The sequence below is a fragment of the Alligator mississippiensis genome, chromosome 1 (genome assembly GCF_030867095.1).
Source record: "Alligator mississippiensis isolate rAllMis1 chromosome 1, rAllMis1, whole genome shotgun sequence".
Lineage (NCBI taxonomy): Eukaryota > Metazoa > Chordata > Crocodylia > Alligatoridae > Alligator > Alligator mississippiensis.
In genome coordinates this window covers 322,226,428-322,370,606 of record NC_081824.1, presented here as the reverse complement: position 1 = coordinate 322,370,606, position 144,179 = coordinate 322,226,428, and the positions used below count along the sequence as shown (strand labels likewise).

General features: G+C 45.2%; 1 protein-coding gene across 1 annotated transcript; it reads left to right on the top strand.

The window, feature by feature from the left end:
• The first annotated feature begins 68,475 nt into the window (after positions 1-68,475).
• Positions 68,476-119,277, top strand: GRPR (gastrin releasing peptide receptor). The gene is made up of 3 exons (XM_006270724.4): positions 68,476-69,480; positions 102,290-102,641; positions 111,800-119,277. Exons 1-3 carry the CDS (start codon positions 69,062-69,064, stop codon positions 112,190-112,192), a joined length of 1,164 nt encoding a protein of 387 aa, XP_006270786.1. The 5' UTR covers positions 68,476-69,061; the 3' UTR covers positions 112,193-119,277.
• Positions 119,278-144,179: the final 24,902 nt, after the last annotated feature.

Here is a 144,179-nt window from a genome sequence, read left to right as displayed (position 1 = left end):
CCAGGAGGGGGCGACAGTACAGAGAAGGCCCGAGAGCTGGGCGGCGGTACAGAGGAGGCCCGAGAGACGGGCATGAGAGCAGATCAAGAGACCAAACAACATCCAGTCCAACTGCGAGGCTTGGGGTGTGGTATAAGTGGTGGTTGGAGCCATGCATAGCCCATAAGGCTAGGGTGCCCCAGGGCACCCATTTGCAGGACAAGACCCACAAGGGGTCCGGGAGTCCAAGGGGACAGAGGTCACAACGAACCGTGTCCAAGAAGACATAAGGCAGCCTCCCAACCTTATCTAACAGCAAAGACGTGGTGGACGGGAATCAGAGGGTGCCCTTGGGCCGACTTGGCACGGAGGAAGGGGCCTCAAGGAGATCACGGCCCTCCTGGAGGACCCCCGCCCGTGACAAGGAGAAACCTGTGTTCAGTGGCAAGGAGATTGAAGACAACTGGGGTTACTCTTTCACTGCATCCTTCATCCGCCTTTGCAGTCATTGAGAAGTATGCCATCTTCATCTGCCTGCTCCACTATTGAGGTCTTTAAGTTATGTTGGACTGTTCTTCACCTGATACTTCACCTTTGACTTTACCGCCATGGATTACCCTACCAGAAGTAGAAGACTCCCAATGGTGTTGCTCTTCGGGTCATTGGTATACACCAGGCTCTCCAACCCATCAATCAACCATCCATCTGAGGAGAGGGTCCACAGGCTGCAGCATATTAGGTGGGAGGGGAGGGCACAGCAGCTCTGTGTCACTTAGCCATAGGACCCAGGCAGAAACAGTCCCATGCTAATAGCTATATGAGAGGGGCAGAAACAGCCCTGTGCCACTAGGCAGTAGGAGCTGGCTGAAGAGACACAGCAGGAGCAGGTGTCTTTTGGTCAAAAAAGTTATGCCTCATGTACAAAACTTGTTAGTTACACTTCTGCCTGTTGAATCTGGCCTGTGAAGGTGGGTTAGCCAGCCTGCAGGCTTCTTGCCATGGTGGAAACAGGGCTGGCTGTGGGGGAGTATGTTTCCTCCCAGAGGACCCAGCAGGAGAGGTAGTTCTGTGGGGGACCTCTGTAGGAGCAGAACCAGTTCCCAAATGTGGAGTATACTTCCAAACTGTTTTTCTCAACTTCTGTGACCTAGTTCATTAGAGAACATCCCCTCTTTGGGATGAAATCCTAGTTTCATTAAAGTGATTCCACTGACTTGAATGAAACCAGGATTTCACTCTTTTTTCCCCATTGTTGGCATTTAAATATTCAGAGGCTTCTCTGATGTGCTCATCTTTTAAATATAATAGAACCATATCTCCTCTCCAGCAGTGATGGTTCTCAGAGTGTTTCCCCAGCATCATTTAGCTTACACTTAGTATTTTGGTGAAAGAGTTTCACTTACTGTTTTCCTAATCCACTTGGCCATTTTATCCCTCTGAATATTCCTTTGGAGGTAGATCCATATATATCAGACTTTCAGACCACATTTGGAATAGCCCCTCCCAGATGCTGTACAGTTATTGTTGTCACAAATCCTTTGGTATACCAAATTATTTCTATGTTGTTTGCTACCACAACTACTGGTGTTAACTTAGTTGACAGATCATTACTTGCTTCACCTCTGAGTTAGGGGAAGGGCTGATTATGATTCTTTGAGGTCACTGTAACAATAATTTTTCCATGTAATATATATGAATTATTGGCAGTTTAAAACTAATCTGTCTCAGTTGGTTGAACAGGTATATAAAAAGACACGGAATTCATTAGTGCTCCTGTGCAGGGCAAGACTGTCTATAGTTGATGCATGAGTCAGTCAATTTAGTCTGGGGCTAGTTAATTTAATGGAGGAGGGATAGAAACAAATCTTCCCTGAACATGAAACAGCTTTAATTTAGAAGCTGAGGGCTGAGGAGGGGTTAGAAAAAAAAAAAAAGACTATCTTTGAAGAAAATTGCTTCAGGCTTAAGATAGCAGGAGGAAATTTACTACTAACCTGTGCCAGTGCAGTTGGGTCTTACATTGGGAATTATTTGTAACAAAAAAAACAAACAAAAAAAATCAATAAAATCCTGTTGCTTTAACTACATCGGTTCCTTCCTTCCTCCCAGAGTACAGACAGATGCATAAATAACCCCTGATATTTTTCCTGATGTTTGTTGATGGTTCCCAGAAGTCATTTTTAGGGTCACAAAACCTGCCAGTCAGAGCTGTCCTGCTGCCTGACAGTGAGAGTATGCAATCAGAATTTTGATTAGTTTATAACTGGCTGTTTTTCCTAGTTAACATAACAGTAACAATTTAACCTATCAGTCAACTGAGCCTGGAGATGCTGAAATGGTCATACAGAGCCAAGTGTCTTACAGTGACTTGAAATAAAGAGTATGCTTCAGTAAAATTAAAAGGGCTCTATCAATTAAAGATGCATTGTACTGAGTTATGGGGTGAAACAGAACTTACATGGTTTCACCAGTATTGAGGAATCCATAGCCCCAAGTGTGGATCTAATGGAAGAATCCATAAAAACTACTTAACTTAATTTTTTAAGATACTGACAAAAGGATAGAGAATAATCAAGATTTCAGGGTTACAGGGATAAGCCCGACCATGCGATTTTACCAGCAGATCTGAAGTGTTAAGATCCTATTCTGGAAAAGAATGCAGTATAACCCTTTTGCTAGACACTAGGGCTGTGTGAAACAGCACCGTTCTGTTTTGCCTTGAGTTTTAAGGTTTCGACAGAACAGCGTTCTGTTTCGAATTTCATTTTGATTTGAAACAGCTGTTCTGTTTTGCTTCGTTGAAACAGCATTGAAATAGCCTCACTGTTTTGACATTTCGCTAGATCAGGCGGGGGGCAGGGAGTCAGCTGAGTCAGCCCCCCGCCTGATCTAGTGCTGGGGAAGGCTGACTCCCTGTCCCCAGTCTGATCACAGCACTGGGGAGGGGAACTGTCCCTTCCCCTGCATTATTATTGTGAGGTTTGACCTAGAAACTACTATGCAAAGCCTAAGCAAAAGTGAATGTTATGTGACGAATGCCCATTTGCAATGATAAGGAGCAGACAGTCTTAGATAGAGGAGGCTTGAAAACAAAAGCAGAATCAGAAGTACTGGGACAAAGAGCTCATTAAAATACTAAAAATCACACCCCTAGGTGGGGAAGAAATATGCTAATGAAACATATATGTATGTTAATGAGATACATAGCTAAAACACAGGTATAGAGACATGCTCAGTAAAGAACTCCTTGTGTCACTCCTTTATAGCCAATTAGCAAACAAGGATGCTTATGAAGGTTCAAACCCCTGTATATAAGGGGCTTAATATTGCATATCTGGTGTGCTTGTTCTGTGAGATTATTCCGCTTGCACCTTTTATTGCTAGCAATAAATCTTCTTTATACTTTCACCCCGGTATCTTTATTGGCCTTTGCATACCGGGCACGAACCCAGACTTGAGCTGGGGCCTAACATTATCAGCTTCCCCCAGCCCAGCAGCAGGAGATAGGGAGAGCCAGGGCTGCGCTCCTGGCTGCTGCTGGAAGCTACCTCACTGCTGGCTGCTTCAAAACTCAAAATGTTTCAAAATTTTCAGAACATTTTGACTAGCCTTGTTTTACTTTGAGGCCGTTTTGAAGCCCTTCATTTCAATTCAATTTCACTGTTTCGAGCTTGAAATGAGTCAAAACAGTGCTGAATCAAAACAGTCAGTGAAATTTCACACAGCCCTACTAGACACTCATCACAGTACAAGGAATAGGTCCAAATTTGGGGGTTTTGACTTGAGCTTCCCCTCAGAACCTGGGAAAAAGATCATCTTTAATAGGGTCCTAAAAGAACAACTTCCCCACTTGCAAGAAATGTTTATCCTGACACTATATAACTTTATTAAATGGGAAATAGAAAAAACCAAACATAACAACTATAAAATTTCCAAACTATTAAATTCCCCCCAAATACCAAATAACTCCCAAAACAACAAAAGAAATCCCCAGAATAACAAACAACCCCAAGCAACAAGTCCTCTGGGTCTTTTGGTGTCAGTTTCTTTCAGAGAACTTTCCCCACCTGGGAGGTTGCTACCTTGCTAGGAAAAACGTGGGGGAGGAAAGAGCCTCCCTTGGTTCATTGATAGGGGTCTACCTACATTGCAGCTGAGGAATCCAAAATTCATAGCCAGATTGCAGCGCTAGCCACCATTTTTTTTCAGTCTTTTCATGGCATGCCTCCCCCCCCGCTCATTGGCCAAGGGGCCCCAGCAATCCCTTCCCTTGCTGATTGCCCAAGGGGCTGAAACTGTGGCATTAACCTGCTAAACCCACGAAATCCATTAATTGATTAAATAATCTAAGCATTCAATTAAACTGTAATCTGAAATGAATTATGACATTAAAGCTATATGCACCAGGAATTGTAACTAATGTCATCACCATAATTTATTTATTATTAAGGTTTTAAAAAGGAGTTTAACAATACTCAGTGCTAACATCAAGACAGGGAATCACTTTCTGTTAGCTACTAAATGCCAGTATGCATCATCCACCAGCAGTTGCCATTGACAACCTCTGCTTCTGCAGGGTGAACACTTGTCCATACACTGAGATCACACAGTCAGTGTTCACTGAGTTGGTTTGATTAATAGATTGTAAGACCAGAAGGGACCTTGGAAGATCATTGGGTCCAGCCCCCACACCAAGCAGGAAAGATAACTGGGGGGTCAGGTGACCATCCAGTCTCTTCTTGAAGATTTCCAGGGTAGGTGATGGCACCACCTCTGGAGGGAGCTTATTCCACAGTCTGGACACCCTGACTGTGAAGATTTCCTAATGTTGAGCCTGAATTGTTCTTCCAAGAGTCTGTGGCCATTAATGCTAGTTTTTCCCTTGGGTGCTCTGGGGAACAGTTGTTCTCCAAGCCCTTGATGTACTCCCCTAGTGTAGTGGTAAGAATCCATGTGTGATATGCTCATGGAAGGTAAGATTCTGAATGACACCCAGCATGGCTTTGTCATGGGTAGGTTTTGTCTTACCAATTTCATCTCCTTCTACAACCAAGTCTTTCACCACCTGGACATCAGGGATGTGCAAAGTGGGTCCTATTCAATTCAGATTTGGATTCAGCCCGAATCAGGAATGGTGATTTGATTTGTTGATTCATATCACTGTCCCTGATTCTATTCGACTGAATCAGAATCTGAAGATTCAATGCTGATTTGGAGAATCAGCAATTCAGACATAGACATAGCTTTAAAAGTTTTTTTCTACATACCTTGAGGTAGCAGGCACTGCTTGTGAATGTTGCAAAGCTGGGGTGCATGGAGCATTCCACAGGAGTGTCGGAGGGCCCTCCACATGCTCAGCGGTGAACCCAGAAGTGGACTGGAAGTACTTCTGGTCCACTTCCGGGTCTGCTGCCAAGCATGCTGGGGAGCCCCCTGTGCTTCTGTGAGATACTCCATGCACCCCAGCATCACAGCATTCAGGAGCCCCTGCTACCTAGAGATATGTAGAAAAAACATTTAAAGCTGTCTCTATGTCTGAATCTCCAAATCTTTCTGTATTTCTCTGAATCAGTTTGGAGGGTTCTGATTCAATTCAGGGAGATTAAAGGGTCCTCTGATTTGATTCAGATTTAGAGATTCAGCCACCGAATCAGGCCGAATCTCCACCAAATTGAATCAGCGACTGAAGCTTAGCACAGCCCTACTGGATATGGGAGATGAGGTAGATATTATATACCTAGACTTCCAAAAGGCTTTTGGTCTAGTATCCCATGATATCCTTGTGAGAAAACTGGAAGGTTGTGGGCTCAGCTGCTCAATGGTTCAGTGGGTGGGAAACAGGCTACAGGGTAGGATCCAGAGAGTTCTCATGAATGGATCTGTGTCATCCTGGTGTGAAGTGGCCAGTGGTGTCCCTCAGGGGTTGTGCTTGGACCGGTGCTTTTCAACATCTTTATCAATGATTTGGATGGAGAAGTGAAAAGCTCTCTGGTCAAGTTCGCAGACAACACCAAGTTATGGGACAGTGTGGTCACGCCAGAAGATAGGTTGTAAATGCAGGCAGACCTGGACAGGCTACAGAGTTGGGCAGACTGGAACCAGATGAAGTTTAACACATCCAAGTGTAGGGTGCTGCATCTGGGGGCAAACAACAACCATCAGCATACATACAGGCTTGGTGGTGACACTTGATTTGCACCATGGCCGAAAAGGACCCAGGTGTAATGACTGACCATTGTATGAATATGAGCTGTCAGTGCGAGGCAGTGGCCAGCACTGCAAATAACATGCTGGCATGCATCAACTGATGCATCTCATGTAAAACCAAGGAAGTGATATTCCTGCTGTACTCAGCACTGGTGAGACTGCAGTTGGAGTACTCTGTCCAGTTCTGGGCACCACACAAAATAAGGATGTGGAAAAACTTGAGATGGTCCAGAAAAGAGCCACCTGTATGATCAGGAACTTGCGAGGCAAGCCATACAAGGAAAGGCTCCTGGGCCTCTTAAGCCTAAAGAAGAGCAGGTTGAGAGGGGACTTGATAGCAGCTTACCACTATATCAGAGGGGTGCATCAGGAGCTCAGTGAACAACTGTTCTCTAGGGCACCTCTGGGGAAGACCTGGACCAGTGGCTACAAATGCCTGGAAGGCCGCTTCAGGCTTAATACCAGAAAAAACTCCTTCACAATCAGGGAGTCCAGACTGTGGAATAAACTCCCTCCAGAGGTGATGCAGTCATTTACTCTGGAGGTTTTCAAGAGAAGACTGGACAGTCACCTTGCTGGGGTCACTTGACCCCAGTTGTCTTCCTAGAGCTGGGGGGGGGGGGGGGGAGGGGGCTGAACCCAATGATCGGTGAGGTCCCTTCCAGCCCCTAACAATCTATGAATTACTCCAGGTCCTTTCCATTCATGGTGCTAGTCAGTTTGGTGCCACCAAGGCTGTAGGTGTGTTGTGGGTTGCTTGCTCCCACATGGAGCACTTTACATTTCTTGACATTAAACTTCATCAGATTTTGATCCGCCCAACTTGCTAACCTGTCTAGTAGGGCTTGCGAAACAGAAGCATTATGTTTCAACCGGTGTTTAGACAGAACAGTGTTTCATTTTGACTTTTGTTTCACATCAAAATGGCTGTTCCATTTCGTTTCATTGAAACATTTTGCCGTTTTGACATTTTGCCCATAGGATATAATGGGGAAGTTCAAAACAGGCTTTAACTTTGTTGTTTCTGGCCAGATTTGGATAAAACTTGCAGCAATGGTAGCCCCTTCTGGGTGCATGATGCATGCCAAGTTTCAAGAAGATAGGTGTAGGAGGTTCGGAGAAACTGCACCCCAAAATCCTGAAAGCAAAACTTGCGTCACGTGTATGTTAAGACACAGTGGGGTCAAAACTCCAGGCTTGCTAGCCCTTGCTGAGGCTACAAAGCCTGCTAAGTTTTAAGGAGATAGGTGCAGGGGGGGTTGTGAAAACTGCACCCTAAATTCTTGAAACTCATGTCATTTGTATGTGTTAAGCCACAGTAGGGTCAAAACTGCAGGGGTGGTAGCCCTCTTGAGGCCACAAGGCCTGCCAAATTTCAAGGTGATAGGTGCAGGGGTTTGGGGGAAACTGCACCTCAAGCTGCTGACACACAAAACTCTTGATATAGATGACACTGTGTTAAGGCATAGCATGCTGAAAACTACAGGGGAAGTGGCCCCTGCTGAGACCACAAATCCTGTCTAGTTTCAAGGAGATAAGTGCAGGGTTTGGGGAAAACTGCACCTCAAGCTGTGGACAAGCAAAACTCGTGACTTGGATGCTTATGCAACGGGGTGGGGGGACTACTGCAGGCCTGGCTGCTAAGCTACTGTGTTACCAGTTACCAATTAATCATGATTCACTCAAGGACCAGCTCAATACACAGGACCTAGCGTCTACATAATGACTTAACGAGCATGGATTAACACCTGCAAAACCACAACTAAGGGGAGGAAATAATAAATACAGACTATCAACTGCCCCAAGACAGACACAGTCAGTTGCACAAGCACCCATGTTACAAGTTTTGTCTGTCAGCAGCTAGGGGTGCAGGGCCCCAGAACCCCTCTGCACTGATCTCCTTAACAGCTGGCAGGCTTCATGGCCACAGCAGGGCCTAGCAGCCAGACCTACAGTAGTTTCCCCCTCCCCCCCCCGCACCTGCCCCAAGACAGACACAGTTGCACAAGCACACAAGCACCCATGTCATGAGGTTTGCCCCTCAGCAGCTAGGGGTGCAGGGCCCCAGAACCCAGAAGCCCTGCACCTATCTCCTCGACAGCTGGCAGGCTTTGTGGCTGCAGCAGGGGCTAGCAGGCCTGCAGCTTTCACACTACTACACCTTAACATACACAGTGTCACCCATGTCATGAGTTTTGCTTGTCCGCAGCTTGAGTTGCAGTTTCCCCCCAAACCTGTGCACTTATCTCCTTGAAACTTGGCAGGCTTCGTGGTCTCAGCAGGAGCTAGCATGCCTGCAGTTTTGACCCTGCTGTGGCTTAACACATACATGTGACATGAGTTTTGCTTTCAGGATTTTGAGGTCCAGTTTCCCCAAACTCCCTGCACCTATCTCCTTGAAATGTGGCAGGCTCTGTGGCCTCAGCAAGGGCTAGCATCCCTGCAGTTTTGACCCAATGTGACTTAACACATACACAACACAAGTTTGACTCTCAAGATTTTGGGGTGCAGTTTCTCCGAACCCCCTAAACTTATCTTCTTGAAACTTGGCATGCTTTATGCCCTCAGAAGAGGATACCATTTGTGCAAGTTTTATCTAAATCTGACCAAAAATTACAAAGTTATAGGCTGTTTTACCTTCCCCGTTATAGCCTATGGGCAAAATGTCAAAACAGCCTTGAAACGGCAAAACGTTTTGACTTACCCTGTTTTGTTTCAAGGCTGTTTCAACCATATCTGTTTCATTTTGATTTTTCTGTTTCAACCTCAAAACAGGTCGAAACAGAGTCGAAACAAAACTTGTGGCGAAATTTTGCACAGCCCTACCATCTAGGTCTGCTTGTATCTGTAGCCTATCTTCAAGCGTGACCACGCTTCCCCATAACTTGGTGTCATTCATGAACTTAGCCAGTGAGCTCTTCGCCCCCATATCCACATCATTAATAAAGGTGTTGAAAAGTACTGGACCAAACACTGACCCCTGCGGGACACTGCTGCCCACTTCTCGCCAGGATGGCACAGATCCATTCGCTACTACTCTCTGGGTCCTATTCTGCAGCCAGTTTCTCACCCACCTGATTGTCTCAGAGTTAAGCCCACAATTCTCCAATTTTCTGATCATGGGATACTAGATCAAAGGCCTTTTGGAAGTCTACATATATAATGTAAACCTGCTCTCCTGGGTGCCAGTAACCAGGTCTCCTGAATTGTTGAGCAATGGCCCCACACTCCCATTTGTTTTCTTTCTGTGCCCTATGTACCTAAAGAAGGACTTCTTGTTGTCCTTGATTCCCATTGCTAATCTAAGGTTGGTCAACGCTTTAGCCTGTCTTATCTGTTTCCTGCAAATGCAGGCTGTCGTGGAGTAGTCCTCTTTGGGCCAGCCCTGAGCTTCCATTGTTTATAAGCCTCTTTCTTCTTTCTTAAGAGGACTGTGATTTCCCTATTTAGCCAAGAGGGACCTTGGCTAAAGGTTGTTACCTTCTCTCCACATGGGAATGGACTTCCTTTGTGCTTCAAGGATCATGTCCTTAAGAAACAGCTACTCTTCGTGCACACCTTTTGGCTTTGGTCCCTGATCCTGCAGCACTTCCCCTGTTAATGACCTAAGCTTCTTGAAATATGCATTTTTGAAGTCCTAGACATCAATCCTGCTATCACATTTGTCTGCCTTACATCAAACAGTGAACATGATGGTTTCAGAAAGAGACTCCTAAAACACAGTCACAGGCATTCTCTGAAAGTTTGTGTAAGCAGCACGTTCCTTGTCATGCTCTTTCTGCCATCCAGGGATTGATTTCAGTAGCTGAGGGTCAAAGCTCAGAAAAGGCAACTAACTGAGGTCAAAAATATGAACAACACCAAGGAAGGAGGCAGCCAGTTGCAGTGATGGTTTGTACTTGAAGTTTTGGTTCAACTTTGCAGTAATTGCCTGGAACAAGTCCCTTCTTCATTGGTTTTCATTATGACAGCTTGACAGTTCTTGTGATGCCATGTCTTCAACCCAATTTATCAAATCCATCAGCTTGTTGTGTGCATGGTGGATCACAGCCTACTGGCCTCCAAACCATGTCAGAAACTGCATGAACCAGGTTGCATTTTCTGCCACAAACTTCACTTGATCTTGAATGTCTCATTGTTCCAGGAGATCGCATAGCTTAAGCATGCACTATGTGCTGGGTGTGATTTCTAGCTCCTCGGACACAAATTGCTGGTAGCACTGAAAATTCTTGGCGTGGTAACGGGTTTTGCTGAACTATGAATTCCACCTTGTGAGCACAGGCTCTAGTGACGGTAACACAGTGGCATGTGGGTCCCCACTTTGACTGGTGAGGGACTCCCTGTACCAGAACTTATGGCCTGGACTGTGTTTGAAGGCTTTCTTGAAGGAGAAAACCAGGCTATCCACATCAGGGAAGTGCATGTGCCAGCTGTCTTTATGAAAGGCAGAATTACAGGTGATTTGAACTACATAATTCCACAGAGCACATCAGAGAAAGCCTTGCACATATACATAGCATTGTTGGCCAGAAATGCTGAGATCTTGTTAAATTCTAAGCCGTAGCTGACAACAGCCTTCACTACAGCCTGAGCCATGGTAGATATATTGATAGAGATGCTTGAAAAAGAGGCATGTCCTGTTCTGTCCAGCTCCCAGGTACAAATAAATGTGTAATACAGGAAATCCTTGCTATTTGCAGGTTTGGCATTCGTGGTTTCAAATATTCACAAACGCTGAACCCTCATTTTAAATACATTTTGTACACTTACAGGAGCTCCTCAGGAGCTCCATGCTTGCTGCTGCTGGGCTACCACCGCCACCGCTCTCCCGCCATTGCCACAGGAGCCATGCCCCCTGCCAGCCGCCGGGAGAATGGCGAATTCATGGATTTCACCATTCACAGGGGATACGAGAATGTATCCCCCCATGAATAGTGAGGGTTGCTTGTACATAATTATCTTGAGGGTGGGTGTCTTCATTGGCCACAATGGAGATGGATTCATACCCTGCGAAGGCAGACTTTGTGGACTGGACATGCAAAACGATCACTGCACGAAGATGGCCTTGGCAAAGCTTGTTCACACATAGGAAACATCCAGCATTTGGCATGTTTTGTTCAGGTAGTCCCTTAACTTGGGGTGATCAATTTACTTCAGCAGGATGAAAGCCTCTAAAAGAGAAAATGATACTGCTCACCTTGCCAAGCTGTTTTCCACAGTCATTTTAAAGAGTGAGGAGGGTGGTCACTTGATTCTTTATCTAACCTTCAGCCTTTCATTTCATGTGCAGCTCGGACTCAAAGTGTCGATCTACACTGTTTTTCCTCAACACATCCAGGGTCACGTTGCGGGTGGTACAGAACAATTTGCCTCCATCCTTGCAGGATACTGCCTTACATGGTCCAGAGCTGAAATGTATTTGGCCTTCTTGGAGGATTTCTTCTTACTATTCATCCTCCTTGGGCCTCTGGCTGACAAAAAAATGCCACTGCAGCCCATTAGCTTCCCCAACTGGCTCTAAACTGGCACCTGTACTGAGTCTAAGTCACAGGCCCAGCCTCTCATTAGCTCCCTCTCTCCCCATGTGCTCCAAGGCTGCAGAGCTTCCTGCTTTTTTCTTTGCTTTCTTGCCAGTAATTTTTTTTTCTTTGCCAAATCCTGCCAAAATTGGGGAGACTGCTGTTTTTTGCAGAAGATGCCTGATTTCTTGTTTTCAGTAGGGGAAACCATTAGGAAAGCTCTTGATCTGCTGGCTTCTGCTTAGGATCATCACTGCTGGGGCTAGGGCTGGTGCTGAAGTGTGTTGGGCAAGCTCAGGGGTGTGCTGCCTCACACTGCTTTCGGACTTGCTGCTTCTTGCTTCTTGGGGGACACTGCCTCTGTATGGGGGAATGCTGAAGCTCACTTCATGCTACCCTTTGAAGTTACCACTATGTGGCTTCTTGCCATCAGGTTCACCACTGTTGCTCTGTCAGCACTGCTTAGGGTCACTGCTGAGGACCCCCCCTCTTGGATTGCAGCTCAGGGTCTTACTACTGAGACAGCTCTGCCTGTTTCTCACTGGTGAGGGTTTACTAGTCTCTGGAATAATGCCCTCGAAGGGGGACTCCAATTTGGGATTCCCTTGGGTTCTCTGGGCTCTTCAGTCACAGCCCTGATGCTTTTCTACCTTGGCTCCTTAGGGAGCCCTAACCCCTCCAAACCGTCACTGAATCTCCTCACCCTGCACACCTCATGATGTGTACACACCCCTCACACAAAATCCACAATGGAAAAAAGCTCTAGTACTAAGGCACATGATAATGATGAAAACAGTATAAATATAGATAGATATATATCTATAGATATCTATATGGATATCTATAGATATAGATAGATATATATCTATAGGTATATAGATATAGATATAGAAATATAGATATGTGTGTGTGTGTGTATACATACACACACACACACATATATACGTATGTATAAGCAAGGCTACAGTAACATTACTGTATTACTCATAAAGAGAGAAAACGAGTAAAGCTCTTTCATCATGAGGCAGTCAGTTGTTTTAAGAAATGCTTGATCTGTCTAGAAAATCAGTGGCAGACTGAACAAACTTTCTATTGTCTGCAGAAGGAGGAGGTAGGAAAGTAATGCAAAGAATCATGCAAAAATGCAAAGAATCATCATAGCTTTTACATCCTAAATATTACAATCAGTAAGGAACCCAAACCTGAATGAGATAATTCCTTAGGTTCTAACTGGATTAATACATTAACTCAACTCTTTGGTTTGGAATTAATTGCACATTGAAGCTTCCTTAGTGCACTGTTATTTGGATTTTAAACAAACTCAAGCCTAATTTAGGTCTTCCATTGACTCATGTGCAGCCATCATTTATCCCTCATCAAAAATATATTAAAATACGCCCCCACCCCCCAATTTTGATTGGCTTGAGCAAACTCAGAACTGCCCTATTTTATCTGACAGTTACTCAAATTCTCCCTGGACCTTAGAAAAATGTGGGTTGTGTTGCATTTGACAATTCACATATATGTCTTCATAGCCATATTCTGAGTCTTGCCATAACAAGCCCCTTGGCTAACAGAGAGCATGGAGCCACCACATATTATTACTGGTTTTGTACAGTGACATATTGGGCTCCAGAGCATATAGATAAAGCTCTTCCTAGTTATGTACTCACAATACCTATTACAGTTACTCAACACAAGTTGATAGGGGAGCTGGTAATAGCTGTTAGCATGAAGAAAAAACTGGCCCAGGATAAAATTCACAAGAACAGTGGACCCATGACCTGCATAGCTTAAACTGGTATAGTGTTAGCCATGACTTTCCATGAAGAAGAGTTATTAAAATAAGTGTATGACTGCATATCGTGTGCCCACTCCACATCTATACCAGGGAAAAGCCAGGTTATATTGGTGTAAATACGGTGTGTGTCTGGGCACATCTACATGTTCAATTTAATGTGCATTAGTCTATTTAATGCTCATTAAAGCATCACAAAAAACATGCTCTTTAACTAATGTATATTAAACTAGGCTACTGTACATTTTTCTAGTACCTCTCAATGGAGACACTAGATTTAATACGCATTACCTAAAGTGCATTAATGAGCATGTAGATGTACCTTTTGCACACCAGATTGCTAATAGTTGTGTATGTTTTTTAGTTATGAGGATTTTCATGTTGAAAATATTAATGATGTTGAGCTAGTTCATAGCTTTTTGTAAGAGTTGCTGCAGGGAAACTTCTGTTCAGTGCAAGGGAGGATTAAGGCTTTGCTTAGATCTTTAGATCCAAGGCACTATATCCATACAACTTTAAAATATACTGCATCCAAGCAACAGATCACACACCAGAACGATCAGACCAAAGACAAATACGTATGAATCAAAAGAATTACTGAATACATGAAAGGAATGCTCAGTAAGCAAAGATCAAGGAAAATACGCAACAATAAAAAGAACTAATGTGAAAGATAACATTAACCCATGGCTAGTCTCACCAAGAGGAGAAAAGCAGGGCAACTACAGAACATTCTTAGTAGACAAGTAGACTGCAACACAAAGTAAAAGTATCATTTGAGATGGAGGAAAAGAAACCACAGATTTCAGCAAACCACAAAAGGAAGGAAATTTATTTGTTCAGAATGATTGAAAATGGAGTCAATTTAAATAATTGGAAGGCAATTAGCATCATTGATGCAGTGATCTTTCTAAAGGAGAGATCTGAAAAAATGTGAACACTATAGATTCACCTTCTTGGAACTTTAAGCAAAGAAGTAGCATGGGGATAAGCATAAAAAGGGGAGGAATAAATAACTAAGGGTTAGAATAACCATAAAATGTAACTTGTATGAACCCTAAGAATCCAAGGTTGTCAGGCCCCAATAAATCATCCCAGGTCCATTGACTTCCATAAGCAGATGGCCAAAATAATTTAAAATTTGAAACCAGGTGGCAGAGACAGATGCTAAAGGGAGTGAGGCACAGCCTAGTAATAGCATAATTGCCCAATAATATGTAAGAGAAATCACTGCAGCACCTCTAGTTTGCAGAGTAGTTACCCCCCCCCCCCAAGAGTCTTGAGGAGTAGTTCTGGTCTGTAGCCAAATGCTGCACCACTAAGAGCTTTACTTAAAAAGTTGAAGTGCCCATAGCCATTTTGTTGCCACTGCAATTAAATAAATAGCCAATGCAATGGGCTCTGAGAAAGTATGTTATGGGTGATGTTTGTTCAAACCAGGAATTAAATGTTTCTGCATTTTGTACAGGCAAAGTTACATTGCAGGAAGCATTACTAGTCAAAATAAGAACGTTACAGAGGCACTTGTGTTATGACTTATGTATGCTTCTGCTGCTATCTTATGGGATTTATGGATTTAGTCTCCACAAGATCCTTCTTTAAAACAGTTTTTGTACCCTTTCTGTACAACTCCAGCCTTTCTGAGGAAGGATATGTTTGAAAGCAAGATTCATAATTTGTTCAGCTACTTTTAAACAAATCTGCTCAATAAATTAGGCATAAAGAAAACCTTTTCCTACCTATGACCACCACCTCTACTCAGCAGAAGGATTTGTGCCCCTATTGTTGATGATGAGGTAGCTCTGATGCATCTAGCACTCTTCCAAGTAATGGGATAAGAATCCATAGTCCCTGGTGGGACAAAGATCAGTGCAGTCCAGTCTGTGGATTTTTCTTGTACTACAGAAATCCACAGAAATTATGCATTCTTGTCCCATTATCTGGACTAGCTGTTTATTCCAATGCCCCTTCAGACAGAAGAGTAGTTGGGCAGTTTTGGCACACATGGCACACAGGGCTGTGTTAGAGCTAGGCTGCCAGTGATGGTAGATACAATTTTTGTGCCCCTCCTAAGTCAGTACCAGGGGCTGGTGTCCCATTTGTCCCATCTCAGTTATGCTGCCGTCTCCAGGGGTTAACTGCCTTGTTCATCTTAATTGATCTAATCAGTCTGTAACACAGCAAGGAACAGCCTTGTTCCTTTGGTGCTACAAAGTTGCGAGTGCGGGGGAGAGTCAGGTCAGGGACAGGGCAAGGATAATTACTTAGTAGGCACAGTTGGGGAGAGGGATCGCACTGGAGTGAATGTTGCTTGATTAAGAGCCAGCAGCTATTAGAGTCCATGGCAGGGGGCTATTATTTGCCCCTGGGGCACAGCATGAGGAGAGTCAGCAGAGAAAGCCAGGAGAGGCAAACCCAGTGCTGGAACAGATTTCTGATCAGACCAGCTGACCGGATGATAGTGACCACAGTGGCTGGCGAAACAAAGAGGTGAGAGAGAGGGGAGATACTTACCAGGTTGATCCTCAGGCAGAGGGAAGATCCCACAGAGGAAGAATATGCTGATACCTGTGAGGGAACAAGAGAGAGAGAGACTGGAAGTGAGCTGACAGGCTCAGGGTAGTGGGTTGCATGGTGGTGAAGGAGAAAGGAAGATCACACACTGCGAGAACAGCCAGGGTTATCCACAACCTGTTGGGAATTCACTAATGAACCAATTTACTTTTACCCTGCTTCTGGGGTGATTTACTACACCCTCCCTCACTGGGGTATTAACTTCTTATTCTTCCATTACATCAAGACATGGCAGGCGAGCCTCAGGGAGGGAGATTTTGTTAGTGACCCCAACATAGTCACACAATCCATTAATCAGTCTCTCAGTAGTGTCCGTTACCCTTGTTCCCATCCCTTTTTGTGTAAAATCCTCCTGGCCACTGAGGGTGCTATCGCATGGCTTTGCAATTACACACACACTGACTGACTGCCTGTGTAAAATCTTTTTTTTCTGCCAGTCCGTGCCTAGCATATGATGAAGTAGGTTGTTTCCCATCAAAGTTAATGCCTCTCTGAACCAGGCTGTGTACACACGTTCAAATGATCTGAGAGAATTCTCCCAGGTTTGTTTTCTTCCTGATAGAAAAGCTTACCAAATATGCCTAAACCGACATTTGAATGCTGAGCCCTCAAACAGCATAGAGCTTGCAGTGCTGATGCTGCACAACCAGGAGGTCTCTGTGCACACATCTCAGCATGCTCTGCAGGATCCCACAGTCTGCCTGGAGAGAACATGGCAGCAGTGCACAGGGCAGCCCTGATTGGTTGATCCAGACTACTTAGCTTGTGTTTCCCTGCAGCAGAATATGGAGATTGTGAAGGGGACATGTTCAGTTCCCAGCTCATCTAGAAAAGCAGAATCCAGAAAGCAACATGTTAACTCCAAGGTGGGTAGGGGATGGCAGAGGATGGGAGCAAAGCACCATGGGATGCTGGAGAACTGAGCTGTGGCTTCTCTCAGAAAAGAATATGTACAGATACTTTCTCTCCCAAAAGAATCTCGGCTGGGAGTAATTTAATTAACCCTGATTGTTCCTGGGCTACTTTTCTCACAGAATGGCCATTTTTGCTCTGGGAGAAAAATCTTGGACATCTGTACACCCCTGGTTTCTACTGGGAGAGCAGTGACTCTCCCAGGAGAAACGGAATGTCTGCATATCTCTAAGGCTTCTCCCTGCCCTTCCTTCTTCCCCTTGATGTGAATTAGGCCCCAGAGCTGGGCACCTGGGGCAGTAGTGATGCACACAGGCATTGGAGACGTCCAGATGTTGGCGCTGCCAATGTAGCTGCAGCAGCTGCTTTTTTTTATGCCCCTTCCCTGAGGAATTCAACAGTTATAAAAGTTGCCAAAATCTAATGAGAACTAGATATGCCTTGTTGAAAGCATTATAAAGACACCAAAGAAACCCTATTCTTTCACATGTGAAAACCCATTACTACTATTGAACCTATTGTATTCTGAAAAAACAAGGATACTGACCTTCTCTTTTTAACCAAAACTGAGCCCTCAGTGGAAAAGCAAAGTGAATGAAAGAGATATAGGGCTTGAATTTCCATTGCTTTGACTCTTACATAGTAAGTTTTCCTTGGACAAAATAAGTGCAAGGTGAGGGATAGAATGCTGCAAAGTTGGAAGGGAAGCATTTAGACAGGTGTAAAGTATTTTCACAAACTTCTGGTCAGAGTAAGGATTCTGGTCCAAAGCATCTCTAGAAAAGAAGTCAAGAATCAGAAGATAATACATAAACAAGGGTTCTTTTCAGCTTTACTTCTTAAATTGCATGCCTTACAGGTTTCCTGTGATAGGATGTCACTGAACCCAAAATAAAAAGAAACCATGAAGAAATGAAATATCAATTCTAGTTATGTTCATGTGGGCAGTCCCATTTATAAAACTACATTTTCTCAAAGAGGCCATTTTTTATTCAGGGCGCTCTATGGTTTGGTTTGGTTTTATTTATTCTCCTCATTGTACAATAGCATTGTTTTTCCAGTCTTTCACTATCATTAGCCAATATTCATTCTTGTTCTCAACAAACAGCCATTTTGTGACAATGATAAAACTCTAAGATCTGACTATTTTGTTCTAGTAGGGTGGGTAAGTTTTGGGTTGTCTCACTGACCCAATGCCACTGTCTGTTTTATAGCCTCTACATCTTTTGTGACAGAATAGTGAGATACTGTGTACTTCACAGCTTCTAGCTCCAGTGGGGGAAAAAGGGTGTATTTCTGAAGGGAGTTATGGTCCTTGCCAGTCACCAATCAGCTAATCATTGTCAGCATCAGCTGATCATTGAGACTGCACCAGGCAGCCTCAGTGCGGTCCCTATTCTGCTGATGATGATTAACTCATTGTGTTGACCGGTTCCAGGGGCTTGAACCAGCCCGGTAGTTCCCCAGAGGCAACCAACATGATCCTGGGCTCCCTCCTGCACTGACAATAGGGCATGACTGGGGGAATACCAGGATCCAGGATCCTAACATTGTGCATGCTGCCATGCCCATGTGGCATGACAGGAGACATGATTATTGGAATTGTGGATCAGTTCCCATCAAAACTTTAACTGAATGTCTTTCAGGGGTCTGAATTAGAGGGCTTTCTAGGGTCAATACAAGCTACCTTCATTTCACCCTGGCTTACCAGTCTGATAAGTACTATTCCTGGGTTATGAATATGAAGGATCAGAAGCTGAGGTGAACAAATAATTGATTTTTCAATTTTCCAGCCAATTGGTGGGGGAGGGGAGAGAGAGAAAATGTTTTGGTTCTCATTTTTTCTTTTTTGTTTTTTTAATTATATTTAGGTAAATTGCTAAATTCAATTTCAAAACTTTTTATTTAGAAACTATTGAAACAAAATGTTTTGATTTGCATGATGCTTTTGGCTGAAATCATTCACTAAACTTAACACAAGTTAGTGAACAGGTTGAATTGACCTGAAGAAGCAATGTTCTTAAAAAAATAATAACCCCACACCTTTTGTACAGAAATGCTTTCCCAGCACCAACTCCTGAAACCAGTCAAGCCATACCTCCTCCTTACTCTGTTACATACGCTCCCTTGTTTGGCCAGATTCCACTGCCCCTGCACAATTCTGTCTGCAATAAGGAGTGCTGACAGACATGACCATAAGTGCCACGTATACGGGGGCCTGAAGGCCCTGCTGCCCTTCAGGAAGAGGGTGACCACCTATCCCTAAGTGGGCGATACAGTCCCAAAATGGGAACATCAAGTCCTGGTTATGGGTTGCATGACTCCAGGACAGCACTTGTCTCAGATTCCCAGTATCAAACAGGGATCTGCATTTTCCATTCACTGCAGAAAAACGCTGGAAATGGTGGATTTCCCCTTTCAGGCTGGCAGAGTTCCATCCTGCAAGGGGCTGCGGGGATTCATAGATTCATAGATTGATTGTAAGGTATGGATGGTAGCTCTTGTTGTCAGCAAGAGCTACCATCCCTGAAGTTTTCACCCCACTGTGGCTTAACACACACACAACATGACTTTTGCTTTCAGGACTTTGAGGTGTAGTTTCCCAGAAACCCCTGCACCTACCACCTTGAAACTTGGCACATATCATGCTCTCAGAAGAGGCTACCACCCTGCCAAGTGTCACCTGAATCAGCCAAAATACAACAAAGTTATAGATATTTCATTGATTTCCCATTATACTCTATGGCCGAATCTCCGAATCGGCTCCAAATCTTCCAAAGCGATTCAGCCAAATCGAATTGGAAAAATGATTCCGATCGCCAAATCAAATATCTGGCATCCAAACTGTCCAAATCCTAATCTAATAGTTCCCTATTCACACAGGCCTACAGGGCATCTTCATTAACATCTGTCAGCATGACCAGGGGCAGGGTGAACTGATGCAGCCCAACTTGGCTCCATGCGCTGCCTTCAGGATGGGAGTGGGGGAAGGGAGAGGAGTGAGTTCAGTCTTTGGGTTCTCCAGGAAGCACTGGAGGGTTTGGCAGGTGGATTGCAGCCCCCTCCCAAAGCCTGAAATGGTCAGGCTTTGCAGGGGGCTCCAATCCACCCCCAAAGTGTGGAGGGGGGCTCCAATCTACCCCCCAGTTTAACTGGGGAACCCCCAGACCTAACTCATTCCCCTGCCTTTCCCCTCTCCTATCCTGAGAGAGAACAGGTGCCTGCAGAGAGGGGTGGGGCTAGAGGACAGACTCTGCAGACATGTAGCCTCTCTCCCCGAATCAGTTTCAAAGGGGAGCTGGATCACACACCCTCCTGATCTAACAGCAAATGTCTGTTGGATCAGAAGGGTTGATCTAACTCATGATACTTTCTGTGAAGTGCTGTGAATTAGACCAGAGAGCTGCACATCTATCAGCACCCACAATGAAGAGCTAATAAAGATCCTTGATGCAGAAAACTGGGATATTAGCAACTACAATGTAGGAGATATAAGGTATCAATTTATTGTCATTGGCAAGTTCCTTCTTTCATATTTGTAGAAAGTTAGCTGACACGCTAGTTCTTAATTAGGTTAATTTATGTCAGCTCCAGTGAAAATATTAATGGCTAATAAACAAAATGTAGATGGAAAAGGAGAGAGAAATTATAATTGATGGGCTGGCTAAAATGTAATGAAACAACTAAAGAAATGTAGATAGCTAGTAGCATGAGAACAGCATGAATTATGGAAGAAATGGTAAAAACTGAAAATTCAAGATGAGAAATTTAAGAACTGTTAGAACAACGCAGAAGTATAGTTACAAAGCACTTCCTACTCAAGGTCACAAGGCTAACTCCTTCGCCCATTAAATGGAGCCAGCATTTCACCATCAGTACAACGTTCAATTAACCCTGCTACCAAAAACATTTCTATGCGGTAGATATGATTCACATTTTTTGAAAGAGGAAGAAACTTTGAGTGGAAAAGATTAATAGTCTGTTTTTTTCAGAAGCACTAAAAATCTGCATCACCCATGAGTAACATGTTCTGAAACTGACATGACATGAATCATTTTTTCAAAGGTTGACCAGGTGTCACTTGATATTCCCATAATTATTCAGTGTGTGAAACCTGTTTATGAAAGCTTTTTAAATGTAATGTGACCAGATTTGAAAAAGAGAGACTGTTCTGACTTTTTTTTTTCAGGGATGGAAAACAGTTATGGAAAAGACAGAAACATGTTCTTTATTACGTGCATACCAGGGTTACTGCTTGTTATGCTGGTTTACAGTGAGATGGGTTTATTTCTCATGACAGAAATGGTTTTTTTTTTACTTAAACTCATTCACAAGACTGAGTTATCATCATGCATCACTGAATAAGCACCGCTATTATTCATTCTGGGCAAAAGAACCTCTTGGACAGTGAGATGAGTTACTTTTACAAATTGTATAATTCAGGAAATAATGAACTCTCTACAGTATATTGCCTTTAAGCATAGAATGATGACATTCAAATAGTGTTTTCTCTTGTTAGATATATTATCAGCATTATCATGGTGATTTTACAGTTGTGTTTCTTAGTCTGCTGTTTCCCTTAATCTAAACTAAAAGTCATTCAGGCTGTAAGTAGAGAGTTTTTCTTTCTGTGCAATCATTTGCTTCTTGTTTTTGTCTCTAGAGTGGACAAAGTTTTCTTTTTTAGAGAACTATGCTAGCAGAGAGAGATTAGTTTATTGAAGTCAGTGGCAAGATTCCCACTTAAAGGCTCAGGAAATCTCTAGCATGTATTTTAATGTGACTTTAGGTATGACAGCAGCTTTACAACTATGTTTAGTAGTAATTGTTTTGGGAAACTGTTTCATATACCATTGTAAATGTGGTCTAATTATACCAGCAACTAATCAGCTCCTTTCAAGTAGTTAATTTGCATTAGAAATTGCAGCAATCTGTTTGACTGATGCTGTGAGACATATGCTTTCAGTTCTATCATTTTTAATTCCAGGTGACTGCAGGTTTCAGACACTTCCAGAATATTTTCTACATTTGGCTGTTTTCTATATTCTAGCAAGCCTAAAAGATCTTTTACTTTCCCTGTCTGAGGTTAAAATTTCACACAAGAAAAATGAAAGATGCTTCTCTCTTTCTCAGTCATAAAGAATAGGGATTCCTAGTAAGGATCTGTTTAAGTTACAGCACAATAAACAGAGACATTAGAAATGTTGCTTACCCAAATCCACGTGGTGTTTTTATCCTTGTTTTAAATACACTGGTGGATAAATCTGTCTACCTCTATAAAATAAGTGTTATTTCATGGATGGTTGTTCTTCCTAATGACTTTGTACTATTTTGCTTGATAGCTTTCTTAGAAAACTAACCAAACACTCTTTTCCTAGTTTAGGGACTATGCTTAGTGGAGGTCTTAAGTTTTTCATATGTCTATGATATTTACCATATGACTACATCTGCATGCCCTACTAGGAAGTCCAGGACCTCAGTGGACAAATAATCCCAACCCATATGTGCCTGCTTTGCATGTACCTGATTTTGTTAATTAGGCAGCATACTAGACAGGTCCATCTACATAGCTTTATTTGCAGGCTTGGAATAGAGTGGGACTTATTTCTTGGTGCTGCTCCTGGTTTCACTACAAGGGATATAGCCATTCTTTGTATAAATTCTATGTTAGAGCTGACTTTTAACTCCTTTGCCACCTTTACATCGAAGTGTAAGCCTCGCCTAATTGAAGGGAGATATGTCATACCTACAGCAATGATGGTTTGCTTGTGAGCCGGTAATGGATAACTGATTGCATTTATTTATTTTTTTATCAGAAACAATTGCAGTCACTGGAAAATCTCAGGTTGTGCAATTGGTAATCTACCATATGTTCCCATCTTGTTCTTGCTTCCTCCATATTCCCTTCTTTCATTTGTTATATTCACTTGTTATGCTTTATCTCATCTTAAATGATGAAATCTGCAACACATCACACATGCAGGATATGGAAGTTGCTTATGCTATATATTTGTATAAAGCCAGGGACAATTTGGCATACAATCTGATTACCACTGGTTCTCTAAATTGTTAGGGTTAAATAGTCAAGATATCTTCTTTTATGTTAGGGAGCTGAGTGAAGACAAAGATCACCTTCTACCTTGAGTCTCCTTGTTATGATGGTTGATATTATGCTTTATGTATATGTCTTCTATATTATGATATTATCCTCCTTTATGATAACTAAAAAGAAAAGATTGTTTAGAGTGACATACATAGAACAGATGGGAGCACATTATTAAGATAAGATCAGTTAAACTGAGTCAGAGGCAAACTCATTCACAAATATACAGATGACTATTAACAGTTTACTCTCTAGTATTTGAGCACCCTATACCACATTCCTCATAACCGAGTGGTTACATTAGAGGTATGTCAATAAATTGATTAAGTGTCATATGAAATAAATTACCCTAAATTGTTTCCTGCCTAAGCAAGCATCCTGTTTCTACCTGTCCCAAATACATAGAATCATGGAACACAACATGAGATTTTGTTAAAAGCTTTAGTTCAGTCATTTTTTCCTACAGGATCCCCAAAGCATTTTGTGGACAGCCAGTGTCCTCCTTCATATTCTGAGCTCCTCTAAAACCCTAAAGGTAAGATTTATTTCAGCTTCTGGTCTAGTCTATGCTATAGAGTTACCACATAAGCTAGTGGTATGAAATGGCAGTTTTCTATCTGTGTAAGTGGCATTTTGGGTCCCTACAAGTTTCGATTCCTTTACCCTTGCTGTGCGGATGCAGAAACACGCATGCATAGACTGAATGAGTACAGGAGGCTAGACTTCATCCTCCTCACAAGTCATAATTTTTTGTACAGCTCCATTTTTGTGAATTACACTCACTTATGTGTCCAGAATAGGCATATATAACTGGTCATGCTTAGTCCATACATGCTTACATGACGACAGTGAAGAGGTAGAATAACCACCTGTGCCTAAGTGCCAAAATAGCTATTTATGCAGCAAACAACCTGCCATCCAGATACACAAAAAGAAATACAGTTCTGTCCTTGGCATGGGTGCACAGAGAAGTTTTTGATGGCTTATATTACATCATTCAGGGGAGGTAAGTGTAGCTAAATGGGCATATATAGCATCTCCACTACAAGGATCTGTTGACATGGGTACAGCTATAGCTGCTGTCTTATGAAGACAAGCCCTTTATCTCCCTTAAAGTTGTGCCACAGAAGGCAAAAAGTTTTACATAGTGACAGTATGGCTTATTTCATTACAATTGTTAATTATTAATTATTCTAGTAGTCACTCATTTCTAATCAGTTATCGTGCTATCGTAAAATCCACTTCTCTGGAATTTTTGTGACTGTAATGTGTCCTTAACCATGATAATATGCTGGAGGGAAAATTGAGGCCATTTATTTCATATATCAGGTTATCTGTTTATTGGCAAATTTCTAGGTGGTCTGTTCAGTTAAATGAGATGAGATCTGCCATGGCTGTAAACTAAAAAAGAGTTGTTAATAGCTGTTAATAAATCTGTGAATGCAGAAATTGCCTCAAGCTGAGTTTAATTGATCCAGTTTTGCTGACTGAGTGTATGTCCTTCTGAACATTGTTTTCCCTTTAGTTGCCATAATGAAAGAGTTATTGTAACTGTCATTTGACATTTATGGTTCTTGAAGTTCTAGAGGTTTCATCTCCTCATTGTTTAATATATATATAAAAGGAAAATGCTGACATGCTAAACCGAGTAAGGGCACATCTCCCAGTGAAACTACGTGTGTAATGTATCACACTCCCCTGAATACGACACGCACCTTGTTTTCAGAAGGCAGAATAAAGAAAACCATGATTTTTCCTTGAAAATTAAGTCATTTATTAAGGCTGCACTTCCTGAACACCGTGTTTCCAAACTTAAACCCCAGATCCTTGAAAAGGACCTAACAGTAGCAAAATTGTTAGTTCTTAATTGTAAGTTCTTTGTATAAGTTACTATAAATAAATAAAATTATTGTTTCCACATCACAGGCCTCATCAAGATACTATCAGTAGTTCATGTGCTGCTTCAGGCACAGGCTACAGTTCTCAGCCAATACCTGTGGCTGCAAGGGAGTTAATACAGGAGTTAATACAGGACTCTCCCATCTTGGCAATTGCATGACATGAGCAGTGGTTCCAGGCTTGCTTCTTTTCCAGTGAAGAAAACAGCTTCCCCACTTAAAACATGCGCCCAATTTTTGGGAGGCTAATCTAGGGGGAAAGGCCCCTGTCCCCGCTCACTCCCCAGGGGCAAGCAGGTCTTCTTGTGAGATGCCCTTGCCTGCCTAGCTGTGGGGGCACAAGAAGTTCAGTTAAATTTTGCACTGTATCCCACCTCCCTGCATGCTGTGGGCCAGGGGAGTTCAGCCATGCCTGGGAGGGAGGGGGAGTCAGGGCAGGGGCAGGGGCAGGGGCAGGGCCAGGGTTGGAAGGGCCCTTACCCCAGTGCAGGGTTTACCAGGTGGGTGAGCTGGTGTGCCTGGCAGCCCAGGTCAGTCCCCACTGGCGGTGATGGCTTGCAGCTCCCAGTGGTGTCCTGGGTCACAGGGGCACAGCATCCAGCTCCCTGGACAGAGACCCCCTCCAGGGAGGAGCTGGAGCTTTGGTGGCTGGCAGTGCCATGGCTGGCCTGGCCTCACGAGCAGGGCTCAGGCCACAGAGCTGGTGGGCCAGGCATTGGCCCCAGCTCCCAGAGTTGTTGGATGATGCTTGGGGTGGGAAGCTTAGCAGGATGGGCTCCTAGGCCAAGGGTCCTCCTCCTAAGATGCTTCACTGCAGGTGTCAGGCCACAATGGAAGCTTGGGCAGGCTGTCTGTGCTCCAAAAGATGGCATGGCTGTGGCCAGGGTCCCTGGGCATAAGAATGTAATCCACTTGCTATATAAAGGGCAGGGACTCGCAAGCGGCACCCAAACAGTGATTGTGATCTGTGACAGTGACCCACTGTGCCTGCAAGGCCTTGCCTTGATGTGGCACTGGCACTGGTCATGCCTGTGCTCCTGCAAACGGCCTGACAGCCCTTTGTAAATGTGGACATTGGAGTTCCTGCCCTGTGCTAACTGGCTGAGCATGTCCACCTAGCCCCACAGCACCACAAGGTCCACACTCTCATCCTAAAACCAGTTGGGGGCCCAGGAGGTGGTGTGTGGTGTCAGGGAGGACCCCAGCATGGCTCCCTCTTTGGCTTGCTGGGCTTCTGGGCAGCAGTCCTGGAGCTGCCAGGCCTGGGCAGCTGCCTGCAAGTGGGTTGCCTGTGGCCTGGTAGAGCTGGCCCAGGTGGCCAGAAGCAAAATACAGGTAGGCCTGGGTCCTGTCAAGTGCCTGCAGTGCCCTGAAGAGCTGGACAGCATGGCCCTGACAGTTGTGCAGCACTGTGATGCCAGGGTGCAGGCTGGCTGTTGCAGCTACCCTGCGGCCTATGCTGTTGCAGCTACTCTGCAGCTATGCTGGGGGACACGGCAGCTAGCAGGCTGCCAGCACATGCCCCTGGGCAGGCATAGGGGCCCTGGGGCTAGCCTGAGCCTGGCCCCCTGCTGGAGGGGCTGACCGGGAGCAAATTTGATCCTGGTCAGCATCTATACATGCACTACTGCGCAGTTACTATAGCAAAACCCCCAGTTTCTTTTTTTTTTTTTTTAATTGCATTCCCTCCCCTTCTCCAACCATTTCTGACTTTTTCATTCCCTCTCTTTTCCCTATTGATAAGTGTAAGTGAGCTCAAACTTAGGATAAGATTTAAACATTTCTATTTTGGTAGCAAGTTTTTGGTTTTGGATATCCACTGTTTTATATTGTATAATTATTAGGTTTGTATTAATTTTTACTGTTGCATATTGTATTATTATAAGTTTTATATTGATTTTTATTGTTTCATATGGATAGTGTATGGTTTAGGCCTGTGTTTGTAAGTGAACCAAAGTCATGTCAAGTTTCCATTTTATATGTCAAGTCTCCATTTTGTGTCCTCTGCCTGGGCATCCCATGTTGCAACTGTATGATTCATTGTACCCCTCCCATGTAAATTGGTTCCCTGATGAATGAGAATGATTGGGAATGATTGAAATGCAATGGTAGCAGGCCGCTACTGAAGGGCCTATAATGACTGAGCCATCACCTCGCATTGATTCATCCAGGTACCACGGACCTCACCCAGGAACTGAGAGAAGACCAGCATTTGAAAGACCAAAGACCCTGCAAAACCAGCAACTCTCACCATTCCAGACACCAGAAACTGCACACCCCTGCATGGACCACACATGCTCAGTACGCCAGGGGCTGACCCTTGCCTGGGCATGCCTCCTGTCACTAGGGTCACACAAGGTCTGCCCCTATAAAAAGGGGCAGTGAAGACAGACTCAGTGGGATACCCTCTCCATCCGGACCAGCACCATGCCACACCACCTATCCACCCAGAGGCCCTGCCGGCGACCCCCCTCTGGACAACATCTACTGGACAAAGACCCCTTTCCGGCCTGGATAGGTAGATATTACCTGTACACCTCCTCCTACAATTTGGACTCTCTCTCTCTCTGTCTCTCTCTCTCTCCTCCTGGACTTCAGTGGCCTTTAGCCCCTGCACCAAGCCTCTTTAACCCCTGCTGTCATTGTGTGTGTGTGGGTGCAAGGGAACCAATCTGGCATTGTCACCATTTCCCCTGTTCAATAAAACCACTGTCATTTGCAACCCCGAGTTGGGTCATGTTTTACTGAATCCCAGTCCCTTCCCTATCTTAAATTCCAGCCTCATTCAGCTCCAGTTCCCACCCTCTCTGCTAGTTTCCCAATCTCCTCCCAATTCCATATCCCCTTTTCTGCCACACCTCAGCCTCTCCTTGCTTTCCTGCTGCCCCTGCTGCCTGCTGCTTTTCCTGTGATTTTCTGCTGTCCACCTCTCTGTTTTCAGGCTTCCCCCGCACCTTCTGTAATCTTCCCCGCCCCACCCTCCTGCAGCTTCCCAGCTCCTATTAGCTGTCCTGCAGTTTTCTCGTTTCCAGCACCTACTGCCGCTCCCTGCACCTTCTCTAGCTGCCCCAGAGCCATCCTCTGGCTCCCCACATCCCGAGCCCCTCTTTAACACCCTTAGTCCCATTTTCCCTCTCCCCACCTACCTTTTCAGCTCCCCTGTAGCTCTGGCTCCAGTCCCAGACTCTGTGCTGGCATTCTTCCCTGTTCTGCAGGCTTTGGGCATTGTCTTTTAATTAAGATCAATTAACCTAAAGTTACCCCCGAGCCTCAGTTCTTCAGCCCAGGCCCCTGTAGTCTACCCGTTCTATTCCTGGTCCTGGTAACTTTAACTCCTTACACTTCTACTTTCTTACATTAACCTTTCCCCAGGTATCCCAAGTACACCAAGCACATACATACATACATATCACAACACCCAATTTAGGAACTCACCTGTGTGTATGTGTAGGTGGGTAGTATGTGTGTAAATTAGTGAATACACACATATATATACATATATAGATTTAATTGTGTGTGTGGTATATGAATTAGTAATCCACGTATGTGTATTGAATGTGCAGGTGTTGGTAACTGGTAACTGATTCTGTCTAAATTTGGTGTGTGTAGTGTGTATGGGCTTAAACTGGTGATAGGTGTGCATAAACCTAAACTAGTTATTTGGAACATGTGTGTATCTGAGTTGCTAGTGTAAAGGTGTGTGTGTGTGTGTGTGTGTGTGTGTATGGCATTGTGTGCATGATATACGAATTAGTGATCTGTGTCTAACTTTTGGGGTGTATAGTGTATGTGCTTGAATTGATGATAGGTATGCATGTGCCTAGGCTGGTTTGAATGCATACGTGCCTGAGCTGGTAGTGTGCACGTGTATGCACCTAATTGATTTGTGTGTTTGTATATGTGCAATTGTGTTACACCCTCCTGTCTAACAACGCAATATTGAGATCCTGAGAGTTGGCCTGACCCCACAGGGCAACATTACTAATTGTAAGTGTATTTTCTATTTGCTTTTGCAGATAACAATTTTACTCACAATTAGAGCAGTTTACTGCACAGTAAGCATCTGCACGTGTAAATGTGCACACTTACTGTACAATAAACTGTTCTACTACACAGAAAAGCATCTCATGTAGACAAGACCACTGTAGTTGATTTTTGAAATCACCACATGATGTATCCTTTCTGTACAGTTAGGCAGGAAAGCCATCATAATGACTGACTTTTAAATTGCTTGTTTCTAACAGTCAGACATTTTCTGACTATCCTGTTTAGCAGCCAGAGTTTAACTAAACAGCAGAGTCTGCAGTTAGTTCCTCCAAGTGTCATCTGGAGACTTTTGCTGTTTTGTTTATAATCACAGTAGAGCAAACCGACAAATGTTTCCTTTCCCTCTGTTTTTAGGAATAAATATTAACAGAATAAGCATAACTTTTATTTGACTATGGAAAATTACAATGTTTGAATGATTTTGATAGTTACTGTGATTAACATATGGACAAAGGCTGGGGCTTAAATACATTCATAGAATTTAAATTTGCATCATACATCTAAAGCCCTGATTGTGTCCATATGTTAATTCATACAAGACTATCAAGAGCATCCCAGTATCATTATGTAGACTGCAGTCCACACCTAATTGAAGGTTTTATTAATTCTGCCAACATTCCTTCTTAAATCAGATGCCAGAGGTAGAATGACCATATGATTCTAATCTGTCACCAGGTAATCCCTAGTGAAACTGAAAATAACATTCATAGTTTAGTTAAATTTAGATTGGCTTTAGACCATGACCCGAAAGTAGAGTAAAATGAGCATTTATTTTTTAAACCTTTTAAAGATTAATGTTGCCTTATCATTACTAGGTCATTATTACAGATCTTTCCATATAACTGCTAAGCATCTTGAAAATTTCAGACAACCCTGGTGATTCTTGTGTGACAACTGTTGGCAAATGCAGATTACAGCACTGTACACAGTGCAGTATGCCCAGTTTCTGTTCTTAGTTGCAGATATCATTACAATCTGTGAGGGTCAGAAAGTCCAGACCTACAACTGAACAAAACCCAAATGAAATAATTAACATCCTGTATTGGAAAACATGCTTTCTATGCACTCAGAAACCATGGTGATGGTGGCAGTATAAATCATAGATTAATATGCCACCACTCTTGAATTCTGAAGTGTGCTTCTTTGATTTTTTTAAGGCTGTTGCACTTTTTGAATAGAAGTATTGTCATGAGCAGATCTTTGATTTTGAAAAAGGGTGCAGGAGGTATGTGCATCATCCCCAGTGATCCTGGTTTTCCTTGATTAAAAAAAATCACAAATTGTCTGATAACCCCTCCACCCCCAAAATCTGTGATTAGAATTTCATAGATTTCATAGACTTTAGGGCTGGAAGGGACCTCGGAAGATCATCGAGTCCAGCCCCCCGCCCAAAGGGCAGGGAGTCAGCTGGGGTCATAAGATCCCAGCAAGATAAGCATCCAGTTTCATCTTGAAGGTGTTCAATGAAGGCGCTTGAACGACCTCCGGTGGCAGGCTGTTCCAGATCTTGGGGGCTCAGACAGTAAAGAAATTCTTCTTTATGTCCAGCCTGAAACGATCTTGTAGTAGTTTGTGACCATTCGACCTCGTCATCCCTTGGGGCGCTCTGGTGAACAAACGTTCCCCCAGATACTGGTGGTCACCCCTGATAAACTTGTAGGTGGCCATCAGATCACCCCTGAGCCTGCGCTTTTCCAGGCTAAAGAGCCCCAGGGCTCTCAGCCTGTCATCGTAGGGTCTGCTTCCCTGACCTCTGATCATGTGCGTGGCTCTTCTCTGGACTCTCTCAAGCTTCTCCACATCCTTTTTGAATTGTGGAGCCCAAAACTGGACGCAGTACTCCAGCTGCAGCCTCACTAAGGCCGAGTACAGGGGGAGAATGACGTCCTGGGATTTGCTTGAGAAGCATCTATGGATGCAAGCCAGCGTTTTGGTCGCTTTACTAGCCACAGCATCACATTGCAGGCTCATGTTCATCTTGTGGTCAATGATGACCCCCAAGTCTCTTTCTTCCATAGTGCTAGCCAACATAGCACTGCCGAGCCTATAAGGATGCTGCAGGTTTTTTTTCCCAAGGTGGAGAACCTTGCATTTATCGGCGTTGAACACCATCAGATTCTCATCCGCCCACTTGCTGAGCCTGTCCAGGTCAGCCTGGATCATCCGCCTGTCTTCTGGTGTGGATGCTTTGCCCCAAAGTTTGGTGTCATCTGCGAACTTGGCCAGTCCACTTCTGACTCCAGTGTCCACATCATTAATGAAGATGTTGAACAGTATGGGTCCAAGGACAGAGCCCTGGGGGACCCCACTGGTCACAGGACACCACGATGAGTGACTTCCATCAATTACTACCCTCTGGGTCCGACCCCGGAGCCAATTTTCCAGCCAGTGGATTGTGGAGGATCCAAGGCGACAATTGGCCAGTTTCTCCAAGAGGCGATCATGGGACACCAGATCAAAGGCTTTTTTGAAGTCAAGATATATGACATCAATCTCATCTCCCTTGTCTAGGTGATAGGTCACCTGGTCGTAGAAGGAAATGAAATTGGTCAAGCAAGACCTACCCGCAACAAACCCGTGCTGGCTATCCCTTAAGATGTTGGCGTCGGCCAGTCCATTAAGGATGGCCTCTTTAATAAACTTTTCTAAGATCTTCCCCGGGATAGAAGTCAGGCTGATGGGCCTATAGTTAGCCGGATCCACTTTCCTCCCTTTCTTGAAGATAGGCACCACATTGGCCTTCTTCCAGTCTTCGGGCACTACACCAGAGCGCCAAGAGTTTTCAAAGATCTGCGCTAGAGGCTGGGCTATGATGCTCGCCAGCTCCTTGAGTACCCTGGGGTGAAGATTGTCAGGGCCAGCTGACTTGAAGGTATCCAGCTTCTCAAGATGTTCCTTCACGAAGTCAGCATTAATGGAGGGCAGGGGATCACCCTCACCCAGACTTCCCGGCCCTGTAGCGGGCATGGGCGTCCCATGGGGCTGATGAAAGACCGACGCAAAGTACCTATTTAATAGGTTGGCTTTTTCCTGGGCGTCAGTTGTCAGTTGCCCCATCTGGTTCAGCAGGGGTCCAACGTTGCCCCTGCTTTTCCTCCGGCTCCCCACATATCTGAAAAAGGACTTTTTATTGTCCTTGATGCTCAAAGCTAGCTGGAGTTCAGTTGCAGCCTTGGCTTTCCTGGTCAGCTCCCTACAGGACCGGACCAGTGCAGAATAATCCTCCTTGGAGGTGACTCCCATCCTCCATCCTTTGTAGGCCTTTCTTTTTAGCCTCAGGAGGTCTGCTAGGTCCTTGGAGAGTCAGGGGGGCTGATGTGCCCTCTTGCTGCCTTTCCTCCAAGATGGAATAGACTTAGTTTGGGCATTGATGATCACTCCCTTGAGGAGCAACCACTCTTCTTGAACTCCCCTTTCCCTGTGGTCACAGTCCCTTAGGGCCTCACTGACAAGCCTCCTGAGCTTGTCAAAGTCGGCTTTCCTGAAGTCAAGGACTTGCGTGTTGCTGACTGACTTGCCAGCTTTTCGGTGGATGGTGAAGGTGATCAGCTCGTGGTCGCTGTCACCCAGCTTCCCATCAATCACTAGGTCGCCGACTAGGTCATCCCCAGTAGCCAGTACCAGGTCGAGCAGCGCTAGTACCAGGTCGAGCAGCGATGAAAGGCCCTTAGCTTCCCACCCCCACCCTGCAGCCCCTGCCAGCCCTACTGGTGCCCCTTACTACCCAGCACAGCACCCTGGCCCTGCTCATGCCCCTTACCCACCCTCCAAGCCTTGCTGGTGCCCCTCCCTCCCCTCCACAAACCCCCAGCCCTGCTGGTGCCCCTCCCCCCCCAAAAGCCCCCTGCCCCGCCATTCCTGATGAAGAGGTCCCCCAGCTGAAAGGGATACAGGGCCAAGGACCTGGGTCCACGGCCCCCTGCCCCCATCAAGAGGTGGCAGCTGCTGCAGCAGAGCACAACCCAACTCCCCGCCACCTGCTGTCTGCCTGCTGTGGCTCGGGCATGGGGGGGTGGCCCCCCACCACTGAATATACTCCCAGGGGGCAGAGGGTACCCATGCCCCCCAGACCTGTGCATGGGGTTGATGAAGGTTCAGGCAGCCCACTGTGGGCTTGGGCTCCCACCCTACTGCCCTCCCCCAGGGCCTCCATGGCCCAGTAGGTGTGACGCAGTGCTGCAGGGAACAGTGGGGCTGTGCAAGAAGACTGCTTCCCTCTGAGCTCTGCACTGCCCTGGTGAAGCATCCCCTGCCCATGTGGCAGCAATGAGGGGCACAACCCCACACTGCTGCCTCTTCTGCTGCCACTTGTCCAGGGGACACCTTGCCAGGGCAGCGCGGAGCTTACAGTGGTAAGGAGATCCCTGTGCAGCCCCAATGTTCCCTGCAGCACCAGGTCACACCTACAGGGCCCCAGGGGCTCTGGGAGGGCAGGAGGGTGGGAAGCCCAAGTCTGCAGCAGGCAGTCTGCACCTGCCCCCCCAGGAGTGCAGGCAGTGGTGGGGAGCTGCCTCACCCCCTTCCCCCCAGACAAGCCATCTCGCTTCCTGCCAGGGCCCTGCAGCCATTCACTGTAGCCCTGGGCCCCAAGCCCCATGCACTGCTCAGCTGGGCAGCAGGCCCAGCCCCAGCCCTGTCCAACTCCCTCCCTCCCTATGCCTAATTAGCTCCACAGTAAAGCATCACTGTCTACATGAGGGTATTAGGGTACTGTAGATTAATTAACTCCATTGCAAGATAATACTGTTGGGGACATGTAAATGCTGACCTGGGCATACATTGTGCCCAGTCAACTGAGGTAGCAGGGGGCCAGACCCCTGCCTGCTACCTAGCCACAGGGTTCTGCATGCTGGGGCACCTCATGCCCCACTCAGCCCCTCTGCCACCCAATGCTACCTCCCAAAGCCCAGGGCTGACCCCCTTGGTCCCCTGCCAGCCTGGAGATGCTCTGCCCCAGCTCAACGTGATACAGTCCTAGTCACATATAAAGATGCTGCACCTGGGAGCTTATTGAGGCGCACTAACTGAACGTGTAGATTTGTCCACTGAAAGGTGTGTCCACACCTGAGTTAAAGGTTTTTAGCTAAAATTATAAATAGCCTGGGCTGTGAAACAGGAACTACATTACCAGGAGCAGCTATCAGGCAGCAGAATTACAGAAAAAAGACTAGCTTGATCAGTGGAACATCATAAAAATTAAAAGAGACAGAGATCTGTAGAATGAAGATGTTAGAAGAAATCAAGTAGGTTAAAATGCTGATGTAGGTTAGACTCCCTCACTGGTGCCTGAATAGAAATGCTGCTGCCACTGCCCGGCAATTGGTTTTAAACTTTGAGAGGGACCAGGAATCAGCACCACTGCACACCACCAGCAAGCCCCTGGATCTTCCCCTGACTGTTGTAAAGGCCTCAACAACTTTTACTGTGGGTTTAAAAAGTAACACTCCCTCCTCTCTGCAGTTCTGGAACTTAAAACACCTGATGTATCAGTTCTTTTAATGTTTAAATCTAATCAACCTTACTAAAGTGTTTACTTTAAAGACTCTAGGAGGGATACCACAGTTATTCAGAGACAGTGGGCAGCAGTAATCATAGAAAAGTAGTAGAACTCACTAAAAGAGAAATCAAGATTTTACAATGTGGTTTTAATTTTTAAGTTTTGCTTACCATAACACAATCATTTCCAGCATTTGTGCATATATGTACATGTGTATATAGATTCATATGTATGTATGTGTGTGTGTATTACATGTGCACACATACAATGCCTCTATAAAACAATGCCTTCAATAAGAATATGACTACTGCAAGTCAACTAGAGGCATACTACACAGATATACAGTAATTCCTGAGGTTATACGTGTTTATAGAGGGTTATACCATTGTTATAGCCACTTTCAGTGCTGCAACCTAAATGGAACATTCCTTTCACATGTTAAAAATTGTTGATAAACATGACTTGTTCATGTAGAGTCAATGTTTGTGCAAATAACGAAAAATGCTTTTCTACATAAACAAAAGGATTAGAATTGGATGGGACTTTCCAAATAATCTGAGGACGGTTGCTAGTTGTGATCAATGTTGTGGTATCTTTGATACAGTACAAACATTTTTCTATCTGTAATGCTATATATAATCTCTTATTTATTGCCTATGGCTGTGTACTTAGCAGTAGCATAATCTGTTGCTGTGCATATTAGCCTCCATCATGAAATTGAAACTAAAATGCTTCATTGAATAATGATTTTGACCTGTTTAATTATAAACCCTGGTTTAAGCATATAAAGTTTTTTAGCATATATCTGAAGAATATTGCTGTATAGAACTGAATGATTATAGGATCATAAAATGATGTTCACTATCACTCCAGTATTTTGTTATTATTAAACATTTTTAAGGGGTTCTATTGATATTCGCTTTCAGTTAAACTCCTGGCTATCTTCCCCATTTAAACTTTGTATTCTGGAAAACTTCAGGTTTAGATCACTCAGTTTTCTGTAAGAATTTTAGATCTCTTGTGTATTTTGTATGTACACAGCAAAACAACTATTGAGAATATTTTATTAAGCTTTCAAATATTTCCTTGGTGCTGTCTTATGCTATCCAATGGATGGTTTCACTCTGTGATGTCTTATCTTTCCAAAATTAATGTGCTAGAATTACACAGATAAAGGTCATTTCCTCACTTAGCTAATTGCTTAGCATTTTGTCTTGTATATTAGGACATGGAACATACAACAGGATATTAAAATAACTCAGAAACATGGAAAAGACTGGTGCGCATATCCCATCAGGGTGCAGTGCCATGTGATGGTGTAAAGCTAGGAACTTTGACAACCAGCATGTGACAGCTGAAAAGTGTGCCTGTGTGATAAAGGTGCTTGCTGAAGGCTCTATGAAGATTAGACCAAGTGTTTTTCTGTATTTGTTTAGATATTAAGCTATATGTTGTTGCTAAAAGCCTAATTAAAGTTTAAGATGTAGTGAGGCCTTGTATAAAGTAAGGCCTAGTAAATTTAGCAAGGCCTAGAAGTAGTAAGGCCCTGTGGTGCAGTTAAAATTACCTTATCAAAGGAATGCAAGGCTTGTACTGCTATTGGTCAGTCTAAGAGCAGTTGAAGTAAAAAGAATCTGTGTGGTTGTACGTTATCAGAACCGTTCAGAAGCTAGAAATTACCTGAAATATCTGGAAACCATTCAGAAGGAAGATACAGCTCTGTGAAAAGGATTAGTTAATTGTTGCCTGGATCAGTGGGCCCATGGATCTAAAGCCCAAGAACTGCATTCCAGGGTCCTTCCTGGTACCTCTTGGACAACACTGATCAAGGACGCCTGACTTCGCTGAACTTTGTGGAAAGAGAAGCTTGCTGTGTATCAGGCATCAAAGGGGACTGCCAATAAGTTGCCGACGTGAATTGCTTTTGTCTGTCATTGTTTGTCTTGTTACTACATGTAGTTGTGTTTTTGTTAAATCAATAAACCTTTCTTATCTTTCTACCCCCGACCATACTCTCAATCCCGAACCCTCCGCAGGCGGCTGCGACACAGGATACTTAAATGTTAAAATGAAGGAATTATATTTTGTGATTCACATCTACCCAAATCCCACAAGAACAAATGAACTTTCAAGATTTAGATCACTGCTGATAAAATTCTGTCAAATAGCTCAAATTTTTGACACCACACGTTCAGCCTCAAACTTTTATTTCAGTGTAGCCTAGTCTAATATCTGACTTCAGTCTCACAGAAATCATAGAGAAGTAGAGCTGGAAGGAAGCTCCAGAGATCATTGAGTCCACTCCCTGCCTGAGGCAGAATCGCCCCTATCCAAACCATCCTATAAAATCCATATTCTAAATTCTAATTAAGACAACCATCAACCCCACCTAACAAGACATAAAGCCCTTCCCTGCCACAGGTAAAGCAGCGGAACCACATCAGCCAATGTCCTGCTTCCATAAACAGCTTGTTAAGATACATTCAAGAAATCCTAGGCAGAGGGACACACCCCTTGCTACAGAGGAAGACCAAAACTGCCACAGTCCACGCTAATCTGACCATGGGGTAAAATTCCTTCCTGACCCCAAATAGGCAATTGATCTGACCCTGAGTGGAGGGGCAAGAGCAGGGGTAGGCAAAACACAGCTTGCAGGCCAGATCTGGCCTGCAGAGGGGCTTTGTCCAGGCCGTACCAGGTCTCTCGGTCCCACCTGGCTGAGGTGCCTCCCAGGTGTAGCACATCAGGGTTCCCCTGAGCACTCAGCTGGGCTACAATGGCTCAGCAGAAGAACTGACTTCTAAGCAGCTTGGGCTGTGGCAGCTCCTTTGCCATTGCCACTGGCCCCAGACCCGTGGTACAGGAGGGGACTAGCACATGCAGCCCTGACTCTATGCACCCCACACCAGCTCCAGGATCCCTGTCTAGGCTCAGCAGCAGCAGTGCTGGACAAACTGCTGCTCAGTGCGGGGGGAAAAGCAGCCCCTCCCCATCCCCATGGTGGGAGCTTCCTGGTTCAACTGGCCGAAGCCCATGCGGGGCTGCCCTGCATCTCAGACAAGTCTCTGCTGCCTCTGGGCTGCCCCATTGAACAGTGGTGCCAGCACAGAGCAGATGCAGGGCACCCCTGTGTGGGCTTCGGGTGGCTGTACCAGGAAGCACCAGCCATGGAGAGGGGGAGGGATTGCTTGCCCCACAAGCTGAGCAGCAGTTTCTCTCCCGTACCACTGCTGCTGATCCTGGACCCCAGTGCCTGCTCTGGCTCACTTACCTGGGCAGCAGCAGCAGCACCAGGCAGCAAATGTTGCTCGGTGCAGGACAAAGAGGCCCCTCCCCTTCCCTGCCACTGGGCAGTTTTTGGTGTGGCCACCTGAAGCCCACACTGTGCCAGAGTGCCATGCAGCTCTGTTACTGCTGCCTCTGGGCTGCCCTGCACAGCAGTGGTGACACTGCAGAGCAGTCACAGGGCAGCCCAGAGGCTTTACCCTGTGCTGAGCAACACTTTCTTCCTGGCGTCACCACCTCTGCTGCTGCTACTCAGCCTGTGTGGGCAAGCCTGGAACTGGTGCGGGATGTCCGGGGTCAGGGCTGTGCATTCTGATCCCCACCACTACCGTGGGGCTGTGGGAAGTAGCAGCAGCTGGAAGGAGCCACCCCACCTCTGCTTCATGCCCAGGGGTGACAGGATGCACCATGGCCAGGTAGCGTGGAGTGGGCACGGAGTGTGCTGGGGCTATGTGCTGGTGGCGGCAGCAGAGAGGCATCACAGGATGCACAGGCTCTGGGCTGTTGCTGGGATGGGGGTGGGTGCTGACCAGCTCAGGGGGACCTACACAGGGGGGCTCCCATACACACCCCACATACTCTCAAACCCTCCCCTGCAAGCCCCACAACCACACCCTGCCCCACACAATCACACACCCCACAAATACTGTACCCACACACACACACACACACTGGTGCAGCTCTGGGGGAGCCCTGCTCACTGCTTCATGCACCCCACCACACACAGGCACCCACACACCACCAGCCACCCTTCCGCTCCACACACCCCACAAGCCCCCACAACCCCATACTCAGCCATCCACACATCCCCATACCCACCCACCCACAGCTCCCCACAAACCCCACATGCACCCACCCACCCATACCCCAGACACCCCTCTGTGGCAGAGCACCTTTGGGGTGCTCATCATGTGGCAGAGGCTGCAATAGGCTGGGGCAGCCCAGCAGAGAAGGCAGCCTAGGGATCCTCCCCCCCGAGTTCATTCAAAGGAGGAAGGTGTGTGACGGAGCACCTTTGAGGGTGCTCACCACTTGGGGGCTCCCACAGGCTCCACTTGGGGGCTCCCACAGGCTCCAGTGGGAGCCTGCTTTGGAGAAGCAGCAGGGGAAACCCCTAGGTACCATTTAAAGGGGGAAGGTGCACGGCAGGGCACTGTTGGTGCCTGCCACTTTAAGACTGAAGCCAAGCAGCTAGCAGGTGCTTGATTAGGGCAGCCATTTTAGATCTCTGGCTGCCTATATAAAGAGCTTAGTTCCCTACTAGCTGGGAAGGTAGTAACATTGCTTGGTTGTGAGGCTTTGTGTATCATTCTGGAAGTAAGGGAGGAGCTGTAGGGGATGGATTGGAGGCTCCTGGTCCTGGGCATGACCTAAAACTGCACCCTGCCAGGAGTGGGTGGGCTGGTGGGGCTCTCAGTGGCATGGGAGCCCCCAAGAAATGCCAGGCCAGTTATCACTCCAGTGAAAGGTGGGTAGGGGTGCCTTAACCCTAGTCCTCACCTTTGGGTGGGTTGCATAACACCAGAGGTAGTAGGCCACCTGAGCCCTATGGGGTGCAAGACCCTGTTGAAAGGTAGTTGGGGCCAGGCATGGCTACAGCCACCTCAACCCACTGGGGAGGGAAGCTCTGTGGGCCCAAGTGAAGGGGGCAGAGATAAGTGGGCCCAAGTGAAGGGGGTGGTGTGGAGCCCCAGGTGAGGGGAGTAGGCCCAGGTAGGTTTTTGGATGCCTGAGGCTGAAGTTTGAGCCAGAAGCCAAGTAAAGGTGGCTCAGCCCAAGAGAGCAGGGTGAGTCCTGACCCTGGTAAGTCCTCCACTGCTGGGAGGCTGTGTGTGGGTGAAACATAAGATCTTAAGTAGCACCATGACCTGCTGCTCCAGGGGGGGAGTGAGAGTCCCCTGTGAGACCCTGGAGCACCAGTGGTGGTGTGAGGTATCATTGCATGGCAGGAAGTGGGATGTGACACTACTGTGCAGTAGTAATGAGAGATTGCGCAGTCAGCATCACCTAAAAGCCACTCAGAGACACTACCTAGCTCCCACATCCAGGAAGGCGGACCAGAGAGAGAGTGTGGGGCTAGTGAGAGAGGCCAGAGGTAGAGTACCCCCTCGACTGGTCAATGCTGGGGTCAGAACAAGGAAGGTCAAAAGGGCCAAGCACCTACCGTGAGGGGTTCCCAGAACTGAGGTCCTGGGGTCCCACCTGGCCTTGGAGGTGAGGCCAGAGCCTGTGTGGCTGAAGGTCCTGGGGGGACCACACCTGTGAAGAGAGATGGCTACAGGGAGCTCAGCAGCTAAAATGATGTAGGACACCTCAGAAGAGGGAGCAAAGGGGAGTCCTGATAGGATTCTGGAGCCCAGTGTGGGGCTGGTGTGACTAACAGCTGGATTCATAGATTCATAGATGTTAGGGTCGGAAGGGACCTCAATAGATCATCAAGTCCGACCCCCTGCATAGGCAGGAAAGAGTGCTGGGTCTAGATGACCCCAGCTAGATGCCTATCTAACCTCCTCTTGAAGACCCCCAGGGTAGGGGAGAGCACCACCTCCCTTGGGAGCCCGTTCCAGACCTTGGCCACTCGAACTGTGAAGAAGTTCTTCCTAATGTCCAATCTAAATCTGCTCTCTGCTAGCTTGTGGCCATTGTTTCTTGTAACCCCCGGGGGCGCCTTGGTGAATAAATACTCACCAATTCCCTTCTGTGCCCCCGTGATGAACTTAAAGGCAGCCACAAGGTCACCTCTCAACCTTCTCTTGCGGAGGCTGAAAAGGTCCAGGTTCTGTAGTCTCTCCTCGTAGAGCTTGGTCTGCAAGCCCTTAACCATACGAGTGGCCCTTCTCTGAACCCTCTCCAGGTTATCCGCATCCCTCTTGAAGTGCGGTGCCCAGAATTGCATGCAATACTCCAACTGCGGTCTGACCAGCGCCCGATAGAGGGGAATTATCATCTCCTTGGTTCTGTTCGTCATGCATCTGCTGATGCACGATAAAGTGCCATTAGCTTTTCTGATGGCTTCGTCACACTGCCGACTCCAAGATCCCTTTCCACTTCCGTGCCACCCAGCAGGTCATTCCCTAGGCTGTAGGTGTGCTGGACATTTTTCCTCCCTAGGTGCAGCACTTTGCATTTCTCCTTGTTGAATTGCATCCTGTTGTTTTCTGCCCACTTGTCCAACCTGTCCAGGTCTGCCTGCAGCTGTTCCCTGCCCTCTGGCATGTCCACTTCTCGCCATAGCTTTGTGTCATCTGCAAACTTGGACAGAGTACACTTCACTCCCTCGTCCAAGTCACTGATGAAGACATTAAAGAGTATCGGTCCAAGGACCGAGCTCTGCGGGACCCCACTGCCCACACCCTTCCAGGTCGAAACCAACCCATCCACCACGACTCTCTGGGTGCGACCCTCTAGCCAATTCACCACCCACCAGACTGTGTAGTCATCCAAGTCACAGCATCTTAACTTGTTCACCAGTATGGGGTGGGATACCATATCGAAGGCCTTCCTGAAGTTTAAGTATACGCCATCCACCCCTCCTCCTGTGTCCAGGCATTTTGTAACCTGGTCATAAAAAGAGACTAAATTAGTCAGGCACGATCTGCCTGCTATGAACCCATGCTGGTTTCCTCTCAGCATAATTTGTCCTGCTGGGCTCTCACAAATGTGAGCCTTGATAATTTTTTCAAAGACTTTACCAAGGATGGAGGTGAGACTGACTGGCCTATAGTTGCCCGGGTCCTCCTTCCTCCCCTTTTTGAAAATGGGGACCACACTGGCCCTTTTCCAGTCCTCCGGGACTTGGCCCATGCACCATGAGCGTTTGAATATTCCTGCCAGTGGCTCTGCAATGATGTCAGCCAGTGCCTTCAGTACCCTCGGATGGAGCTCATCCTGGCCTGCTGACTTAAAGGCATCCAGTTCTTCCAAGTGACTCTGCACCATCTCAGGGTCTACGCATGGTAGTCTGGCGCCTTGCTGCTGCCTCTCTACAGCCCCAGTGAGAGACTTGTCTTGCCCCTTTCTTAGGAACACTGAGGGAATGAACTTGGTGAGGAGTTCAGCCTTGTCCCACCTGTCTGTCACCAATTGTTTCTGCCCATTTAGCAGGGGTCCTATTCCTCCCTGGGCCTTCCTTTTACTCCCTATATATCTAAAAAACAATTTCTTGTTGTCCTTTACTTGGGATGCCATCCTCAGCTCCATGGTAGCTTTGGCCCGCCTAACTGCCTCCCTACAAGTGCGAGCAGAGGAGGTATATTCGTCTTTGGTGATCTCTCCCTGTTTCCACTTTTTATGTGCTCCCCTTTTGGCCCGTAGGCTGCCCTGGATTTCTCTGGTCAGCCAAGGAAGCCTCCTGGCCCCTTTCCCTCTTTTTCCTCGCATCGGGATCGTCTCCCTTTGTACCCAAAGAATCATTTCCTTAAGGCACAGCCACCCTTCTTGGGCTCCCATCACTTCAAAACTCCTACTCTGCAGTGCATCCTTGACTAATCGCCTGAGTTCATTGAAATCAGTTTTCGTAAAGTCTATATATTGGGAGTAAAAGGAAGGCCCAGGGAGGAATAGGACCCCTGCTAAATGGGCAGAAACAATTGGTGACAGACAGGGGGGACAAGGCTGAACTCCTCAACGAGATCTTTGCCTCAGTGTTCCTAAGTGAGGGGCACGACAAGTCTCTCACTGGGGTTGTAGAGAGGCAGCAGCAAGGCGCCAGACTTCCATACGTAGATCCTGAGGTGGTGCAGAGTCACTTGGAAGAACTGGATGCCTTTAAGTCGGCAGGCCCGGATGAGCTCCATCCGAGGGTGCTGAAGGCACTGGCCGACATCATTGCAGAACCACTGGTGGGAATATTTGAACGCTCGTGGCGCATGGGCCAAGTCCCGGAGGACTGGAAAAGGGCTAACGTGGTCCCCATTTTCAAAAAGGGGAGGAAGGAGGACCCGGGCAACTATAGACCAGTCAGTCTCACCTCCATCCTTGGTAAAGTCTTTGAAAAAATTATCAAGGCTCACATTTATGAGAGCCCAGCAGGGCAAATTATGCTGAGGGGAAACCAGCACGGGTTTGTGGCGGGCAGATCGTGCCTGACCAATTTAGTCTCTTTCTATGACCAGGTTACGAAATGCCTGGACACAGGAGGAGGGGTGGATGTCGTATACTTAGACTTCAGGAAGGCCTTCGATATGGTATCCCACCCCATACTGGTGAACAAGTTAAGAGGCTGTGACTTGGATGACTACACAGTCTGGTGGGTGGTGAATTGGCTGGAGGGTCGCACCCAGAGAGTCGTGGTGGATAGGTTGGTCTCGACCTGGAAGGGTGTGGGCAGTGGGGTCCCGCAGGGCTCGGTCCTTGGACCGATACTCTTTAATGTCTTCATCAGTGACTTGGATGAGGGAGTCAAATGTACTCTGTCCAAGTTTGCAGATGACACAAAGCTATGGGGAGAAGTGGAGACGCCGGAGGGCAGGGAACAGCTGCAGGCAGACCTGGATAGGTTGGACAAGTGGGCAGAAAACAACAGGATGCAGGTCAACAAGGAGAAATGCAAAGTGCTGCACCTAGGGAGGAAAAATGTCCAGCACACCTACAGCCTAGGGAATGACCTGCTGGGTGGCACAGAGGTGGAAAGGGATCTTGGAGTCCTAGTGGACCCCTAGATGAACATGAGCCGGCAGTGTGACGAAGCCATCAAAAAAGCCAATGGCACTTTATCGTGCATCAGCAGATGCATGACGAATAGGTCCAAGGAGGTGATACTTCCCCTCTATCGGGCGCTGGTCAGACCGCAGTTGGAGTACTGCGTGCAATTCTGGGCGCCACACTTCAAGAAGGATGCGGATAACCTGGAGAGGGTCCAGAGAAGGGCAACTCGTATGGTCAAGGGCCTGCAGACCAAGCCCTACGAGGAGAGACTAGAGAAACTGGACCTTTTCAGCCTCCGCAAGAGAAGGTTGAGAGGCGACCTTGTGGCTGCCTTTAAGTTTATCACGGGGGCACAGAAGGGAATTGGTGAGTATTTATTCACCAAGGCGCCCCCGGGGGTTACAAGAAACAATGGCCACAAGCTAGCAGAGAGCAGATTTAGATTGGACATTAGGAAGAACTTCTTCACAGTTCGAGTGGCCAAGGTCTGGAACGGGCTCCCAAGGGAGGTGGTGCTCTCCCCTACCCTGGGGGTCTTCAAAAGGAGGTTAGATGAGTATCTAGCTGGGGTCATCTAGACCCAGCACTCTTTCCTGCTTATGCAGGGGGTCGGACTCGATGATCTATTGAGGTCCCTTCTGACCCTAACATCTATGAATCTATGAATCTATGAATCTACCTTACCCACTCGACATCTTATGAAGAATTCTATTATTAGGTGATCACTGTCCCCCAGATTGGTACAACATGCATGTGTGAGGCATGGGTTGCGGTGTAGGGGAAGTTCAGAGCTGCAGATAGTGACCCCTGGTATTGGGGCATAAAATGCCTCCCATTTAATTAACATCCTAATTAATAAGAACAAGGTGTGGCAGGAAAGTCAGGTGGGGGGCGTGCCCAAAGGCAAGTGGGGAACCTAGCATTGTGGCTAGGTGGGGAGCCCCACTTTGCTATACCCCACACACTATATACATGAGTAAGATTTCATTTTGGGCTATTATGCAGTCACTTCTATGTATACAGCACACACACACACACACACACACACATCAGGGCACTTTAAAAAAAAATTACATTAAAATATATTATTATGGATGTTTGATTTTTAGTATATAATTTGGGTTTTTTTCTGGTTAAGATGGTACTCCATCTTCCCAAAAGGAATACCTCCAAAGGCAAGGAGTGGGACTTCTGGTGGCAAAAGTCAGAGGTTGGGGGCAGGACTTTCAGTCCCAAGATGGCAACTAGGGGGCAGGGTGCTTGTCAAGAGGTGGGGCTCCCCTTGCAGCCCTCAACATCTCACCAAAACTCATTAAGCGGCCCTCAAGCCAAAATAATTGCCTGCCCCAGTCCCAGCAGGGGCACATCCCATTCAAAATCCATTGCCTTGGCTGCAGCTAACACCAAATGCCTCTGGAGGAGTCTTAAGAACACCCTGAAACCTGTACGAAAAATATGGGAAGGGACAACCGCCAAAGCCCAGAAGCATGAAAAATACTCATAGTAGAACACAGGTATAGCTATATCTGTATCATCTTCAACCAGTGGCAGTCAAACCTCTTAATGAACATTCTTGGGAACTGAGAATCCACAGCTTCCCTAGGCAATCTATTCCACTGCCCCACTATTCTCACAGTGAAGATTTTCCTGATACTCATCCTAAACTTTCTTTGCAACTTCAAGCCATTGGTCTGTCTCTGTCTCTGTGCACCAAGACAGAAAGGTATTTTCCCCTCTTCTTTCTGGCAGCCCTTCATGTATTTGAAGACTTCTACCTTGTTTCCTCTTAAGCACTGTTTCTGCAAGCTGAACATGTCTAACTTCTGCAACCTCTCCTCGTATGACTTGCTTTCCAAGCCCTTTATCATCTTTGTTGCCCACCTCTGAACCCTCTCTAACTTCTTCATGTCATTTTTTAAAATATGGTGACCAAAACTGCATACAACACTCTAAATTACATCTAACTGGTGTCAAATAGAATGGCTCTATGACCTCCCATGTCTTGCACTTACTGCTTCTATCAATGCATCCCAAAACTGCATTCATCTTTTGTATGGCTGTATCGCACTGCAGACTCATTGCGTCTATGATCAACCAAGACTCCCAGATCCTTTTCCATAGTGCTGCCATCCAGCTAGGCATCACCCATTTTGAATTTGTTTTTGATTATTCTTCCCAAGGGCCACAGCTGCATGAGACGCTGACTAACCAGTTGTTTCTGTGCAGTCCTTTAGTCCTTGTACTAAATGGGTGTCGCAGGGCACCTCGGTGCCCCTGCTCCTGGAAAGGAGAAACTGCCAGGGAGCGAGTGAGCGCACCCTGGCCTGACATAACGAGCCCAGCTGAGGCTTGCTCAGGTAATGAGCGCAGCTGCAGGTTGCCGGAGCAACCAAGGGGAACCAGCTGCCTGTAGGAGGCAGGGCCTGGCCCTTATAAAGCTCAGGGCTGAGGCCAGGCTGGCAGTTCTCTGCCAGCAGCCGGAGAGGCAGGAGCTCACTCAGTCAAGCTATGGGGAGAAGTCTGAGGTGCAAGTATAGCTCATGATAGCCCTGGAGGCTCGAGCCATGATACTACGTTATGGCCATGCGGCTTGTGGTTATGTTATAGCCTAGAGGCTTGTGCTTTGAGTATGTTTGGCTCTGTATATTACTCCCGGAGGCTTGGGTGAGGCTGTAGGGGTTGGAGGAGGCCTCAATCACAGGGACCACAGAGAGTGTGGGGTGCCCTAGAGCCAAGAGGGCGCTTTATTTTCATAGCGCCAGGGAAGGCGCAGCTCGCACGCCAGTGCACGAGCAACTGGTGGCGAGGAGCGCGGCCAGTGGGTCGCAGGCGCAACCGGTAGGTTGCAGACGGGGACCTAGACCCTGGATTGCGTGTGGGGGAACATAGACCCTGGCCCCAGGAAGAGGGGCGATCTGATTGAGAAGCCCCGTGGGGGGCACGGCGAGCCCCAAAGAGGGGGAGCGCCATAGTACATTATTGAGAAGCCCAGCATGGGCACGGCGAGCCCCGAAGAGGGGGAGCGCCATACTGAGGAGCCCTAGAGAGCGGGGCGATTTACTGAGGAGCCCTAGAGCGGGGCGATTTACTGAGGAGACCTAGGGGGGCCATATCGAGGAGCCCGAGATGGGCATAGCGAGCCCGGCCGCGGGCTAGTGAGGCAACACCCCTCAGACCGAGGCAGGGCGCTGCGGTTGCCCCCGAGAAAACAGGGTGTAGCAGTGCAGTGAGCCAGGGTCAGAGAGGGCACCCGTGCGGTTGGCCCGTAGGACCGGAGGCCCGCTAGGGAATCCCTGAGCGGAACCACACCGGCAGGGGAGGCCCAGAGTGGGCTAGACGAGAGTCCCAGCGAGAGGCGGGGCACGAGAGAGGGAGCCCAGAGTGGGCCACAGTAAAGAGGAGGCCCGGGAAGCGGGCGTACAGACCGGACAACGTCTATTACATCTGCGAGGCTTGGGGCGTGGTATTAGGGGCTGGTAGGAGCCACGCATAGCCCATAAGGCCAGGGTGTCCGAGGAACACCCACCGTATCGGGAGACCCCCAGGGGGTCCGGAAGAACCGCGGGGACAGAGGTCCTGAGTAGCCGTGCCCAGGGAAGACACAAGGCAGCCTCCCAACATTATATTGACCAACAAGACATGGTGGGCGAGAATTAGAGGGTGTCTTGGGCCGGCCTGACACGGAGCGAGGGACCTCAAGGAGATCACGGCCCTCCGCGAGGACCCCGCCGTGACGCTGGTGCATTGGCCGGGAAACGGCTGTGCACGGGGAAAGAACCCGTGTCCCTTAGAAGGGAACGAACCTTAGGGCTAAGAGACATTTGTAGATAGACAAGGCAGTGAGATTGAGGGGCTTGGGAAGGCGAGCCCAGATCAAAAAAGACACTGCCAGTCGAGAAACCGAGAGACCAAGGACGTTGGGTCTGGTTTAAACCGAGAACAGAGTCATGGAAGGTATAGAGGACATGGAGAGCCTCAAACAAGAGAACTTTGAGGGGCTATTACGTGTGAGTGAGCTGGAGGAAAACATCGCGCGGTTAGAATGGGAGCTAGAGATGGCTCAATCACAGAAGGAGCAAGCCGAGGCCAAAGTGGCCACTTTAGAGTCACGGGCACAGTCTGGAAAGAAGGAAGGCTCTAAAGAGCTGAGAAGCTTAATGGCTGCAGAGGCAGAGAAGGCTCGTGCAGTAGAACAGCTCATAGCAGAGGAAGCTAAGAAAAGTAGACAGAGAGAGGAGAAACTGCGAGAGATGCAGAAACGGATGGCAGTATGGGAGAAGAAATCCCCAGAGCATGATATGGGGGAACAAAAAGAAAAGAAGTTGCGGCTAGAGGTATCCAAGAACCTCATAGCTGCTCTCCAGGAGGAGAACCGTAGCCAGGCGACGCAGATAGAGAGCCTACAGGAGAGCCTGGGGATCTGGCAAGAGAGATGCGACCAGGCTGAACGCTTGGTTGAGGAGCTTAGAAAGAAGCTGGCAGAAAATCATGTCCAGGTAGAAGAAACCAGAAGGGTAATAATAAGAGAAATGGAGAGGATGAAAGAATATACGGCCAGTCACGAGGCACAGCAAGACCAGAAGCAGTCCCTCAAAGCAGAGGTAGAGGTTAAAACAAAAGAGTGTGGGGAGTTGCAGGCCCGGTGGCAAAGGGCAGAGGAGGAAAGGGACCAATGTAGAAAAGAGATACAGTCCCTGAAGGACTTGCTAAAAGAAAGTACTGCTGGTGAGACAGCCGCACTGCGGGAGAGGGAGCAGCGACTGGTGCAGGCTGCCCAGACACAGAGGGAGCAGCTAAGTGTGGTAGCTGAGCAATTGGAAAAGCAGGTGTTCTGGGCTAATACTGTGTGCCAGGAACAGTGGCAAGAACTGGGAACCTTGAGAGCGACCCTGATAGAGGCCGGAGAGTGGACGGAGAGAGCCCGTACCATATATTTAAAGGGCCGGGCAAACCCAGAAATCCAGGAGAATATAGGGAAGAGAATCCCCAAGGAAGAGAAGGGAACAATGACAACGGAACCTCCCGAAACAGAGGTGGTAGTAACAGGGAAAGAGAGTGTTCCGACGATTGTCATACGTCTCGAGCGAGAGTGGAAGCGCTGGACTGAGCAGTATGCCCTAGAGCTGAATAGCTTGAGAGAAAGAGTGGAAGAACTCTCCAGAAGGAATGACGTGGGGGTAATCCCCGTGTCAAGTCCGGTATAACCGAAAGGGGTAAAGGGAGAGAAAGTAGTAGCAGTCCAAGACAGCAAGGGGGTCAGAGGCAGCGATATAAACAGTGAGCCATGCTGCCCTCACCGTACTAAAAAGGGAGAACAGTTAGGGCAGGAAGAAAGGCCTAGACTGAAAGGAAGGGGCCAAAGCCCCAAGGAACTTAAGGGGGGAGGAGAGAGAGGTGACAAACTCCACCTTAAGGACAAGACGTCTGGGCTTGCGCAACAGCGGAGAACAGATCGAGTGCAGGCTACAGGCCCTGCTAAGGAGGCTAGTAGACCCTCAACAGCAAGGGTAACTCGATCACAGAGAGAACAAAAGGGAAGGAAAAGCCCCTATGTATATGTTGACAATCTCCCAGGACAAATTAAATGGAGGACCCTGAGGAGAATAGTTGAGGCTAGAGTTGGAGGAGTAGCGTTCTTAAAGGTGTATACAGGACCGGATGGGAGATCCACGGGTCAAGGAAAGATAGAGTTCTGGGAAGAGAAAAATGTCCAGCGAGCACTTAAAATGCAGTGGGAGCTTTGGGGAAAGCTCAAAGACTGGCAGAAGACCAAGAGGACCTCAGAAAGGAGAGGTGATTATAGGGAACACAGAGGAGGAGCCTTAAGGCCGAGATGGAGAAGAGGAGACCAGATGCCCCGAACAAGGGAAAACTGCTCCACCAGGAAGAGTGTGGAGGCGGCAAAGGCGGAGAGGACAGAGGCCTAGTTTGCACCCTACCAGGGAGAAGCTAGTGTGGGGGGACTACCTTTGGCAGGGTAAATCCCGGGAAATCCCACGTGGTGCACCCTGGGGAAAAGGCGAGCAGGGGGCACTTTAAAACCTCTGCCACTTATGCAGAAAGCGCTGGGTGCTAGAAGAAAGGCCAGGAAGAGCTGCCGAGTCCAATGCAAGTTAAAGTGAATGAAGATCTTCCTCGGTGAGTCTGATCTTGGGGGGGGGAGGTGTGTCGCAGGGCACCTCGGTGCCCCTGCTCCTGGAAAGGAGAAACTGCCAGGGAGTGAGTGAGCGCACCCCGGCCTGACATAACGAGCCCAGCTGAGGCTTGCTCAGGTAATGAGTGCAGCTGCGGGTTGCCGGAGCAACCAAGGGGAACCAGCTGCCTGTAGGAGGCAGGGCCTGGCCCTTATAAAGCTCAGGGCTGAGTTCAGGCTGGCAGTTCTCTGCCAGCAGCCAGAGAGGCAGGAGCTCACTCAGCCAAGCTATGGGGAAAAGTCTGAGGTGCAAGTATAGCTCATGATAGCCCTGGAGGCTCGAGCCATGATACTACGTTATGGCCATGCGGCTTGTGGTTATGTTATAGCCTAGAGGCTTGTGCTTTGAGTATGTTTGGCTCTGTATATTACTCCCGGAGGCTTGGGTGAGGCTGTAGGGGTTGGAGGAGGCCTCAATCACAGGGACCACAGAGAGTGTGGGGTGCCCTAGCGCCAAGAGGGCGCTTTATTTTCATAGCGCCAGGGAAGGCGCAGCTCGCACGCCAGTGCACGAGCAACTGGTGGCGAGGAGCGCGGCCAGTGGGTCGCAGGCACAACCGGTAGGTTGCAGACGGGGACCTAGACCCCGGATTGCGTGTGGGGGAACATAGACCCCGGCCCCAGGAAGAGGGGCGATCTGATTGAGAAGCCCCGTGGGGGGCACGGCGAGCCCCAAAGAGGGGGAGCGCCATAGTACATTATTGAGAAGCCCAGCATGGGCACGGCGAGCCCCGAAGAGGGGGAGCGCCATACTGAGGAGCCCTAGAGGGCAGGGCGATTTACTGAGGAGCCCTAGAGCGGGGCGATTTACTGAGGAGACCTAGGGGGGCCATATCGAGGAGCCCGAGATGGGCATAGCGAGCCCGGCCGCGGGCTAGTGAGGCAACACCCCTCAGACCGAGGCAGGGTGCTGCGGTTGCCCCCGAGAAAACAGGGAGTAGCAGTGCGGTGAGCCAGGGTCAGAGAGGGCACCCGTGCGGTTGGCCCGTAGGACCGGAGGCCCGCTAGGGAATCCCTGAGCGGAACCACACCAGCAGGGGAGGCCCAGAGTGGGCTAGACGAGAGTCCCAGCGAGAGGCGGGGCACGAGAGAGGGAGCCCAGAGTGGGCCACAGTAAAGAGGAGGCCCGGGAAGCGGGCGTACAGACCGGACAATGTCTATTACATCTGCGAGGCTTGGGGCGTGGTATTAGGGGCTGGTAGGAGCCACGCATAGCCCATAAGGCCAGGGTGTCCGAGGAACACCCACCGTATCGGGAGACCCCCAGGGGGTCCGGAAGAACCGCGGGGACAGAGGTCCCGAGTAGCCGTGCCCAGGGAAGACACAAGGCAGCCTCCCAACATTATATTGACCAACAAGACGTGGTGGGCGAGAATTAGAGGGTGTCTTGGGCCGGCCTGACGAAGCGAGGGACCTCAAGGAGATCACGGCCCTCCACGAGGACCCTGCCGTGACAGGGTGCATCTACATGTGTACATTTACTGCGCAGAAACTGAAATTACTGTGCAGTAACCAAAAATTACTGCACAGTACAGTGGCATCTACATGTGCACGCCCATACTAGGCAGTAAATATGGCAATTTACACCAACTTGCAGGTACAGGCAGTCCTCAACTTACAATGTTTCGAGTTACAATGTTTTGAACTTACAACTTTTATAAATTGACACCCTGTTTCAACTTTCTGATGTCAGTTTCAACTTTACAATGCGATGCCATGCCAGTGAACAAGTTCATTGGTTGCCCATCTTCCTGGAAAACATCTGTCCAAACTTCCTTGGACACTTTTTTAAGAAAGCAGCCAAGACTCCAGAAAAACCTACAGCCAAGACTCCTGAGAAGACTCCAGCCAAGAGCCCTTCAAAAAGTCCAGCAAAACCATCTCAAAAAGGTCCTTTCAAATCGATATGATTGCTATTTACAGTATAAATACACTAATGTATCTATATTACTCATCTATAATTAATTGAGCACAAAATTCTTGGTTATTTTTGGTGAAAATAGGGTATTGGGCCATGGTTCAGGAACCAATCCCCCATTTATATCGTATCGTTTTCCTATGGGAAAATCAGTTCTGAGTTACAACGTTTCAACTTAAAACGTGGTTTTCAGGAACCAATTGTGTCATAAGTCCAAGAACTGCTGGTATCAAATTTATGCCCAATTAGTTATTGCACAGTAACACATGTAGATGCCTTACTAACGCTGTGTGGACTGACTTGGGACTAACTTTAGTCCCAAGTTGGTCCACACACAGCATTACTGCACTTTAATGCTTGCACATGTAGATGCCAGCCTAAAACCACTTACTGTACAGTATGCAGTTACTGCATGGTAAAGTTAATATCCAGTAAAGACATGTGTAGACTTGCACAATAACTGGAGTTACTGCCCAGTAGTGTCACTGAGTGGCTTTTAGGTGATGCTGACTGCGCTGTATCTCATTAGTACTGCACAGTAGTGTCACATCCCACTTCCTGCCATGCGATACTACTGCACGGTAGTGAAGAGCTACTGCAGAATCAGTATCTCATGTAGATGTGGCCACAGCAGTACCTTGCATTTGTCTGGCTTGAACTTCATCCTCTTAGGTCCGGTCCAACTTTCCAATCTATTGAGATCCTTCTAGATTATGCTGTCATCCTGCAATGTGTTCACATTCTGTCTCAGTTTCGTGTTGTCCACAAACCTGCCCAAGAAGCATTCTATGCCAACATCCAAATCATTAATAAACATGTTAAACAGCACTTGGGCAAGGACAGACCCCTGTGGGACTCCCCTTGAAACCTGCCATTCTGACATGGCCCCATTAATAATTACACTTTGCCTGCAGGTATTAAGCCAATTTAATCTATCACTTTTTTCTCCTACCATCTCCTCAGCAAATCTCTTAGAAACATTGGTCCCTAAAATTGTTCTAAGCCTTTATGATTAATTAAATCAGGGGTTGGCAATTTATGGCCCATGGGATATATCTGGCCCATGGAACCTTCGAACTCAGCTTGGACATGGAGCTTCAGTGGCATTTGGCAGCAGAGGGACTTTCTGTGAGCACTCTCATCATGCTGCTGAGGGGACATATGGCAGCTGGGGCTGCTGTGGTTGAGTGCTGCAGGGTTAACAGCTGACACGTGGAGCTGCCTCAGCTCCCAGACAGGGCATAGCAACCTACCGAGCCACGCTGCACCTATGCCATGAGGTAGCTGCCACACAGATGCCGGGGGGACAATTGCTGCTGCACCCCCCACTGCCCTGCACTGCATGGGGGGGGGGCTCTGCCATGAGCACCCAGAGGCCCTGATCCCCAGTGCTGCAGCCAGAGAGAGCAGGTATTCTTTTTTTTTTTTTTTTAATGTAGCAGGCTCACCTTTCAGAGCTTGGGTTGAATCCTAGGTTTGAGATCCTGCTGTTTTGATTGGTGGAGCCCGTCCACCAATCAGAAGGCAGCAGGAGGAAAAGTCACACCCCTTTCCTGAGGGGTGGGGGAGAAGAGCTCACTCGGACCTGATTGAAGACTGCAACACTGTCATGTGTGGAAGCCTTCAGGGGCGGAGCCCTGGAGCATATAAAAGGAGCTGCGTGCCTAGCACAAGGGGCAGATGCAGCGGGGGACTCAAGAAGAGTGGAGCTAAGAAAAGCTGGGGAGCTCTCCCTCAGCGGGCAATAGGCCCAAAGCTTCTAAAGCTGCAATTGGAGGAGCAGCCGTGGGAGCAGTGCAAGACCGCTCAGGTTGCTGACAGCGCACAGGGATGGTGCATGGATACCTGGCCCTGGGAGCAGTGTGAGACTGTTCAGGCCCATCAGGGTGCACAGTTCGGTGCATGGAGCCCAGGCTTTGGGAGCTGCAAGTGGCGGCTTGAGCTTGCAACCCTGGCAGGACCTTGGGGGCCGCAGTGAGACCCCATCTCTCAGCAAGTGGCCGAGGGGGGCGCTGCAGTCAGGCCCCATCTCCCAGCAAGCAGCCAGGTCCCACGGTGTGCAGGGCAGTGCACAGGCCCAAACCTTGGGAGCCAGGAAGCAGCAGAGGCTGCTTGGGTTAGCCACCCAGCTTGAAAATGGCTGGCCAGAGCCTGAAGGGCCCGGCCTGTGCTAAGAGAGCCCTTAGTGCAGAGCCAGGGCACAGGGAAATAGTAGTGCTGCAGCGTGAGGCCCAGCACCCAGGAGGCAGCAGCAGCGGTACAGCAGCTGAGAGGAGCTGAGTCCACAGTGCCCAGAGCAGGGCACAGGGTAGCCAGGAGCCCAGAGTTGCAATATTTTGTAATTGAAATGTTGTATTGTGATGTTGTAAATAGTGTTATTTAGGGTTTGACCTAGGTTATTGGTTAGTGTTCTCTGTGTAAATATATGATATTTAATTTTATGTTTATGTATATAATAACTTAATAAATTGTATACAGTTAAGAACTTTGGGCTTGGGCTAACTCTATAGAGGAAAGAGGGATCTGCTTGAAATTCTGGTATCCCTCTCACAGCACCCCCTCCTGCCTACCCATCCTATTCAATTGAGAATAGGGCACACCCTTGGGTATACCCAGGTTACATTTAAGTGCTGGGAGACTGGAGCTGGGTTGGGGATGGGGCCAGGCAGGGCAGCCATGGGGGCTTCTCTTGTGGCTCCCCCAGCCCAGGGAGAGGCAGGCACAGCCAGAGGACCTTCAGGAGAACCTGCAACCACCCATTTGTGCCTGCCTCTCCCCAGCCAATCCAAATCTCTGAATCAGTGCCGAATCAGCACAGAATCTGCGATTTGTTCTGGCTGAATCAGAATGGGGACAGTGATTTGAATCACTGAATCGAATCACTGTCCTCCGAATCAGCCGAATCTGAATCAAATACTTCCCTATTCATGCAGGCCTATTGAGCATGTGCATAGGAGTCCCTATTGACCAGTGATCCTGATTTTCTCCGATTTAAAAAAATCCCCAATTTTCAGATTTAAAAAAGTAACCCCAAATCCAAATTTTTCCATGATTAAAATGAAACAGCGCTATATATTACTTTTTTTTAAATCTGAAAATTGTGGATTTTTTTTTTAAATTAATGAAAACCAGGATCCTTGCTAATGATCAACATTTTTTATCTTGAACAGGATGTAGTCATCTGACTAACACCTGGTTCTTATTTCCCATTGTCTCATATTTTTCTACTATCTATTTCCTTAAGGGAATCAGGATCTGGACCGTGACACCCTGTTCATATTCCCTTTCTATAGTCCCTGATGAAAACATGGCGGCAGGTCTACTGAACTCTGCAATACATACTCCTCTGTAAGCTGTGCTACAGATGCTTTTCATGACCTTTAGAAATTAATTCCACCTTACACTAATAGACATTAAATCAGTTTGCAGGTCTCTGGTATTCTACCTCTGTTGGGCCCCTTGAAAGCACCACAATACAGGATTTGAGTGAAGTGGAAAAGAGGTATAGTTTGAGTGCTACAGTCAAGCCTAATGCATCTCACTAACATCAAAAGGAACAGCAAAATGGAACTCTAGGAATCCCATGCACAAGCACCTACTTGTGAGAAAAATCATTGCTACAATCAGGGACCTCACAGATGGGAAAGATCAAGGCTTATTGATAGGCCTTCCTATCTGATTTCACAAGTCTTCCCAGAGTGTTCAATCTGGCAAATAAGTCAAAGGTTGCTGGTCAGTATAATAAAACCAGCATGGATACAGTCTCTCTTCAGCACCACAGGACAACACAAATACAATACTGTCCCCATGTCAAATGCATGCTTGAACTCAAACTGTTAGGTATCAAAAATATCTACAAGCCTGGAAATTTCAGCTGAGATCTCCTCAGGGGGTCTAAAGGGTAGAAAAAATGGATTAAATGGCTACGATCAAAAGATATCGTTTGTTTGGGGTACCACCACCTGTTTACAGGTGACTGCACTTTGCTGAAACAAAAGAAATGCTAAGAGTTATGGGCAATAATGGATTCCCAAATTCTCAGTCAATTCTTTACAAACCACTATTCAGCTTCCTGGAGAAACAAAAGACCCCACAAAGCCAAGCTTTTACTTTTAACATCTTTGTAACACATTTTTTTTCCTGTGAAATTCCCCCAAAATTATGGCATTTTGATCTGGGTTATATGAGAACAGGAAACAAAGTCGTTGCCTTATGCCAAAACGGCAATAAACAATAGACATCGGTCCATTGTACTTCTTTGGGTCAGTGACACACTTATTATTCAGAAGCAAGCTGTCTCACGTTGCATTATTTTTGTTTTCATCTTAACAGACAAATTGTTTCTTTTATTTGAGATTTGTTCTCTCTCTAACATAAGGGACGATAATAGAGAACATGTTAGTAATGGAGGTGTAGAACAGAATCATTTGTTTTGAATCAGTATTGTATAAAAATTTGGCTATCTTATGCTTGTTTTTTTTTAAATCAAAAACAGTATAAAAATGATTAAGGCCAACGTGACATCACTGTGTTTCTATAATACATTTCTACATGACTTGCTATGGCTACTTGGGCATTCAAGTGTTAAAAAAAAGTCAGCCCAACTGACATTAAACTTTTCTTAAAACATATGTATTTGACACAAATGCACATGCTGTCTCGTTTTCTCCATATCAAGTGTCATCATTATTTATTATTAAGAATATTGATATTTTTGTGGGGTATGGACAGGCACTTATTTTGAGTGTTAAGAATTTCTGGGAAATTTTTGGTGCCATCAAAACAATAGCATGCACAAACAGCTTTTTAAGTGCAACAGAGCGTGGCAAAAATATGTACTGCCACTGCCAGTGCTCTGCAGCCAAGAGACCAGTGGGCATTGATGCCAGCATGCTTTGAGGGCACCCCTGCCTACAGAGAGTGTTGAGGACAGCCAAGTGCAGAGAAAAGGGCCACTTGGGTGGCTGCCTGGGGAACCACATCCACTCTAGACCATTCCCCTTCCTTGCACTGGAAGTGCAAAGCGACAGTACACCCATTTACTTTCCGCTGCCAAAAGCTCATGAATCTCAACTTGTTAAGCTCCTGTGCAAGCTGGTGCTCAGTGCTATGGATGGCCATGCAGACATGACTGAAGCCAGCCACTCGATCTCAGGTTCACCAACAAGTTCAATGTAAGCAGCTCTATGGTGGGAGAGGCAGTGTGGGAAGTGTCCTTGGCCATCCAGTGGGTACTTGCACTGTGTTCCACTTACCTTGTTAACCTGTGGGTGGCTGGTAGAGAGAGGGAGAGTAGACCTGTGCAAATAGGGAAGTATTTGATTTGGATTCAGATGATTCGGAGGACAGTGATTCAATTCAGAGATTCAGCAAATTGGCTTTGGAAGATTCGGCACTGATTCAGAGAGATTCAGTGATTTGGATCAGCTGGGGAGAGAGAGGCACAGGCAGGTGGCTGCAGGTTCTCCTGTGGCTTCTTCAGCTGTGCCTGCCTCTCCCTGGGTGGGTGGAGCTGCAGGAGAAGCCCCCATAGCTGCCCTGCCTGGCCCCATCCTCTGCCCGGCCCCGGTCTAGTCCTGGCACTTAAAAAAAAAAAAAAGTCCTGCACTCACTGGATGCTGCAGCAGTGATTGGGGCCTCTGGGTGCTCATGGCAGGGACTCCTGTGCAGCATAAGGCAGTAGGGATCTCCCGTCTCCCCCTCCCGGCACCCTCGCAGCAGCTGCTGCATTGGGCAGGTGCAGCACAGCTCGGCGGAGTGCTGTGCACTGCCTGGGAGCTGGGGCCACTGGGGCTGAGCACTGCCATGCTCTGGCTGACACTTGGAGCTGCCCTAGCACCCAGATAGTGCTCAGGACCCTGCCAAGCGGTGCTGCACCCATGCCACACAGCAGCTGCTGGGAAGAGGCAGGCACAGTGAAGTAGCCGTCGGACAACCTGCAGCTGTCTGACTGTGCCTGCCTCTCCTCGGCTGATCCAAATCACCGAATCTCTCCAAATCAGCACCGAATCTTCTGAAGCAGATTCAGCTAAATTGATTCAGGACAGTGATCCAAATCTCCCAATTGAATGACTGTCCTCTGAATTGGCCAAATCCAAATTGAATACTTCCCTATTTGCACAGGTCTATTCTCAGTTTCTCTACCAGCCACTGACAGGTTGACCAAGTAAGTGAATCACAGTGCAGGTACCCACTGGATGCCAAGGACAACTGCATGGGGGTGCTCTGCCACAAACCCTCAGAGGCTCCAATCACTGCTGCCAGAGCTGATGAGTGTGGGGCTTTTCTTTTTTTTAAGTGACAGGAGTCTGGGCCAGGTGGGCGATGAGGCCAGACAGGGCAACCATGGGGGCTTCTCCTGCAGCTCCTCTGGCTGTGCCTGCCTCTGCTCCGGTGGAGGGAGCTGTGGGAGCTATGCCCTGCTGCCACTTGCCCAGCCGATGCAGAGAGGGGTGGGTACAATGCAAGCGTGGTTTCCTCTGGACAGTGGCAGGGCATACCCCTCACTCCCAGTGCTACCACGCCCACATCAGCACTGGGAATGGCAGCTCTGCCCTGCCCTCACCTGCCAGTCTGTGCAGGGAGTGCGGGATGCAGGCTTGACAGTGCTGGGAGTGGGGGCTATGCCCTGCTGCTGCTTGTCCCCTTCTACCCAGAGAAAGCCATACCCACATCCCCACCCCAGTTGGGCAAGTGGCAGCAGGGCAGAACCTCTGTTCCCAGGGATGCCATGCCTGGATCTTGTGTCCCCTCATCTCCCTCCCCAAGTAATGTGCCCCTCTGCCCTGGCTGGGCAACTTGTCCCAGCCCCAGCCCCAATCCCTTCCTCCCCCATACCCCTTCCCTCTCCCCTCCCCCAACCCCAACAGACTTGTCAGCTGGAGGCAGCTGTGTGTTTAGTCTATGGCTGAATCTCTGAAGCAGCCAAATCTTTTCTGAAGATACTCTGAATAAATTCAGATGCTTCAAACCGATTTGGAGCTTTTAATTTGGAGCAATTCAATTAGGATATGGAGATTTGGTCCCCAAATCAGGCTGAATCTCCTCCAGATCTAATCAGCTACCAAAGCTTTGCACAGCCCTAAGGGAAAGCTCTGATGCTGGCTTCACTTCAGGAGGGGACCTGTAGAGATGCCCCTTCACCCCAGCCATGGCCTTTGCAAATTACAGCAACCAGTTATGGTGCCAAGCCCACACAGCCCTCTCAACTGTGCTGCCCATGGCACTGCCCAACAGGGCTCTGACACTGCCTCTATTTCAGAAGAAGCATTAACGATTTTCTGTTCAGTCAGGATATTGCATTTAACATTTGTCAAGGCTAACATTTTTGAAGCCTGAAGATACAAGCTCAACCATCAACATGTTCCTATTCTGTGCTCATCCTTGGCTTGTAGATAATGCCAGAGATGTTGACATGACAGGAACAGGTATTTTTGGTACAGAAAGAGGGCTTGAGAGGTGAATTCTTGCTGTGTTTTTGGGCCAGAAGTATTTTATCCTATTCACAAAGAAAGACAGTTCTAAGCAACAAATTCGTGTGGTGACCTGTGAGCCCAACTCTGCCTCCCTGGGACAGTAGATTTTAATGTGAAAAACAGAATTTCTGGACCTGAAGACAAGGGAGGTGATAAGCAAGGCCTCCTAAGATGCTGAAGGACTGATGCCCTGTGACTTTACACATAACTGTGCACGCATTACATGCATTGCTAGAAATTGTTGTGCTGCTGAGAAGTTGTTATTGAAAAGAACTAAAATTGTCACATAACTACTATATTTTTTCTACAACAAAACACTTGGATGGCTGTAAGATCACATTTTGCAGTGATAAAAATGGTTATTTGTTGCTACTAATGTAACACGTGCCCATGCCTCAGTCTGCCTTTGCATAACTTGAGAATTTGCAGTGGGTTGGGAGGGACTTCCTAGAGCATGGAGGTCCTCTGTGATCCCACGCCACTAAGCAGCATACATCTGTCCAAAATCAATCACAATGATAAGATACAAATAAAGAATGAAGTGTTCTACCTTAATTGAAAACAAATCTGAACAATAAAGGAGTTATAAAATGCATTCTGAAATATTTTTACTACAGCAATTGTCTAGCTGCAATAGGAAAAATAGTTCCAGCCTTGACAAAATTAGCACTGATGATTACACCCATGGATACATTTACAATTAGCACCCATGAATACATGGGAAACTGATGAAGAGAATAAAATACCTGGCAGTGAGGAAATCAACACTATCAGTGACTGCTGAATGAAAAATGAGCCAGCCACTAGGCCTGTGCAAAGCAGCTCTTATTTGCTTCAGATTCGGCTGATTTGGGGGACAGTGATTCAATTCGGTGATTAGAATCACTGTCCCGAATCGATTCATCTGAATCTGATTCAGAGGTTCAGCTCCTGCTGCCAAATCTCTGAATCGCACAGGCCCATCCCCTGCCCACTCTCCCAGCTCCGGGAATGGCTGCCCCGCCTGCCCCAGCTCCCGGCACTTTGAAAAAAAAGCCCAGACTCACCAGGTGCTGGCAGGCAAGGGGAGTGATCCCCACTGCCCCCCCACTACCCATGCTGCATGGGGGGCTCTGCACAAGCCCCCCGACCCCTCCCCCCACTGCCCTAGCACCCCCATGGCTGTCCCGCCTGCCCCAGCTCCAGCCCTTTAAGGAAAAAAAACCCGCAAAGCCCTGGACTCACTGTTTCCTGCCCAGCACGGGACGACCCCCGCTGCCCCTCACTGCCCCATGCCACATAGGGGGCTCTGCATGAGCCCCTCAAAGCCCCAAGGCTGCTGCAGGAGCCAGTGAGTCTGGGTTTTTTTCAGGAGGGGGGTCAGGGGCTCATGTGGCATGGGGCAGTGGGGAGCAACAGGGATTGCCCCCCCACCCATCAGCACCTGGTGAGTCTGGGCTTTTGTTAAAAGCACCGGGAGCTGGGGCAGGCGGGGCATGGGAGATGGCAGGGGTCCCCCCATGGCCCCCTCCCCACTCTTCCAGCCTCCTCTCCCCCGCCCCCTACTTAATAGCTCCAAGTCCAGCTCCAGCTCCCTACTGCAGCCAGCAGGGACTGCCTGAATCATCAAAGCTCTCCAAATCTTTTCCAAAGATTTGGAGAGTTTTGAATTGATTTGACCTTTATATAGGTCCCCTGATTCAATTCAGATTTAGAGATTCGACCACCGAATTGGGCCAAATCTCCTCTGAATTGAATCAGCACCTGAAGCTTCGCACAGCCCTACCAGCCATGCTGAATATAAATGACAGACAGATCTTACCAGGGGCTGAGCTCTCTCAACTTCTGCTGAAGTTTCAGATCAGCCTTATGGTTTGCTGAGCTCAGCCCAGAGGATCCCACTGCACTGTGGTCAGTGAAGATACAAAGAGCACTCCACTCCTCTACCCCAGTAAAGTTCAGGGAAAAAGCAAAACCCCCCAGTCTTTGTGTTTGATGAAGAACAAGGATCACTTTCTCTTCCTTGAGAATATAGCCTATGCTGAAGAGGATGGGAAGGAACAGGAAATTACTGAAACCACAGTCCCTTCTCTGTACAGGCCAACAGAGCTGACCACAGGCAGTAGGGAAACTGGGTTGTGCTATCTCCAGAGATGATGCACTTTACGTGCTGCCTCTGAATGCCAGGGCCCTTGAGGAAAGATTGTTCTTCATGAAGCACAGATGGATAGTGCTCTGAATATGTGGGCTAGGGACTACATGCTTCATACTAACAGCTTTTGGGGCTTTTAGGTATCATAGGTGAGTTTTCACCCCTGGTTGGCTTTATCAATTAGCAAGTATAGAACACTTCAGCTGATCCTCCCACTTCTTGCTTAGTAACAATTCATGTTTTAAATTGGAATTGAGGTAACCACTTGAGGCCCAGTCAAGGTCAAGCTACACTGTGGTATGCATTGCACAAAGACTTCAAAGAATATGGTGCTGACTGCAAAATACATTATTTTGACAGCCCTGAGTCTAGCAAAATTTCATTGTAAATGCTGTACATCACACTGAGCTGTCCTGGCTAACTGAGTCTTCAATTAAAGATGTTCAAATTTAAATCCATTACTGGAAGCCTACAATAGTATACCTTGTGCTGCTTTAGCTCTCAGCCAAAAAGTGACAGTACTGAATTCCAATACTACTTGAGGGAAGGTCAAGGCTTCAAGAGTACTCTGAATATTGGTAAGACCCGAAGCTGCCTGGTTCATGCATTTTACTGACTCACACCAGCACATTTATCTCAGTCTCCTAAATGCAGTCACCTAAGTTTGGATTGTATGTTTCCCCTCTTCCAGTTCACCTCTGGACTCCCTCCAGGCTGGCCTCTACCCCCTGAAGTCCGCTCTCTGAAACCACATCCAGAGGCATTACTGACTTCCTAGCAGTATCATAATTGGAGTGGGGCCCTGGGTGTCAACTTAGGGAGGAAAGAGTGAGAAAAAGACTCTGCTGTTACAGCCACACAATTGGACTAGTGGCACAGTGGCAGCTGGAAATTGCAAATGCCCCTGTGTATTGCAGCTGCCCGAGACACCTGGATGCTTTGTTATGCCTCTGCTTCCTGGCCAGGTTTCTGAATAAGTAGCCTATTCTCATGCTCCTTGACCTTTTAGGCATGTTTAACACAGTTGATTATGCTGTTCTTTAGGAAATATTCTTTTCATATGGATTACTTAACATCTGATACTTCAGACCTCTCTAATCAATCCTTCCACTTGGCCTTTGGTGGAAACTTCTTGCCTCACTCTGACTTCCTCTGGCATTACTGTAGGCTCTGTTCTCTGGCCTGATCTTTTCTCCCCCCTCTCTACTGTATCCTCTAAGAGCAAGTCCCATACATATCCACAAAACTAATTTATTATCCTGATTCTTTACAACTTTCTTGTCCCATGACATCAATAAAAAGCTGAGCAAGGGACAAGGAGTGTTTTTTAGGGGCAGGGAGGGGTAGAGAAGGTTCTTTGGGTAAATCCAATATATTTTATTAGATCAATAATTTATTATTGGGGGGGCATTTTTTAGTGCATGCACAGTAACTAGCACAATGGGATTATGCTCCATATCAGGGTTTAGAGACACTATAATGGTACAAATAAAGAAATCACTTGAACATTTCTCAAATCCTGGTCAGGAGCCTTTAAACTACTACTTAAGACTGGGAACAGCCCAACATGGATTGTTTCTAAGAGGGACAGAGAAAAGTGCCCTATAAAATAAGTAGATATTAGGATACAGGAGTTCAGCACTGAGCGGCTCCTCAAACTCCTGGTCTTCTACACTTTCTGGCTCACACCCCAATGCCAGGGCTTTATGCCCTAAGAACACATCCTGAACACACCCAGTCTATTGTTCTTTTTTATAACACAGCACACAATGAGAGAAATACAAAATGGAACTAGATTTTCAAAAACTTCAGCTCCTGCCTAGGCATGAAAATGTTTCAAAAGAGCTCAGCATGCCGTGTGCTGCTGGCCTGTCTTGGAAAACTCTGGCTATAACAGTCACAAATGGCAGCTGTTGTCTTTTGAGAACTTTTGAAGCTCTGGCCCTATTTAACTGCCTACAGGTGAGCTGAGTTTATCTGACATCTTACTCCATTTGTGCAGTCTGGTAAAACTTTGAAAAGCATATAAGCAAATTAGGATCCCATGTCTCATTACTTTCCAATGCCATTTCACTTTTGAAAATTTTGCTCATCAAACTCTTTTGAAAATCTGGCCAGTTGTGCACAATTACAGACCAAGAAGACTTCCTTTATCACTGTATGTCAGAGACTAGCTAAACCTGAGGGTATGAAATCCTTTTAAAAATAATTCTATTGAATGTAACTGTAGAGGGTCTCATTATCCAATAAAGAGAGACTATGATGCAGATAGTAGGGAGCTGGGCTAGGAGTCCTGGCTCTGCCAGCAGCCTGCTGGGTGTGATGTGTGTGACTTTTCTGTGGTTTGAGTTTCCCCACCATTAACAGAGAACTAACAAATGCCGTTTAGCCTCTTTTGAAAAGAGGGTTGAGATCTATGCATGAGAAGAGCTAAAGATTGATTTATAAATGCCTAGTCTTTTTACCTGCTCATGGAGTTTAAGTACTACACAGGCAGTGGTGAGGTGGAAAGAGCGTACCATTTATACAATACAGTGGGTGTGTCTACATGAGACACTTTACTGCACAGTAGACTAATCTACTGCACAGTAAAGCATCACCATTACGACAGTAAAGCACACATGCACACTATTTACTGCACACTAAATTAATCTACTGCACAGTTAGCTACTACTTGTAAATACAGGTAGTAAACCAACTGCAAAGTAGATACTGCATGGTAGCACACATGTAGATACTGACCAGGAGCAAAGTTTCTCCCTGGCCAGCCCCAACACTAGGGGACTACAGGGGACGGGGAACTTGCCCGGTCCTGGCTGAGGAGCTGGGAGCTGAGCAGTGCCGGGACTGGGGAGGTCTCTACTTCCCCATGCAGCTGGGAGCTGGCTGGGAGCTTTCCTATTTCTGGGGCTGCTCCTAGCCAGCCCTGGGCTAGGTGGAGATTTCCCCAAGCAGCTGGGGGCTGGCCAAGAGCGGCCTCAGAAGTGGGCCAGCCCTGGGCTCCTGGCCAGCCCCCAGCTGTGTGGGGAAGCTCTGCTGGTCACGGGGCTTGTCTCCATGTGCCCAAGGCTGGGAGAGATCTGCAGTTACAGCAGTCTTCTGGCTCTGTTCATATCAGGACCTCTGCTAATGTGTATGGGGCATGGAGACAGCTGCCACTGCAGCTGGCAGAGTTTTCCTGGCCCTGTGTTTATGGGAACTGGCCCCATACTCTCTACCAGCCCCCAGATTAGTATCCTGGGGGAGCCTGGATCTCCCCCTGGCTGCCGCAGGGGACCAGAGCAGGGTAGGTGCAGCCTTGTACCAGGCTAGCTCCATAGGAAGAGGGAAAAATATCATTTAGGGGGCTGAGCACACACACACACACACACACACACACACACACACATACACACACCACCCAGCAGGTAAATCTGTGGAGGGAAAGGGAGGGGGAGAGGGAAGGGGCATCGGTGCGGGAGGTAGATTGAGGCCCCCACAGTAAGGGAGGGAACGGGACAGGGGCTGGGGTGAATGGAGACCCAGGGCAGGTCATGGGAGAGTTGGAGCCCAGATGGCTTATCCAGGAGTGTGGAGGGTGGGGGCTCCCACCGCTGTGCGCAGCCTGGGGGAAGCACGGGGGGCACATGCCCCCTAGATTTGTGTGTGGGATGGAGGGCAGGCTGCTGGTGTGGTGTGGTGTGGTGTGGTGTGGAGGCAGGCTGCTGGTGCAGGATGGGGCTCTGTGCTCTGCTGCCTTTGCCCCAGGAGCTATGCAACACCATGTGCCTGCCACCACCAGGCAGGCAGGGGATGCGATGTAACCCAGTGGTGGCAAGCACATGGTGTCGCATGGCTCCTGAGGCAGCAGCAGCAGTATGCAGAGCCCCAGCCTACAGTGGCAGCCCACCTCCATCCTGCGGAGGAATCCAGGGGGCACATTCCCCCCATGCCTCCCCTGGGGTGGGGACAGTGAAGGGACCCCCCCACACCCCTAGATGAACCACTGGGGCTCCAACTGTCCCATGACCTGCCCCAGGGCCCCACTCCTTCCTTCACTGTGGGGGCCTCAATTTGCCTCCCCGATGCCCCTTCCCCTTCACAAACTTGCCTGCAGTGGTGGGCAGTGCTCAGCATGTGGTAGGGCTGCGATCCTGGCTGCATGCAGGTTGAGGCTATGTATCTGTGTCTGTGCGCGTTCCCTGCTGCAGCCACCCAGAGCCCACACCTGGGTTGCTCTGCAGCCCTCTGTGCTGCCACTGCTGCCCTGCATTTGTTGGGGCTAAGCCTCATTAGCCCTGGCCTTCTGCTGCCTATGGCTGGCTCCCATTGGGAGCAGTTTTGCTCCAAACAGGAAGCATGTGTAGATATACTCCCAGGGTAACTGCTGCTGCACAGTATTTTACTGTGCAGCAAGCCTTTATAGCATTAATAGCACATGTAGACATGCCCAGTATATTTAATGACCAATTTAGTACAAGAATATAAAGGCCTCTGGGAAATGTCATTATTATTTCAAAATAACTTTTGCTGGATTTCCAAATGCCGGATGTTGAAGTTTAGATAAGACCTGTTTGCAGGATGTCAACAGATGTTATGCACTTTAGTAAACTCAAATGGTTAACTAAGTTTGATATAAACAGCTGAGCATTTTTAGAACACAAATACTGTTTTCAGCTCCATAGGATCTGGCCCTTCCTTCTCTTAGTTTCAATTTCTCATCCTCTATTTTCTTTCTGACTAACCAGGCTTAAGCTTTTGTAACATCCTTCTGCAGGTGTGGTCTTTAGATGCCTACTATAACTGAATGCCTACAGTTGACTGAAACCAAAAGATTATGCTTAAACTAGGGAACTTTGCAGACTTTCACAGGGGCTTGCCATCACTACTATAGAAAGCTTGAATGTCACTGAACCTGATGAGCTAAGCAGATTCACCACACCAGCCAAAGCCACTACATAGATGATGTTCAGAAACAGGAGAAAGAGTAGGAGAGAGAACAGGATGGAGTTTGAGTAAGATAGAACTCAGGTAATTGTCTCAGTGTACTTTCTTTTTTTGCTTTCTTTATTTCTTCCCCAAGGTCAGTTTGTAACTGCACACAGGGTTTGATCAAAGCGGGGGGGTTGTACTCTATGCTTTGATGGCTTCACACAGGGTTTGATGGAAGAGGGGGGGTTGTACTCTATGCTTTGATGGCTCACAGACTTGTGCTTTCAATCTCTCTCACCCACTAAAAAAGACTGACATTGAAGTGTGACATGGTTTGACTGTGTTTGTTAACTGGCCTGTTTCTCAAAGCAGGGGTTATTGCAGTTCTGACCAGTAGTTTTTAAAATGAGTTTTAAACTACAATGGACTAACTGGCCATGTCTACATGTGCATTAATGCACCGTAATTACAGTGCATTAAGTTTAGTACCTGTGGGCATTTATACATGGCCTCGGGGGGGGGGGGGGGGGCGACGCAGGGGCAGCTTAATTACAGTCACTCTAATTAAAGCGCCCAGAGAGTCTCATACATCAGCATCCCCATGCTGAAAAGTGACAGTGAGGGGCGCTTCAACCAAAGCTCACTGAATGAGATTTATTTCAAGTGTCCCTGTTGCCATTTTTAGCACAGAGACACTAATGCATGAGATGCTGGAGTCTGCTGGAGCACAGTAATTACAGTGCTCCAGCAGATTTAATTAATCGAGTAATTACAGCATGTCAGAACAGCCTCACTGCATGTGTATAGGTGCCCTTTAATAACAGGTACTAACTTAATGCATCATTATCAGTGTGACTGCACAATAGCACCTTTTCAGAAGTTTTAGGTGATGCTAATACACGGTAACCTAACCATATTGTGCATAAGTGCATTAGCACAGCTTTTGTCTTGATGCACTAATGCACAGTAGAACTAGTCTACTGCGTTTCTAGCGTTTTGTGTAGATGTGCCCACTAAGAACGCATCCTTTGGAGGGACTATTTCTCACTTCTCCTCATCTCCAAGCTGTTCTTCCAAAGTGGTAAAGCTGAGTTCCAGCACAGTACCCAGGCAAAAAGCCTCAAATAAATAATAATACAAAACCTGCAAATAAATCACAATGTTGCACGAAAGAAAAGAAAAGAAAAAAGGGAGTATGAAAGACAAAGTGTACCACCTATGCCTGAAGTCTCTGCAGTGGTAGGGGGTTCATTAGGTAAAATATGCCGGGATGTTCTTCATGCTACAGAAGGTGCCAAAAAACCCTAGTGGTCCCTGGAAGTCTGACCTGGGAGAATTTTTTCCCCACATATTGGGGTACTACTCCCAAAGGATCAAGTAACTGGATATTTTCCAAAAGATGCCCAGAAATATTCAGTGTATCTAGATGTCAGTATTTGTGCATTTTTAAAGAAAATATCTGATTTGATTCAACTTTCCCTACTACAGAAAACTTCTGGTAACTGTTAGCACAATGTTTTACTTGCAAAAATTACCAGTTGCTAGAGGAAATTTCAAATCAGAGCCTCATTTCACTTTGAAGACTGGTTTCAATTTAACCATATAACAGGAAGTCATCTTATGGCACGATGCATAGGATTTCTGTTAAAAAATCAACAAGGAGCCAGTCATAATTACCTCTTGTTTAAGCAAGAACATCTGCAGTACATAATATATTTAGATTTCTTTTTTCCAGCTCAGTGCGCGTTACTTTTTTCTCTTCATACAGACTGCATAGAAGAAAAATGTATCAATCCCAGAGTGATGGGTACCTCATATGTTGCTAGGGTAAACCTGGTTGCCTTGGAACTATGGAATCACAGCCTCATTTTCAAAAATATTTAAAGCTTATAGCACTTGCAGAGTTTTCATGCTAATTTGTCTAAGCTAACCATAGCGTCGATTTTTATCAGAATTGCTGAGATTCATTGGAGTTGCCCTGGGGGGTGAATTTGGCTTAGTGGCTTCACTTAAGTTCATTGAATCAGACTGTATGCTGGAATGCAAGCAAAGTGCACACTCTCATTTGCAATGGTATAATTACTGCCCATGGTATTTTGAGAATCAGGAAGAAACCGTGATTTTTATTTTGAAGGTGTTACCTGAACAACATCCAACGGAGAGTTAAATGAGATTCTGCTGCTCTTCTTACTGATAATACTAATAAATAAATAAGAGGCAACAACCATGCAGGGTTTCTTTGGTCCAAAGAGTTAATATCAATATATTTTTTGGTCAGGCAGTGATTAAATTGTCCAGTAGGTGGCTGGCATTCACCAGCAGTAGCCTGCAGCTTCCATACAATTACAGTAATCATTTAAACAAGCTTGCTATCATCGTGGGAAGCGGGGAGAGAGTTGACGTCCAGAGGATCCTGCCTATAGGATCAGAGTCATCAAAAGAGCTGTTCCTTTCCCTCACTTTAAACCCAGCCTTCAGAAGCAGGTGCTGAGAACTGAAAGAGAATGTGAAATGCGGCATGACAGCAACAATCAAAACTTCTTGCTTTGTTCTTCACTTAATTCTGACTGAACTCTGATCCAGGAGCAGAAAGCTGAGGATGGAAATTTGACAAGCCTGGATTCAGAAAATGCTTTATATCTGTTTGCCTCTTGATTTGGTAAACAGCCTTTTAGTACTGAGGAAAACTTATTTGCAAGACAAATGAATGAAACAAAAAAAAGTTCTAGGATAAAAAACCATGCTTAAAGACTTTCCGGCTCCAGCTTATGGAAATAGTTTTGCTCAGTGACATTGGTTTTCTTTTCTTTCTTTCTTTCTCTTTTCTTAAAGTATCATGCAGTCATATGACTTTCAGTCTTTTCTGCCTGTTTAAAACAAGCAAACAGCAACAAAAGACAACTTCATAAATTTTATACAAGGATTTTTGAACAACAGAATTATCATCCAGTAGAAACAAAATCTGACCATGGCATCTGAAGAGTGCTTTCCGCTAGACTTGAAAGTGGATAACTGTACTCTTTGCAACGTCTCTGTGAATCAAAGTGCAAATCTCTCCATCCTTAGTGATGATCGGTTCTACCCGGGGTTCCTATACGCCTTTGCAACCATTTATGGGATCATCATTTTGATAGGACTTATTGGCAATATCACTTTGATAAAGATCTTCTGTACTGTGAAGTCCATGAGAAATGTTCCTAACTTGTTCATCTCCAGTCTGGCTTTAGGTGATCTGCTTCTCCTAGTTACCTGTGTCCCTGTGGATGCCAGCAGATACCTCGCTGACAAATGGCTGTTTGGCCGGGTTGGATGTAAACTTATCCCCTTTATACAGCTCACTTCAGTGGGGGTGTCAGTCTTTACACTCACAGCTCTCTCAGCAGACAGGTAAGTATCCTATCGAAAGCCAAATAGTCTTGCTGTGTGATGATCAGAATGTTTCTAGATACATGGTCTGTACAAGTTAAAAATTCATATTTTTCATTTAGAAGTAAATGATACTGAATTGGAAAACTAACTAAGGAAATTAATGTGTGTTCAATTTATTTCTGATGCTTATGATTGCAACCGTAAAACATAATGGGGCAGTGGCCTGAACAAGGAATTACATTTCTGGGGCCAGGCTGCATCTTTGTATTGGTTAGCAAACATCATCAATTTAATTTGATGTGAAGAGGAACCACAGCAGAATTAAGTTAAAGCTTGGAGATTAAATAATCATTAGTAAGTGATGCTATGCCCAAAGACAAGTTTCCTTCTCAAGTTCCTCAGATAAGACAACTAAGTTTTCACTGGTTCTTATTACACTAAGTGTGAAGAGATTAAAGTAGCAGTTTTAAGTAGGGCTGAACTCAATTCTCTCAAATGGTTTGGTTTCACATATCAGACATTACGTGAGGCAAGAGTCTAGTAAAGCATATTCAAACCTGGGTGCCTGAAGGTAGGAACGTAAATCCACAATAAGCAGCAAGTCTGCTCTGATTTATTGATTTGCTCTTAGCTAACCGAGTTGCTTCCAGCTATGGATTGGACAAAAATGTTTTTCCAACTACTGTTCAATAAAAATGAAATTCAGCTGTAATATTTTAGAAAATATATTAAACTGTGACTTTTGAAATCAATATGGCTCCAGAAATCAACTGCTGGTTTGGATTTTATCTAAGGCTTTCAGATTCAGTTTTACAAGTTGATGTCTTCAACTGTCAAAAGAGATTTGAGTTTAATATTATTCCTAAAAGCGTCATTTTATTTTTTGAGGGATTACAGAAATTCATTAGCCCCATGGCTCTTACCTAAATAGGTATTTTGTTTCTTGTTTGTAATCTATACATGGCAGAAACAGATTAAGGTAATGTGCTTTGCATCTGGTAAAAATTTTGAAACCTCACTAAGGTACGAAATCTTCCGAATAAGAAAAGTCAAGTTATGTTTTGCCTAGAAGGCATTGTGAGTTGTGTTCCCTACTTCACAAAGTGGTCAAATAGAAGAGATACCCATGTATGTCTTGCAAAAAATCATTTAAAATATTTTCATTCATTTAAGAAGAGTTTGCACATCCACTTCTACATATGTGATGTGATTTTGAGGAAAGAAAGACCAGTCCACAGTGCTTCAGTGAGGGGGTGAATAAGTGTGAATGAGTTTGTTAGTCTGTCACAATGATTCAGCTCTTGTATATCAGTGTACACACAAAGACAGCATTGTCAGTGTCAGTAGGAGCTGAAACACGTGCCTTGACAAAGGCAATGCTTTTCACTCAATTTATTGCAAGAAAGTGGGGAAAATAGCAAAACCATACAAATCTTTCAGAAGAGGATGGCATGCACCTGTGCTCTCACTTTCCATCGGACAGATCAGTTGAAGAGTTCTTAGGAAAAGCACAATAATATTTCTTTAGAAATTGCTGACAAGCAGTATCTTTTCCCTGGTTATAATAAAACCAGTTTCCAACTCATTAAAAAAAAGAAGTGTTAATTGTAAAGAACAAATACTATTCAGGGAACGGTCGTGTGCCAGAAAAAGCATACAGTATACATCTTTTTACCGAGCAGCATATCAATAGCGGCTACTGCTGGACTGAGGGAACAGAACAGAAAACTGCAGCTGTTTTCCTGAGAAAGAAGTGCTTAACTCTAGCCCTGTTTGAACTCAAAGCTATTTGCACATGAAGCTCTATTACTTGTCAGAAACTGCATCTCTCTGAAAATATCATTTGAATCTGAAGAGGGAAAATGACAGAAACAATTAAAAGTTCCCTTTATGTGGCACAACCTGTCTTCTTTCTAAGGTATATTTTTCAGCTTACTTCGAGGATGTGTCTATGAATCTTCCATTTACCTCACTTAAAGTCATGAAGCTTAAATCCTTCACATTTCACTGGAAATGTTGCTTATGGGTCTTATCTGTTTAGTTTACCATGGCATTTATTTTGGCTATTATCAGCATGGCTGGGATAATACAGTTGCAAAACAACAAGGGTTGTATTTGCCCAGCTCACAGATGCTCAGCAATATAATACATATTTTCTGAAAACTTGCCGTGTGTACTTTAGGGTCCATATTTAAAATTACAAAATCATTCAAAAAACTAGTTCTTGGCCCCCAAGGGACACAAATGCTACCTCCAAAATGTAAATCAAACGTCATTAGTGCAGAGGTCCCCGTCTGAGTCTGCCGTAGCAAAAGCGGAGGCAGTAGCTGTGACAGGGATAGTTCTGAGTGGGGTATTGACACTTAAACCTAATGATGATGATTTCATTGCTAATGACTTCATGCTGATCAAAGTGCATACAGAAGGAAGTGAAGAAGATGATGTCAGGCTATTTTGAATGGCATCAAAGCTTTACAAAGGCAAGCCCATAGAGCCCAGGGGGACTTCTGAGCCCCAGTAAAGAAAAAATCCCCAGGACCCAAGCAAGTAAGGAAGCCATGCCTGAGAAAGAAGCAAACAGCCCGGCCTGATATATTCTGCATGGTGCTTGAATCCCATTGCCTCATTAAGCTGAAACCAGGGAGCCCAAGAAAGCAGGAACAGACAACCTTCTTGGCTCTAAGTGTCATTTTAGTCTCCCGAGGAAAGAGGTTTGTTGTACCATCACATACGCTTTTTTCCCCCCTCATTTTGCAGAATAGCAAAATCAATTCCAGACTCTTGCACACAGCATTAATGGGTTCATGATGTGCCAGCAGGTAAAAAAAATATATTATTCTTGGTATCACAATAGTGCCTAGAGGACTCAGTCAGAGAACAGAGCCTCACAGCACCCAGCACTATACAAATATGCAGTAAAACAGAGTCCCTGCCCCAAACAGCTTACAGCTTAAGCTTGAGAGACCGTGGGTGGATGCAACAACCAGAAGAGAGGCAAGAGACTGCAGAGAGACAAATCTGATCACTGTGGCAAGCAACAGTCACAGTTGTGTAGGCACTCATGAACATTTTGTAGGCTTTGTGGCAGAGGTGGGTTTTAAGGAGAGATCACAGGAGGATGGAAAAGTGACATTGCAAAGTTTTTTGGGAGGTGGAGAGGTGGAGTTCCTTTCTTGAAATCTTGTTTTGACATTTATTTTGAGGCAATGTGTTATGGCCATCATTACTAAAAATCTTAGACATGATTTTTACACTCCCTTGTTTGGCCGTAATGGTATTCTAATCACTACTATAGTTTCAATTATTTCTAGTAGGGAAACCAGCAAAGCTACTAAAACCTTAACAAGAGCAAATATCACTAAATGTGAAGCTAATTTATTTTTAATTGCCAGGTGCATAGCACACTCACAGCCTCGAAAAGTTTAACTGAAATCCAATGTGAAAATGACATGCAAAGACAGAGGAATGCTGCTGTGCAGTTTTAGGGTTTCACCAAACTTTTCCTCTGAATATTTCATATATTGATTTGTTTAAAATATGAATAGTCTTTGAAGCTTTAGCTTTAAGTACTTGGGTAAGTGATCACTTGTGTCGATTCCTCCCTTACATTTTTTTAGTAATTGAAGCCCTTCCTTTCTCTAAACTACTGCCTCTCATTTGTCCAGCAATCTCACAAACAAGTCCAATTTAAGAGCTGGAGTCAAAATAATTGAATGAGTTTTTTTTCAAATCAATTTAATGCACCTTATGTGCGGAGCAAGAGACTGTCCCAGTTACCAGAGGCCATGACAATCAGAGGGCAGTAAATTATTGTCTGATAGTGCTGTCAAAAAAACAGCTTTTTCCCTAGCTGCAAAGTGAAACTGTCATTTCAAGACAGAAAGAATGACTTTTCCCACCTCTTTTCCTCAGATAGGCGATTAAAACTTTTATTGTTTTACTTGCAGGAGTGCGTGCTGCTGTGAGTTACCAGCCTCATGCGGATGCTGAGGCAAACTGCTATTCTCAGGTTTTTCCTGTGATATATGAGGCTAGAAGCCTCCAAAGCCCCCCTCTGCTTTCCACAGCTGCTACCACGTACACAATGAGTTAGTTAAACACGGGTATACCCAGCAGAGTCATTTCTCCAATTCTCCCTAGCCCATAGGCCAGCTTTATTAATAATAGTGTGATCATAATAGATGAGTTAGCTCAGTAATGGGCTTGGGAAAAAAATCATCTTGCTGCTTGAGATGGAGAATACTACTTAACATTTATTATTTATTTACTATTTATACTACAGTGGAGCCCTGGGGCCCCATACCGGGACCAGGTCAATGCTGTGCTAGCACTGTACAGTCACATAGAAAAGAAAGAGTCCAAAAATTGTGCCATATTCTGTAAAGAGAAGGGAGAGAGAAGGGACCAGGTAGAGGAATAATATTATGAGCATGAGCTCAGTGAGTTTATAACGTTTCATATACCTGCCCCACTGTGTTTGGAATGGGTCACGGGGACTTCTGGTGACTTCTGGTCCTTGGGATCACAAAAGCTTGTGGTCCTGCTCTCCCTCTCTCTCTATATATATCTTATTTATTTAGTCTATGTGCATATGTACCCTGCATTCTGACTGAATTCAGACTAACGCAGCTGACTACTTCTCCCTGTCAGCTCCACAAGGCAGCAGAAGTAAGTAGAAAACAGTTAAAGGGTATAGCGTATGACTTATCAGGTGCCAATGCTGGGTACACAAGAATAAAGACGCAAGCAATGTTTTATGAGGATTGTAGGAAACCTCTGCAGGAGGGGAAAGGACATTTATCTGGACTGTTGTTGTACTCTGTTAAGAGAAAGGAATTCCCGTGCTGCTGTTGATGATGGGCCAGGGACTGGCTCTGAGTTTGCTTGCCTGTCTGCTAGCTTGTTTGAGTGTAAGTTGCATGCAAGTGTAGATGTTTGGGTACCTTTCTCTCTGACAGAGAATGTACCTGTGAGACTAGCCTGTCCAGAAAAGTCAAGGCTGGCTCTAGAAATGAGGGAAACCAGTTCTCAGGCTTCATTGGGTGAGTATAGAACCCACTCATGTAACTCTCTTTGTCATGAAAAACATCTCTGTTCTCCACTTAACGCAGCTGCCCCTCAAATCGTAGGACCAGTAGGCATTAGACATTTTTATGTAAGTTAGCTAGGCTGCTATGGACTGAACACACTCCTCCCCCTTTTTTTCACCGAGATTGTAAAAACAAATATCAAGGCTTTCATTTAATGACTTGCAAGTCTTTTGTCTTCCTAGTGCACATTTGCTTTCACAAAACATGTCTCAGGATGAATGTAAGTGTAACTCGAATAAGCAAAGGGACAGGGATTTGGGAGCGGGGCTTAAGGATCTGGGGGCACAGGTGGTGTTCTCGTCGATCCTCCCAGTCTCAGGCTATGGGCTGAGAAGGGACAGGAGGATCTACGTGGTCAACCAAAGACTGCGGCGCTGGTGTCGTCAGGAAGGCTTTGGCTTTCATGACCACAGCCCGCTCTTTGGCGAGAGAGGCAGCGAGCTGCTGGGAAGAGATGGTCTCCACCTCTCTCCCCTAGGGAGGAGGCTCTTCTCAGCCAGACTGGCTGACCTGCTCCACCGGGCTTTAAACTAAGCCTGCTGGGGGACAGGGGGACTACCGCCACTGCTGGCCCGCTGAACAATCCTTGCAAAGCCAGCGGATCACGGCACTCAAGGGAGCCCACCCGAGCCCCAGCCCTAGTAAAATCTGTGGGCAAGGAAGGAGCCCCCCAGGGGGCACTTGCCTGCCTGTACACAAATGCCAGGAGCTTGGGGAATAAGCAGGAGGAGCTCATCCTCCTGCTCAGTGCAAACAATTACGATGTCATAGGGATCACGGAGACCTGGTGGGACTCCACCCATGACTGGACCACGGGGATAGATGGCTATACCCTGTACAGGAGGGATCGTGTAGAGAAAAGGGGCGGGGGTGTAGCTCTCTATGTTAAGGAAAGCTACGCGTCCCTGCAAGCCGATATTGGCGACCAGGGTGGACGGCTGGAGACCCTCTGGGTTAAAATCCGTGGGGAACACGGCACAGCGGACACAATGGTGGGAGTCTATTACAGACCTCCCACCCAAAGTCCTGAGCTAGACCAGGAGTTTGCCCAGGAACTGGCTGAGGCAGCTTGCTCCAGGACCATGGTTGTCATGGGTGACTTCAATTACCCAGACATCTCGTGGGAGGATCGCTCAGCAAAATCTGAGCGGTCGCAGAGCTTCCTCTCGTGCGTGGATGACCTCTACCTGGCTCAAGAAGTCTATGGGCCAACGAGAGGCAAAGCGCTGCTCGACCTGGTGCTGGCTACTGGGGAGGACCTAGTCGGCGACCTAGTGATCGATGGGAAGCTGGGTGACAGCGACCACGAGCTGATCACCTTCACCATCCGCCGAAAAGCTGGCAAGTCAGTCAGCAACACGGAAGTCCTTGACTTCAGGAAAGCTGACTTTGACAAGCTCAGGAGGCTTGTCAGTGAGGCCCTAAGGGACTATGACCGCAGGGAGAGGGGAGTTCAAGAAGAGTGGTTGCTCCTCAAGGGAGCGATCCTCAATGCACAAACTAAGTCTATTCCATCTCGGAGGAAAGGCAGCAAGAGGGGACAGCAGCCCCCCTGGCTCTCCAGGGACCTAGCAGACCTCCTGAGGCTAAAAAGAAAGGCCTACAAAGGATGGAGGATGGGAGTCACCTCCAAGGAGGATTATTCTGCACTGGTCCGGTCCTGTAGGGAGCAGACCAGGAAAGCCAAGGCTGCAACTGAACTCCAGCTAGCTTTGAGCATCAAGGACAATAAAAAGTCCTTTTTCAGATATGTGGGGAGCCGGAGGAAAAGCAGGGGCAACGTTGGACCCCTGCTGAACCAGATGGGGCAACTGACAACTGACGCCCAGGAAAAAGCCAACCTATTAAATAGGTACTTTGCGTCGGTCTTTCATCAGCCCCATGGGATGCCTGTGCCTGCTACAGGGCCGGGAAGTCCGAGTGAGGGTGATCCCCTGCCCTCCATTAATGCTGACTTTGTGAAGGAACATCTTGAGAAGCTGGATACCTTCAAGTCAGCCGGCCCTGACAATCTTCACCCCAGGGTACTCAAGGAGCTGGCGAGCATCATAGCCCAGCCTCTAGCGCGGATCTTTGAAAACTCTTGGCGCTCTGATGTAGTGCCCGAAGACTGGAAGAAGGCCAACGTGGTGCCTATCTTCAAGAAAGGGAGGAAAGTGGATCCGGCTAACTATAGGCCCATCAGCCTGACTTCTATCCCAGGGAAGATCTTAGAAAAGTTTATTAAGGAGGCCATCCTTAATGGACTGGCCGACGCCAACATCTTAAGGGATAGCCAGCACGGGTTTGTTGCGGGTAGGTCTTGCTTGACCAATCTCATTTCCTTCTACGACCAGGTGACCTATCACCTGGACAAGGGAGATGACATTGATGTCATATATCTTGACTTCAAAAAAGCCTTCGATCTGGTGTCCCATGATCGTCTCTTGGAGAAACTGGCCAATTGTCACCTTGGGTCCCCCATGATCCACTGGCTGGAAAATTGGCTCCGGGGTCGGACCCAGAGGGTAGTAATTGATGGAAGTCACTCATTGTGGTGTCCTGTGACCAGTGGGGTCCCCCAGGGCTCTGTCCTTGGACCCATACTGTTCAACATCTTCATTAACGATGTGGACACTGGAGTCAGAAGCGGACTGGCCAAGTTCGCCAATGACACCAAACTTTGGGGCAAAGCATCCACGCCAGAAGACAGGCGGGTGATCCAGGCTGACCTGGACAGGCTCAGCAAGTGGGCGGATGAGAATCTGATGGTGTTCAACGCCGATAAATGCAAGGTTCTCCACCTTGGGAAGAAAAACCCGCAGCATCCTTATAGGCTCGGCAGTGCTATGTTGGTTAGCACTATGGAAGAAAGAGACTTGGGGGTCATCACTGACCACAAGATGAACATGAGCCTGCAATGCGATGCTGCGGCTAGTAAAGTGACCAAAACGCTGGCTTGCATCCATAGATGCTTCTCAAGCAAATCCCGGGACGTCATTCTCCCCCTGTACTCGGCCTTGGTGAGGCCGCAGCTGGAGTACTGCGTCCAGTTTTGGGCTCCTCAACTCAAAAAGGATGTGGAGAAGCTTGAGAGAGTCCAGAGAAGAGCCACGCGCATGATCAGAGGTCAGGGAAGCAGACCCTACGATGACAGGCTGAGAGCCCTAGGGCTCTTTACCCTGGAAAAGCGCAGGCTCAGGGGTGATCTGATGGCCACCTACAGGTTTATCAGGGGTGACCACCAGTATCTGGGGGAACGTTTGTTCACCAGAGCGCCCCAAGGGATGACGAGGACGAATGGTCACAAACTACTACAAGATCGTTTCAGGCTGGACATAAGGAAGAATTTCTGTACTGTCCGAGCCCCCAAGGTCTGGAACAGCCTGCCACCGGAGGTTGTTCAAGCGCCTTCATTGAACACCTTCAAGATGAAACTGGATGCTTATCTTGCTGGGATCCTATGACCCCAGCTGACGTCCTGCCCTTTGGGCGGGGGGCTGGACTCGATGATCTTCCGAGGTCCCTTCCAGCCCTAATGTCTATGAAATCTATGAAATGGCATCTCTATTTTAAGCAGTTTAAGGGGCTTCTGCTACTCAAATCCTTTATCCAAATTCATATGGTAATAGAGTATAACAGCATTTGATACAGATATACTTATGCATAGAAGCTACAGGAGTAAGGTTAGGTTGATTACAGCAGTTAAAGGTAATTGGACTTGAAGGAGTTCAGCAGATATGAAATTGGGCACTTGGAAACTTGAGGCCACTTTAGAAAATGTAGAAAATGTAGAAACTGGACAGAGACAGAGATGGAATTAGAGTTCCAACACACCTGAACCTCTGTCCTATTATGTTTAGATGATGCTGTTTTCTTTACAGAAAGTCTTTATAAATAACTAACTTGTGATATTCCAGTTTACTCCTGTTTTGGTTTACTGACCTCAAGACATCTGTGAAAGGAAAAGAAACAATTCTGAGCCTTATGAGAAGACTTTTCTACAGTTTCAGAATTCAAGAAGCACTATCTGTTGACTTAACCTCTTCCATGCTCTGCACGTATACTGTTCCCATTATTAATTATATTCACCAGATCAACAGGAGAGGTAACGTCTGCAAATTCACTCACCCAATGTTATCATCAGCAGTGCACATTTTCCATCATGGGATTAAACAAAATCTGCCTATAAATAGAACTATGGAGCTGCTTGCATTTCTATCCAGATCAGATTCCCAGAACTGATTTTAAACATCAGTTGTAAAGCATCCAGGTGCATCTATGTTATGAATTCATTCCAGGCAATCTAGTTATGGCACGTCACAGCTCATGAATTGCTTTCAGGGAAGTAAAGCACTCTTTTCAGGCAATGTTGTTGCACTAGAATTTACCACGTAGAAACAGGAAGCTTTTGAATACAGGCTGAGTAAACCACACTCTGGAAAAACAAAAGCTTTCCTGTTCCAGTGTACGTAAATTTGCTGAATGGTACCCAAATAACTACGTTTGTATTCAGGTATGAGATATGAATGGGAACATTAACACTGCAAGTTCAGTTAAGAAGATCTAAAGTTGCTGACTTGCTAAGGAACTGATCCAGCTGTCACTGAAATCAGTGGACAGTCTCCCATTGAGAGCTGGATTGGATCCTTAATAAATTGTTCCCCCCTGATGGCTTTTGAATAGGACTTATTAGACTTCAGGCCTGGTTTATGAGTTGATTGATATGCATATCCCTCTCACTTGATGCACATCTTACAATCTGTGTTGTTTGCCACCAAGTCAATACCAAACCTCCAAAACACCTGTGGTTTTAATTTGCATCAGCAGCATGAACTTTCTGAATATCTTGATTAGAGAGAGCAGATGGCTCAAACATGATAGACCCAATTCCATTATCGGAAACATTACTGCTCCCACTTAAGTCAATGGGACTTGCGTGTGCAGATTTGAGGGTAGAGCCAGTATTAATGTGCCAGGGAGTGTCAATATTTAAGTAAGTGATATGTGTATGCATAGGGGGAAGGGAAGGTTGAATTACGTATTATCTGTGTTTCAGAATAGCCTGCAACTCCAATCAATTTTCCTGGGATTAGTGTTGTCCATGTAGCTAACACAACACAGCTTCTGCCCCAGAGAACTAACATGTGATATGTCAGATAAAACCTAACAGATGCACATAGAAAACAGGATGAGGGTGGACTTGGAGGACTGTCTAACTATGAAGGGAGATGTTTATGACAGAGATTGGTCATGTCACTTCATGTACTACGGGAAGGCATCTGAGTAATATAGTGATGAGGTGGAACCAGACAGATTATAGTGGATTGGGACAGAAACTGGTAGAAAATGAGAAACAGCACACCTCACCGGGACTTGTGCTTCTATATATATATATCTGGATGGAGCAAAACATGTTTACTCATGGACAGACACCAGTGTTATAGATCATGTTCACTCTGAAAGGCAACTCCAAAACTGGAGCTGTTGGTATTCTGTGAAGGTTGTTTTTCACTGAGTACAGATCAAATGTGTTTAATTCTTAGATTTCATAGACTCTAATATTACCAGGGATCATTAGAACTAGTCTGGATTCCTGTATAGCAGCAGCCATTCAGTTTCACTGAGATTCCCCTCTTTTAAGTCCAATGACTATAGTTAGATGAATGCATTTCAGTCCTCAGAAAAGTAAACTGCATGTCACAGGGGAGAATAAGTTGCCAGTGGTTCATGCAGCAGAAATAAATAGATTGAAAAAGCTATGCTCAGATATTCTGGCAGATGATCTGCACTCAGTGCTGCCTGCAGAGAATGGCAGAAATACCAAGGGCCCTGCTCATCTGACTTGTGGGACCATTCCAGATTTGGCGATCAATTGGGCCCTGAGCGTGCGAGCAAGACAAACTAGGAAGGCACCTCAGAAACAGGATTCTTAGCGCACTGGTTCATTTTGTCCAGTGTCTCGTCTCTAGCTGGGGCCAAACTCTGGTTGTTTGTCAATTGTAAAAAAAATTCTCACCAGTTGTGCAGTGGGGAGAAAAGTGACCCACAAACGTGACTAGGTGATTCCCTGAAGCATTACATGCAGTGATAGTCATTGCCTTAGTGCTGAGCTGCAAGTGCTAGGGCCATGGGGAAGGACAATGCAAACACTTTTGTTCTCCACAAGGCCCAGAAGGAAAATATGTGAACAGGCAGATTCATAGTCACCGATTCCAAGCCAGCAGTGGCAATCCAGCTGATCCCCCTCCTCCCGAGCCCTCTCTCACCTCCCTCCCCATACAGGATTTCCAGAAGCTAAATTAGAGCAGATCTTTCAGAAAGTTACCTCGTCTTGTTTTAAAGACTCCTAGTGGTGGACTGAGCACCACCTTCCCTACTAACCAGCTTCAATACTGAATTACCTTCACTGATAGGAAATTGCACTGTTTTTCAAGTTTAAGTTCAACTTCAGCTGTTAGCCAATGCATCTTGTTATGCCTTTGTCAATAAGACTGAAACATTCCTCACTATTGGATATTGCTGCCATTTGTTAACATCTGTGTGTCGTAATCAAGTCACCTTTCAGCTTTCCATTCAGTAAGCTGATGATGGTCAGGTCCTTCAACTGCACAATGTAAACCTTGTTTTCCAGCCCCAGAACATTTTTGTAGACATCCTTTGAAATTTGTCTAGTGTTTAAACATCCTTCTTGAAGGGTGTACAGCACAATTAGATACAGCACTTGTAACCTTTGAGTGCAGACATACAGTCAAGATCATGTCCCCAGTTCTCCTCGATACTATACTTCCATGAATCACAGTAGCCCTTTCTGCCGTAACATTGCACTGAGAACTCATATGAAGGTGATCACCACTGATGATATTTGGCCACCCTGCAAAGAAGATACAGCAGTGTGTGTAGAGATACCTGAGCTAGCTTTCAACCAGCTAGATTGGCTATTACTAACTTTCTTCTTCACCAGGATGGTTCCTTGTCTAAAATTTCTTTTTTCTTTTTCTGTGGTAAGGTTTGTTGTGAGGTGGCAGGAGAAGCAAATATACTAATTCACTTTAATTCTTATCTAAAACACATAGCTGAATCCCTCAGCCATCCCTGGACTGAAATTCCAATGAATCCATACTGCATGCTTGTTTTGTAACATGCATGATTTAAATTCAAGTTTCCAGAATTGAGAAGTACTTACTCCACTATCTTTCCAAATGAGTACCTTTTGTTTTCTAATTACATTTTAATTAAGAGGAGAAGGCAGCGATGGGCATGCCTAGTATTATCTGCCTTCAGCTAAGGCTATCTCATGACAGGTATCCATGTATACATGTGCAATTTATTAAATTAACAAGCTCCAAATGCAAATGTTAATAGCAAAAGTTCTGCTAGATATCATATACAATAGCTGCTATCATAAGTAACCCTGATGAAAGCAGATAGGACCAAATTGAATTGCAGAAGTTATGGGTGGCTTATGCAGTCTAGGAACTTTGTTGGTAAATATGCATATTTATATAATTCCACTCCAGATATATAAATATTCACACTGTCCATGCCTTAAAACACAAACAAAGGGCTGGCCATTGTCCTACTTCTGTAACTGCCTCATGACATTTCTGCCTTGCTTTCTTCTGTGAAAGTAATGTTATGAACAAGACGTTTCATGCTTAATTAATACAGTGAATTGTACATGTAGCATGATTAAACCTCATTTCCCACTGCTTAAGGCCTTTGCGTAGCAACTAAGCCAATTCTTTATATCATACCTTGTCTGGGGAATACTTGTATTATGATACTACCGGGATACAAATAGCATTTCTTGAATGGGAAGATTCTCAGATGCTTTATTTTCCTGCTGGAGACTAGCTTGATGAGTACACAATTATATGTTCACATGCAGGGGGGTGGGGAGGAATTCTCCCATCATTACACTAGTAAGTACTGGCAGTAGTTTCACAGGTGTATTTTCCAGAGCTGCAGAACTTGGCAGTTTCACCTCCGAGCAGGTCATGTGTATGTAGGGTTTTTAGCTTGCAATCTAAGTGAATGAATGCCTCCTGCGTTTTTATATAAGGTTCAGACTCATGGGGGCCTGACATCTCAAAGTAAAATTCCATTAAAACTGTCTGCCTCCACATCTATAGATAGATCTATATAGATGTATCTATCTATATATATAGTGGTGTTTCATTTTAATCATAGAAAAATGTGGATTTGGGGTTTCATTTTTAACTGAAATTTGAGGATTTTTTTAAATCAGAGAAAACCAGGTTGCCTGTTCATAAATCATTCTGCAAACCTTGTATAATAAAAGCACTGAGTTCGTGGTAGGGAAGGGGCACAGGGACAACAGAGGACAGGCAAGTTTGGGGGAATTTTGCTGTGAACATTTTACACAGATATTTTTTTTAGGTACCCGGGTTTCATTTGCAGACCAATGGATGTAGACTAAAATGTGATGTACACTGTACACAGTGTAAGAGTGTTATGCCTTTTAATGTTATATTAAATTAGAAGGGCTCTTGAGCCCTTGATTTTAGGCAGGGACAGCTCCAGCAGGTGTGACAATCAAATGCAGAACAGCCTCATGGTAAAAATTTTGGCTCAGGAGCACATCAGTGGCCTTGGGTAGGAGCAGCCAATGCTAAATCCTGTCCTCCAAAAGACCCATGGCTGAGCCAGAATAGAAAAGTCCCACTTGTCTTTGGAGGGAGAGAGTAAGAAGTGGGAAGGGCTCTGTGAGGGAAACTGCTTCAGTCACTCCTGCTTGGTTTAATTTTGTTGTTGCAGAAGAATATGCCAGAAGGAGCTACCAAATCAAAATCCCCAGGTGATCCCTCTACTCAAAATGGATTCAGTAGGAGAAGAGGAAAAAAGTTACTATATGATCCTTGCTGGCATCTCACATCAGTACAGTTACATCCAGAGAGATGGAGATGGATATCATAAGGTATAAATAGACATCACCTTTGTGCTCTCGTACCATTTTTATGGCAGCACAAAGGGAAAGCAAGCAGGTGTCTGCACCATCTGCCACACCACAAATGCCCATATTTCATAAATTTCATAGACATTAGGGCTGGAAGAGACCTCAGAAGACCATCGAGTCCAGCCCCCTGCCCCAAGGGCAGGAAGTCAGCTAGGGTCAAAGGATCCCAGCAAGATAAGCGTCCAAATACTTTTTAAAGGAGTCCAGAGTAGATGCTTGCACCACCTCTGGAGGGAGCCTATTCCAGGCCTTGGGGACTCAGACAGTAAATAAGTTTTTCCTTATGTCCAGCCTAAAATGGTCTTGGAGGAGTTTGTGACCGTTGGACCTTGTCATCCCTTGGGGCGCTCTGGTGAACAGTAATCCCCCCAGATCCTGATGCACCCCCTGATATTTGTGGCATGATAAAAGGCGGTAATAGTTTATGCCACTTTATTGTGGCAGACATCTATTAGCTTTATAGCAGGAGAGTATGGGGGAACTGCCTGTGCTCTCCAGCTGCCCCAGACAGGTGCTTCTGGGGTTTGAGTGTCCCAGTCCTGTGCACCCCAGGAATTCCCACACAGGATCAGGCCCCTCAAGCCTGTCTTTCTCCTCTTATAGTGATGCACCCCAGATAATCTCTGGGGCACCGCTGTGTAAGTGGAGAAGCCTGGCTTTTGCTGCTTACAAAGATGTACCCGAGATATTCCCTGGGGAATGTTTCTGTAAGTGGAGAAAACTGGAGTTCACTGCTTACAGAGACACCCCCCGGAGAATCTCTGGGTTGTGTCTCTATAAGTAGGGAAACACTGACTTTCTCCATTACAGAAATGTGCTCTGGAGATTCCCTAGGGCACATCTCTGCAAAGCGGAAACACATTGCCTGCTATCCTGCAGGACAACAGGTGCTGTGTGTTTCACTCAGGAAAGTAGATCAACTGTGCCAGGACACATTCCAACACAGCCAATCTGCTTCATTTGGCAATGTCTTATTTATTCCCATATTTATACCCACTTATGCTGGAGCCTTCTCTTAGCAGTGTGGGAGTGTTCCCAATTTATGGCTCTGGCCACAAACTCCTCTCAGCTTGGTCACATTGTACCACTTTGGACTCATATGTCATGCAAATAGGCATATTCTTTCTTTAGTAGTGGGCACTTAGAGGCCTCACATGAGGTTAGGGCCTGATGGTGCAAAGGGTTTCCCAGACCCCACAAAAGAGACACTGCAAGCCTACAGAGCTTGTCTCTAGGCCTGGATTAGAGGATGTACCTATCAGAACTACCACATGAGGTCCATCAAAGAGCTTTTATGGCAAGCCACAGAGGTACCCAAGTCACAGTTCATATACAAGTGGTTCAGCTGATGATCTGTAAGAAGGAAAGAGAGGAAAAAATAAAATAAAGTGTGTGAGGTGGCAAATCAAGTAAGGCATGAAACAGAAAAGAAAACTAGAGCTGCCTGGGGCACCAGCACAGAATGGCCTCAGAATGGGAACTGAGACAAATGGAGCTAAATTAATTTAAATCTGAGGAAAACATCAGCTTTCCCCCCTACATTTACCAATGCTTATTTGATTTTGCAGCTCATGCAGCAGCCACAGGAAGCTCCTTGGTAGTAAATGGAGAGGTTAAAAACACTAGGGATTATGTGGCACTACTGTATGGGCACAGAACGTCCTACACTCTTGCGTGCGGATAAAAATTCCCCTTAAGGTCTCTGTGGTTAGAAGTATCTGGACAATAATAAACCACAAACAGATTTTCAGCTGGCATAAATTTTCAGCTCCGTTGTGAAATATAATGGAGCTAAAACACCAGACAAGGATCTACATTTTAGAAACACAAGCTCCAGTATGGGGGTTTGTTATAATTAGTGCCTTGAGAGTGTTTACATGTCACTCTTTTTCTTATGGAAAAACATTTGTCAGTTTATGTTTGTAGCTATGGTATTAATACTGATTATCTGGAATTAAGTCATATTTATACATCTGAAGCTACAAAGTCCATTAAGAAGCATTATCTTTATTATTTGTATTATTAATGTAGAAGTAATAATACAGTTTTTCAACAGTTTCCTTGCCATATTAAGTTCACTGGGAAAAATATTTACTATACAAATCCTTTGTCTATGGCATATATTAGAACAACATAGCAAGTTGGTGATTTCAGCTGTAGTAGATAATTATCCATTGAACACAATATAGATTTCATAGACATTCAGGCTGGAAGGGACCTCGGAAGATCATCGAGTCCAGCCCCCCACCAAAAGGGCAGGAAGTCAGCTGGGGTCATAGGGTCCCAGCAAGATAAGCATTCAATTTTCTCTTGAAGGTGTTCAATGTAGGTGCTTCAACCACCTCCGATGGCAGGCTATTCCAGACCTTAGGGGCTTGGACAGTAAAGAAATGCTTCGTTATGTCCAGCCTGAAATGATCTTGCAGTAGTTTATAACTGTTTGACCTCATCATCCCTTGGGGCGCTCTGGTGAACAAACGTTCCCCCAGATACTGGTGGTCGCCCCGATAAACTTATAGATGGCCATCAGATCACCCCTGAGCCTGCGCTTTTCCAGGCTAAAGAGCCCCATGGCTCTCAGCCTGTCATTGTAAGGTCTGGTTTCCTGACCTCTGACCATGCGTTTGGCTCTTCTCTGGACTCTCTCAAGCTTCTCCACATGCTCTTTGAATTGTGGAGTCCAAAACTGGATGCAGTACTCCAGCTGTGGCCTCACCAAGGCAGAATACAAGGAGAGAATGACGTCCCGGGATTTGCTTGAGAAGCATCTATGGATGCAAGCCAGCATTTTGGTCGCTTTACTAGCCACAACATCACATTGATGGCTCATGTTCCTCTTGTGGTCAATGATGACCCCCAAGTCTCTTTCTTCCGTAGTGCTAGCCAGCATAGCACTGCTGAGCCTATAAGGATGCTGCAGGTTTTTCCTCCCAAGGTGGAGAACCTTGCATTTTTCAGTGTTAAACACCATCAAGTTCTCGTCCGCCCATTTGCTGAGCCTGTCCAGGTCAGCCTGGATCACCCTCCTGTCCTCAGGTGTGGATGCTTTGCTCCAAAGTTTGGTATCATTGGTGAACTTGGCCAGTCCACTTCTGACACCAATGTCCACATCATTAATGAAGATGTTGAACAATAAGGGCCTTGGGAGAACCCACTCATCACAGGGCACCATGATGATAGACTTCCGTCAATTACCACCCTCTGGGTCCAACCACAGAGCTAACAATTGGCCAGTTTCGCCAAGAGGTGATCATGGGATACCAGATCAAAGGCTTTTTTGAAGTCAAGATATATATGACATCCATCTCTTCTCCCTTGTCCAGGTGACAGGTCACCTGGTCGTAAAAGGAAATGAGATTGGTCAAGCAAGACCTACCAGCAACAAACCCGCGCTGGCTATCCCTCAGGATGTTGGCGTCGGCCAGTCCATTAAGGATAGCCTCTTTAATACACTTTTCTAAGATCTTTCCCAGGATAGAAGTCAGGCTGATGGGCCTATAGTCTGCCAGATCCACTTTCCTCCCTGTAAACACATCCCAAAATGAAGGACAGTGCCTTTCTGGGATTCAGCAAATGAAGACAAGTACTGTACTTAGAGGTTATTAATCATTTTCAGCCTTTCTTCTATTTTTAATTCTGGCAGTTAAAACAAATTTACAAGGAGCAAGAAAAATCATCCCCCAGGCTGGTAGGGAGGCCGTTAACTTCTATTTGCTAAAACTTATTAGACTGAGAAATGCTTTCAGTGTTGTGTTGCTATGACTTTGCTTTTAAGGGTAGAACAGGGATTAGAGAAGTTCAGTCTTCCTTAGGTTCTTGTCTTGTTTCAAATTTGAGTAAAATTCATTGTACATAATTCATTTGAAAAGAAATTCATTGGCATTTAGGGCCAGTGGATTAGGCTCTGAACATTGGCACTTGGTGCAGCTCAGAGGATGGAGTGCAAAAGTACCATTTACGCTGTCCTACTGGCCAGTTCAATACCAGATGAATCCTCCCAAACCAAGTACAGTCTCTGTCAACCAAGGTGTGAGCAACCTTTTTTTGGCAGGTCGGCCACCAAGTAGCCCCACAGCCACCCTGAGTGCTACTCTGATTCTCTTCCCCTGCCCAATCTGCTACTCTACCTTCTGCCTCCTTCCCTGTGATCCCTGCTTTACCTGCTGCTTTGCTTTCTCCCTCCTGCTCTATCAGCTGCTGTGCTGCCTGTCTCCTCCCCAGGCTGCCACGTGCCACACAGAGGGCTGCCTCTGTCACTTGTAGTACACATACTGCTACTTGTCCCTGTCTCCCAACCCTCCCCCACGAAAAACTGCGCTAGCGGTGAAGCTGTTAAGAGTCATAGGAACTCTTAACTGCCAAAGTTTGCTGGGGTACAAGGGCTCCCTGACCTGGCCCCTCTTGCAAGGCCCTGCTTCAGAGGCAAGAAAAGGAGAGTGTAAGAACAGAGGACAGTGGTATCTCGGTCATCTTGTCCAGTCCGCTTGCAATCACTGGAACCCATATAACACACTTTAACTCCAAAATGGTCTGCAAGAACATCCACTCTGGCCCCTCCTGCTAAGACAAGCCACACAATGACCCCTACCAGCCTATTACAAATTAGGATCTTAGTAGAAAAACATAAGACTTCCCAAACTATGATGTGCCACAGGAAGAAATTGAGGATAGTCTGGGGCCTTGTCCATACTGCTTTCATGGCACTTCTGATAGCACTGCCAACAAGCAGGCACTGCTCCTGATCTGTAAACACATCCCAAAATGAAGCAGTGAAGCTGCCCCAAAGATGCCCTCCAGTCCCTTCCCTGCCTTCTCCTCCCCTTGACTTCCACTCTTAAGCAAGACAGAGACAAATTTTGAAAGCAGCAACAGGGGGGTCCCCTCACTGCCTCACTTCTGGATTTGTTGTATGTGGAGCAGGAGTGAATGGGCAGGGTATGCTTTTTAGGCACAGTCTCAAGAGCACCACAGAAGTAGCAGAGGGTGTTGCCAGTGCCTGGAGGCTCTGCACTGGTAGGGTTTATATGAGGAAATATAGTCAGCTGATCCTAGGGAATAAGCCATGCTTCATGCTACAGTCAGGCAAGACTGTCCTAACAATCCCTGCCAACCTGCCTGGGGAGGGGAAAATTCCTTCCCTCCCACAAATCTGACAATCAGTGTAACCCTGGGTATGTGAGTAAGACCCAGGAGCCAAGCACCTGAGATGCTTTTTAGAAGGATAAGAGAGAATGACCAATGCACCCTGCCCAGTCTTTTATCTCTACGCTTGGCCCATCTCTCATGGTAAAGAGGAATACAAAGAAAAAACAAAGCAAACAGAACAGGAGCCAGAAAGGAACAGATATGCCTGCCAGGCCTCTACATGTAAGCAACACATGTAAGCATGTAAGTCTTGAAGCAATGGGTTAAATATAGTATAATGAAATACAAGGAGATAAGAAAAAAGGAACAGTCCTGGTACTGTTGAAGCAATTCAGTCCATCCTGAGGATTTCCCTATATACAGGGGAGGAATCTATACATTGCCCTATGGCAATGTTGTTACTCTGCCGTGCTTTAGTACTTCCTTGTGGAAATACTAACTCACGGTGCAGTAACCGCCCGTACTGTGATGGGCACATGGCACATGGTTAGTTTTAGCTGCTACTTTGCCATAGCAGCACGCTAAATTGAGGTGTAGATGCTATTTTGCCATAGTGGCATGCTGCTACAGAGAAGTAGTTGTGGGTCCCATGTATACTCATGTGATTTCTATGTCACTGTAGCATGTTGCTATGGTGATGTAGGGGGACTTGTAGATGCACCCAGGGACTCCTAAAATGGTTAATGAAGCTAGCTGTAGATCCACACAGAAGCTTGCAGTATGGACCAAAAATCTAGTTCTGTGCTATTATTAGGAACAGTGTTTCATTTTGAGTTTCATTTGGTTTTGAAACTGCTGTTCCATTTCGTTTTGTCAAACCTATTTGTTCTTTCAACACTGTTTCAATGTTTTGCCCATAGGCTATAATAGGGAAGCACAAAACCACTTACAACTTTGTCATTTCTTGCCTGATTTGGATGAAACTTAAAGGATAGTAGCCCTTTCTGAGGCCATGAAGCCTGCCAAGTTTCAAGGAGATAGGTGCAGGGGTTTCTGGGAAACTGCACCTAAGGCTGCTGACAAGCAAAACTCATGACATGGGTGACACTGTGTGTGTGTTAAGGCATGCCCTCACTGGTGCTGGGGCCTCTACATGATAGTAGTGTGCCCCAATGAGGCCTCCTCTTGCCGTACAGCCTCAGTTCAGTCCACCACTTTAAATGACAACAGGTAATAACATAATAAGCACCACAGTAGCACCAGCAGCATTTCAGGCAGCCAAAGTGTCACAGGCTAGAGCCTTTCTTTCCTTTCCTGCAGAAGCTGCTTCTCCAGCAGCTGCCAGAGAACTCTCCCTGCTAGCCCCCACCCTGGGGCTTAGATGTGCCCAGGGCCCTGCGTCCTTCCAGTCAGGTGCTAGGGGTGTTGGTCTAAGGACGTGGCACTGGCAAACAAGGTCCTTTCCTTTGGGTCAATCTAATCCGGTATGTTTTAGCAGACCAACTGAATAGTTAGTTACAGAAATAGTTAGTTACAGGAATATTCTAAACTGGTCTGGTCCTACAGGGAGCAAACCAGGAAAACCAAGGCTGCAACTGAACTCCAAGTAGCTTTGAGTATCAAGGACAATAAAAAGTCCTTTTTCAGATATGTGGGGGGCTGGAGGAAAAGCAAGGGCAACAGTGGACCCCTGCTAAACCAGATGGGACAACTGACAACCGGCGCCCAGGAAAAAGCCAACCTATTAAATTGGTACTTTGCTTCGATCTTTCTTCAGTCCCATGGGATGCCCATGCCAACTATGGGACAGGGAGGTCCAGGTGAGGGAGATCCCCTGCCCTCCATCAATGCTCACCTAATGAAGGAACTCCTTGAGAGGCTGGAAACCTTCAAGTCAGCTGGCCCTGACAATCTACACCCCAGGTTACTCAAGGAGCAGGCAAGGATCATAGCTCAGCCTCTGGCACGGATCTTTGAGAACTCCTGGTGCTCTGGTGTAGTGCCCAAAGATTGGAAGAAGACCAATGTGGTGCCTATCTTCAAGAAAGGGAGGAAAGTGGAACCAGCAAACTATAGGCCCATCAGCCTGACTTCTATCCAGGGGAAGGTCTTAGAGAAGTTTATTAAAGAGGCCATCCTTAATGGACTGGCTGATGCCAACATCCTGAGGGATAGCCAGCATGGGTTTGTTGCTGGTAGGTCTTGCTTGACCAATCTCATTTCCTTTTACAATCAGGTGACCTATCACCTGGACAAGGGAGAAGAGATTGATATCATATATCTTGACTTCAAAAAATCCTTTGATCTGGTATCCCATGATCACCTCTTGGCAAAACTGGCCAATTGTGGCCTTGAGTCCACCACGATCCACTGGCTGGGAAATTGGCTCCGTGGTCAGACCCAGAGGGTGGTAATGGATGGAAGTCAATCATCATGGTGTCCTGTGACCAGTGGGGTCTCCCAAGGCTTTGTCCTTGGATCTATATTGTTCAACATCTTAATTAATGATGTGGACATTGGAGTCAGAAGCAGACAGGCCAAGTTCGCCGATGACACCAAACTTTCACACCTGAAGACAGGAGGGTGATCCAGGCTGACCTGGACAGGCTCAGCAAATGGGTGGACGAGAACCTGATGGCGTTTAACACTGAAAAATGCAAGGTTCTCCACCTTGGGAGAAAAAACCTGTAGCATCCTTATAGGCTCAGCAGTGCTATGCTGGCTAGCACTACGGAAGAAAGAGACTTGGGGGTCATCATTGACCACAAGATGAACATGAGCCTTCAATGCGATGCTGCAGCTAGTAAAGCGACCAAAATGCTGGCTTGCATCCATAGATGCTTCTCAAGCAAATCTCAAGACATCATACTCCCCTTGTACTCCGCCTTGGTGAGGCTCCAGCTGGAGTACTGCATCCAGTTTTGGGCCCCACAATTCAAAAAGGATGTGGAGAAGCTTGAGAGAGTCCAGACAAGAGCCACATGCATGATCAGAGGTCAGGAAACCAGACCTTACAATGACAGGCTGAGAGCTATGGGGCTCTTTAGCCTGGAAAAGCACAGGCTCAGGGGTGATCTGATGGCCACCTATAAGTTTATCAAGGGCAACCACCAGTATCTGGGGGAATGTTTGTTCACCAGAGCGCCCCAAAGGATGATGAGGTTGAACGGTTATAAACTACTGCAAGATCATTTCAGGCTGGACATAACGAAGCATTTCTTTACTGTCCAAGCCCCCAAGGTCTGGAATAGCCTGCCATTGGAGGTGGTTGAAGCACCTACACTAAGCACCTTCAAGAGAAAATTGAATGCTTATCTTGCTGGGATCCTATGACCCCAGCTGACTTCCTGCCCTTCGGGTGGGGGCTGGACTCGATGATCTTCCGAGGTCCCTTCCAGCCCCTAATGTCTATGAAAGCTATGAAATCTATGAAATATATCTTAGCAAGCTTTCAGGTTGAAAAACTTTTTCAGGCTGAGAAGGAAGCTGCAGTTGGGGGTGTGTGTGTGTGTGTGTGTGTGCGCTGTTCCTGGATGGGAGGAATAGTAAAGAAGCCAGAGAATGACAGCATGCAATGCAGGCAAGTAAGCCAGTCAGTGAAAATGGAAATTGAGGCATCAGGAGATGAGGGAGAGGCTGTGGTGGGGGTGGGGGAAGGGGGATGTAGCAGCGCAGGTAAAAGTGGAAAAGTACCTGGGGAGTCAGGTGTCCAGCAGGTTGTAGTGTGTCATAAATGCAACATCTATACTGAGTCCATGAAGTTCTGTACCTAGGAGGCTCATGAAGTGAAGTTCACAGGCCTGGCTCTGAAAAATGGATTCAATATAGACACTGGAATTCTGACACACTACAACCTGCTGAACACCTGACTGCCCAGGTACCTTTCCACTTTTACCTGCGCTGCTACATCCCCCTCCCCCCCCAGCCTGTCCCTCACCCCTTGATGCATTGGTGCCCTGTGCAAATTTAAGGCAAGGTTTCTGTGACAAGCCTGCAAGTTCAGGAACAGATGTGACCCTGAATTTGCCAAGTACGTGCTTGAGGCCTGTCCTTCCTGCAGGATTTCAGAGAGAGGTGGGCTCCAAGGTAAACATTTTGCCCAAGGGGCAAAAACTTGGAAGTTTAACAAGACAGCTCATTTATCTTCCCATTGCTTCCAAGTTCAAGATGATGGGGATGGGGTGGAAGATGAGAGGCAACCAAGTTGCCTTCACCTGTCTCTGGATATCCAAGGTGGGCACTGTAAGACTCAACTGCAGCAGACCTGCCCACCCTTGCCCCACGCAAAGATCAGGGGCCACCCACGTGCCCTCACTTGGCTGTCTGGCACGCATCGGGTGGGGCCTGGGCTCTTCCCAGGGACAACTTCCAGTTATTACCCTTACAGTTGAATCCAAGTGTAATAATTGTTTTTTAGTTTATTTCTTAAATTTAAAGAAATAATCATCTTTTGTTGTTATACTGTGTTATACCGTGGGGCGGACCAAAGTGGCATGCGCTGAAAGGGGGTGGCAGGACTAATTTGGGAATGGACTGAAGTGAACCAAAGCAACGCACTCACAGATCACTACACGTTAGAGGGAACATTGGGGTTGGGGAGTTATGGCTGATGCTCTTGGAGGGGATGCAGTCTCAGGCACAGGCAGCACCATTGGCACTACTCCCCTCTCCTTGCTGCTTGTGAAAACCTCACCCCTGCTACTTGTAGGAAAGAGGCTGCATCTCAGTTTGGGGAAGAGGGAACTTACACCTCTCCCTCTACCCCCTCTTCTGCCCCTCCCTGAAGGCTTGCCAGCTGCCTTTCCACCACGCTTCATGGTGTATTTCATAGCGTCTTGCTTTTATACAAATATGTAAATGTATCTGTGTTCCTCTATAAATTGTCTAAGGTGTGTAGTCTTCTATGCCACAAGGTATAAAGGTATAGAAATAAAATATAAATGTATCTCCCTTCCTATATAAATTAAATTCTATAGTGTAATATCCTATCCAATATAGCTATAAAATTGAGAAGAATAAATCAATGAATATAATAATAAAATAAAAGCGGCTAGAAGAAAGAAAAAGGTGTTCTGGAATCCCTCTTGCTAGGCTAGGTTAGCAAGTAGGAAAACATGCAGATCAATGCTAGTACTAGTTTTCATTGTCTTACACTCCAGAGCTGGAAAATAGCTCAGTAACTGTCAGACCCCAAGGCAGAAAGCAGGGCAGTTCAAACAATGCTGCCTTTTATGCTGTTTTTCCATCCCTCCCCCAGAGCACTGGGATTGGAAAGGACCTCAGGGAAAGATCACAGTCACTGGCCAGCTACAAATGTCAATAATGAGAGCACTCCTTCCCTCCTCTTTCCCCCTGCTCCCCCTACCTCTCTTTATTTTGTTTCCCTGCAGACAAGCCCAGCTTGAGCTTTGAAACTTGAAATATTTCAAAACTTTTGAAACATTTCAACTGCCCTCATTCTGTTTTGAGGCTGTTTCAAAACCCTCCACTTCACTGTTTCGAGTTTGAAATAAGTCGAAACTGCGTCAAAACAAAATAGCTGGTGAAATTTCACACAGCCCTAGCTGTTATGATGGATAGCTTTCCACTTGACTGTATGTGGTGCGTTAAAAATGGAGTTTTAAAGATTCTTTTTTTTCCTAAGCAACTTGTATGATTTCCTTTGTAACTGCAGAGAATGACATCCCAAAGGCACACAGAATGCCGTCCGCTGTCCTGAATATAGGTCACAGAATGCTTCTGTGTATAAGATAGGCTTCTGATAGGTGCAGTAGGGACAGCACAGTTTAGACTTTGAAGAGGTCAGTGGCTTGTTCATATTTTCAATCAAATCAGCAACCCAGTCTTTTTCCTCCTTGTCTTTTGACATCTTGGAGCAACTGGAAATTACAGTAATTCTTTCCTATTATCAATTTTTATGTGGCAGTCTTCAAAGATATATTTTTCTTTTTAAACTTTGTCCTTTATTATAGTGCATGAATCATATCATGTTTTTATCTTTTGTAGATGTTTCTTTAGTAGATTTTCAGCTGAAAAGTAGTCATATCGCACAATAATTAGAGCGAATGAATCTGAGAGCAAGCTGGGGTAGCAAATAGAGGCAGGCAGCAGCTAAGTTTTTTTTATTAAGAGCCTGACATAGCTCCATGCTTCAAACTATCATTGTGTGGTAAGCATGTATTTTGTGGTGGGACAGGCCCTACCAGTATTCTCACATGGACTGCTGTGAACATTGCAATTTAAGAGTTTCAGTTAAGCCACAGTTCAGCAGGGCACTTAAGAACATATTAGTATTTGACACTAGGGAACTTCTGAAATAATGTTTAGGTATCCCCCAAATATGCAGATATGACCAAGTGCAGGAGTTAAATACATTAAGTTCGGATGCTTTATTCTGATCCAACACCTATCAATGGAAAAATGTCTCATTTAACTGAAAGAGCAACACTACAATTTTCATTACTATTCTTGGACAATGCATTACTCACTGTACATAGGTCAATATGGAGGTGCCTTGTAGGGATTTATTATCATTTTGAATCTAGTGTGTAGCAACTTAACAGGTAACAAAACAAACAAGGGGCTATGATGCTGAGTGGACATGGAAGATTTTAAACCAGTTTTAACCAGTTGTCCTGGTCTTTTTGAGTAGGAATGGCTTCCTTATCCCTGTTATACTTCAGGGTTTTGGCCAACATTACAAACTGTTATTGTGCTCCTGCTAGTTATCATGTTTGATATGCCTACTTAGGAGAGGGAAACTTGGAATCAGCATTTTATCAGTCAGCTTGATTCTTCACAACTCTACAAATAGTCAGTCACATCCTCCAGTAATAGCTAGTGCTCAGGCAGTAAGTTTTGCCTCCACAGTAGTAACCTGAACCCTATATAGTTCATGCAGTCTGCGGCATGTTTCATGATAAGTCACAATAGCCATCACTAGAGACTTCATAATCCAATATTTTGCTACCCGGAAAGAAGATGATATGTATCCTACTGTCAGATAAAATAAATCTTCAGGAAAAATAAATGCATAGGCCCCTGCTACACATTACACATATTACTCAATTAAGTGGTTAATCGTGAATAAATTTAGACAGGCCACACATGCAAAGTAATTGTCACAGCATAAAAATGTCCATTCAGTTATAAAAAGAGCCAACCAGCTACAAAATTAGTGCTTGAAAATTTATAACAACTCTGTTGCTGGTTTCTATCCAGCTTTCATTTGGACATGTGGCAGGGCCCATAGAAAAAGTAAGAGGACTTCGAACAGATGCTGGTCAGGCCTGAGGTAATAGTGGAACTGTCACATAAAAATGCAGAAGGTGAAGAGCATAACTAACTTGCTTTAAAGTCATGAGTGTCTTACTGCACATCTTGAAATGAAGATGCGTGTTTTTTTAATGAATTATAAACTTCATGGGTGATTAAACTTCAACAGCAGAATTCTTGGAAAAAAAGTGCTATGGAAAGAAAGACTGGAGCCATGTTTAGTAACAAATGAGCAGCCTGACTTTTCACTCTTTGAACTTTGGGGACACAGAATACTCTGACACTTATATATTCTATATATCCTTTGCACTAGATCAGTCCTAGCATATCACACACTTCTTTACCCCACATAGAAAAAACAAGAACACAAGCTTACACATTATTATATGAATGGAAGCCAAATTTAACATGAGAAGATTGGATGGAAGGATTCTATTGAAACATAAGCTAGGAAGAGTCCCATTAAAATATTGGTAACAGCAGATGCCTATTAGATCAATGCCAGCAAGTTAAATAATAATCCCCAAAATGAAAATAAATTACCTAAGCCCACTGTACAATATAGATCTTGTTGCCCTGTGGGGTCAGGCCAACTCTCAGGATCTCAATATTGTGCTGTTAGACAGGAGGGTGTGACACAATGCACATATACAAACACACAAATCAATTAGGTGCATACACACACACACTACCAGCTCAGGCACATACACATCCAAACCAGCCGAGGCACATGCATACCTATCACCAAGTCAAGCACATACATTATACACCCCAAAAGTTAGACACAGATCACTAATTAGTATATATCATGCACACAATGCCATATATATATATATATACATACACACACCAGCTCACACACATACAACCCAACTACACATACACACAGGTAAGTTCCTAACTTGGATGGCACAGTGTGTACGTGTGTGCTTGGGGGAAGGTTCAGGTGAGAGAGAGTTAAAGTGTAGGGAGTGAAAGTTGCCAGAACCAGGATTAGAACTGGTGGACTACAGACAAGCTGGCTGAGGAACTGAGGCTTGGATTTACTTAAGATAGACTGGGGCTGGAAACTGCTGAGATATTGGGGGGGCAGATAAGTGGTGGCAAGGAGGAGACAGCCAGGAAAGAAACTGAGGCAGAAACCTGACTGCTCAGGGGAAAAGGAAAAGGCAGTGGGGATAAGGCAGTGGCAAAGAAACAGGGGGCTTGGAGGCAGAGAGGAGCTCAGGACAGGTGTTGGAGGTGGCAGTGAGCCAGAAGCATGAGAGGGAGAAATGAGACAGAAGTTAGAAGGGCGAGGAGCAGAGATTGGAGCAGGGCCAAACCATAGTAAAGCAAAACCCAACTTAGAGGTCCAAATAACAGTTTTATTATTACACAGACAACACACTACACAGCCCCATGAAGTTATTGGTTCACAAACACACACACACACACACACAAGGACTCACTATCAGCACGAGAAAGAGACTCAGTGGAAGGGCTGGAGTCCAGGTAGGGAAGAGAAGCAGAGTCCAATTCCTTGGTTGAAGAGGGGGTGGGGGTGATAGCTACCTATCCAGACTGGAAAGGGGTACTTGTCCAGTAGATGTTGTCCAGAGGGGGGTTGCCGGCAGGGCCTCTGGATGGATAGGTGGTGTGGCATGGTGCTGCTCTAGATGGAGAGGGCATCTCACTGGGTCTGTCGTCACTGCACCTTTTTATAGTGGCAGACCTTGTGTGACCCTAGTAACAGAAGGCATGCCCAGGCAAGGGTCAGCCCCTGGCATACTGAGCATGTGTGCTCCATGCAGGGATGTGCAGTTTCGGGTGTCTGTATTGGTGGGGTACAATGGTAGAGTTGCTGGTTCTGCAGGGTCTTTTGTCTTTCAAATGCTGAGTTCTTGTCTCTGTTCCTGGGTGGGGTCCGTGGTTCCTGGATGAATCAATGCGAGGTGATGGCCCAGTCGTTACAGGCCATTCAGTAGAGGCCTGCTACCATTGTATTTCAATCATTCCCAATCATTCTCATTCATCAAGGAACCAATTTACATGGGAGGGGTACGTGACTCATACAGTTGCAACATGGGATGCCCAGGCAGAGGACACAAGATGGAGACTTGACATATAAAATGGAAACTTGACATGACTTTGGTTCACTTATAAACACAGGCCTAAACCATACAATATCTATATGAAACAATAAAAATCAATACGAAAATGATAATAATACAATATACAACAGTAAGAATCAATACAAACCTAATAATAATACAATATAAAACAGTGGATATCCCAAACCAAAAACTCGCTACCAAAATAAAAATGTCAAAGCTTATCCTAAGTTTAAGCTTGCTCATGCTTGTCTATAGGGAATAGAGAGGGAGAGAATGAAAAGCCAGAAATAATTGGGGAAGGGAAGGGAATGCATATCTATCATATATATATATATATATATATATATATATATATATATATATAAAGGAAAAATGGGGGTTTTGCTACAATCTTATACTTGCAAGCACCAGTCCTTACCAGTGTGTAGTCCCCAGTCATCAAGCATGTACCTTAATGCCTACATTATAGAAGTTTCATTTTTAAACCATATTTTTGTATTACATTTCTAATAAATACCCATTCAACCTCTCAATATGTTTCCACTTGAAAATCTTATATTTTACTTTTTTAAACCTTTTCTCTCAGGCTTTATAAAATAAAGCAGATTCCCTAATAATCAGTGTTGGTATTCTTTGCTATGTGTAGTCACATTCATCTCCTCTAAGGAAGGTATATCTTATTAATCTGCACTGATAATTTTGGAACAGATATGTTTTTATTACCTGCCTAATAAATCTTTGCTATTTCCCTTTTTTCCCTTTTCCCTTTTTTTTTTTTTTTTTTTTTGCTTTTTTTTGCTTTTAGCCAGGCCTTTTATTATTTATGCATATTACTGTATATGAGTGCTATGAAAATATTCTGCCTATGGACAGATGGTAAGTCAAATGCAGGATGTTCTTATTGTAGATAAAATTACCACCTTTAGTCCCTGATTCAGTAAAAAAGTTTAAACAAATGCTGACTTAGCCTAAAATTCATCCTTATGCTTATCCCAATTCAGCTGAAATAGGAACCTAGCAGAAACATGACTGACAAAATACATTCTTCCCTGCTCTATTACCTATTGAATTTAAAAGAATAAAAGAAAACCTTCTGCAAGGTTGATGCCTGTATATAAATGTTATGAGTTACAATATTATGGTAATCATACCAAAAAATAAACCTAGGTATTAGTGGTGTGCAAAGCGGGCCGTATTTGATTTGGATTCAGCTCAATTCGAGGGACAGTGATTCAATTTGTTGATTTGAATCACTGTCCCAATTCAATTCAGCTGAATTCAAATCTGAAGATTCTATGCTGATTCAGAGAATCAGTGATTCAGCCATAGACACAGCTTTAAATGTTTTTTCTACATACCTCGAGGTACCAGGCATGGCTTGTGAATGCTGAGATGGTGGGGCGGATGCAGCATCCCACAGGAGTGGGTGTGGCCCCCCTGCATGCTCAACGGTGGACCCAGAATTGGACCAGAAGTACTTCCAGTCCACTTCCAAGTCCACCGCCGAGTGCGTGGGGGACCCCCGCCCCTGCATACCCCTGGCTTGGTGATCAGCTGCAGGGAGACCCCAGGTGCCCACCCAGATCCAGGAGCCACCAGTCGCCGAGCTTGGGGGCGGGGGGAGGGTCCCCCGCTGGCTCCACAGCAGACCCGGAAGTGGGTCAGAAGTGCTTCGGGTCCACTTCCGGGTCCACTACTGAGCATGCTGGGGATCCCCCACCATTCTCCCATGGGATGCTCCATCCGCCCCACCTTGAGCCACCTGGTGCCTTGAGGTATGTAGAACAAACATTTATAACTGTGTCTATGTCAGAATAATTAAATCTCTCTGAATTGATTCAGAGGGCTCCCATTTGATTCAGAGAGATTAAAGAGTCTCCTGATTCAATTCAGATTTGGAGATTAGGCCACTGAGTCAGGCCAAATCTCCACTAAATCGAATCAGCGACTGAAGCTTCACACAGCCCTACTAGGTATGTATGAAAACATAACTATATAGCTTTGATCCAATTAGGTATATGGAGACTTTGAAATATATGATTCTCTGTATTTACTGTGTTTAGCCCTTACTGAAGTTATCCAATCACTGAGTGCTTTAGTCAATAATACATAGTGTGTGACACTGAGATGTTAGATTCATCTCTTGTTGCTGTATTGTTTCTAATAATCCGCTTCCTGGCCTTTTTATCTCTCAGTGCAGACCGAAATAACTTTTGTAACATTTCTAAGTGTACTTGGAAACATTTTTAAAGGGCTGTGTTTCAGCCAGGGAACATTTATACATCCCCTGTCACATCCCTGGGTTGAATGCCTTAACATAGTTATGGCTGCATGCAGCCATGGCTCTCCAGTTAGAAGGTTGCACAGGGAGCAGAAGATATTTCTGCTGGAGCAGAAAGCTGGAGAGGAGAGGTTAGTAGGGTATTGCGGGCCATGTGGGGGACTATAGGAGCCTGTGGAAGCAGGGTGTCCCTGCTGCTAGGTTTGCAATTCATAGGAAACTTATTGCATAAACCTGTTCTCTTCCCCTCTCACCAGTGGGAGTGAGGAGACGGGTGGGAGAGCTCAATGGTCTGGTGGCAGCAAGGGGCAAGACAGAAGGCATGGTCCTCCTAGGGACTGGCAATGCATCAAGCCCTGGCAGCACCCCGAGCACTGGAGCAGGATGATACAGCTTGATAGTTTGGCAGGCTGTCAGTCCACCCTGCTCTCCCTTCCACCGCTCTGGAACACTATAGGATTTTGGAGGAACCATGGGCCCCCTATCCCCATGCATTCTTTACAAGAAATGAAATGTTCCCTAAGTAGTACCACATTTGTGCAGGTGGCCCTTGAAAGTGTATCAAAGGTATTTGAAATGTTTCAGTTGTTAGTTCTGTCCACACACTTTGTAATAGTTCTGCAAATGTATTGGGCAGAGGTTGGGATCTATAATATGCTGTTATATAAAAAGACTGCAGTTTTTAGTCTATGATATGACTTAACCACTAATTTAACAGTTATTTGTTTTCCTTCGTAACCCTTAAAAGGGGAGGGCAAACAAAATATATCTGGCTTGTAAATTACATATAGTTTTCATTATCATGAGACTGAGTAACACTGTATGAAATTTGCATTGTTATTTCCAAAAACCCCTGACAGATGTTCATTTAAAGGCTTGATGGGATGTGATCCCTGATCCCAAAAGTCATGCCTCCTGCCATGCCATGTGCATGGCACAAGGTACAACTCTGAGATTGGGAATCATATCAAAATCACACCATATGTGCCAACTCAGAGAGAGCTGATTCTTGGCCACCAGCCACACCTTAAATTTAAGGTGCCATGCAAACAAGAGATAGATAGATAGATAGATAGATAGATAGATAGATAGATAGATAGATATGGTAGAACATATTTATATAATGCTGACCATTTTTATGACTTGTTCCTCATTTTACAGCACATTGAACTGGGTGCACATACAGCACCCTTCCTATTTACACTGAAATTAACATGTTAAGATGTTAAATATGTGTAATAAAATTATTAAATATGAAGCATGGACTTTGACACATGTACATCAATCCAGATTTCTTTTTATATGTGGCTATTTCATTTCAAGGTCTTCTCATTGCATTTATGGGTTGTATGTGCAGTTTGCTTGTGCATTGAATTGTAACCCAAAGGATCTCTGTTGAGTATGAGATGCAATTTCTTTCTTTAAAACATCTGTTCTAAAAACAGTAGTTACTTGGAGTGGTTATAATTAAATACAAGCAAATGGAAATTTCAACCTGAAAGACAAAAGGTAATTAGAGTGGACGTAATGTCTTCTATAATTTTGAAAAACATATGGGCTGACTTTCAGAGCGCTGTGTACTCACAATTTCCGTTGAAATTCATGGCAGCTTTTACAAGCTCTTTCAGCAATATCTAATCTAGTTTCCATGAACAATACTGAAGGGTATACACTAATGTATGTTTGGCAAGTAAAATCTGACTTATTTTACTTCCTCTTGATTCTATTTGTACATATATGCACAAATTTCTGGATATATAGATTGTGATCGATCTATCTATCTATCTATCTATCTATCTATCTATTGAAATGATAGATAGATAGATAGATAGATAGATAGATAGATAGATAGATAGATAGATAATATTTCAGAATACATATATGGACACATTTCGGAATATATCTGTTAAAAATCAATACACTGATGGTCTTTTCTCCTGAAAAGGGAAGTAGTTCAGGATTGGACAAGAATAAACTTGTCCCAACCCGAGTAATGTTCAGTGTTGTCATTAGTAAAAGGGTCATTTCTTTTTGTTTTTAGGTATAAAGCAATAGTGAGACCAATGGATATCCAGGCCTCCCATGCGTTCATGAAGATTTGTGTGAAAGCTGCTATGATTTGGATTTTATCTATGCTGCTTGCCATTCCTGAAGCTGTATTTTCTGACATGCACCCTTTCCATGATAAAGGCACTAACAAAACATTTATCAGTTGTGCTCCCTACCCACATTCTGATGGCCTGCATCCAAAAATTCATTCAATGGCTTCATTTCTGATCTTTTACATCATCCCCTTGTCAGTCATTTCAGTTTATTATTATTTCATTGCTAAAAATTTGATCCAGAGTGCTTACAACATGCCAGTGGAAGGAAATGTCCATATGCGGAAACAGGTATGAATTTACTTCTAATCGCAAGAGTGACATGTTGCATGCCCAGGAGTTGGAGTGATCTGAAACTTGTATCTTGTACAATGAATTTTGCAATAAGAAGGCATAGATCTCTTATGTTAATACTGGTGGCATAAATAGGTCAGAGGTGTGAGAATATGACCCTGTCATTGTACAATATGAATCAGTTAAACTGGTTTGGGGCTCTGAATACAGATACGTAAGCCTGGTTGGTTACCATGGCAAACACAGTAGGAAATATATGCCGGAGTTTGGAAATGTATTGACTAGGATATGTAAAGGGAAAAGAATCAGAACAAGGCAAAGTGTTTTAAAATTGAAATCTAGTGGATATACAAAAAAAAACAATTAAAAATTATCAAAGCCCCCTTTTCAGAGATAGGATATCAGTTAAAGTCTTATATTCTGTCAAGCCATCCAGAGAGAAGAAAGAACTACAACTCAGATCTGTTTTCAGTTCTGAGTTGTAAAGAATAGTCACTTTCTTTGTTATGACAAAACAGACATGTAAAAATAAAGAGGAAGAAGCAGGGCAGTAAATGTGGGGGAAATTCTACCTTTTTATTGACGTTCTCATGATACAAAGTGGCCAGTCAGTTATTGAGTGGTGCTGTGGCCTGCTAGATTGGCCATGGCTGCTGCTGCTCTGGACTTGTGCTTTCTTGCCTGGTCTTGAACATTACCTGGCTGTTTGGGTCAGATCCCTCCCTTTGACAAGTCTTCCTCTGGCAGGGTAGGATGGACTGTTTCCTTATGGGGTGCACTGCAGTACAGCTGGAATTGCGGAGAGAGGAAGAGAAGAAGAGAGGACAGGAGGAGGGTAATAGGCAACAGAAAGGAATATTTGAGGGAAGGGAAGACAGAGGTGGGTCTCTGTGGGATCCTTATAGGTGCAGTGGTGTTAATCATGCATCCCTTCTGGTGCGTGGAAGTTGGGGTGTCACAATGATGCTGTGATCTTCAAGGCCACAAATAAACAAAGGACAAATTCCCTAGAGCAAAGGGAAGACCCGACAGCCCTTATTCCTCTTATGGGAAACCTTCAGTTCTTCATTCTTCCCTTGAAGTAACTTTTCCTAAGGAACGCAAGAGGAGGTTATATGAGAAATAGCCCAGCCCCTTATTATTTCTCTGCTAATTAGCCAAATTTCCAACACACCAATTTTGTCCCTTCCTTTGTAGTAACAGAGTGCATCTACATGTGTAATTAAATTGACACGATAAACCCCAACACGGTTCGTGCCAGGTTTATTGCTCCTGGGCACAGCATTTACACATGCACCTAGGACCACAGCATGTTGAGCCAGGGCAGAGCAGCCCCGACTGGCAGAAGGTCCTGGGGGTCAGCTCCTGCTCAGCTCAACATGCTGAGGAGGGGCTGGCTGGGGCATGAGGCTGCTACAGGGTGGGGCTAGCCAGCAGACAGCTCTCTACTGTAGCACCCTTATGTCTCAGTCAGCCCTGGTCACCGTCTACATGTGTGTTGTGGTACAGTAAATAACTTTGTTGTAAACTAGTACTTGCGTTGGGCAGTACTATCCTATGGCAGAGTTAATTGGTTTACTCTGGCCTAATAGCACCACTCATGTAGATGATAATGCTTTAATGTGGAGCTACTTAGGCAACTCTACGATAGTGTATCATGTAGATACACCCACTTGCTTCTCTTTTATACCAGGCATGATCTCAATATACCCCTGCTTTATATCTTGGATAGGCTCTTGGATTTGGACAAATTCAGTCTCTTTATTTCCATTTTGTCCTTTCCTACCAGCTGTTATTGTTAACAGTAGAGAAATGTTTTATAAACCTTCATTTGGTGTCCTATAGCTGAACTCACTATTGAGGCAAAAAAGCTAAGACCCAATTAATACAGCAGTTCTCTGTTCCCATTTAGTAGTTGGAGATGTATTGGTCTAAGACTGATCCAGTGAAAGGGGGCTTAACCTTAGTCTAAATGAACAATATACACTGGTTTAAATTGGTTTTTAAACTGATCCAAGCATTTGTGTGGATATATCTATTTGAGAAGGGGGATGGTTTGACTTATATTTGTTCCCAGTTGACTTAAACTAAGATGAAGCAACCCATTTTTGTTCCAGAGCATGTATAAATTCATAAAATCATAAAATCATAAAAAACAGGGTTGGAAGGGACCTCAGGAAGTCATCTAGTCCAACCCCCTGCTCAAAGCAGGACCATTCCCAATTACATAATTTGAGCCAGGGCTTTGTCAAGTCAGGTCTTAAAAATCGCAAAGGATGGAGATTCCACCACCTCTCTAGGTAACTTGTTCCAGTGCTTCACCACCCTCCTGGTGAGAAAGCTTTTCCTAATATCCAATCTAAACCTCCCTTGCTGCAACTTGAGATGATTGCTCCTTCTTCTGTCATCTGCAGGGATCCTGTTTTTTTCTGTTTAAAAATCACATATTCTCTGATAAAAAAACCCAAATCCGCAATTAAAATGAAACACCACTATATATAGGTATCAATTGATCACAATGTTTTATGGATATATTTACAATTTTAAAGAAATTTGGAAGCCTACTGGTGCCTCAATCACTATAATAAAATAAATTCTAAGTACCTATAAATTTTGGTATTTGATTTTGGGTTTTTTATCACGGAAATCAGAGCTCCCCCTACCCCTTTTGCTCACCAGGAATCAGGTCCAGTCTTCTCCCAAGCCACAGTCCCCCAGCCCTGCTTGTGCCCTTCACTCCCCACCCACAGCCCCCCAAGCCCTGCTAATGCTCTTCACTTCCCACCCACAGCCCTCCCACAGACCAGATGGTGCCCCTCACTCCCTGCTCCCCCCAGCCCTGCCAGAGGGGGCGCCCAGCTGCCAGGGCTATGGGGCCAGGGACCCAGGTCCACAGCCTCCTGCCCTCTGGAGCAGCACCTGAACCCCAGCTGCTGCCCACGGGCGGCAGTGACTGCTGCAGCAGAGCAGAGTTCAGAGCCCAGCTCTCCCTCCTCCACAAGCAGCATGGCCCATCGTGGGGGTGGGGGTGGGGGTGGGGACAGGCGTGGGCTGCCTGTTGCAGGGTTGGGCTCCAAGAACTGCTGCCCTCCCCCAGGGCCTCTGTAACCCAGCGGGTGGGACCCAGGACAGCAGAGCAGGGTCAGGCAGAGATTCAGAGAGACCTAGATAAATTGGAGGATTGGGCCAAAAGGAATCTCATGAAATTCAACAAGGAAAAGCGTAAAGTCCTGCACTTGGGATGGAACAAGCCTATACACAGGGACAGGCTGGGGACTGACTGGCTGGGCAGCACCTCTGCAGAAAAGGACCTGAGGGTTACAGTGGACAATAAGCTGAATATGAGCCAGCAGTGTGCCCTTATTGCCAAGAACACTAACAGCTTACTGGGCTGCTTTGGTAGGTGTGTTGCCAGTAGGTCAAGGGAAGTGATTCTTCCCCTCTATTCAGCATTGGTGAGGCCACATCTGGAGTATTGCGTTCAGTGTTGGGTCCCCCACTACAGAAAGGATGTGAACAAATTGGAGAGAGTCAGGCAGAGGACAACAAAAATGGTTCAGGGGTTGGGGGACATGACTTATGAGGACAGGATGAGAGAACTGAACTTACTTAGTCTAGAGAAGAGAAGATTGAGGGGAGATTTAATAGTAGCCTTCAACTACTTGAAGGGAGGTTCAGAAGAGGATAGAGCTAGACTGTTCTCTGGTGGCAGATGACAAAACAAGGAGCAATGGTCTCAAGTTGAAGCAAGGGAACTTTAGGTTAGATATTAGGAAGAATTTTCTCACTGGGGGGATAGTAAAACACTGGAAGAAGTTAACCAGAGAGGTTATGAAATTTCCATCCTTGGAAGTTTTTAAGACGCAGCTAGACAAAGCTTTGACTGGGATGATCTAGCTGGGGATGGTCCTGCTTTGAGCAGGGGTTGGACTAGATGTCCTCCTGAGGTCTCTTCTAACTCTAATTTTCTATGTTCTATGGTTCTAAAACCGGGCCCAGGACTGACCCCTGGGACACTCCACTTGACATTGGCTGCCAACAAGACATTGCACCATCGATTACTACCTGTTGAGCTCAACAATCCAGCCAGCTTTCTATCCACCTTACAGTCCATTTATCCAAACTATTCTTCCTCAGCTTGCAAGAATGCTGTGGGAGATGGTATCAAAAGCCTTGCTATGGTCAAGATATATTATGCCCATTGCTTTCCCCACATCCATGGAGCCAATTATCTCACCGTAGAAGGCAATCAGGTTGGTCAGGCATGACTTGCTCTTGGTGAATCCATGCTGACTGTTCCTAATCACCTTCTCCAAGTGCTTGAGGATTCCTTGAGGTTCTGCTCCATGATTTTCCTGGGGACTGAGGTGAGTCTGACTACTCTGTGGTACCCTGGATCTTCCTGCTTCCCTTTCTTAAAGATGGGCACTATATTTTCCCTTTTCCAATTGTCTGGGACCTCCCATAGTTGCCATGAGTTTTTAAAGATGATGGCCAGTGGCTCTGCAGTCACATCAGTCCACTCCCTCAGAACCCTTGGAGGCTGGCCCCATGGACTTGTACATGTCCAGCTTTTCTAAATAGTCCCTAACTTCTTCTTTCATCACTGAGGGCTGCTTACCTTCTCCCCAAACAGTGCTGCCTACTGCAGTAGTCTGGGAGCTGACCTTACCTGTGAAGACTGAGGTAAAAAAAGGCATTGAGTACTTCAGCCTTTTCCTCATCATTTGTCACTAGGTTGCCTCCCCCATTCAGTAATGGACCCAACACTTTCCCTGACCTTCCTCTTATTGCTAACATACTTGTAGAAACCCTTCTTGTTACCCTTCACACCCCTTGCTAGCTGCAACTCCAGTTGTACTTTGGCCTTCCTGACTTCATCCCTGCATGCCCGAGCAATACTCTTGTACTCCTCTCAAGTTGTTTGTCCAGGCTTCCACTACTTGTAAGATTCCTATTTGTGTTTTAGCTCACTGAAGAGTTTTCTGCTAAGCCAAGCTAGTTGTTTGCCACATTTGCTATTTTTTCTGCACATTGGGAAGATTTTTTCCTGCATCCTCAATAAGGTTTGTTTAAAACACAACCAGCTCACCTGGACTGCTTTTCCCCTCAGATGGACCTCCTAGGGGATTCTGCCCATCAGTTCCCTGAGGGAGTCAAAGTCTGCTTTTCTGAAATCCAGGGTCCTTGCTCTGCTGCTCTCCTTTCTTCCTGTTGTCAGGATCCTGAACTTGATCATCTTGTGGTCACTGCTGCCCAACTTGCCATCCCCTTTTACATCTCCAACCAATTTTTCCCTGTTTGTGAGCAGTAGGTCAAGAACAGCATGGCCCCTAGTTTGTGTCTCCAGCACTTGCACGAAGAAATTGTCTCCAATACTCTCCAAAAACTTCCTGGGTTGTCTGTGCACTGCTGTATTGCCCTCCCAGCAGCAGATGTCACGGTGATTGAAATCCCCCATGAGAACCAGGGCCTGTGATCTGGAAACTTCTGCTACTTGTCTGAAGAAAGCCTCATCTACCTCATTCTCCTGATTTGGTGGTCTATAGCAGACACCCACTACAGCATCACCTTTGTTGCTCTCCCCTCTAAACCTTAACCGAGAGACTTTCAACAGGCCTATCTCCAGTTTCATACTAGAGCTCTTAGCAATCATACAGCTCTTTTACATACAGCGCAACTTCTCCTCCTCTTCTCCCCTGTCTGTCCTTCTTGAACAGTTTATACCCATCCATGACAGTGCTCTAGTCATGCGAGCTATCTCACCAAGTCTCTGTTATTCTAATGACATCATAGTTCCTTGATTGTGTAAGAAATTCCAATTCTTCCTGCTTGTTTTCCAGGCTCTGTGCATTGGTGTACAGACACCTGAGGTGACTAGCTGATTGCCCTACTTTCCCAGGAAGAATGAGGCCTCCCCTGTTATCCCCTCCTGCTTGTGCTTCCTTCAGGTCCCCCACTTAAAACTGATTTAGCTAACCCACTTAAAATTGATTGAATTAAAACAGCTTTCTCACACAGTCCACTTGTTATATGGTAGTACAGCATGGGTGTAACAATATGCTTCCTGCACATTAAAAAGTGTTATATCCACAAAATATTTTACTTGTGTTCCTTTTGAATATTTATATGTTGCTTTCTTCCATTCTGTCCATACTCCTGCTGGTTTGACAACTGCTTTGATTAATGAGCAAAGTGGGGCAGAAATAAAAACAGTCATTTTTCTTCCGTCTTCCCCACTTTTGGTTTTATGGACTGAGTTATAAGGATAGCAAAAAGACATTCTGCTCTCGCACAGTTAGTCAATTATTTTCCTCCTGCGGTGCATTCAGTAGCTATAGGTCTCTGTCTGAGATAACTGATATTGATTTCTTTCTTCCATTGTTTCCTTTCTTTCTAGTGCAGATATGGGCCACAAGAGAGTCAGCAAATTAAAGAAACACTTTAAAAGAATATATAGTTCAGTGATAGAGATACCAATCCCAACAGCTTTAATTTTCAATCAGTTCTTGGGAGAGCTTTGGCTTTCCCATGGTGTATGTTAAACCTTTCTGAATTCAATAGCTAATTTTCAGCCTTTACTATTAGAAAGAACACAAAATCATGACATGCTAGGCCGGTGTCTTGTTGCTTATTCCCTGCATGAACAAGGAATAATCCATTTGAGAAACTCAATTCTTAATTTATGGACCTTTGGGAAGTTAATCTTACATGTGGACAACAGATATATTTGATTTGCCTTATTGGATCAGAAGACAAAAGCCCCAGATCCACCTCATTCAATCTCCAGTAGGGGTGTGTGAAATGGGCCATATTCAATTCAGATTCGGCCCAATTCAAGGGATAGTGATTCTATTCATTGATCTGGATCACTGTCCTGATTCAATTTAGCTGAATCTGAATCTAAAGATTCGATGCTGATTCGTAGAATCAGCGATTCAGCCATAGACACAGCTTTAAATGTATTTTTCTATATACCTCAAGGTACCAGGTGCTGTTTGTGAATGTTGCAATGATGGGGCAGATGGAGTGTCCCACAGGAGCACAGGGGGCTCCCCCATGTGCTTGGCAGCAGACCTGAAAGTGGATCAGAAGTACTTCCAGTCCACCTCCGGGTCTGCAGCCAAGCACGTGGAGGACCTCCCCCGCATCCCTCCAGCACAGCGATCAGCCCTGGGGTGACCCTGGGTGCCCCCCCAGACCCAGGAAGCACCAGTTGTAGAGCGGGAGGAGTCGGGGGGGTCCCCTGCATGCTCCACTGCAGACCCAGAAGTGGACCAAAAGTGCTTCTGGTCCACTTCTGAGTCCACAGCCAAGCATGCTAGGGAGCCCCCCCACACACACACACTCTCCCATGGAATGCTCCATCCACCCCAGCATCTCAGAAGTGGACCAGAAGTGCATCTCAGTGTTCACGAGCCACCTGGTACCTTGAGGTATGTAGAAAAAGCATTTCAAGCTGTGTCTATGTCAGAATCATTGAATCTCTCTGAATCTCTCCAAATCGATTTAGAGGGTTCTGATCCAATTTGGAGAGATTAAATGGTCTCCTGATTCAATTCAGATTTGGAAATTTGGCTGCTGAATCAGGCTGAATCTCTGCCAAATCGAATCAGCAACTGAAGCTTTGCACAGCCCTAGCAGCCAGTATCTAATAACACGATCCACATGCCTGACTGCAGTACTCTGCATAAGGCAAAACATGTGCATTTTTAAAAGGATAGGCTGATCCAATTTTTCTATAGATCTCATAAGTTTTAATACCTTAAATGAGTTCCCTCTAATTCTTTCTCCAAGGGAAAATGTGTGTAATATCTACAGACTTAGATCAATCCTTGCCACACCCTTAAGTGTCCTTGTTGCCTTCTCTATATCCTTTTAGTCTTACCTCTGTCACTGCTAAAAATGAGGCAGTCAGAACTGAACAGCTTGTAAGGCTCTGGTTGTGATCATGTGGTCCATGGATGCAGAAAAGCAGAGGGGCCACAGGCATTGTGCATGACTTCAGGACTTGCTTAGGGAAATGGGCTAGTGGCAAGAGTTGAACTAGAAGCAGAAGGTGAAGAGGTAGGACAGTGACCATAGAGGGGAGTTCATACTCAATTATCCTGGCAGTGTAGCCTCTATACCAGCAAGCTCCTGGTGACATTAAGCAAGGTTTTCCAAAGGTTCCAGTTGGGTAAAGCAGCTTGGCTTATCTTCTCTTCTGGATGGTGCATCACATCCTAGGTCCAGTCTGCATTAAGAAGAAAGGTGTGTTTTACAGTAACATTGCTAATATTAGTGTTCCTTGCCTACATACATACCCCTTGTGTGCAGGCAAGGAAAGCTGTAGCTTTACTTTTGCTACAGCTGGTTGGGTTGAACTTTAAGCTTTTCCTTAGGATTGCTTCCTGGGGTTCACCTTGACCAACTAAAGTAAGGTAAAACTGAAGTCCATACAATGTGTTAGTCCATACAATGTGTTAGTGGTCACCTTTTAAAAACATACCTTTCCTTAGTGCAATGCAGGCCTAAGAAAGTCTTACAGTCCATCTTGCTCCTCTCCCATCTTGGCACCAGCTTCTTCAGCTGGAGGACTGGGGAAGTCAGTCCTGAGTTAAGCCCACTACACAATTCCTTTGCATATACTCTGTAGAAAGACATCTGTCTCTTTCTGCTTCTCCAATTCAGCAACTCTTTGGCCTCCAGACACTGCACACGGGCCCAGTGGCCTAAAAGGTTTTTGTATCATATACAAACGTATATATTGTGTGGCCCAAGAAGTGCATATGTGTGTGTGTGTGTGTGTGTGTGTGTGTGTAAGTATGTACAAAAATCACACTCTGGGCAGTACACCAGGTAGCACCTATCACTTGATCCTAGCTAATATGCTGCTTATTTTTATGTTTCCATTGGTCTTGCTGGGGATGTTAATATGTGACTGAGAATTAGGGGTGTAACAGTTTTATCCTAAAGTCAGAAATAAGTTTATTGCGGGGTAAAGGCAGGGACTGAAGTCACTTCAGTCCACATTCTCCTGTACTCCTCTTATCTCTCACATGCCCCTAAACTCTTGTAATAGAAGTAGCTAGCTTCCAATTTCCAATTTTACCAGCTTTTGACAAAGTGAGGAACTTCGCTAATGTATGTTTGTTTCCTTTTGTTCTTTTCAGATTGACTCTCGTAAGCGTCTAGCCAAGACAGTGTTGGTGTTCGTGTGCCTCTTTGCTTTCTGCTGGCTTCCCAATCACATAATCTATTTATACCGGTCCTACCACTATTCAGAGGTGGACACTTCACTGTTGCACTTCATCACCAGCATCTGTGCTCGAATCCTAGCATTTACTAGCTCTTGTGTGAACCCTTTTGCTCTGTACTTGCTTAGCAAAAGCTTCAGAAAACAGTTCAACAACGAACTGTTCTGCTGCAGGGCCCGTCTCCTCATAAGATCTCAAAGCATGGGCAGAAGCACCACTCGAATGACCTCCCTCAAGAGCACCAACCATTCAGTGGCTGCATTTAGCCTCATCAATGGCAACCACATCTGTCATGAGGGCTGCGTATAGGATACACAGCCAGGGACGCCTTGGAAAACGATCATCTTTAGCAAGTTAGTGTCACTGTGTGCTGTGTCTTGTGGGGCTAGTGAGTAACACACACATAAAAAAACTCAACAGCATTCAAAGAACTTCAGGGTGCTTTAAGCAGCTGAAGTGTAATTCAGAACTGGGGAGCAGTCCTACATAGCAGATCATTAAGGGCCTGACACTGTGTTGAACACCTCCTGTGATGTGCTGAACTCCTACTGGTTTTACAAAGAGTTAAGTGCATTCAGCACCTTGTAAGATCACTGTCTTTAAGACTAATCTTGCGTTCCTCTGTCAATTTGTACTTAAGTCCTAACTTGGGCAGTCACACAAAAACTGTGGTAAGGGCAGCAAGATTTGTTCAAGTGCTTGCATGAAACAATGTAATGGTATATTTTACCATGGTGTGTGTGTGTGTATATATATATGTGCCTATATATATAGGCTAAAATCAGTCCATTTAAATGAAGAATACCCTTTTACAAAGAAGTGAAACATAGATCATTTACTAGAACCATCAAATATTTATAAATGTTATGAGTGCCGTATTTATTCACGGTGTAAGAAGATTTTAAGAGTGTTGTTTACTGGAGTTGGCTGGCCCCTTCTGAAATCAGGGGTATCTTGTACAATATCAGTGTGAAAGCAGAAACATTGGAATAAATGTGAGTTGGAATATGTTTACAGTTTTCAGGTGTATGCACTTTGTCATAATATAGAGAAAGCTCAGCGCTTTCTAAGAGTTTTTGACTCTTCTCCTTTTCTCTTTTGGGTTCAGGACAATGGGCATCACATTATTAAATGAAACAGAATTTTAGTTTGTGTTAAATCAAGGATGAACAATAAATGTAAAATGAAGCACAGGAATTCTTCATGAGGATGTACTGTAAATATATGCTGTATAGAGGAAGCCATTAAAAATATATAGCCCAGTCTCTAACTCATTATACTGGCCACATTTCTGTACCTCCACTGAATGTAATGGGGTTACAGCTTATATATCTGGTTTAACAGCTAGGAAAATCAGGCTTTCAGTATTTTCATTCCACCATAGCTATGATGTTGTGGCATCTGTTTTTCTAAGAGTAGGAAGATGGTTCAAATGGGGTAGGGATTAGGCTGTACAATTAAAAAAACTATTAAAATGCTGTAACTCAGAGCAAAAATCAACTAGTAAAGCAGTAAATGCTGAGGTTTTAATGGAGGTGGAGGTTTTAAATGGCTCACACCACTGACTTTTCCCCCACAAACAGGAAATAATAAAACCAGCAAAACTTTATGATAAACTTGTATTTTAAGAGAAATGTTTGGGCTGTATTTACACTGAATCACTACCTTAGAGGCCCATGAGTAGTGTTCACTGAAGTTAGTAGGAGAGGCCTGCTCACCTGCCTCCAGAGGCAGAAACTGGGTCATCATAGCATCAGTAGAGTTGTGAAAAAATCAGTTGCATTTGTTCACAAAGGTCAGTGTCATGCAAAACTTTTCTTCTGTTTCAATCTACATGCATTTGCATACTCCTGGTTTTGGTTATGGGTTGTATTCACTCATCGTTACAAGCAAAATTAAGTGGGAATTATGGTTGCACCAGGTTTAGAAACAAAATGATAGACAGTCCTAGGATCTCATGATATTAGTCCCAGGGTTGTGAACCTTTTAGAAACCCTGGGTTGAATTTCAAGCTGTTTCCGAAATCCGAAAACAGGGAAATTTATTCAGGCTTGGATGGTGTAATGAACATTTCCTCTTCCCTCAAATTGAGTACATTCAAGTTATTTGTATTAGTAAATACAAGGGAAAGCAACCTTTAGCAGCTATAGTACAAATTAGTACAGTTGTTCTTTGATCAGACACGAGTTTTCAACTCCAGGGGATTTTTAATATTGACTTCAATAGGGTCAGGATTTCACTGCAGGTCAGAAGGAACATGGACCCTTCAACTCCCATTATATAAACCTGCATGAGGTACAAACCTACTATTTAACACACAAGCTGTATCTACACAAGATACTTGTGTGGCTTGTTACTACTACGCAGCAGCATCACGTGGCAGGAAGTGTGATACAATGCTACTGTGCAGTAGAAATAAGCTACTACTTAGTCAGCATCACCTAAAACCTGTTCTGCAATGCTACTGTGCAGTAACTCCTGTTACTATGCAATCATTTAGTACTTGTTTATACTACACAGTCAGCTTCTTGTGTAGACCCAGCCACAGAAAATGAACCTTAATCATGCATGCTTTTTCAGGAAGAATAAAATAGGGTTACCTATTGGTTTATGTAACACCACGCCTAGTTTTTCATTCATAGGTTTGCAAGTTGCTAAGCCTTCCTGTTCTTCCTTTCACGCCTGTTGAATGCTGTGAGGCATTAAGGCTAAGTACAGACATTCAAAAAGCCCAAGGCTGAATCAATTCAATCTTTGAAGGTCAGTCTAAGCTGCATAGATTGAATTGATAAGTATGTGAACACACATTCACTTTTCATTCCAAAAATCCAGCCACATCCCTGCACTTGCCCTGGCCACAAGCTGGGGCATGTTAGAGCACAGCTCCCTTCTAAGCTGGATAAGACAGCATGGGCCAAGGCCAGCCCACCCACCTTGTGAGGCGGCGGGGTTTACAGGGAAGGTGCAAAGCATCCTGGGATGCTGGGAGACTGTGAGTTACCTTGAATCTGTAGGGGATCTGGGACAAAAGTACAATAAACCATTTTGACCTAAATCAGTTAAGTCTGATATTACATCCATCCAGGTTTACCTTAAACCAGTTTCAGCTATTTTGAAAGTTTAAATCAATTTCCCATCACTTATACCAGTTTATGTGTAATTTCTATCTCTAGCCAAACAGTCTCAGGTGAGCAGAGAGATCATGCAGGTTCGAAACCAGCACACCTTTGTTTGGAATTCTTCTGCCCAATTTGGCTTTAAATTAATTACATATAAGAGATTTTGGAAAAACATCAGAAAGACTCTAATAGTCAAGTGCACCACTAAAAAAGACACTGAGATTAAACAGTGTCTTTTAGTCCAAAGTGTCCAAATTCAGCCTTCTCATGCACCATTCAATTTTGTCCATTTGGCACAGGTGTGTTGTTCTGTTTCTAACTATTGTATTGTTAGGAAATACGTAATTACTAGCAAATTGCCCATCAAGAATGATGGGGGAGGAGGGGTAGGTGGGGACAGAGGCCTGTGTCCCATCCTGCCCCCCTTGGGCTGGGGCTGGGGCCACTCCCTGCCTCCCCCCACTGCTTTGGGTTCAGACCATTCCCCATCTCCCCCCTGCCACTTCAGGTCATGGCTGAGGCCAGGGCATGGGTTGTTCCCCACCTCCCCCCGCCACTTTGGGCTGGGGCCAGGACTGCCTCCAAGGAGCAGAGGAGGACAGGTTACCGGTAACTCCCCTCTGGCCCCTCAGTCCCCACTGTCATGGCAGTGCTCCACTGTCTGTCCGCTGTCTGTCTCTGTCTGATTGGCCAAGACAGCCAATCAGAGCACATATAAAGCGTTATGGACAGACAGACAGATAGACAGACTAAGGATTTTATATTAGAAATGAACACCAAATGTGTGCGATTGGGCTGCATGTCAACAATAACTGTTAGTAAGTGAAATTATCACATGGTAGAACAGAAAAATGATCTTTTTGGACCCAAATATTTATTTTAGGTAGAAAAGCTGTTACCTACAATACTGAATAATAATTTTCTTTTTCCCTTAAAGAAAGTGTTTTTAACCCAGTAAGGTATCAGAGAATATGGCCATCTTGATAAATGCAATACTAATTTTCACAGTTAATGTGATCCTTATGGAAGGAATGCTGTGACCATAAAATTGAGCAATGTCATTCTTCAAGCATGACTTCGAAGAAGTAATTTCATGTATTGCTTGTTCCGCTGACAAAAAAAAAAATTCAATTTTTATAACAGAAACCCATCTGCGTTTATTCACTGAGAAAAGCTGATTTTCAGTCTCACTCAGACTAGACCCTCTATAAGGCAAAAAACTCAACGCTGCCAATCTAAGCAATAAACAGTCCCCTAGATATTAAATGTATGACTATTATTGCTAGTGTTATAACTCATGGGGAGCTGGATCTGATGATCTTGTAAGGTCCCTTCCAGTCCCTAACATCTATGAATCTATGAATCATAATTATTATAGTGCAACCTAGATTACTGAGCTTGTGGAACCACATCAACTGTTTTGCCTTTTTAAATAGATTGTTAGTAAACCCATATAAGTTAAAGGGTATATAGAAATATAAAGAAGCATTATTAAAACCTGAATGATTTTTGTACATTTACTAAAGTACTTATGATATATCTTATACTTAGTCCAGTGTTTAACGGTACCTAATTTATATAACCATTCATTTCTTAAACTAAGGAATCATAAGAAAATACCCTCATACCTTTGCAGATATAGTAGTATTTGATTTGGATTCCATTTAAATCTATATTTAGTTAGGATAAGAAAAATATACATTTTAGCACTATATGGTTGTGTTTTGCCTAGCAGTAAAGGTATTGTGATTTGTATAGTTCATGGACCAGTTTTTGCCCTTGATTATACCACAACTTATTACAAAAATATAACTAAGGTTCTTATAAATTTTAGGCCAGATATTGCTCTCTTTTATGACATTATAACTAGTAAGAATAGAGTCTCACCAAAGGCTTATAACAGTAGCCCAGTGTTATTTCCATTACTATGAATGCAGGGTCTTTGAATTACAGGAATGGAATGTGGTATCTGAGCAAAAAAAGTGTCCTATAGTCTCAAGACCTACATAGATATATATTCCTGCTTAGCTTAAAGCACATGCATACATCTTTGTACGGTTGAAACTACAGAGGTACAACTAATTTGGATCAATACACACACCACCTCCTTTGGAATTATATTTCAGTGTTGACCTAGCTACATAATTACTGATTAACTTAGTGTAAGTTGTATGGTCTTTTAAGAACAGAGACTACATACAACTCTATCATGCCAAGATTATCAAATCAATCTTTTTTCTCTTATTGCTGCTTTTTTTTGGAAAGTGGATGTGACAGTATTCTGGTCACGAGACAGGCTGAGAATGATGAAGGCAATAATACTCAGCCTTAAATAGCACTATTCATCCACAGAGCTCAAAGCATTTTTCAAAGGAAGTTTTCATGGTCCAAATTTTGTACTTGGAAAAACTGAGGAAAGGAGAAGTGAAATGACTTTGCCTAAAGTTACCCAGCAGGCCTGTGTCAGAGCTGGGATAAATCCCTAGATGCTTGGATTATTAGAGTTGTGACCTAAGTAAGGGACCACATTTTTTCCCCCAGCCAGCAATTTCAGACTGATGTTCTAAGTCAACTCCTTGTGAATAACCAGCTATCCCTTGTAGCCCTGTTAAAGCCAGGCTGAGACCAGATTATGATACCACCTTAAGAAGTTATAGAAAGTAGAGTAGAAATGAATAGGGAGCCTCCCTCTTCCTTAGGTAATTTATGGAAGGCCAGTCACAATTGTAGACTGAACACAGGCCAGAGGAGTGTCTGTCATTCCATTTCTAGTTGGCTTTGGGTGCAGACAAATTAAAAGGTTTGAGTAAAGGGAGCACTCCAAGGTCAGCATGACTTATTTGAACAGACATTGAAGGGATGTAAATGTAAGGCTAATGAAGTGGGGTGAGTGTCATGGCTACCTCATTTCCATTGTGCTAATATCTTTCACATGGACATTGTTGGGCTGGTGGAAAGACCAGGCTTAACGATCCTGCCTCTAAATATGACTCGTGACGTAGCATGTAGGAGTTGTATACTCACCTTGTGGGGGACAAAATATTGAAGCAAAGACCTCTTGGTCAGTGTCCCATGTGAAATGTTCTGCACTGTGATAAATCTGGATTGTATTTCTTCATCTGGGTTTCATACTCTCCGTTCAGGCAGGAAATATGAGTATGCACAATGTTTTTACTTGAGTTGCTGTCTGACTTGGGTGTGGGGAAGGGTAAAGAGTTTCTTCCATTGCTCAATAGCAAGCACTTCCTCTGCCCAGTTAATAAGCAGTACCAATAAGCTTCAAAGTGGATTCTGCCAACATATATAAGGCAGGGCTTCCAGAATGGTAGGTTAAAAGAGGGCTTGAATTAAGAACTGCCTACCCATTCATGGACTATAAACGATAACTGCTCTGAATGTACACATGGGACCAGTTGTTTACAATCTCCAATTAGTCTAGTATCACTTCTCTAGGAATGGTATCCATTGACATTGCATGCACTTTAAAACTGTCTCTTAAAAAGATTGCGCAGTATTATCTTTTATGTAATACTTTTATGTAGAAGCTTCATAGTGATAGCCAGTTAGATGTTATAGGCTAGGTGTAAAAACACTTCACAGTTTAAAGAGGATTCAAAGGCACAACTCTCATTCCTATCATTTTCTAAGTTAAGGTGTGTGTAGGTTCTGAACAAAAAAAATGTACATATTTCACAAAATGTATATACCTTTTATATCTGTTATTCATTGCCCTGTACAGTAATATATGTATGTATTAAACCATCTGATTAACATCAAAAGTGTCTTGAATTACTGTATATAGAGATAATGAAGTTTATTTTCCAGAAAACTTGCTTTGCTTTCCCTTTTCTAGAATGCTATGACCTTTAGATGTGAAAACTGTTGAAAAATTATTTTTCTTATGAAATAAAAATGTGCATTATTGATATCCTTTGAAATCAGAATCTGAAGCTATTTGTAAGAAAAGCTATAACCGCTAAAATATATGTTGTTTTGATTTGTTTGTCTCTGAATATATTTTCTACATTTAAATACTCATGAATGGCCCACACACAAACATGGGCCCAAGTCAAGTTCACTAAATATTGAGTGACAGTAAGTTTATAAGTAATAAAGCATGACATGAATAAAAATGTACGTGTTGTTTTTGGTTCAGAACAAGTCTCCAGCTGGACAAATGTATTTGTTCTGTTCAATTTGTGCTAACTGCCAAGCACTACAGTGGCTTTTTCAATGTTGATCAAATCAGTAAATTAAAGACAGCGCCACTCAAGACTCCTGAGCTTTTTTTTTTTTTTTACCAAGGGAAGGTCTGGTAGTGGGCAAAATACACTCACGAGGTCACTTCACTGGATTCATAATTTATGTAAATTTGATCTATTTTGTCTATAATGCTGATTAACAGCAGCCAAGGAGATTGCACCTTTTAGGTTGCCAACAATGAACATGAGTAGTTTTAGAAGATTATTTAAACCAAAGGTATGAAACTCATCTGGCCTTGCACAGTGGATGAATGGTGTGGAGCCGATTCACTGGCCAGATGAGTGTTGTGTGGCCAGCCTTCTGTTTCAAATCACACCCATGGGTGTGTGACCCAGGGGTAGCTGATGGGGCTGTCTGGCCTGTATCTAGCTCATAGGCCATATCTTTGACACCCCTGATTTAAACTAAGCCAGAAAGTGCTTCTTTGATGGGTTCCTGTTGGCTACCAAATCTCTAGTGCCTGACTTTGACCCAGACCTACTGAAAGAATTATAAACAGCCTTAACTTAACTTTTATTCTGTTTTAAATGGCCATCCATCAGGCAGCAGTTTCAGCTTTTGAAGAATCAATGGCAGCTCATACCTTTAAACAGACATAGTGCCTGTTGAACTTCCTGGGCCATGAGTCTCTTCAACTAAACATTTAATAGAGTTTCCTTTCCTTATTACTAATTACACTGTGAACTAGATGTAGAAATTAGGAGGCAGAGAATCAGATTAACATATGCTGTTTGTTCAAGTCCTTTCTTTTTCAGTCTCTTCTGTTTGGCATAGTCCAATTCATGTTTATGTTGCAGTAGAACACTCTTTGTTCCATCCATATTTGACTTAGTATTAATGATGCTGTTTGTAGCTTAGGCAGTGTCCAGATACCAAGTTAGTTTATTAGGAAAATTTTCTTCTGTACAGCATCCACATGATATTTTGACCAGTAGCTGTTTTGATCTTGTGAACAACTATCTATTTGGAATGAAGAAATAACCAGGCATTTTTATATAGGCACCTAGAGCTAAACTTTCAAAGGAAAGTGGGTGTCTAATTGGATTCTCAAAAGCAAGTAGGTACTGAATATCTTTTAAAATAATTGAAAGCACTTGAGCACCTTTCAGTATGTGGCCCCTACTTACCAAGATAGTTGGTGCATTGGAAATAGAGGGATAGATGATATAAGATAAAATCTAATGAGACAGAATACTGAACAGCCTTATAAAAGGTCTTCTAACTTTAAGCGGGAACATTCCTTTATGCATAGCTATCAAACGTACATGTTCCATATCTGCATTACTAATGCTTTTCTTTTATCCTAAATCAGTTAAGTCTGATACTACATGATACTTATCAGGAGTATGCCTGGTTTACCTTAAACTAGTTTCAGCCATTTTGAAAGTGGTTTATGTGCACTGAACTTCTGTTTTATTACAGATTTGAACCAGTTTCCTGTCACTTATACTGGTTTATGAGTAATTTCTGTCCCTAGCCTGGGACCATGCTCAAAAATAATCCAGATGATGCATGCCAACACCTAATTACTACCTAAACTCCATCCAAATAAGAGCTGAGCAGTGCTTAAAGATTGCCTGAAGACTCAATCTTTTAGGGATCCACAGAGCATGCCTAGTGCCTGAGGTGAACAGTAGCAATGAGTTCAGTGCAAAGCATATACTCATAGCTGGTGGTAATCACGTTTTGCACAATAACCTAGTTGCTGAAGGACTCATCCCAGAAAGCAGGAGATCTCCTCAACTGAGGGACTCAAACCTACATTCTTCCCAGGAGAGTGCCCTAATCACCAGCCTGCAGTACGCTCCCCTAATGCCCATGGGTGGGTATACCGTGTTCACTGGACTGTAGAGTCAGGCTCCTCCTGATCCAATAGGCCCTGCATTCTTAGTTGTTCAGTGGCTCAGCTGAAGCTTATTCTAGAGTTTGGGGATTATGGCATACTCCTGAGAAGTGGGAGATACAAGTTTGGTTTCTATCAGGTTGCAGAGGGCCTAGAGCCAAGGAATCCCACTTCTGAGAGTTGATGCTGTTGTGACTAGGCTGTTGTGCAAAAGCTCACCGCCACAACTAATCTAGAGTAAGTGATCATCGGTGCTCTTTCTTAAGCTCAGTACTGCTGTCAGTATAGAGTAGGTGTCTCCTCTATACACACTCTGGATCCCAAGATGACAGAGAGATCTTGTATACAGCCCCAAGTCAGACAACTAAGCTCTGAAGAGTGATGAGAGTTTAGACACACCTGGTGCCTAGCATTTCTGTTAGCTACCCCTGGTCTCCTGAGATGTTAGAATTTTGGACTGCCTTTCAGAGGTACCTTGCTCTTCCCACTGACTCTACAGACATCTGACCCCATTCTTTTGGATCACTCTCCAGGGGCAAGACATTAACATTTTAGGTATGTTAATGCCTAAGCAAAGGTGCCTATGGGCATGTCTACATGTTTGTTAATGCGCCCTAGTTACTGCACGTTCAGTTTACTACTTGGTTAACCAAGTACTAATTCAATGCACAGTAACACACACTACTGCACAGTGTTGCCAGTGCATGGGGTTTGTTTGGCTTTTTTACACTTACTGTGCAGTAGCCTAATCACACTGCACAGTAGTATATTAGCATGTTTTTTGACCGGCACACTACTGTGCAGTATGATTACACTACTGCACAGCCAGCGTCTTGTATAAACGTGCCCTATAGGAACAATTGGGATCTGGCCCTAGGCTCTACAGTAATAAGTAGTCTAGAAATACCTAAAATAGATTATATTGAATGAATTAATTAATTCCCATATTATGGTAACATCTTACTAGACATTTAACACATAGAATTAAAATATTTCTCTACATGCCATTTTCTGCCCCCCACCCCCAGAGAAAAACAGGTCTTAGTCTCTGCAGATAAGGTTGTGTAATGAAATTCTACCAAAGCTAACATGCAACTATCACTTTTCCATGATCAAAAATGGTCTAGGGTGACCATGACTAATGAAACTGTCACTGGAGGTAGTTATGGTTTGTCAGTGGAATGAGTGATTACATTTTGAAATGTCTTAGATAATGACATTTAACTTTAACAATGAAATGATGTCCATTGCTTCATTCTAATCACATCTAAAATAACCTATTGACAAATTTCACTCCCAGTCTGGCACCAGACTAGCGACTCCTAAAACCAACAGTCCTTTTCAGGTCCCCATAAAGCAACACAAGGAATAATTTCCCAGTTGATGCTCTACAGCTGCACAGGACCATTTTATTGCTCACACAGGCTCATATCCTTCTCCTCCTGCACTCTATGGGAGCTGAGCCTACAGTTGGCAACAGTGAGACGCTCACAATATACTACTTATTTAGCAGCTTTATTACCTTGTTTGAATCATAGAGTAAGGCTCCACTGTGCTATGCATTGTTCAGACCTACTGAAACTTATCATTGTTGCCATACAGGGCTCACAAATTAAAGTCAGCCAGGGGGATCATGATAAGACCGAGTGATTACATACACACGCAGCTTCTGAATCAATTGAAAGCTTATTTTATATTTTCTTGGCTGATTTCTCTTAGGTAAAAAATGGGCCATGCAGAGAAGTCTGCAGGGTAGAGCTGGATCATATTATACCAACAACAATATATGATGTTTGAACTTAAAGAAAAAGTAAGCTCTAAATCATGTGGTAAATATTGAATGAAAAGACTTTTTTGACAGACTTGTAAACATTAATTTTTTATTAGGTACACTACCAGCTTTGCTAATCAACTCTAACTGTAGACTTATTGTGAAAAAAAACAACCCTAAAAACTACTTTCTCGGTATGCCTATCGCTTGTGCAAACCTTATTATGCATGTATGGCTTTAAGTCCCTTTCAAGCAAGATGGTTTGGTACATATTTTCAATGTGCTTGTTAGAAACAGCTCAAAACATTAATGGCATTATACAATACCAGATGAGTTGGTATTGGGTTTGGAGGGCTAATATTTTATAATATTCTAAAAGATAAGAAATAAAATAAATCAGCAAACCTGGATTATTAAATATCAGACAATGAGGCCTGTGAGCACAGCCTGAGATGGAGCTGTCTTTCCTTTACCATCCTTATGGAAGGATTCAATAAGGATAAGTACAATGTCCTACACTTAGGATGGAATAATCCCATGTACTGGTACAGGATGAGGACTGGATGTCTAAACAGCAGCTCTGCAGAAAAGAATCTGGGGGTTACAGTGGACAATAAGCCGCATATGAGCCAACAGTGTGCCCTTGTTGTCAAGAAGGCTAATGGCATATTCTGCTGCATTAGTAGGAGCATTGCCAGCAGATTTATAAAAGTGATTATTCCTATTTGACACTGGTTAGGCCACTGTGTCTAGTTGTGGGCCCTCCACTACAGAAAGGATATGGACAAATTGGAGAGAGTGCATCAGAGGGCAACAAAAATGATTCAGGGGCTGAGGCACATGGCTTAGGAGGACAGGCTGAGGGAACTGGGCTTATTTAGTTTGGATAAGAGGGCTAAGGACAAACATTATACATACACTGGTTTAAGTGATCAGAAACTGTTTTAAACCTGTAACAGAACAGACATTCAGTTCACATAAACCAGTTTGAAAATGGCTGAAACTGGTTTGAGATAAACTTGGTTGAATGTAGTATCAGACAACTGATTTAGGTCAAACCAGTTTATGCAATGTCTGTCCCAGACCTCTTCCTGGTTTAAATTAAATCAGAGTACCACAGCATCCCAGCATGCTCTCTGGGCTGGGGAGGACTCTCTGCTCCAAAGAGTTAGGCTAGCTCCTCCCCTCTTGTCCCTAACTGGAGCTCTGGCAGAGACTTGCAGGCACAGCAGCATCTGCCTGGCTTCCCCTGCCCTACCCCCTCACCTTGCTGCTCAAGCAGGGATCCCCACTACCCTCTCCCACAGCATGGACAGTAGCCAGCATGTGATATGCTAGTTAATTCTGAGAGGTGTCTGCTTAGAGCTTTTTGGAGCTAATCAACAGGTAGCTGGTAATGTCCCTCCTTGGAATGTTCCCTTCCTTGGAAAAAGTTGTTTAAGAAGAGATTGAACTACTAAAAGAGGCTTTTTTTTCTGATGGGGTGCTAAATGGAGATAACAAAGGTGATAAATGCTCTGTTATCAAGGAGCGGGGGACCCCTCCCTAATCAGAGTATCCTGCTGGACCCTGGTCACACCCCCCTTAGCTCAGCTCTGTAGAAGGGAAGGGAGGGCTGCTCTAGCACCTCCTGGCTTCTAGCCTGTGGCAATGCGGGAACTCCCTGATTAGCCACAGTGCTGGTTTCTCCACCTGCCTCTGGGCATGCCATCCACCTGTCTTTTCTGCCATGCCTTGTTGATTTCTACTTAGGATGTTAATTAGGCAGGAAACTGCCCATTCTTTCCCCGATGCTAGGGGGTGCTATCTGCAGCTCTGTTCCTCCCCTACACCACAGCCCAAGCCTCGCAGATGGCATCCAGATGACAATGCTCCTGGCCCCACTCCCGCGCCTCGGGGTCTTGCACCCCATGGGGCTCAGGCAGCTGCAGCCGTGCCTGGCCCCAACTACTTTTCCTCAGGGTCTTGCACCCCACAGGGCTCAGGTGGCCGCAGCCATGCCTGGCCCCACTAGCTCCAATGATAAATGACCCACCTTAAGGTAAGGGCTGAGGTTAAGGCACCCCATCTGCCTTTCATCAGTGTGGTAACTGGCCTGGCATTTCCTGGGGGCTCCCGCACCACTGATAGCCCCACCAGGGCACCCACTCCCAGTTTGGTGCAGTTTTAGGTCATGCCCAGCACCAGGAGCCTCCAAGCCATCCCCTACAGCTCCTTCCCTTACTTCCAGGATCTTGCATTCAGCCTTGTAGCCCGGCAACAATACTGGCTGCCTGCAGGGAACTGCTCTGTTTATATAGGCAGCCAGAGATCTAAAATGGCCACCGCAATCAAGCACCTGTTGGCTGGTTGGCTCAGCTCAGTTCTTAAAGTGGAAGGCACCAACAGTGCCCTGCCACATAGCCTGAGGCACTGCATTTTCTAAGTCCAGAGGGAATGTCTGTTCATTTACAAACTGATTCTACCTAGGCAGGTTAAACTAACCTGCAAAGATTGAATCAATTCAGGCTCAGGCTTTTTGAATGTCTGTCCCTAGCTGAGGAGACTGAGAGGTGATTTAAAGCAGCTTTCAACTACCTGAAGGGTGGTTCCAAAGAGGATGGGGCTAGACTGTTCTCAGTGGTGGCCGATGAGAGAACAAAGATCAATGGTCTCTCAAGTAGATAAATTCATGGATGGTAGGTTTATAAATAGCTGTTGATCAGAATGGTTAGAAATTCTACCAAGAAATGGTAGATGTCAGAGAGGGTAATGAATACGGGATAGATCATTAGATATATCTAGGTCAATGCTCTCCCTCTAAAGCATCTAGTCCTGCCACTGTCAGAGACCAGATACTGGGCTAGATGGACCATTGATTTGACCCAATATGGCACTTCTTACATTTTATATGTGTATGTGTTTTAATGGTTATGGAATAGAGGGCAGTATTTTTGCTTAGCTCACCTAAAACCCAGGCTCCACCTGATTATCACTGCTTAGCTACATTTTATCCCTTTCTGAACATACTTCAGACACTCCAGCTTGCCTTTCAATATGTATCTCACTCCAGATATGGCTTTCTAGCATGCCACCATATATATTGTCTCTACCTGCCATACACCTCTCCTACTTGTATGGATTTTGCTGTGGTATGTTTGGAAAATGCAACCCTGAGATGAATAGTGCAATGGTTAATACTACCTGGCCTTGGCACAGTCCACAAAAGGCCCCAAGAACCTGGTCCAATCTCAAGTGAAGTCAAAGGGGTGTCATGATCATCAGCAGATACTGTAGTAGGCACCAATGCAACAACACTTCAAGAAAATTATCTGTCATTCATTGGACACCTTGGCAGTCATACTGGAGGACTGAGGGATGCTGAAAAGGGCCCTTTACTAATGAACACCTGCCTCTAAGGAGACTTACAGAATCCCACATAAAATTCAGATTTGAGCCTATACTGTGTAAAGTTCCTATGATAACAACAGTTCTTCTTCAACTTACCTTCAGAGAGGCATCATTGTAATTTGTAAGTGTTCTTTGCATGAACCACAGTGCTTGCAATTTCCATTAAATTAAATAGATAGCTACATGCCTATTGTAAGAGCTAGAGATGAGAAAAAAAATTCACATATGAAATCAGCCCTGGGTTCCACCTTCCAAAATTTCTACATAAATAATGTTCCCCGAGCATTTAGAGGAGCTCATTACTCATATTTGAGTTATACTCCTACCATGCAATGTACATCTGCCCTCCAAGTCTTTCCAGAACTTTTTGTTGTGTGAATTTGTGGTCACTCCAGGCACCAGAGCCAACCTGAGCAGGGTGTGGGACCTGAGGCAAATCAGCCCATGTGGGGCCCTGCCCCGACTTCAATCCCATGGGCTTCCGACCCAAAGAAGATGCCACTGCTATCAGCAGCAGTGGGGGAGAGAGGGAAGTAGCAAGTGGCTGGCCTAGCTCCATGCCACCACTGCTCCAAAGTGTGGGGCCAGGGGCGGTCACCCCAATTCACTCCCCCCCTCCCCAGGGATGGCCCTGCCAGGCACAAAATATATGCATCTCACTATTCTGTTTTTGGCGTGTTACTCTTTTGGTTTTGTCACAATCCATATGGACTTGTCTTTATTTGGGGGCAGGACTGGGGTGCATTCTGACTTCCTTAGAAACAAAGAGCGCAGACAGAAGTGACAATTTTCGCCTGATCTGGCCACAGAAAGTGGTCTATAGCCTTGATCAAACACAAGCGCACAGCTACAGACTGCTTCAAAAATGGTCAATCAGGTAAAAATATGAACCCTCGTTGCATGAGGTTTCAAATGAAGATGTTTCAAAACAGAGTGTCTTCTGTAATATGTGTCTGCTCTGCCTCCCAGCCTTTAGCTGTTTTCAGAATGGAAATGGGGAAAGAGAGCAGAGGGAACATGGTCCAGGGTTTTTTTTAGCCTCTGCTGGATGGTGGAGCAGATGTATTGGATCTCCCCCAAGGTGGCGGGCTCTAATCACACACCCCACCCTCATATACCAGCTGGGGAACTCCTAAAATGAATTCCCTCTTCTCCCTTTCTCCCCTTCTATTCCAAAAACAGGGACAGGCTAACAGGGAGGAGGGCCTTTGCTAGGGGAAATCAGCTGCAGGCTCCCAGACAGCAGCTAGATTCCCATCCTCCTGGAACCAACAGTGAACTTCTGTTTGGTCGGGGATCATTGTAACTCATACAGCTTCCTGCAAAACATTCTCAGTTGCGGCGAGGAGCTACACTTCTGTCTGTGCCCAGAGGCTTCCTTAAAAAAACAGTTATCTGCACTTTAAAAGTAAAACTTTTCATCAAGGATGCAGGTGTTGCGCTGTATATGCAGTATAATACACAGGAAACTAGGACATGAGCAGCAGTAATGAGCTGGAATCCTTAACTAATGTAACTGTAAGAAAAGAATTTGGTATGCTTAGTGTTCATTATCATAATTATCTGCTGCATCGACATCACAGCAAGTGTGCTCTGTGTTTAGGAAAGAAGTGGTGGATAATCACTATTTATCAGGTTTTACTACCTGCACAACATGGAAGGGCTCATTCAATTTTCCATTCCCCCCAGAGTCATTCTGTGGGGTCCTGCTAGAAAGCAAAACATGCTTGCCCCTTGCCCCATCCAGCAAATCTTGAACTTTGGGAATCTAGATGAATGTAATTTGCAAACCATTGATCAAAAATGGCTGTAAGCTTCATGGAGTAAGGCTTAATTCATCATACCTGATACTGCACAATGCTGGATGAGCTGGATGAGCTGCAGAAAAGGACCTGAGGATTACAGTAGACAATAAGTTGCATATGAGTCAACAGTGTGCCCTTGTTGTCAAGAAGGTTAATGGCATACTGGGCTGCATTGGTAGGTGTGTTGTGAGCAGATCAAGGGAAGTGATATTCCCCTCTGTTCAGCACTGGTAAAGCCACATCTGGAGTACTGTGTTCAGATTTGCCACCCCAACTGCAGAAAGGATGTGGACAGATTGGAAAGAGCCTGGCGAAGGGCAACAAAAATGGCTAGGGCACTGGGACACACGACTCACAAGGAGAGCCTGAGGGAGATGGGCTAATTTAATCTGAAGAAGAGAAGACTTGGGGGGATGGATTTGATAGCAACCTGGTGGGTGGTTTCAAAGATGGAGCTAGACTGTTCTCAGTGGTGGCAGATGAGAGAACAAGGAGCAATGGTCTCAAGTTGCAGCAAGAGAAGTTTAGGTTAGATATTAGGAAACATTCTCAGAAGGATGGTAGTAAAGCTCTGGAATAGGTTACCCAGAGAGATATGGACTCTCCGTCCTTGGAGGTTTGTAAAACCCAGTTAGATAAAGCTTTGGCTGGGATGATGTATTGGGGATGGTCCTGCTTTGAGCAGGGGGTTGAACTAGATCACCTCCTGAGGTCCCTTCCAACTCTAATTTTCTATGTTTCTATAATTCTATGTAAAACCTCTAGTATTCTCTGATGTGAGAACTGCCAATGCAGTTTTTCTGTAAACTTGAATGAGTGCAAATGTTTAGCTAGCATTTATTTTTGTGCAGGGAAGAGCTTATAATGTTTTAAATGGCCAATGCATATTCTTTGCAGTCATGTTTTCCCTGTATGAGTCCAGATACAGCTCTCATTGACTTCACTGTGATTTTTCTTACTGTCTTCAATGGCAATTGGATCAGGCCCTAGAAGTATGCTAGGGTGTGCTGACAGACCTGTTAAGGTGTCTAACTAGAGGTTGAGAAGAGTGCATGGGAACCTTATTCTGCACTTCCGGTGAAGGTACCCTTCCCTGTTGATCTGGATAACAGTAGTTTTCTGTTATTTGAAGGTGGCTGGAAGCAATACAAACTATTTCATTTTCTTATCTGCTGTTGGCTGCAGAAAAATGTTGTAAATTAACCATGCTAGCACAATATCTGCTAGGCTAAGGATGGACACACTAACTTTTTGATAAAGTCCACCATAGCTAGTGTAAAAATCCCCATTGTCTTCAGTGGACTTTGGGTTAGGTCCTTGGTTTCTAGGCAAAAGGTCTAACAATAAATCACTACCTCAAACCAGTGGTGAGCATAGCTCTGAGAGATGTATTAATTATCTTTCCATAATAGCTTCACTAATGTGGGTCACCATAGCAAAGTCATTAGGACATTAAATGTTAAATAGCTATGGCAGAAATAGCGGTGGATTCACAAAAGTAGAGAAATAGGCATGGTTCTCAGCAGTGTCCACAGAGAACTGTTTGTGCCCCTGAGATGAGCATTGCAGAGTGTGACAGAAAGGGAGCATGAGAAGGGGCAGGACTGCACTACTGCAAATTGGCAAATGCAAATAATAGGGCAGCTGAGGTAAGGAGGTGCCATGCCATACTCTTCAGTGAAGCAATGCCTATTCTGCACTGCTTTCTGTAAAGCAGTCTTATCAGAGATTTTACTAGCCCTGGTATTAGGCAAGGCTAGTAGTTTTGAGTGCCTGGGCAGTTATGTAGGCTGGACCCTTGAGAGACATTTCTTGAAGGGTTCGATTAGATCATCCTTTCTCATAGGCTCATGGTCAGTGCTGCATGACAGGTACAGGACACAGAGCTCTTGCCTTCCCCTGAGCCATTAACATTCACTTCCCCTGCACATTCAAGCCCAATTGTAGAGGTCTAATTAGTGCGTAGGTGTTTCTGTGGGTAAGGGAAGAGAACCCCATCTCATCTACTCCACTTCTTTCCCCTTTTGTGGGGGTTCAGGGTCTTTTCAGTTTTTTTGTCCTGGATGTACAAATTGAAAGAAGTAATAGATGTATTTTAATTAGGCTGGAATTTAATCAGCTTAGCTAAACTTCTCCTGCAACAACTTAAGCAGTATAGTTCACAAGTTCTTCTCTAATCATTTCTAGCTGGTGGAAGGCTGCAATCAACTCCCCTACCCCTTGTCTCGATCCACTGCTGGGACACTAGTATTCATTTCCTCAGATAAGAGCTACACCAGGCTACAGTCTGAAATGTAATAGCTCAGCTGCTCTCAGTCTACCCCACCCAGGCCTGTAAAGCTAGTGTGAAACCTCCAATAAGGTCTAACCCTCTGCTCACTCCCTGTAACCATAATGGCTGGCTGTGGTCAGCCAATGCTTCACTTTCTGCTTATAAACCCTTGATGCAGAACAGGAAGTGGCTGGGTAATAGGGTTCAAGCTGATCTTAGAATGCTTTTCTGATCACTCTGGTTTGTCCTCTGGCTTCCTAATTTGGTTTGTTCTTGGGATTCTGCTTGCTCCTCTTCACCCTGGTCAGCACCTTGATCTCTAGTGGTCCCAGGCCGGGCTGCCCATGACCCTGCATGACAGGTTAGGGGTTTAGGAAAGGATCTGTCTCCTCACTGTACAAGATATTAAGAGCCCAACCTCACTCCTAGCTGCTTTATTGTTTTCCCAAAGTCTTCTCCCAACCCTGTTTCCTCAGGTAACTTGATTTCATACGACAGGGCTATCCAAGTTCTGGGTGGCCAGGGGCTGAACACCATGCAGGTGGCAGTCCTGGGGGCTATACAGACAGTCCCTCTTCAGCAGCCTAGCACAGCCCAGCCCCACCCTGTGCCTTCCCACTTTATGCACAGCATGGGCAACCTAGCTCCCTTCCTTGCCGTGTGCACAGCTTGGGCATCCCAAAGTCTCTGCTGCCAGGGTTTCAACTCAAGAGTTCTTTTTTTTTTACTAACAGCCAAACTTTTTAACTGACATATCTTTTACTTCATGTAAACATAACCCTTTGGCCAAGTGCTGATGACAGTAACAAAGGTGGGGTTCAAATTTAAGGGTTTAATGCCAACTCTCTAAATAGGACTTAAGTGTTCACTCAGAAGCCTGGGAAAATACTTTGTAACTGGGTGTTGTTTGTGAGTGCAGAATTTTGTTCAGTTTACAATGTTCAACTAAAACCATGTTTATTACATGAGGAAAAGAGATCAAACAAACAACCTTCAGGCTGCAACTAGATTTAGACAGACTACAAAAGTGGGCAGACAAGAATAGGATGGGGTTCAACATAGACAAATGCAGGGTGCTGCACCTTGGGAGAAGGAATCCACAGCATACATACAGGCTGGGGAGTTCCCTTCTTGAAAGCACAGAGGCAGAAAGGGATCTTGGAGTCATTATTGACTGCAAGATGAACATGAGCCGCCAATGCCAGAGCACAGCCAGCAAGGCCAGCCATACCTTGTCATGCATCCAAAGGTGCATCTCAAGCCGGTCCAGAGAAGTGATACTCCCCCTCTATGCGACTTTGGTCAGGCCGCAGTTGGAGTACTTTGTCCAATACTGGGCGCTGCACTTCAAAAGGGATGTGGCCAGCCTGGAGAGGGTTCAGAGGAGGGCCACCCACTTGGTAAGAGGACAGAAGGACAGGCCCTATGAGGAGAGACTGAGGGAGCTGAACCTGTTCAGCCTCAGCAAGAGGAGGCTGAGGGGGGACCTGGTAGCTGCCTACAAACTCATCAGGGGGGATCAACAGCAAATAGGTAGAGCCCTTTTCTCCCTAGCACCACCTGGGGTGACAAGAAACAATGGTAATAAGCTGATGGAGAATAGGTTTAGGTTAGAGATCAGGAGGCAATATTTTACAGTTAGGGTGGCCAAAATTTGGAACCAGCTTCCCAGGGAAGTGGTCCTCGCCCCTACCTTGGGCAAATTCAAGAGGAGGTTGGATGATCACCTGTCTGGGGACTTGTGAACCCAGCATTCATTCCTGCCTGTGGTAGGGTCAGGCTAGATGATCTGTTCAGGTCCCTCCTGACCCTAGGTACTATGAAACTATGAAACCTTAGAGAAAAGTTTACCCATTAAATATTAAGTGAACTCCAAAGAGTTAATGGCCTTGGTCACTGGCAGACCAACCCAAGAGAGTTACCACCTAGCCCAGTCTGTTGGGTGCCAGGGCCCCTAGCAGACAGCCCAAACTGGACTAATTGCCTAAGCAGTCACACCTGCCTTGGGGCTCTGGTTGACAAGCTCTGCCCCAGCTAGTTAACTGACTAGTTTCCTAGTTGACTGCTGGGCACTTAGTCTCCCCATTTATTCCCACTTGGGCAACAGCCTCCAGGCCAGCTAAAATTTCTGACTCCGTTCTGCTCTGGTGAGCATCCTGGTTCACGATCCTGGCTTGGCTCTGTCCCTGAACTGTGGCTCTGGATTTTTCTGGTTCCTGACCCTGGCCTGATTCTGTTCTTGAACTTTGCCCTGTAGATCATCCCTCAGATTTGGTAATCCGGCATCTCATTCCTAGTTCCTGTTGTGAACTCTGCCCCAGGATTTCTCTGTGGATTTGGTAATGTGGATCCTGAACTATGACTCAGTGTCTAATCCTTGCCTTCCCTCGGTGACCTAACCATTAGGCATGACTGCCTACCACTTACCCATCATCTACCCATTGTGCTGCCTCAACCACATGAGCGGTGGGGGGGGTCCCCAGTTAGAGACGTGTAACCCACTTTTCCTGAATGTCTGAAATACAAATTATGGAATTTTTCATCGGTAATTATGATTCTTCAATTTCTGAACAAGTCACACAGATAGTTAGTCATTCCCTTTCTAATGATGCCATGGCAGATCAAAGTTTCAGCTGAAAATGAAGGAAAAATTGTAGCCATTTATTTTTGCATAGTGATAGATTTCTTGAGAGCGAATAGAGGCCCCAAAGAAGCACTGATCTTGCAGGTGTAACTCTGGGATGTGGCCTTGGAAGAGGAGCACATCATATAGAATGTATACCATAAAGAGTCACAGTATGGATCAAGGACCCTTCATTCCTGTTGTATTCTCAGGGAAGAACAAGCAAGTGTTGTAATCTATAAACTCTCCTGATTACAAAGGCTGTAGAACACCTTGAAATGCTGTATAGAGCATTTAGATACAGTTGCATTGCTTTATTGAAATCTAATCCCTAAAACAGGAAGAGGTTTCTTTCCTGCCATGCCCAGATTTCAGCTGGAGAAACAAACAGAACAGTCACTGCTTGCACCTACCAGTAGGCATGTGTAGTCATTCCTGGGCTATAAATCCCAAAGCAAATCATCTCTAAAAAGAAAGAAAGAGGAGAACAGATGTCAGGGACACCTTCCCTCTATAGCTGTCCAAAGGAAAATGTACTGTAAATGCTCCTAACACAGAGAGAACTCCTTTATTTACTTACTTACTGGGCATGTCTACACATTAATTAATGTGCTTTTGCTACTGAGCATTAAATTGAGTACCTTTAATGTGAGGTACTAAATAAATATGTCTTAGGCTGCCCCAATGCGCAGTAGCAAAAGTGTATTCTTTTTTAGTGATGCTTAATGTGCAGTAGCCTAATTTTACTGCACATTAGCATATTAGCACCTTTTTTGACATGACACTCCAATACACAGTAAAATAGGCTACTGCGCATTAGCCTATGCGCAGAGCAGGGCACGTATAGACATGCTCACTGTGAACTAAAACTCCAGGAGGCTGTATGTGGAGTTGTATGAGGTACTAGAGTACCTCGTGTTGCTCTAGCAGAGGCAATGTTCCACTACGGTACCTCAATGAGGCCAGTAATTAAGTGCATTAATAATCTGGGCTCAAATTCTGATGAGGCGCACTGTATCTATTTCATGTTAAATGATACCAAAGGAAAGGTATTATTGACAGCTCATCTCCACAGATCCCTTGATTAACTACAAAGTACCACTGTGGTAAAAAGGACTTATGACAAATCATTAGGTTACAAATAAAGACATCAACAGGTTCCTTCTGAGAAGCTATGTATTATGCAGGCTGTACCACAATTGTCAACATGAGGAAAAAGTGTGCTGACTTCTAGCCAACATGATGATGGGAATGGAGGAATTCTCATTTGCACTATCACTGAGGTAATGGAGCAAACAAAAGACAGATGTCCCCTCCTATTCAGTTTGTATCATGTGTTTGACACTGCCACAGGAAGCTTCTGAGACTTCTCATTGTGTTTAAAATTGGAGACACTAAAACAATAGGGGAAATATATGTTTGATATTGCATGAAGGAAAATTGCAATCTAATTTGAAAGGATAAAGCAGCAGAGAAGACACTTCATAAAGTCCACAGTGAAAAGTAAACAAGGGCATTCACTGACATAGGGTTTAGCAGATTATTGTGTGAAAACAGCAGGTCCATTACAATCAGCCAAGTAGAAAGCAGATGCTTTTGAAAACTTTCAGCAAAAACCTTCTGGTTCCAGACAATTACATTGCAAGAAAAGGCGAAGCAATAGGGCACGTTTCACAGCCTGTCTATAGGAAATTCCTCCTCTCTCATGCATTCTCTTAAAAACCTTTGCATTAACAGCTGTACCTTGCATAGTGTTTTGACGGGTCAACAGTTTTCATTTATTGGGGGTAGGGAAGAAGAGTGGGTTGCAGAGCTCCATTCATTCTGTTGGTGCCTCATGCCCTGCCTCCAGGCTTCAAAGAGCTTCCATGCTGAGCAAGGATAACCCAACAGGAAATATTAAGCACAGAGGTATGTCTGAACTCCCAACCCTCTCTGAACTTAGGTCTCCTGGTCAGAGCTACATAATAGGCATGTGTTCTTGGGATCAGCACTTGTGGGGGTTCTTCTCCTGGGCTAGGGACAGACACAAGAGAAGACTGAGAGGAAATCTGGTGGCCATTTACAAACTCGCAAGAGGGGACCAGCAAGAATTGGGGGAGGCTCTGTTCCCCTGGGCACCACCCGGAGTTACTAGGAATAACAACCACAAATTGTTAGAGAGAACGTTCAGGCTGGACATCAGGAGACATTACTTTACAGTCAGGGCTGCCAGGCTCTGGAATGGGCTCCCAAGTGAAGTGGTACTCTGTCCTACTTTAGGGGTCTTCAAGAGGAGGCTGCACAGATATTTGGCTGGGGTGATGTGACCCCGGCACCCGTTTCTGCCCGGGGCAGGGGGTCAGACCTGATGATCTGTTTAGGTCCCTTCTGACCCCAGCACTATGAAGATACTATGATACTATGATTACACATAAACCAGTTTCAGTGATCAGAAACTGGTTTAAACCTGCAATGGAACAGATATTCAGTGCATATAAACCAGCTTCAAAATGGCCAAAACTGGTTTGAGATAAACCTGGTTGAATGTAGTATCAGACTAAACTGATTGAGCTCAAACTGGTTTATGTGATGTCTGTCCCAGACCCTTCCTGGTTTAACTTAAACCAGAGTCCCTCAGCTTCCCAGCATGCTTTCTGGGCTGGAATATCTGTTTCAGCAGAGCAGGGCTGGCCCCGCCCCTCTGCCCCCCAGCTGGAGCAGGGGACAGGAAGGGACAGGCAGGGGTAGGGGTCTGGCCAGAGGCGGGTTTAATTCCCCCCTGCCTGTCCCACTGGCAGGGACTTAAGCTGGGCCTGCCTGGTGCTTCCCCCTTGCTGCTGCAACAGCAGGCTGGTATGGCCCATGAGACAGAGGGAGCAGGGAGTGGGGTTATTTCCCCCTCTACCCCTACTGCCCCCGGGGAACCATAGCTGGGTCTGCCTGCCCCGACCACTGCCACTGTCACTCACTCCATGCTTGGGGCAAGCAGCAGAATAAGCCTCCTCTGCTGGATGCTGGAGAAAGGGGGAATAACCCCTGTCCCTGCCCCCTGCCTAAGAGGCCCTGCCAGCTGGTGTCTGGCCATACCCCTGCCCAGCTGCTGCAGTGGTGAGGGAGCAGGGTCCTTGATGGGGCAGCAGCCAGGTGTCATAGTGTTGGGGAGTGCAAGCCTATTCCCAGCAGGAAGGCCCCACTGCTGGGCAGGCAGAGCTGTGGTGGACTGCACTTGGCAGCACTGGGGCCTGGAGGGGCCAGAACCCTCCAAGAGCCCCCTGTGCCACCACCACCACTGCCACTGTGGTCCACAGCAGCTTTCCTCACCCCGTAGTAGAGGCCCCCCACCGGGAAGGGGCTTGCACTTGGGCAAACCATGACAGGGGCTGCTGCCCCCATCATGGTTGCTCATCCCTTGCCACTCCAGTGGGTGGAGGTAAGGCCAGACACCAGCCAAAAAGGTCCCTTAAGTGTGGGGCAGGGAGCTGGATTATTCCCCCTTCTACTCCTAGAGCACCTCAGCAGAGTCTGTCCACCCCAGCTACTGCTGCTACTACCACTGCTTGCTATGTGCCCAGGGCAAGCAGCAGAATAAACCACCTCCTGTGCTCATCCCTTTGGCACCTGGTGGAGGAGGCTTATTCTGCCTCTTGCCCCGGGCACAGAGTGACTGGTAGCAGCGGTGGCATGGGGCAGACCCTGCTGCAGTGCCCTGGGGACACAGGGGGAAATAATTCCACTCCCTGCCCCCTGCCTAAGGGGCCCTGCCCCCGCCTGGCCACTGGAGAAGTGAGGATGGAGCAACCAGCCACTGTCATGATCCCTTCAAGTGTGAGCCCCTTCCCAGTGGGAGGGCCCCACTGTGGAGTGAGGAAAGCTGCTGCAGACCATGGTGGTGGTGACTCCAGTAGTGCTGGGGAGGGTTTGGAGGGCTCTGGCCCCCTCTGGGCCCCAATGCCACTGTGCACAATCTGCCCCTGCTCTGCCTGCCCTGACACTATGACAGGGGCTGCTGCCCCCATCAAAGGACCTGCCCCCTTGCCACTGCAGCAGCTGGGTGAGGGCATGGCCAGAAGCCAGCCAGTAGGGCTGCCTTAGCTGGGGGCAGGGATGGGGGTTATTCCCCCTCCCTCTGGCATTCAGTGGAGGGGAGTTATTCAACTGCTTGCCCCAAGCAAGGAGTGAGTAGCAGGGGCAGCAGTCAGGGCAGGCAGACCCAGCTGCAATCCCCTGAGGTTACAGGGGGAAATAACCCCACTCTCTGCCCCCTCTGCCTCAGGGGCCATGCCAGCAGGTGCTGGCCATGCCTGGCCCCACCACTGCAGCAGTGAGGGGGGAGCACCCAGCAGACCCAGCTTGCATCCCTATGGGTGGGGCAGGGAGGGGGGAGTTATACCCCTCTTTGGCTGGTTCAGCTAAGGCGACTGCCTGGGATGGCCATGCACCCCCAATACAGCATCCCTGCAGCTGAGGGCACAGTTTAACACCCTTCGGCTCCTGGCCTGAGCAACTGCAGGCATATGCCTGCATTTCCTAAGTCCACAAGGAATGTCTGTGTTGTTACAAATCAGTTCAGCCTAGGCAGGGTAGACTAACCTGCAAAGATTGGATCAATCCAGGCCTTGGCTTTTTGAATATCTGTCCCTAGCCCTGATGTCATCAAGCAATCAAGGGTGACTGACTCTGTAACCTAATGGTTAGCCACTCCATGGAAAAGTGGAGACCTTGGTGCTGATCTCTGGTCCCTGGACTGCTTATTCATTTTACATTAGATAGTTATTAAATAAAAAATACAAATAATCCTTGAAACAGGGACTGGAACCCAGGCTTCCTCCTCCTCCTACAGGGGTACCCTAACTCCATGGGCTACAGATTTAGGTTCCTACTTCTTTGTTGTCTTTATGGCCTTAAAACTCTTGTAATCTTGACTTCCCAGCGACCAGATTCAAGAGAAGAGATGGAGGGCATCATCAGCCAGGAGTCATTCTACCTTGGTGGTTAGGGCACTTTTCTGGAAGGTGGGAGTTTGAATCCCCTCAGCCTTTGGTGGGCCTAGAACCTATATCTTCTATTTCCTTGGAAAATGGTCTGACCACTCAGCTATCAAGTGAGAGGTGGCCTCACCACCTGCCATCTTTTTGAGTGAAAATTACCATGGCTGCTGCTTTTTGTTGCTGAAATCACCTCTGTTGAGGCACATGAGGTGCACCCCAAGAAGGCCAACCAGACTGAACCCATTTGAGGCACTGGGCAGAGTTTAAGTTCCATTCTGCCTAGTATCTAGATTACAGCAGAGCTTAGGCAGGAGCTTGGCACCTAGATTGAGTGCTTCTACACATTCATTAAAGACTAAGTTTGGATACCCTGGAATCTTTCTAATCTAACACATAGACACTGAATGAATTTAAGCACCTAGTGAGACCTGTAGCTGCAGGAGTGGGAGTACTCTGGGTCACTTTTTTGTGCCTTGGCCACCTAAATTCCACATAAGTTATGTTTAGGCACCTAGTTTACCTGTCTGGATCTGATGCAAAATATATGCATACAGCAAGCTCAAATGAGTTTATAGCACTAGGTAGGTGTGTGCCTTATTCTGCCTTAAACTAAACAGAACCTATTTCAGTAATCCAATGACAAAGCCATCTGCAAATATATGGTTGTGCTTTATTTCATGTCTTCAAATTGGACAGTAACCTTTTCCAGGACTCATTTGTTCTGTTTATGTAGAAGAAGCCAGGTAAGTTCCAGAACAGGAAGTTCCACAATTTTGGTTGGTTGCCTGTTGTGTTTTTAATCTTTCTCTATATTACCAAAATCAGAACAGTGAGTCCACATGTGTCTCCCCTCTATTAGAAGTCTTGGCACACTACTTACAAAGAACAAAGCTAGCTGAGGTTTGCTATAGACCAGATGGGACTTCAGGTAGTACTGTGAAATGACGGTGTTATGCTTACCATCAGAACACGTAATCCTTCCATTCCTAGTGCCATTAGTCTAAACAAAGAAGAAAAATACAGAATGATTTTGTTGTTTAAATTATATAAGTAGCTATGAGAACAGATAATAGCATCTTGTTGCAAGATTTGTAAGAAACATACTAAATTACACAAGATAAAATTTCTATTCTGCATTTGTGAATAAACAGTTTCAATACTAGTTAGACTATTTCTATGAGTGGAATTTAAGGTTAAGATAAACAAGCAGGAACGAATATAGAAAATTGAATGACTCTCTTTCACTGTTAGGAAGAACCATTCAAGTAAACTAAAAGGGATGTTAAGACTGTTTATGAACCAAAAGAATTAATTAATTGAAAATAGCCAAGAGGTCTTAGAATGTCCAGACTTCTGATAATACTAACTTTGGATAAAGTTACTATGCAGCTGAGCAAGTAGGGCAGTTACTGAAGGGGTTTAAATGTATAAACATTGCAAGATAAACATTGGATTGAAATAAAGCAGGATCTTTCCAAAAATACTGTTAGGGCAGCTTTTAATAAAAATAGATTGACTCAAGTAATTACTTGTTAATAATTTAGTTACTAACCTCACTTGATAAATTGTGGGTGCTATGAATTCACATTATGGTCAGATATAATTTCCATCTTTCCAGAAGCACACTGAAAAATTAACTAGAGGAAGTAGATAGAGGGCAAGTCCTTAAAGATTGACATGAGCAGCTCTTACAAAGCAAAAGCAGTCACATGCCACAGAAGTTATTTGCTCTGTGAATCAAGCCAGAGATATACATTTGATAACAGGGCTGAAAGAGGGAGTACAAAGAAACCTCCCTATACATACCTCTTTTAAATTATTTGAGATGCCACAAAAACAAGAGCAGGCATATGCTGGTGGAGAAACTAAGGGAAAGTACACCACACACTTGCACTTCATTTTTAATTATTTTTTTCTCAGTCTTTTCCAGCATAAGCCTTTCCATTGCTGTCAGCTTTGGATCAGGCCTCAAGGCAACAAGATAGAAAGCAGATTTTAAAAGTGTTCTCCCCCCACCCTTATATATGTGCATTATTTTACACCTATTTATTATACATCTGTACACCTTTTCCTATTAAACATTAACATTAAATTAATAGAGTTGTACTGTCGACAGTTACCAAGAACCAATACCTGGGACTGGCAACTATATAAATTCAAATGGCAATAAGGCAAACATATTTAGTAGTGAGGGCAAGTGACCTTGAAAAGAACTTATCTGTAGAGGTGATAATTACTGTCACTTGAAATGTTTCAATCAGGACTGAGAGTCTGTCTAAAAGAGCTGCTCTGCTTCAATCTTCAATCTCTGCTTCAAGTCTTGGGCTTGAGACAAAACTACGGCCTAGATTCCACAGACGGTTAGACTATATCATCACAAGGGCCCCTTCTAGCCTTAAAATCCTGACTCCGTGAATTAAAGGCGAGATTCAATATTTTTACTCTCATTTCAGTTTTTGTTCAGCAATGTATAACTCGGATGTTTCCTCCTGTATTAGGCAATGGTTATACATTGTTGTTTTATTTGTTCTTAAATTTTCTATTCGTTTTCTTTTTAAAAACTTTATTTATTAATGAATACAAGCCATCAAACAGCAGATTCAACATCTAAAGATACACCCAATTCCTTAAAACATACCAAAAGGCAAATATGCATCCCCTATTTATAGCACTATCGTCATCTAAATTACACAAGTTCTATGCCTTTCTATGGTGGTGTAAGAATGATGTTGTAGCTGGTTTAGAACTGCATGCAAGAGGCAAGGATTTCTTAGGGTGGTACCTTTTATTGGACTGACCGCATAGTTGGGATAGAGTTAGACAAGCTTTTGAAAGCAAGATTTTCTTCATCAAGTCTGACCAGCACAAGCTAAGCACAAAATAACCTTGTGCTGATCAGACCTGATAAATATGGTCTTGCATTCAAAACCTTGTTTAACTCTATCCCAGCTATGCAGTTAGTCCAATAAAAGATAGCACAGTAAGAAATCCTTGACTCTTGCAAGCATTTCTAAGTCATTATTAAGGCTGTGTGAAATTTCACCAAATGGCTTGTTTTGAAGCTGTTTCGACGCATTTCAAGCTCAAAACAATGAAATCGAAATGAAACAAAAAGCTTCAAAACAGCTTTGAAACAAAATGAGGGCACTCAAAACATTTCTAAAGTTTCTGTTGCTATTCTCCTGATCCACTGGTGCTGTTAAATGCTTGTCCTTTTCCCATATAGTGTGTACTGATTAACATTTATAATGTTAAATAACACTGAGCTCCGTGGGGCTGGCAGAGCCAATCGGAGCACAGCCCTGGCTCTCCCCACCTCCCGCCACTGGGCTGTGCTTCAAGTGGCTCCACAGGCAGGTTTCTACTATACATTGTTTACATTCTGTTTGTTTCTGGTGCATATTTTCTTCAGCTACGGAAAATGGTAAGGGGTGACACTCTTCGTGTTTTTGATAAAGGTATACATTTTCCAGAGATACAGGAGGGAGTAACAAACCCAATTAATTTATGAACTTTGCAAAAGGCACATGACATCAAGTCCTGTAGTTACACTACACAACTGTTACTTTTTAAATGGATGGTACTGGCTCTTCAAGATGATGTCAATGTTGATCTTGCCAGAAGTGCACTGGTATGTTATGAACAAAAACAGATAGTAGATCTCTCAGGGCTGTGCCTGGATTTTTTTTGTGTTCCCATGAAAGGGCACAAAGAGTGAGATGGCTGAGTTTCTACCTATGTCCCCCACCCCACTTCCTCCACCCCTGATCCCTAGTTCCTCTGTTCTTCAAAACCAAAGATGTGCAAGGATGTCAAAACTCGGGGATGAGATGTGTTGTGAAATTCACACATCCTATGGTATCTCAATGAACAACAGCTACTGGAGTGCAAGTTCGGGCCAATATGAACCAGCTGTAGGTAACTGGCCAACAGCATGCTGATATGGCAGAGTACTAAAAAGGCTGATTTAAGCAAGCGAAAAACAAGATGTTATAAAAAACATATGTTAAAATAACATATAACATAAAAGATATAAAGATATAACATGGTAATATCTGGATCTTTTTCTGTATTTTTCTTTCTATATTGTTGCAGAATATATTGCTAAAGATAGTGACAGGTTGGGAATGGAGAATTAGAAAGAAAGAAAAGCATTGCAAATAATTACATTAAGAAAGCAAATGACTGGTCAGAATAGTTGGAACATACTCATTTGCAATATTGCACCAGTAGATTAGAATGGCAAAATGGGATGATTGACATAATGGGATGATTGACATAGCCCAGTTTACCTGATACCAATTCTGGGTAAAATTTCCTAAAAAATGACCTGGAATTCAATTAATACAAAAAGGGTTAAGCAATAAGAGCATAATTAATGACTGATATCATTCTTAGCGGGAATGACAAGTCAAGTCAATAAATGTAACTTAAAAGCTAGGACAGACATTTTTGTAAGGCCTTTGACCTGGTGCTACATGAAATGTGATGAAAAACTCAGAATTATACAGTATGCAATACACTAATTAAAATGGCTGAGCGACAGATGTCAACAAGGGAATCATCCTGGGATGGGGATTGCTAGTAGGGTTGCTTAGGGATCAGCACCAGTTTTGATACCATTCAACATTTTCATTTTGGATTGAAGTAAAGATAAAGTTACTGCTGATGAAATGCGTAAACAACACAAAGTGGCACAGTGGTAAGTAAGTCTGTGGACAGAGGAGTCATACAGAGCAGGTTGGACCACTTGGTAAATTCAACCCATTAACAACACATATTTCAATACATTTGCCTAATACAAGGTTATATATCCAGGAACAAGGGCTGCAGGCCACACACAAAATGAGGGAATATATAAGAAAAAGCATTGACTCTGAAAAGACCTATTTACAGGCTCACAGTGGCCAAGCAATTCAATGTGAGCTCCTAGAGTTACACTATGACAAAAGGGCTAATGCAATCCTTAAACAATTAAATAGGAGATTAGTGAGTAGGAAAGTGGGATACTATTTTATCTTTGTAAATGGCATGTGAGAGGCGATTTTCAAAATATTGGGTATTGTGTACTGGGGAGAAAATATCAAGTGCTAATTGGCTCTTTTTTTTGTTTAGCAGAAAAAGGCATAATAATAGACAATGCCTAGAAGCTGAAGCCAGACAAATTCAAATGAGAAATGAGGCACCAGTCAGTGTGGGTGAATAATCACTGGAACAAACTACCTAGAGAAGTGCTGGATCCTCCATCTTCTGAAGTGTTCAGATTGAGGCTGGAACCTTTTCTAGAAGCTATAATGTGCCAAGCCAATTTACCATGGGATAACTAGGGCTGCATAAAAACATTCAATTCTAGTGATGGAAATTTTCCACTGTTAGAAATTATTCCAGGAGGGAGAGCAATACAGCCATTCAGTCTGCAACTGCTCCTTCTCCCCTCTTTCTTGCACCTTGGGGTGATCCTCAGCTGAGGAAAGTGTAGGCTGCTCCAATATTCCCATTTCCAACAGGAACTACAACAGTGGGGCAAAGTCCTGCCTGCCTTTCACACCAGGGACTCCAGTATGAGAGGCAGGTAGAGATCAGCTGCTTCCGGTGGTCAGCTTCTGGGCACAGAGGGAACTGTGGGGCAAAGCACTTGCCTGCTTCTCTTAACAGGAACTCCAGAGTGAGAAGAAAGTGGGGAGCAGTTGCTGGCTACCCCTCCCCTCCTTTCCCAGTCTACAGGAGAGTCAGAAGGAGCTGTCCCCTTGCCTTCTCCAGACTGGGGTGATCCCAGTCTCTGGAAGGCGCAGGAGTCTTTCCCTGACTCCACCTCTCCTGGTCCACAGGAGAAATTAAGCTGGGGAAAAGTGGGTAGATTTTCAATCTCCTGAGAGAAATTTCTACCTGGCTGTTGCAGGATTATTTTTCTCTCAGAGCAGCCATTTTTGCCTGGGAGAAAAGCTTGAATATCACCACACCTTTTGTTTCTATCAGGATAGCAACAATTCTCCTGATGGAAACTGAACATCTGTGCATGGTCTAGGTGAATGTAATAGCTTGAGAGATGCACAAAGTCAGACTAAATGATCCAATGGTATTTTCTGGTGTTAAACTCTAGGAATGTATGAATTAGTGTAGGTAGGTATAGCAGAATAGCATCCTCAGGGGTGGCTGTAAGCCCCTGGAGACCCCCCACAATTCTCTTTTGGCCCTGCTCATTCTGGGAATGCTCTCCTCTTTGCTTACCTGCCACGCCTT

Coding starts and splice junctions, on each gene's coding strand:
- GRPR (XM_006270724.4), top strand. CDS start 69,062: ATGGCATCTGAAGAGTGCTTTCCGCTAGACTTGAAAGTGGATAACTGT. Junction 69,481..102,289: donor ACAGCTCTCTCAGCAGACAG/GTAAGTATCCTA, acceptor TTTTGTTTTTAG/GTATAAAGCAATAGTGAGAC. Junction 102,642..111,799: donor ATGTCCATATGCGGAAACAG/GTATGAATTTAC, acceptor TGTTCTTTTCAG/ATTGACTCTCGTAAGCGTCT.